This window comes from Giraffa tippelskirchi, chromosome 3 (genome assembly GCF_054371585.1).
Source record: "Giraffa tippelskirchi isolate mGirTip1 chromosome 3, T2T-mGirTip1v1.2.pri, whole genome shotgun sequence".
In the NCBI taxonomy this organism is placed as follows: domain Eukaryota; kingdom Metazoa; phylum Chordata; class Mammalia; order Artiodactyla; family Giraffidae; genus Giraffa; species Giraffa tippelskirchi.
In genome coordinates this window covers 188,819,911-188,960,452 of record NC_137277.1, presented here as the reverse complement: position 1 = coordinate 188,960,452, position 140,542 = coordinate 188,819,911, and the positions used below count along the sequence as shown (strand labels likewise).

Below are 140,542 nucleotides of genomic sequence, written 5' to 3'. Positions count from 1 at the left end.
ACGGCCTTCTCCCCTAAATGAGTAGTACCATGTAAGGAGTTAACCAACTTCCATTGGAGGTTCCCAGGCAGAAAAAGGAGTCCCTCCTTTTGGAACCAACCCATATGATCTTCTTGAAAGCCCTCACACTTAGCTTTAAGAGTCTCACCTTCAGTATATGAAGGAGGTTCTGTCAAATTAGTCTGTGGAACTAAGGTAGCAGCCCCTATGCAGTCATTGTTCTGTATTGCTGCTCTCTTAGCTGCCTGATCAGCTGCTTGGCTCCCTTGTGCCACTTCTGTGCCTCCTTTTTGGTGTCCTTTACAGTGTGAGACTGAAACCTTAGTGGGCAGATTGACTGCCTCCAAGAGACTAAGGATGTGATCACCATATTTGACTGGGGACCCTCGGGTGGTCAAGTGGCCTCTTTCTTTCCAATAACAGCATATGCATGTAGGCACCAGAAAGGCATATTGGAGTCAGTGTAAATGGCTACTCTTTTTCCTTTTCCCAGCTCTAAAGCTCAAGTCAGGGCTATGAGTTCAGCTAATTGGGCTGAAGTATCTGGTGGCAAAGGCTTAGCCTCTATGGTCTCAAAATTGGAGACTACTGCATACCTGGCTCTTCTTTTTCAATTTAAGACAAAGCTCCTCCCATCAGTGTACCAGATATCCTCAGGATTGGTCAGAGGATCTTCTGACAATCCCTCTCTAGGTTTTGTCCAATGGTCCAAAGTTTCTAGGCAAGAGTGAAAGGGGAGAGAGTCCTCGGGGGTAGGCAGGAGAGTGGCAGCGTTAAGAACCTCACAAGGGGATACAGCGAGGCCTGGATTTTCCATCAGCACTACTTGGTATCTGAGGATCCTTTGATCAGACATCCATCAATAGCCTCTCCCATTTAGGAGTTGTTTCACTTGGTGGCTGGTGAAAATAGTTTGCCCCCAAAAGAGTTTCAAAGCATCTTCTATCAGGATTGCAATAGATGCAAAATTTTGAAGGCAGGGAGGCCAGCCTCAGGCAGTTGGGGTGAGCCTCTTGGATAAGTAAGCTACAGGCTGGGGCTCAGGTCCCAACCTTTGAGTTAACACTCCCAAGGCTATTACTTTCTTTTTATAGACATATAGTTGGAGTGCTTTTTCTGGATCTGAAAACCTCAAGGTGGGTGCAATCTGTAGCACCCAAAATGGTACAGGGTTAGGAAGAGAAGGCTCTGGAGTAGGAGGTCAAGACAGAGTAGGTAGCCCCTGTGTCAACCAAAAAATTCTTGGACCTACCTGCCACATCCAGTTGCACCCTTGGCTCCATACCCATGATGGTTATCTGTGACAGGTGGGCTGGCTGGAGTGGGCCGCTTCAGTCTTATTGAAACATGGTGAGGGAAGGCTTGGAGCTTATACCTTGAGGCTCTTAGATCCCAAGGGCAGAGGGCCACCCAATGCCCTAATTGATGGCATTCGTAGCAAGTGGTTTTAGGAGACTTGCCACAGTTTGGACACTCTTGGCCCAATGCCCCACCTGTCTACAGATTAGGCATTTGCCTCATGCCTTGTCCTTCAAGGACTTGGGGTTTGCCATAGGGCTTCCCTGGAGAGTGGCCAGCATCTGGACATGACTTGTCCCTTTCCTTTTCTCACTTTCCTGGGCCTTGGCCTCCCTCTCCTCTTCTCTGTTGTAAAAGGTATTGGTGGCTATCTGCACCATCTCATCTAAAGAGGCAGCAGGGTCCTGCTGCTGTAGCTATTGTAACTTTATCCTGATGTCTGGTGCACATTTGGACAGGAATTTGTCCTTTAAAATCACCTGTCCCTTGTAAGAGTCTAAATCCAGATTGGTAAACTTTTGGAGGGCCTCTTTTAGCATTTCCAGAAAGGCAATGGGGTTCTCATTGGACTCCTGAGTTATTGCGGAGACCAGGCACAGTCCCACAAGTAATACACTTCCTTCTAGTTCCGTGGGAGGACTTCCTTGGGGGTGAGTCTTTCTGAGGGTTATCCTACCCAGTACTGTTGCACCCTGAGAGACAGGCATCCCTGGGCCAGGGTGCAGATCCCCAGGCAGGCTGAGGCATGACAGCCTCCTGGAGATCGAATCCCTGGGCAGGATGAGGCAGGTCTGCCTCCCGAGAATTGGGTTCCTGGGCAGGTTGAGGCATGTCCATCTCCTGGGACCCCTGGACTGGCAGATCCCCTAGCAGGTTGAGGCATGACAACCTTGCAAGGACCAGATCCCTAGGCAGGTTGAGGCAGGTCGACCTCCTGGGGCCCCCAGGCTAGAGTTGGGCATCCCCAAGGTCTTCAAGCATGACCAGTGCTGGGTAGGATTAAGGGGTTGTAATCTTAATTCATTGCTGGTTTGTCCACTGCAGATGGGAATGGATATCATGATGTATAGCAATACAACTCTGTGCCCTGAGACTGGGAACCTGGGGAAATAGCCATAAGCCTTATCCTCTTATTGCTCTGAGGGAATGTAAGTCACTGATTTCCTCCCCTAGTCCTCCATAAGAGCAGTTTAGGGTGTTTCCAATGGTAAACGTCTCATTGTCATAGACCCACTTTAGGTAATAACAGAAGTAATGACGAAAGAGCCGGTTATCTGGTCCTGTTAGGGGCATTACTACCACTACTACTACTAAGTCGCTTCAGTCGTGTCCAACTCTGTGTGACCCCATAGACGGCAGCCCACCAGGCTCTGCTTTCCCTGGGATTCTCCAGGCTGGAACACTGGAGTGGGTTGCCATTTCCTTCTCCAGTTAGGGGCATTAGGAGTATTTTAATAATAATAAGCGGGATGGAGTAATGTTGCCTACAAGGGGGCAGGGTCCTGGTTGCAAGAGTTAGTAAGTGGCTTAAGAACAAATTGATAAGAGGCAACAGACCAGATGTTCCATAAAAGTGGAGTGGAGATTTGATCCAGGGGTATGTTTGTAACTTTAGGAGAAGGGCGGCAAGGGTTTGGGCCCAATCTGCCTGCAGGGCTAACTCCCGAAGTGGCAAACATTATCCCTGGAAATCCAATTGCCCTTGAAGGGATGCCACCAACAGATGGACTTTTAACGGGCATTGTGTGCCTGTCACCATACCTAGCAGATTCACTGAGAGATGCTGTTGTTGCACATGTTGTAGGAAACATGGAAGATGAAGGCCTGAATATCTAGAGGGATTGGATATTATATAGCATTTCTATCCCAAAGGCTAGCTAGTTTCTGGTTGTCCTTCCAGAAGGTTGTAGAGGCAACATTGTGGGCCTGGACAGGGCTCAGGAAAAGATCATGAAACAGGAGGGAAGGAGACAGGGCACAACTTTTGAAAAAATGACATAGCCCATGGGCATAACATAAACCAATTAAAAGCAAGTGGGTCCAAGATGACAAGTCAAATTCATCTAAACCTTGATCCTCAATCTTCAAGCTAAATGACACACCCAGAGGTGCCAGGTGCCAGGACAATTCCAAGGCACTGTCAAAGGACGGAGGAGTGGGTGGTTCCCCAATTGTTGGAATGATCCTCCCACTCACTAGCATATAAAATCACCCAGCTCAGGAAAAGGAACCACACCACATTCCAAGGCCCCTGCACTCACCTTCTGCAACGGCCTACACCCTATGGAGTGTGCTTCTCTCTGAATCCAAACAAATCTACCTCTTACTATTGCTGTGTCTCTCACTGAATTTTTTGCAATGAGACAGCAAGAGCCTGAGCTTCATTAGGTCCTAAAACCAGGCACTGTGGGTTTTGACTGGGCTCAAGTCCCAGTCAGACATGACTGAGTGACCAAGCATAGCACAGAGTCCCTGCCACGTGGGTTTGAGTCCCAATCTTAGGTAAATGGTTTCGAACACAACTTTCAGAAATGGAAAGATGATGACCTGCCCAATCAAACAGTGGCATAGATGGAGAGAGGAGCTGAAGGATGGGAGGAGAAAGCAATGGGGAAAATATACCTACCGAGGAATCCCCTTCATAACCTACCAGAAAATCTGCTAGATATCTGACCTGTGCTCACAGTTTTCACTGGCCTGATCCTTGGCACAAAGAAGATTAAGGACAGAGGAACCCTCATCCACTTGGGCAACAGCTACTAAGGCACAGGAGATAGTAGAGCCTTCAAGACACCCTGGGGCACCCACTGCTGCTCATCTGCTCACGGGGTGTTCAAGGAAACAAGGAACAAGAGATTGCAAAGGAATTAAGATTCTGTTAGCCATATGTCATAGGGGCAAGGAGCTCCTACCCCAGTTGGAGGTCTTCTGGAATCTGAGACTGAGCCACGCGAGCTTTCTGCTAGTTTGTTTTTGCTGTCCCAGTTTCCAGCATGCTGGGCTTCTTGTCACTTCCCCTGCGCTGGGTTTTTTCCGCCTTCAGCTTCTACCAAGGGAGCTTTTGCCACGTTGGGCTTCTGCTGTGCTTGGCTTCCGCCTCGTGGGGGCCAAGCCGAGATTGTTTCAGCCAGGTTAAATCTGAGTCACGGCACCATGTATGTCGGGGAAGTGTGTAATTTCCTTGGTTCTGTCTCACCGCAGCAACAATTTGAAGTGACGGACGGACCAGTGTTACAGCCCTGTGTAATTTCCTCGGTCGCAGCAACAATTTGAAGCAATGGACAGACCAGTGTTACAGCTCAGTTTTATTTGGCAAGCAAAGGAAAATACATTCTCGAGGCATGGGAGTGGGCTGACCCAAAAGACGTGAAGAGAAGCCCCATGCTCAATTTTGGCTCCTCTTTTTTTTATGTTTTTTTCTTCTCCCCCCTGAGCCTGCCCTATGTAAACTGGGCTAGCCAGGAGGGCTGTTTGTTTTACCTGAGGTCCTCACTCTGATCCTTGGACCTTCCTTTGTTCTATTTTTGAGGGCTTTCCCCTTCTTTGTCTTTTATCCGCCGCCATCCTGGACTCATTTTCCCTATTCTAACTACCTAACAGATGCAAGAGTCTGGGCTCACTGAAGTTATTTCCCAATGTCTCCTGCTTTGGCAGGTATGTTCTTTACCACTAGCGCCACCTGGGAAGCCCTAAGTTTAGTGCCTGTGCATGCGTGCTGTGGGAGACTACAAATTAAATTAAGAAAAGACAGATTAATAGGAGAAAAGGCACAAGCTATTTATTAATATTTACGTGCACAGAAGTTCACAGAAAAGACATGAGACTCAAAAGAAGTGGTTAGACTCAAGGGCACATCTATCTTTTTTGCAATGAAAGAAGGTTTAGATTTAGAGGGACAGTAAATTATGGCAAAATGACCAGGAAATATATGAGGGAACTAATGGAAGACAAGAGCTATTTTAGTCAAGTCTGCTTGTGCAGATCCATTCCAGTGCCGACTCCCCATCTTTAATGATAAGAGTTGCTTTTCTCTCTGTAGTACAAGGACTATGGGTGAAGGACAGATTCCTCAAAGGGAAATTTATGTCCTACTTTTAGGCAGATAAAGGGAGGGCAAAGAACTCTTCATGCATCTGTCAATTCTCAATTGCCTTTAGCTCAAAATAACTCTTATGCCAAAGTGGCATATTTGGGGATAGAGTATTCTGATCCCTTTCAAGGCCATGGAGCAGGGACGTGACAGAAGCAGGCTTCAGGTTGGAGTCTCCTGGCTCCTAGCCCAGCACCCCTTCACTGCCCTCTTTCCTTGCAGTGCTTGAGCTTTTCAGGAGCAGACCCATGATCCTCATCCTTGGTTCCCAGGACCTTCTACAGCATCACCTGGCCCAGCATTTCCTCGGGCGTGGGGCTTCCCGGAGAAGAGGATCAATAGCACTGGCTCGCAGGGTGCCTGAATCCTTCCCTTTTGGTTCCTTCCCAATCCTTTAGATAACATCAAAGCCAAGTGCTAGCAGCTTGGAGCCTGGGTGTCTTTCAAAGCCTTGCTCTTTTACCCAACAACTATTGATTATGCCTCTCCTCTAACAAGAGTTTTCATCGTATTTATTTGTTTTAATATATATATATATTTATTTATTTTTGGCTACACTGGATCTTCTTTGCTGCACACAGTCTTTCTCTAGTTGTAGCAAGCAGGGACTTGTCTCCAGTTGTGGTGTGAGAGCTTCTCATTGGGGTGGCTTCTCTTGCTGCAGTGTGCAGGCTCTAGGGATGCAGGCTTCAGTACTTGCTGCCCTTGGGCTCCAGAGCACAGACTCGGTACTTGAGGTACTTGGGCTTTGTTTCTGCTCTGTGGCATCTTCCCCGACCAGGGATTGAGCCTGTGTCCTTCGCATCTTAAGGCAGATTCTTAACTACTAGACAACTAGGGAAGCCCTACTGCACTTATTTTTATGGTCACCTTCTGTTTATGACACAGGAGGCTCTTTTCCATTTGCCCAAGTGATGTAAGTTTCCTTCTTGAATAAATTTATTTAGATTTAAAAAAAGCTTTTTTAAAAAACAAAAAGTACAGTAGGGAGTTCCCTGTTGCCCCAGTGGTTAGGACTCCACACTTTCACTGCTGACGGCCTGGCTTCAATCCCTGGTCAGGGAACTAAGATCCCACAAGCCGCATGGTGTGGCCAAAAAAAAAAAAAAACCTGAAAAAAATAGAGTAAAAGTGGAATATTAAACCAAACATCAGGAATGGGATGTGTGAAAGGCTGAGGTTCGGGAAATGTAACCCCACCCTCTCCTGTCTGATGGATGGGGCAGTGGGGGCCCATAGAACAGGGCTTAGATGGAGTTGGAGCTGAAATGCGAGTCTCCCATCTTACAGACCAGTGAGCTGTGCGGGTACAGGAGGAACACCCTTGGTATCAGTGAACTGGTCAGGCCTGGGGTTGGCCTTGAGGATGGACACTGCCTGCTCGGGGTGCCAGGCACAGGGAATGTGGGAGGAATGGGGGACTGCTGATAGAGGAGAGGCGGAGGGGGTTCTCAACCACACGTATCAGAATCTCCAGCAGCACTTGTTTAAAAAGATGCAAGTTCCTGGGACCCACCCTACACCTACAAAATTAGACCCTCTGAGCACGGGACCCAGAAACCAACAATTTAAGCAAATTCACTTCTATCCCCCAGGGATTCTTGTCCACCATAATGCCTTAGAACCGTACTGCCTTAAGGAATGTGCCATCTGGGCTTGAGAAGGTGGCATCAGAGTGGCTTTACTTCCCCCACTCAGTCTCTGCCACTTTCTGCTGAGTGCCATACCTCAGTTCAGTTCAGCTCAGTTCAGTCACTCAGTCGTGTCCAACTCTTTGTGACCCCATGAACCGCAGCACGCCAGGCCTCCCTGTCCATCACCAGCTCCCAGAGTCTACCCAAACCCATGTCCATTGAGTCGGTATCCAACCGTCTCATCCTCTGTCATCCCCTTCTCCTCCCGCCTTCAATCTTTCCCAGCCTCAGGGTCTTTTCAAATGAGTCAGCTTTTTGCATCAGGTGGTCAAAGTATTGGAGTTTCAGCTTCAACATCAGTCCTTCCAATGAACATTCAGGACTGATTTCCTTTAGGATAGACTGGTTGGATCTCCTTGCAGTCCAAGGGACTCTCAAGGGTCTTCTCCAACACCATAGTTCAAAAGCATCAATTCTTTGGCGCTCAGCTTTCTTTATAGTCTAACTCTCACATCCATACATGACCACTGGAAAAACCATAGCCTTGACTAGACGGACCTTTGTTGACAAAGTGATGTCTCTGCTTTTCAATATGCTGTCTAGGTTGGTCATAACTTTTCTTCCAAGGAGTAAGCGTCTTTTAATTTCATGGCTGCAGTCACCATCTGCAGTGATTTTGGAGCCTAGAAAAATAAAGTCAGCCACTGTTTCCACTGTTTCTCCATCTATTTGCCATGAAGTGATGGGACTGGATGCCATGATCTTTGTTTGCTGAATGTTGAGCTTTAAGCCAACTTTTTTACTCTCCTCTTTCACTTTCATCAAGAGGCTCTTTAGTTCTTCTTCACTTTCTGCCATAAGGGTGGTGTCATCTGCATATCTGAGGTTATTGATATTTCTCCTGGCAATCTTGATTCCAGCTTGTGCTTCTTCCAGCCCAGGGTTTCTCATGATGTACTCTGCATATAAGTTAGATAAGCAGGGTGACAATATACAGCCTTGATGTACTCCTTTTCCTATTTGGAACCAGTCTGTTGTTCCATGTCCAGTTCTAACTGTTGCTTCCTGACCTGCATACAGGTTTCTCAAGAGGCAGGTCAGGTGTCTGGTATTCCCATCTCTTTCAGAATTTTCCACAGTTTATTGTGATCCACACAGTCAAAGGCTTTGGCACAGTCAATAAAGCAGAAATAGATGTTTTTCTGGAACTCTCTTGCTTCTTCGATGATCCAGGGGATGTTGGCAATTTGATCTCTGGTTCCCCTGCCTTTTTTAAAACCAGCTTGAACATCTGGAAATTCATGGTTCATGTATTGTTGAAGCCTGGCTTGGAGAATTTTAAGCATTACTTCATTAGTGTGTGAGAGGAGTGCAATTGTGCGGTAGTTTGAGCATTCTTTGGCATTGCCTTTCTTTGGGATTGGGATGAAAACTAACCTTTTCCAGTCCTGTGGCCACTGCTAAGTTTTCCAAATTTGCTGGCACATTGAGTGCAGCACTTTCACAGCATCATCTTTCAGGATTTGAAATGGGTCAACTGGAATTCCATCACTTTCACTAGCTTTGCTCGTAGTGATGCTTCCTAAGGCCCATTTGACTCCACATTCCAGGATGTCTGGCTCTAGGTGAGTGATCACACCATCGTGATTATCTGGGTCGTGGAGATCTTTTTTGTACAGTTCTTCTGTGTTTTCTTGCCACCTCTTCTTAATATCTTCTGCTTCTGTTAGGTCCATATCATTTCTGTCCTTTATCGAGCCCATCTTTGCATGAAATGTTCCCTTCGTATCTCTAATTTCCTTGAAGAGATCTCTAGTCTTTCCCTCAGGGGAGTTATTTAACTTATCCGAGTCTGTTTCCTGATCTATACAATAAGTTCAAAATAACCACCTGGCAGGGCCATGTGTAATCAGGAGTAAAGGAGAAAATGTACATACAGTTCTTAGCACAGGAAATCCAGAAAATGGCTTTTTCTCATCTCCCTTTTGGGAAGCCAGAGGATACCACAACTGATTTTTTCTTCTGCTCTGTGGTTCCCAGACCTGGGATGTCTGGGGCCTGGGTGGGGCACTCTGCCATCAGCAGAGCCAGAAGCAGAGGCAGCTTCATCTCAGGGCTGGACCCTCGAGGGGACAGGACAGCCTCAGCTTCTGCTGGCCCCAGCCCAGCCCGGCCCCGCAAGGGCTCCAGACAAAGCAGCCCACCTGGAGAATGACCTTTGACTTCACTTTCTTGGCCTCTTGGGAATAAGGGAGTGTTCCTGGCGGAGGACGGGCAGATGATTTCTGATAGTCCAAGGGAGGGAGCAGGGAGGGGATAAAACACGCCTCCTCTCTGAAAGTGTTAGTCACTCAGTCACGTCCGCCTCTTTGTGACCCCACGGACTGTAGCCCACCAGGCTCCTCTGTCCGTGAGATTCTCCAGGCAAGAGTACTGGAGTGGGTAACCATTCTCTTCTCCAGGGGATCTTTCCAATCCAGGGGTTGAACCCTGGTTTCCTGCATTGCAGGTGGATTCTTTACCATCTGAGCCATGAGGGAAGCCTGCCCTATTTTCTGGGGACCCCAGAAATCTGGACACGCTACCCCTTTCACTCTGTCTGAGCCTTCTCACAAACCAGACGTGCTATTCATCAGGAAAGAGATGAAAGTTTGGTAAAAAAAAAAAAAAAAAAATCCCTTTCATGGAAATCATGAAGAATCTTAAGAGGTAGGTGGTCTCTCCCCCATTTGACTGACCACAAATTGAGGATCAGAGAAGTAAAACCCCTGGTCCAAGGTCACACAGCTGGGAAGTAACCCAGTTGAGAGAAACAAGGTGAGCTTCCCTCTCACTCCTCATTCATTCAACAGATATTTCCCACGCCCCTGGCATGGTTCTGGTTGCTTCGGAAGTTGTGGTCCCTCCCTGACTCTGTAGTGTTTACATGCTCGTGAAGCTGTGGGGTGATGCAGACTAGTGGATGAATGAGTAAGTGATGAGGAAAACCGTCAGAGAGTGTGAAGCAGAGTATGAAAATAAGGAGGAGACAGGGAGTAGGCGAGGGTGGACAGGTGGAGGCTTTAGGTTGGGAGAGCAGGGGCGTTTTCTCTGGGGGAGTGACTGTCAGCTGAGCTCCGGCCGAGAGAAGGGGCCAGTTTTGCAAAGAGCTCAGGGAAGTGCCCACCAGGAGAACCCCCAAGGTGGGCATGGCTTGGCCAGGAACCTAAAGCAGTGAGAACAGACCAGCATCCTTCAGCCCACCTTCTCTGATCTGCTCTGAGTTTTTACAAACTGTCTTAAAATCTCTCCTCTAAGTGAAAAAAAAGAGAGAGAGAGAGACAGAGAGACAGCAGGTCCGGACTCTGGATGGCCCAGCTGGCCTGGGGTCAGGTCGGCTCTTGGGCTGACTTCAGCAAGGACATCAAGGACCCCAAGTGTGAACACTACGCGCCCCTCTCAAGGGGGAGGGGCAGGGACAGGGGCCCCAGCCCCACCTGCAATCCCAGCGAAAATGAAAGAGCAAGATCCAGCTGGAAAAACGGGCAGAGACGTGGGAAAGTCATCCGCCCGTCACTGCCCTGGGCTAGGCGCCCGCCCCGCGGAAGTAGAACGCCACATCCAGGTGCGGATTAATCCAGGTGAGGGTTGAATCAGCCAGTGGTGGGAAGGAGATTTGTGCAGGATAAAGTGCTCCCAATGTGGGGGCTCAATCTGAGCACAACACTTACTGTCAGTATGATTATTACTCTATACCTTCCCCCAGGATCCTGTCTTGCTCTACCCCACCCTTGCCTCCTCGTCTCTTGGTGTAGCTCTTCACTCCCCCCGCCCCGGGGTACCCAGGGCTGAGTCAACAACTGTTCCAGTAAAAAGTGTGGGAGGTAGGATGAGGCATGGCCCTGGAGCCTGGGTTCGAATCCCAGCGCTGCCACTTATCAGCAAGTGACTCATCGTCAAGTCTCAGTTTCTGCAGCTGGAAAACGCAGGTGATAATTCCAGCATTCTGGGGGAGGTAAGAGCAGTGGGTGGGTGGGCCCCGCAGGTGTTCATTGTCCACCCCGCCCCACCTCTGCCGTTTCCAAGCCTGAGCCCGGAGGAAAGAGGAAGCACTGGGAGTGTCTTTCCGGCCGCCTCCTTCACCCTGGGGGTGGAGGACAGAAGCTGCCCGTGAATCTCTCCTTTCTTTGAGCCTCTTATTCAACTCCAGTGGCTGGAGACGGACCCAGAATGAGAACTCACGGAGCAGGAAGTTCTCCTCTTTGGGTACTCAGTTCTGGCTTCCCTGAGACCCCACATGCGCATCCCAAGACTTGTCCCAAAGTCCTGTGTCATTACCAACCTGGGATTCGTTCATTCATTCAACAATCTATTGATCACCTACTATGTGACCACCAGGCACCGGCAGGAGGAACTTGGCTCACAGAGGGTGCTCCAGGCAGAGTCCTCCTTCCAACCCAGCCCTAAACTTGCCCACCCAGCACCATCCTATGAACCCCGACAGCCTTGGTTCTGGCAGCTCCCTTCCCCTCAGGGACATTGACCCCTGTCCCTTCTCAGAGGTAAATAAATCCTAAGGAATCTAAACTAATCAGGGTAATCCCATCTCTGGGGCCACCATGGTTTAAGTCTTGAGCAGGAGGTCTGCTGGATGGTGGTGGCAGTAGGGCATATTAAAGAGACACGGATGTTATCACATCTGGCTTGAGCTCTGGACAATAGCTGCTATCTTAGAGCCAGACGGTGAGCCTCCCAGAGGGCAAAGACAGCTCAGGTAGGATGGCCAGGAAAGAAGCCGGAGCTGATGACATCATCAAGCTACTAAAGAGCCACCTTCCTCCTGGATGTCTTGTCACTCGTTGTTGAAACTCACTGAGTCACAGTTTTTGGCTGGAAAGCTTCCTGGCCGGTTTGAATGGGAGGGGGTGCCGGGGAGCAGACCGGGAAAAGTCACAGCGGGTGTGGCATCCTGACTCTGGGTTCTGCTGGCTGAGGGCCCTCTGGAGGTTCCTGTTCCCATTCTGAGCCTCAGGGTGCTCCATTATAAAATGGGGATAATAACGTCCTTATCTGCCAACACTGGTGCTGTCACAAGGCCAGAGAGTTTGGGAGCTCTGATGAGTCAGTGAGGGTCCCTGCTCTTGACCATGTGTCTTGAATAGACCTCATGTGTCACGATCTAACATACACAGGCTCCGTGCAGAAAGGAGAGAAGAAGTGGGTGGAAAGAGGGGGTTTTAGGTCTCAGGTTTGGTCTCTGTATAACAACACCACCCAGGTGGCTCGGTGGTTAAGAGTCTGCCTGCAAATGCAGGAGACCTGGGTTCGATCCCTGGGTCGGGACTATCCCCTAGAGAAAGGAAATGGAAACCCACTCTAGCATGCTTGCCTGGGAAACTCCATAGACAGAGGAGCCTGGTGGGCTACAGTCCACAGGGTCGCAAAGAGTCAGACATGACTTAGCAACTCAACAACAACAAGTAACGGTTAATTTTAAAAGAGAAATTACTATGTGTCAGGCATTGTGCTAAGAGCTTAACATGCATTAATCTTATTTAGTTCAGTGGCTTCATCTTATTTTCTTATTTCCATCTAACTTCACACACAAGGAAACCTAGCTCTTTCATATAAGCTCACAAGGCTGATCCGTGGTATAATGACATGGCGGGGGGGGGGGTGCTGCACTGCAGTTATGACCAATCTAGACAGCATATTAAAAAGCAGAAACATTACTTTGCCAACAAAGGTCCGTCTAGTCAAGGCTATGGTTTTTCCAGTGGTCGTGTACGGATGTGAGAGTTGGACTATAAAGAAAGCTGAGCGCCAAAGAACTGATGCTTTTGAACTGTGGTGTTGGAGAAGACTCTTGAGAGTCCCTTGGACTGCAAGGAGATCCAACCAGTCCATCCTAAAGGAAATCAGTGCTGAATATTCATTGGAAGGACTGACGCTGAAGCTGAAACTCCAATACTTTGGCCTCCTGATGCGAAGAGCTGACTCATTGGAAAAGACCTGGTGCTGGGAAAGATTGAAGGCGGGAGGAGAAGGGGATGACAGAGGATGAGATGGTTGGATGGCATCACCGACTCAATGGACATGAGTCTGAGTAAACTCCAGGAGCTGGTGATGGACAGGGAGGCCTGGCGTGCTGCAGTCCGTGGGGTCGCGAAGAGTCGGACACAACTGAGCGACTGAACTGAACTAAACTGCACGGCTTTTGGGATCTTAGTTCTCCAAACAGGAATTGAACCTGGGCCCTTGGCAGTGAAAGTGCAGAGTTCTAGCCACTGGACTGCCAGTAAAGTCCTTGGAATCTGAAACCAGAACCCATAGTTCTTAGCCCCTACTACGCTCTCCGGCAAGAGCCCCTGAGCTTCACCTGGAAGGAAACCCACTCGGTCAGCTCTTTCACAGACGTGCGTCACAGACTGGAGGGTGTGGATGGCTCCAGGTGCCCCGGCCACGTAGCTGGAAACACGGGGAGCCATATATGAATGACAGGTTGGGACTTCTTGTAAGAATGTATTCACCATCTATCCATCCATCCATGAGGGCAGTTTCCCTAACTGCCAAGCCTGAGACGAGAATTCTTGGGCAAGGGAGTGATTTATTGAGGAAGTGCCCTAGGGAGAAACCTGTAGGAGAAAGAGGAAAGCAGGGTAGGCCAGGGCACAAGTCAAGACATCTAGCCTGAACCCACAAGGAGCTCTGGGGCACACAGTGTGCGACGCGGATGGTCTTGCATCAGGAGGGGAGAGGGCGGTTATGCCCTCCACTGTATTATTCTCCCAACTCACTGGTTAGAGGGGGGCAAGGAGGGGTGGGTGACGGGCACAGGAGCGCCCAGCAGCCTGGGGGCAATCCTCAAGAGAAGGAGGCCGAAGTGCGCACTTGGCAGCCGACCCCTGGGTTGGGGACCTGGGCCAGGAGGGGAGCTGGGTGGGGCCTGAACAGCACCTCCCCCCAGCTCCATCTCTCCTCTGGGGGCTCCTTTGATTCCAAAGCATTGACTGTGCGCCTATCATCCGGGGGAGCAGAGGAAGCAGAGATGAGAGTGACATGGACTCCACCCTCCTGGAGCTCCAGTCTGCTCAGAGCGGTCCAGACAATCACACACCACTCAAGTGGGAGCTTGGCAAGGTGAAGACCCGTAAAGTGCCGCGGGAGCTTGAGGGTGGGAGTGAGCCCTTGAAACTGGAGAGGAATCGGCTGGGGAAGACCTCTGTAGGAAGCAGCCCTTGGACTCCGGGGAGTCTAGGGTGGGCTTAGCTACCTGGGAGACAGCAGGCCAGTGGAGTGTCGCTGCAGAAGTCCAGGTTGAGCAAATGCCTGGCAGCAGAGAGGAAAGAGTGCCCGGAAGTCCCATGGCCTGCAGACCAGGTGCCTGGAGCCCAGGGAGCTGGCAGCTTGGTCTAGTCCTTCCCTCAAAAAGTATTTACTGAGCCCTTTCTGGGTTCTGGACACTGCTTCGGGCACCAGAGCTGCAATGAGTCCAACACAGGCATGAGCCAAGTCTGCAAGGGTCCCCAAGGCTCCAAGAGGGAGGGACATGGTGCTAGACAGTGCCAGACTCCCCGCCCCGTCCTGGATGGAGGAGGGCCTTGGGATTGTGGGGGGTTTTTTCCATTTATTTATTTTTAATTGGAGGATAATTGCTTTATAATATTGTGTTGGTTTCTGCCACACATCAGCATGAATCAGCCATAGGGGTGGGATGGAGCGGGAGGCGGAACTCAGGGCCTTGGGGTTTGAAGAAGCGGAGTCCCATGGACAGAAAGATCCATATCGCCCTTTACAGAGGCCACTCTGGCAGCTGCTTGGATGGTGTTTTAGGGGCGGGGTGTTTTAGGGGAGCCTGGAGGGCCTGGTGAGTGACCATGAAGGGAGAACCTGCCCCACCCTGCCCCCAGAGCCCACCGCTTCAGCCCAAACACTCTCCCCCTGGCGGCTCCCTGGCCTTGGTTTTTCCTAAGATCGCAATCCACCCTCAGAGGAGACAGCTGGGGAGATTCAGAAGGTCCAAGAGGCAAGATGGGAACTAGGGGCAAGGCTAAGCCCCTTCTTCCTCCCAGGAGTGCTTTAAAGGAGCCAGGCGGGGGTAGGGGGTGTGGCCGGTGGCCCTGGGGGTCTTCCCCAGAGCTCAAGATGCAGAGGGACAGGCTAGCGGGTGCGGCACGGGAGGGTCTCGCCCTCACATCTGGACAGAAAACGAAGGTGATTCTTGTAGGTGTCCAGGTTCCGCTGCAGGCAGAAGGCCAACTTCATGTCACAGGCGCACGTCTGCTGCTCACACCAGCTCCCCTGGGTGGCTGCGAGGGGGTGGAGGAGGGCACTTAAGCGGTCTGCCCCTTCCCGAGGCTGGGTGGGTTGTCGCCCCTGGAGGGAGCCGCTGAAGGCAGCTCAGCCCTTGTCCAGCCTTTGGTGCCCTTCCCAGCTCCTTGGACTCTGGCTCTGTGGCCTTGGGCATGGGGCATGACCTCCTCGTGTGCCATCGCTCCTTTGTTTATTCATCCGTTCAGTAAACAACTGAGCACCTATCCTCCCAGGAGGGAGGGGAGAGCAGAATGGACACGTGAGTTCACGCTCCCCTGGGGGGGACAGATGCTGGAGAGGTGTGTGGTCGTTGTTCAGTCGCTCAGTCGTGTCCTACTCTTTGTGACCCCGTGGGTGGCAGCACGCCAGGCCTCCCTGTCCTTCGCAGAAGTGAGTGCAACTGTGCTTACGCGGGAGTAAGGAACGAGGCAGGGGCTCTGAGTGGTAACTGATGGGACTGACTCAGTGTCAAAAGCCATTTGAGCTGAGATCAGAAGCGTCAGCTGTTGCTCCTACTCTGGAAAGCCAGAGTGGAGGAGAGGGACTGTTCCTGGCAGAAGGAACAGCATGCACAAAGACTCTGAGGAAAGACGGACGATGGTGCTTCAGTTTCACCACCTGTCAAATGGGGATAAGAGAGCCGGACCTACTGTATAGCTTGGGGAACTCTGCTCAGTATTGTGTAATAATCTACAAGGGAAAAGAATCTGAAAAAGAATATGTATACATATACATATATATATATTCAGATTAAAATAAGAAGGCAGAGCCTTTGGCACATAGTAAGTGGTCAATAAATGTTGGCCATTACAGCTGTTACCGTTGAGTTCTCAGTTAACAGGGACAGCTGGTGAGCCCATTCACCTTCCAGCCCCGGGACTTGCTGCCTTTCCCCGTGTGTGGACCCTGGGGCTTGGTGACCTGGGTTACAGCCCAGACTTTCTCACTTGTAGCTGTGTGACCCTGAGCAAACAGTGCACTCTAGTTTCAGTTTTCTTGTCAGTAAAACGGAGATCAGGGCTTCCCAGGTGGCTCAGAATTTGCCTGCCAAGCAGGAGACATGGGTTCAAGTCCTGGGTCAGGAAGATCCCCTGAGGAAGGAAATGGCAACACATTCCAGTATTTTTGCCTGGGAAATCCCATGGACAGAGGAGGCGGATGGGCACTGTTCATGGGGTTGCAAAGAGTAAGATGCAACTTCGTGACCACCCCCAACAATAAGAAAACGATCACCAGAGTGGTGCTGCCTCCTCTCTGGGCTGCTCTAAGAACCCATGACGATGGAAAAATGAACAGTAACCTTGGTAGCCTGAGTAACTTATCAAGCGCGCATCTGCAGGGCGCCTTATGTCTCCTCTTATTCTAGTGTTTGAATTAACTTTATGGAGTAGAATGCTGTAATCATCCTGAGTTTCCAGAGGGGGATCCTGAGGTTCAGAGAACTTAAGCAAAGTGTTCAAGGTCACACAACTGGTCAGTGGCGGGTCTGGGACCTAAGCTGAGGTCTGGCAGCCTTCCAGATCCTAAAGGGGTCAAAGTCTCTATGGGACCTGTCCGTACTCCTACGCCTATTGCTGCCTCTGCTTCATAGCCCAGATGTTGCCACTGGACAAATGGGAAAAACAGAGAGGCTGAGCAGCTTGCGCTTTGTCACACAGCGTATGGAAGCAATGCGCGCGAGAACGCCTTTGCTCAGCCTCCGACTCCAACCCTGAGGCCCAGGCACTCACAACACTGGACCTTCCCTCGGGAAAAGGTGTAGTCGTAGTGGTCGAACACGGTGTCACAGTCGTGGGGCTTCAGGCGACCGTAGCAGCAGTCGTGCTCGTGGCAGCACCTGGCAGGAGAGGACAGGAGGTGGGTGAGTCCTTGGCTGACTTGAGTCTCTGGTTGCCCCTGCCCCAGAGCAGAAATTGCGTGTCCTCCTCGGAAGTCAAGGCCTGCAGGGTCTAGTCTTCTTTCTAGCTAAAACTTCTCGAGTGTTTCCTGTTTACCAGGTGGCGGTTTAGTCTCTAAGTCGTGTCTGACTCTTGCGACCCCATGGACTGTAGCCGCCAGGCTCCTCTGTCCATGGAATTCTCCAAGTAAGAAGACTGGAGTGGGTTGCCATTTCCTTCTCCAGGGGATCTTCCTGACCCAGGAATAGAACCCGGGTCTCCTGCATTGCAGGCAGATTCTTTACTGACTGAGCTATGAGGAAAGATTCCCTCCTGTGTACCAGGCACCTGCTCTATCTAGGAATTCTCTCTTAATCCTTCTGATCGCTCTAGGATAGAGGTACTAGTATTATCCCTATTTCACAAATGAGGAAACTGAGGCTCTGGGAGGTCAGGCCACTTGCCCAGGGTCATACAGCCTGCATGTGGTGGGTGAGGGCACTGACCTCGGGCCTGGCTGGCTCTCATCCCTCCTCTGGCAGATCCCTGGGTTGCTGTGAAAACCAAGTGAGATCATGGCAAAAAGAAGTGGGGCTTTTTAAAAAACAGTGTTCAATGGCAATGGGAAGTGTTTGTGGGTATTCTAACTAGTTTAGGGTTGAGAGTGCAAGGCAGCCTTCAGAAACTCTGGGGAACCCTCTAGAAGGGCTGGGGCTGGATTGGAGCTCAGCGGAGTTCCTAGCAGAGAAAAACATGAGACCATTCAGGTAAGACCTAAATCAAATCCCTTATGATTATGCAGTGGAGGTGATTAAGAGATTCAAGGGATTAGATCTGATAGACAGAGTGCCTTGAAGAACAACCATGGACTGAGGTTCGAAACATTGTACAGGAGGTGGTAACCAAAATCACCCCAAAGAGAAAGATGTGTAAGAAAGTAAAATAGAAAAGAGAAAGGGAAAGATATATCCAAATCAATGCAGAGTTGCAGAGAAAAACGAGGAGAGATAAGAAAGCCTTCTTAAGTGAACAATACAAAGAAATAGAGGAAAACAATAGAATAGGAAAGACTAGAGATCTCGTCAACAAAATTGGAGATACCAGGGGAAACTTTCATGCAAAGATGAGCACAATAAAGGACAGAAACGGCAAGGACCTAACGGAAGTGGAAGAGATTAAGAAGAGGTGGCAAGAATACACAGAAGAACTGTACAAAAAAGGTCTTAATGACCTGGGTAACCACGATAGGGGGATCACTCACCTACAGCCAGACATCCTGTTCTGTGAAATCAAGCAGGCCTTAGGAAGCATTACTAGGAACAAAGCTATTGGAAGTGATGGAATTCCAATTGAGCTCTTTCAAATCCTAAAAGATGATGCTGTAAAAGTGCTACACTCAATAAGCCAGGGAAATTTGGAAAACAGCAGTGGCCACAGGACTGAAAAAGTCAGGTTTCATTCTGATCCCAAAGAAAGGCAATGCCAAAGAAGGTTCAAACTGCCATACAATTGTGCTCATTTCACATGCTAGCAAGGAAATGCTCAAAATCCTTCAGGCCAGGCTTCAACGGCACATGGTACCAAATGAGTAAATGGATGGAGAGGGGACAGGAGAGGAAAGAAGAGGGTCCCTGGGTAGAGGCAGAGCACGATTGGGAGGAGTTACCAGTCTGTGGCATCTCTGGGGTGGCCTTGGCCACCAAATCCGCAGTAACAGCCGTAGGACGAGTAGAAGAAGATGGGGGTCTTCCCCGTCACCTGTCTGACCATCTGGTTCAGGTCCAGACTGTCGCCCTCGGCTGGAACCACACCTGCCAAGGAGCCCAGCCACAGGGAGAGGACGTGACTCTCAGGGGAGGCCAGTGGGCTGCAGGCCTGGCACCTCTGCTCTGCCTGGGCCAAAGCAATGACCTTGGATAATGAAGTAACAACAAACACCATGGCTATTGAAAATACAATGACAATTGGTAAGTGATTACCATGGATCTTTTCATGTAGAGACCTATCGACTCCTTCCATTCTGTGAGATACTCTTTTTTTTTAATATTTTTATTTTGGTTTATTCTCGATGTAAATAAAAGTTGCCGATTATAGAAAGAGATCTCATACACCTCCCCATTCCATTTCCTCTAATCATGGCATATGTATGAAAACTAAGAAAGCAATATTGGAACCGTAAATACTGTTTTTAATCTCCATTTTAGAGATGAACACTGAGGTTCAGTAACTCGTTCCAGGTCATAGTAGCTGGTAAACAGAGGAGCAGGATTAAAACCCAGGGCAGTCTGGTCCTGCTCTCTGTTCACATTCTATAGAAGGAAGACACTCCCCCCACCACCTCCGCCTCCCACCACAGCCCATAGAGAGTCCACACATTAAACAGTATGCATGGGGGCTTCCCTGGTGGCTCAGTGGTAAAGAATCCGCCTGCCAGTGCAGGAGACACGGGTTCGATCCCTGGTCAACGAAGATCCCATGTGCCGAGGAGCAGCTAAGCCCGTGAGCCACAGCTATCGTGTCTGTGCTCTAGAGCCTGGGAGCCACAGCTGCCGAGCCCACGCCCCCCAGAGCCTTCCTTCCTCAACAAGAGAAGCCACTGCGCTGAGAAGTCCGCAAACCGCTGCTAGAGAAAAACCCCACCCAGCAACGGAGACCCAGCACAACTAAAAATAAAATAAAATAAATAAAATCATCTTTAAAAAGCCTCTTTTAAAAAAATATGCATGGCTCTTCTGGGAAGCAGCATGATTTAGAAATCAATGTTTTTCATGAATATTTTTCACTTCAGTCATAATATCCGCTGGTTAGAAGTGATCATAAGGGGGACTCATTTTATTGGGAGAGAGGAATGCGTTATATTGAGTTAGGAGAAATAAAATATATTAAGCCAATGAATTCAGGGGAGAATTTGGGAGAAACAGACGAGATGCAAAGGGGACTGGAATGTAGCTGTGTGCAACCTCGGGAGATGACCCGAGAACACAGATGGAGCCCAGAGTCGCAGAGAGACCGGGCTGGGGAGGCCCCTTCGCATGACCCTAGTTTTGGAAGCTCACCCCCCACCCTCAAGCAAATGGTGTTATAATGAAAGCTCTGTACTCAAATAAAGTGAGTAATAACCAGGGGAGAGCCCTAAACTGGGGAAAGTTGGGGCTGGGGTGAACTCATGCAGTAGGCTGGGGGTGCCGTGAGAAGCAGGGTGCTTGCCTTGTGAAGAAAGTGATAGTTACTCAGCGGTGTCCGACTCTTTGCGACCCCATGGACTGTAGCCCACCAGGCTCCTCTGTCCATGAAATTCTCCAGGCAAGAATACTGGAGTGGATAGCCATTCTGTTCTCCGGGGGATCTTCCTGACCCAGCGATCGAATCTGGGTCCATTTCAGGCGGATTCTTTACTGTCTGAGCCACCAGGGCTGCAGCTAAACGTGGTCTTATCTCTTACAATTTTACAGTGAGATCAACCCAGCCCTGGGGAATCGGGGAGCTCAACTTGTGGTCAAGAGGGCTTCGGAACACTGACTTAGCTTGACAGTGATTCCTGCCTTGCTTGCTTTTTCCATCCTCAGCTGCTGCTGAGGGCGATGGAGCCCAGAAGGGTTAGTGGCAGTGGCAGGGGCAAGGTCACTACTAACTCACGCGTGCACTGTGTGTTGTTACTGCTCTCTGTTACTTACACTTGCTAAGCGTTTTGTATATATTTTCTCATTAGTGTCCTTCTAAAAACCCAGTGAAGAGGATGTTATTGTGCCCACTTTACAGATGAGGGTATAGAGGGGTAGGGGGACTTGGCCAAGGTCATACCACCGGAAGTTGATAGGCCAGCATCTGCATGCAGGTTCATCTGTGTATTTCATCTCTACACCATATTGCCTCTTTGCATCTGAGAGATGAATTTCTGCAGCTTTGATTGCAGTTTTCCTAATGGTTTTCACTGTAACCCTGGTGATGTGTTCCTCTCGGGAATTTGGGAGTCCCCAATATAACATAAAGCACATTAAAAAATGAAATGCAAATCCTTTCTCATATCACATATTCTGAGATGGATCAACAAGTAAAAACTCCTGTTTGCTAGCAATCAGATTTGCAACATTCGATCTGTTAAAGATCAGGTGGAAACTTCACCATTTCCCAATGGACAACAGAATCCCCCGGGTCAAGAGAGCTGAAAGAGTTCTAAAAATGTGGTGGTTTATTGCTAAGTCGTGTTCAACTCTTTTGACCCCATGGACTCTAGCCTGCTAGGCTCCGCTGTCCATGGGATTTCCCAGGCAAGGATACTGGAGTGGATTGCCATTTTCTTCTCCAGGGGATCTTGCCAACCCAGGGATCGAACCTGGGTCTCTTGCATTGCAGGTGGGTTCTTTACTGACTGAGCCACCAGGAAAGCCCCCTAAAAGTGTGGAGAGGTGTGCATATGTAAGAGATTACTATTATCTGGTCAGAGGGACACAGGAGAGCAGATCCATTTCTGTGGTTTGTGTCCAAAATACCACAGACGTCAGTTCAGCTGGACCCCAGTTTCTGAACTTCTAGTTTCCCACCTTTGCCTGCCACACAGCTTGGCCACCCATAGCTCTCTGACCGAAGCCACTGTTCCAGGGGATTGAGCCGCTGACGAATCCTTGCAGGGGGCTGAATCGTGGGGGACTGGGAGACTGGGGCAGTGAAGATCAGCACAGTAGCTCAGTTTAGGAAAGAGATACAGGGCATCCCAGCTTCCCTCCCTGCCTTCTGGGCTGTGGATGCTGTCCCCACTTACCAGCAAAGACCACCAGTGTGCAGAGCAGGAAAAGGTCCATGATCCCAGAACAGAACAGTGGAGGCAGCTATTGGAAGTCCCTTTTCGAGCCAGCAGCCCCTTATATCAGATGACCCCTGCCCGCCGAGCTCGCTCCCGCCCCTCCCAGCTTCAGCTCTGGCGGAGGTCACCCGTGTTCTTTGTGTTTCCTCTTTTCTGGCAATGCGGAATTTTATTATTTCTGTTTTTAATATCTTTAAAAAAATGTTCTAGATTGCATGTTTGGCATAGAAGATTTTGAAAACTTGATAAGAAGACATTTAAAATCATTTGTGAATCCATTCATTGCCATTAATTTTTTCAACGAAATTGACATATAACATTGTGTAAATTTAAGTGTACAATATATTGATTTGATACATTTATATATCATAATCTGAGTGTTAGTGCAGCAATAATTAGCACTTCTCTCACGCCACATAATTACAATTTCTTTTTGTGGTTGGAGTAATTAAGATCTAGTCTCTAGGAAAGTTTGGTGATTATAGCACAACATTGTTGTCTGTATTCACTATACTGTCTCTAGGACTTATTTACTACTTGTTGCAAGTTCGTACACTTATACAATATTTGTCCTCGCCCTCCCCCTCTCCTACTTCCTGGTAACTACCATTTTACTCCCTATTTTAACATGTTTGTACACACACACAGAGATATATCCAAACGACATCTTCTTCATGCACTCATCCATTGATGGGCACTCAAGTTGTTTCCATCATTAACATCTTGGTGTCAATGTTATCCTGGTTCTATTACTATACATATATATCTTTCCACACTTTTCCCTGACCAAATTAGGTAAATATTACAGGTAGTACTTTGTAGTCTGTCTTTTCATTTACTAAAATAACTTGAACGTATTTCTACGTTGTTAAATCATCTCCTGCAGAAACATTTTGAAAGGTAGCCTTGTATGCCATTCATTTAAAAAATCCCCTATTGTTGGGCATATGGGTTATTTCCAATATCGTACTATTCTAGACCACACAGCAGGACAGGGAAAGAAATCTTTGAGATGAAATCTCGTTCCTGCCCAGAATTGTTTCTATAGGGTCTACTCCTTAAGTGGACTTGTTGAGTCAAGCACACACACAATTTGAAGGCAATCGACATGTGTTGACAGCTTACCCTGCAGAAGGTCTGCCTCAGTTTAAAATGGGACTGCTAATGAGGCAAATGATGCGGGCCCAGCCCAACTAGGGTGGAGGTGCTGATGGTGGACATGCTTGGCATTACTAATGGATAGTCTGCTACAAAGGCTCTACAAGTAACCTTCTAAGGTTTGCTGGAGAGTCCATGAGAGCAGAAATTGGGTTTCTTTCATGACTGTCAGATGGTTATTCAAGAACATAGAGCACAGGCTGACCTCTTTGCTGCCAGCTAACTGGTCTACCCCCCAAAAGTCAAGTCACTGCTGGGCGATCTCCCTCTCCCTCTTCCCTGTCTCTTTAAAATCTAAGTTTCCTTTGTTCCTAGACTCAGTCATTAACTGATCATCTCATATGTGAAAAAGCAATCTGCATGCAAAATAGTAAGCAGCAAATACATGCAATATATCTGGCATGTTCTTTGGCATGCTTCCCCGTGTGTGCTCTGTAGTCATTCCTTTATATGTGGGACCATATGAGGACCAATGTGGGACCACTGTGGGTCCTTACCAATGTGGGACCTTACTGTACACGCTTCTAGATCTGTGGTTACCCTTCAGAGCCCCAGCTTCCCCCTGAGTTGGGATCAATTGGGCAGAAGCAAAAGTTGCCAGGACTTCTGCTGATTCCAGAAGTCTTTGCCCTAGTGGGAGAGAAGACTTGATAGATGCTGCAAAAAGTCTTCAAAATCTGCTGCCCCAGACATCCCCAGAGGTCCCAAGGCACAGTTCAAAGGGACCACATTCAAACTCTAGCTTCTTCTCCTACCAGCTTGGAACCCTGGGCAAATCACTTGACCTCAAGAGCCTTGCTTTCCTCATTTGCAGAACGTGGACAATGTGGAGGCAACCATCCCTCTCTCCTCTGATGGCCGTGGGGTTTAGAGACCGCATGAACACAACGCACCCGCAGAGAGAATGCCATTATGGTGACCGCAACACAGCTTATGTAGCATCACATGGAGACGAAGAGGCCGGGAGGTGGGTCTCAAACCAGGCTGCCTCCCTGGCATTCCAGCTGCTTCACCGGGGGAAAGCTGCTCAGCTCTGCATCTTCCGTTTTCTCGTGTGTGAAACAGGGTGGTGAGAGTGTTACGGAACCAAACTTGAGTCCTCTTGCCCAGAAAAGCCAGTCTACTGGCATCAGGTGGTGGTGATGTAAAGAGCATCGTTTACTGCAGGGCGCCAAGCAAGCAGTCCAGACAGCTAATGCTCAGTTCAGTTCAGTCACTCAGTCGTGTCCGACTCTTTCTCAAAAGGCCTAATTCCCATGGTGGCTTTCAGGCAAAGGTTTTAAAGACAGGATGAGGGGGAGGGGTTTGCAGGGGATGGTCATCCTGTGGGCTTTCTTCTGATTGGTTGGTGGTAAGAGAATTAAGGGATCAATATCGTCAACCTTCTGGTTCCAATCGCCTGAGTCTATGTGCTTGTGACAGCTTAGAGTTAACTTCTTCCACATGGTGGCATCTGTGAAACAGTTCATACGATCCGCTCAGAACAGCCCTTAAGGAGGAACTAGAGGTCCTCAACTTTAATGGCTAAACTATTATTATTTTTGTCTTGCTTGACTGTTTTCTTTTGGCTTTGCTTTTTTTCTACTTTTCTGATTAAATGTATTCTTTGGAACTTGGGGAAGACCTAGGAGGTTAAAGTTTTTCTTTTTTTTTATAAGTGAGAGGCAGGTGGAAGACCCAAGTGGGGGCAGGCCTGTCCTGGGAAAGCACCATAGGGTCCAGCTTGGTTACCATAGCGCCTTCTTCATAGACTTGTGGGAATTAAATGAGGTGATACGGAAACAGAGCTCAGTCAGTAGCCAAAAACCAACAAATGTCAGCTACAGTGACTCCCACCACCATCATCTTCATCTGCACCTTCGCTGCTTAAAATAAACAGAATAAATAACTAATCTTTTCTTTTACATGGTCTAATCTGCATTAATCCTATCTACCATATCATCTCAGTGTATTTGTTTCTCTCTAGAAATTTGATCTAGTTTTTTTTTTTTTTTTTAATATCTTCTATGTTTCTAATTGGCTTCCCTGGTGGCTCAGACAGTAAAGAGTCTGCCTGCAGTGCAGGAGACCCAGGTTCGATCCCTGGGTCAGGAAGATCCCCTGGAGAAGGAAATGGCAATAGACTACAGTAGTCTTACCTGGAAAATCCCATGGACAGAGGAGCCTGGCGGGCTACAGTCCACGGGGTCACAAAGAGTCGGACACGACTGAACGACTTCACTTTCTTTTTCTATGTTTCTAATTAACAGGCTCAAGCTTTCTTCTATTTTCTTAAACATATAGAATATAGGTGTAAGATGGTCATAATATCTTTATCTACTAATCCTATCATTTTTGTTCCTAGGTCTGTTCCTACAGATTTTTTTTTCATTATGACTTTTAGGTCACCATTGCTCATCTTTATAGGAAACACTCTGGGGACTTCCCCACCGGTCCAGTGGTTAGGACTCGGAGCTTCCACTGCAGGGGGTGCTGGTTCGATCCCTGTTTGGGGAACTAAGGTCCCCCATGTTATGTGGCCAATGAAAAGAAGAGAAAAGACTATGATAATAATAAATCTTTGTTTATCTTAAAAGGGAAGTTTCTTTAAAATAGATTTCCAAAAGTGAAATTGCTGAATCAGAAGATAGAAAGGTTCTTACAGTTCTTCCTTTTTCTGAAATTGGTAGAAATTTAGAAACTCCCTAGCTTTTGGCTCCATCAGCAGCATATAATAGATGGAACTGGTCATTTCCTGGGACATTCCAGCAAGTCTGTGTTTTCACTTCCTTGGAAACAGTGGGGAAACACTTGGTGATACTGTTCACCCGTGATCCATCAAGATCTCCAGGTGGAGGATGGAAGACAGCAGGAGAGGGCTTGGACCTTGAAGTGCAAATTCTATTAAGAATAGTTACCAGCAGCTGGGGCCCAGCGAGGTTAGGAACCTGCCCAGAGTCACACAGCAGCAGGTGAGTGGCAAAATTTGGGTTAGAGTACAGGGTTAGAATACAGCCAGAGCTGCCCCTACTGCATGCTGGGCACTGCTCTAAGTGGTTCACACAGAGTAAGTGCAAAGAGGCACTGCCCGAATCCCCATGATACAGATGAGTCATTGTACCCAGGGGCTACTTTCTTAGCCAACATAGATGGAGGTGGAGATGAGAAGAGCTGGCAGAGCTTGGAGCCTGCTGCCCCCAACCTCACTGCACAGAAGGTGAACCCCCATCTCCTAAGAGACACCCCCTTTCAGCCAGTGACCAGAGTCCTTTGCTTGACTCATGTGCTAAGTCGCTTCAGTTGTGTCCAATTCCTTGCAACCCTGTGGACTGTAACCTGCCAGGCTCTTCTGTCATCCCTTCCCATAAAGTCCCATTTAGTGAAATGGTCCCACTGCCTGGATTCCATCTGTGATGAAACCTGCCAGAGGCGATTAGATGCAGCTCAGAATTATTATTATTAATACTGCAGGTCTGCAGGGGAAGAGGAAATTGAAAGAAGCTGGGCTTACCAAGAGGTGTTCACACTAAGTGAAGAAAATCAGAGAAAGTCAAATACTGCTGCTGCTAAGTCGCTTCAGTCGTGTCCGACTCTGTGTGATCCCATAGACAGCAGCCCACCAGGCTCCCCAGTCCCTGGGATTCTCCAGGCAAGAACACTGGAGTGGGTTGCCATTTCCTTCTCCAAACAAACACACTAATGTATATAAAATAGATAATCAACCAGGACTTACTGTGCAGCACAGGGAATTCTATTCAATATTGTGTAATAACCTATATGAGAAAAGAATCTGAAAGAGAACAGCTATATGTGTATGTAGAACTGAAACTCTTTGCTGTACTTCTGAAACAAACACGACATGGTAAATCAACTACACTCCAATACAGAATAGAAATTAAATAAAAAATGTAAAGAGAAAAACAGGTTAAAAAATATGTATACCTATGGCTGATGCATGTTGAAGTTTGACAGAAAACAATTAAATTCTGTAAGCAATTATCCTTCAATAAAAATATAAATTAAAAAAATAAAGAAAGAAGTTGGGCTTTCTTGGGGTCTTCCGTGCTTCATCTCTGATACGCTCTGGCAAGCGAGGAGGAGGGAGAGATTTGAAATTCCTTTGTGGGAGAGTGACCCACTTTTCTCCAGCTGCACCAAAGGAGAACTAAAGCAAGTGAATTAAACTATCAGAAACCACTCAAATGTCTGCTTGCTGCAGAATGGTAAATTGTGTGATTATACCTCACCAACAAACCACAGCTATACATAACAACACGGAAAAGCCTCACAACATTATGCTGAACACAAAGAGTACAGATTGTAAGAGAGATTTATATGAGCTTCCAGGCAGACAAGCTAATCTGTGCTTTTAGAAGTCAGGACAGTGGCTACCCATTGAAGGGCATGGTGACTGGAGGGGTTACTAAGAGGGCTTCAGGGATGCTACCGATGGTCCTTCTCTTTTGGTATTGGTGGCATTGGTGTGTTCATATTCTGAAAATTCTTCTAGCTGTTCAGTTTTTATTTGTATATTCTTGTGTATCTTTTATAAATCCATGAATCTGAGTAATAACAACGATAATGAAGATCATGATAGTAAAAGCAAGTGGACTCAAACTTCAGTAGGAAGTACTTGAGATATCCTTCTAGATGATCATATATCCTTCTGGATGATTAGATAATCCTTCTAGATATTCTAATATCCTTCTCAGTTCAGTTCACTCACTCAGTCGTGTCCGACTCTTTGCAACCCCATGAACCACAGCACGCCAGGCCTCCCTGTCCATCACCAACTCCCAGAGTTCACCCAAACCCATGTCCATTGAGTCGGTGATGCCATCCAACCATCTCATCCTCTGTCGTCCCCTTCTCCTCCTGCCCTCAATCTTACCCAGCATCAGGGTCTTTTCTCGTGAGTCAGTTCTTTGCATCAGGTGGCCAAAGTACTGGAGTTTCAGCTTCAACATATAACATGTTCATATGTTCCAATGAACATCCAGGACTGATCTCCTTTAGGATGGACTGTGCAGCCCAAGGGACTCTCAAGAGTCTTCTCCAACACCACAGTTCAAAAGCATCGATTCTTCTGCGCTCAGCTTTCTTTATGGTCCAGCTCTCACATCCATACATGACCACTGGAAAAACCAGAGCCTTGACTAGTCTAGATGATCAGATATCTTTCTAGGTGACCCAGTATCCTTCCAGGTAACCCAATATCCTTCTAAGTGGTCCAATGTCCTTGTGTGTGTGTGTGTGTGTGTGTGTGTGTGTGTGCGCGCGCGCGCGTGCGCGCACTAGGTCACTTCAGTCGTGTCTGACTCTTCACGACCCCATGGACTGTAGCCCGCCAGGCTCCTCTGTTCATGGGATTTTCCAGACAAGAATACCGAAGTGGGTTGCCATGCCCTTCAACAGGGGATCCAACCCTGAACCAAGGATCAAACCCACATCTCCTGTGTCTCCTACGTCATCCAATATGCTTCTAGATGGTAAGATATCCTACTAAATTATGAACAACAACTGAAGCTGTGCAGTGAAAAGAAATTTACACTTTGATATCAGGCAAATCTGGCTTCAAATTCTAGCTTGTTTATGGCATTAATTACATTACTTTGTCTCTCTGAACCTCAAGTTTCCCATCTGAAACTGGGACCGACATGCACTCTTTGAGGCTTGCTGTCATAATTACAAGCAGAATGTTTGGCACACAGTTGATAGTCAGTAAATGTGTGGCACCTGGTGACCCCTCTCCCCAGGAGAAAGAAGTGTAAAGTTCTGAGCTCCCCTTACACCTCAGGCCCAGAGACTCTTGCTTCTAAATGATAGAGTTGGTCATAGAGCAGGGAATTTCCACTTTGACCTCTCAGTCAAGTGGCCACAGAATGTGGTTTCAGAATCACTCAAAACCCACCTTCTCAGCAACTTCAACACTGCCGTTGCTTGAAGGTTCCTCTTGTTTTCAGGCTTGGCCTGAGTCCCTGTGAACTTCCTCAAGGTCACATTACCCTGGGAAGCAGCACAGCCCGGGTGTTGAGAAGGAGGCCTGGGGGTTAGACAGACCAGATGTGGAGCCTGACCCCCACTTCTGTTTTCTCATCTGTTAAATGGGGCGAAGGAACATGAGACCGCCCAGCTATTGCAGTTCTTGTGAGATTCTGAGATATGGGGCTTGTACCTGGACAGCATATTAAAAAGCAGAGACATTACTTTGTCAACAAATGTCCATCTAGTCAAGGCTATGGTTTTTCCAGTGGTCATGCATGGATGTGAGAGTTGGACTCTAAAGAAAGCTGAGCATGGAAGAATTGATGCTTTTGAACTGTGGTGTTGGAGAAGACTCTTGAGAGTCCCTTGGACTGCAAGGAGATCCAACCAGTCCATCCTAAAGGAGATCAGTCCTGAGTGTTCATTGGAAGGACTGATGTTGAAGCTGAAACTCCAATATTTGGCCACCTGATGTGAAAAGCTGACTCATTGGAAAAGACCTTGATGCTGGGAAAGATTGAGGGCAGGAGGAGAAGGGGACAACAGAGGATGAGATAGTTGGATGGCATCACCGACTCCATGGACATGGGTTTGGGTGGACTCCAGGAGTTGGTGATGGACAGGGAGGCCTGACGTGCTGCGGTTCATGGGGTCACAAAGAGTCGGACATGACTGAGCGACTGAACTGAGCTGAACACAGTAAGTGTTCAATGATGGCAGTTGATGTCGCTGTTATTAGTACTATCTTGTGGGAGGCAAAGACCACATGTCCAAGAAGTCCCAGAGGAACCCAGCAAATGATTGATTCAGCAGGCATTTTGTAAACACCAACTATATGCCCCAGCCTGGAGGCAGGCCCAGCGCACTGTGTGGGATGCAGGGAGGAAACAGTAAGACACCTCCCCACCTGCTAGGAGGTAACAGTGTCCCTGGAGTGACCAGACGCTTTTGAGCTGGTTGGGTCCTGAGCTGTGTCACCCCACAGTGGCCTGTCTGGTGGGTGTGGGTTGGATCCTTGCATTAATTTGCACAAGTTGATTTGGGTGGAAGTGGACTGATCTGCCTGAGGAGTCAAGAGTTGGGGGGATGACTGCTCCAGGGGCAACATGTGTTTCTTAAATTTTTGTTTCTTTTAAAGGCAAGTTTGCTCATGGTCTGTCGCTTTAGTTGTGTCTGACTCTTTGCAACCCTGTGGACTGTAGCCCAGCAGGCTCCTGTCCATGGGATTTTCCTGGCAAGAATACTGGAGTGGGCTGCCATGCCTTCTCCAGGGGATCTTCCCAACCCAGAGATTAAACCCGCGTCTCCTGCATTGCAGGTGGATTCTTTACTGCAGAGCCACTGGGAAAGCCCCAAAGTCAACTTTCTAAAGTACAACTTACAGAAAATTTGGTATGGTCAGTCTTTTTAATTTGGGGCGCTCTAACAGGTTTGTAGTAGAATTTCATGTAATGTCAATTTTCATTTCCCTAATGTCTAGTGATGCGGATCATCTTTTCTCTATGCTCGTTTATCAATCTACATCTTCTTCGGTGAAGAGTCTGTTCAAATGCTTTGCTCATTTTTAAAACTTGAGTGGTTTGTTTTCTTATTGAGTTTTGAGAGTTCTTAACATATTCTGGATAAAAGACCTTTATCAGATGTGTGATTTGCAAATATTTTCTTTTTGTCTATGATGTGTCTTTCTATTATCTTAGTCTTTAAAAGCAGAAGTTTAATTATCATGAAGTCCAAATTATTATGTTTTTTTTTCTTCTATATTGTGCTTTTAGTGTTGTACCAAGAAATCTGCCTAGTTGAAGATCACAAAGCCTTTCTACTATGATTCCTTATAAAAATTTTATAAGCTTAGGCTTTACATCTAGGTTGATGATCCACTTTTTAAAAATATTTTTTAAGTTTTTGGTAAAATATACACAAGGTAACATTTGTTGTTGTTGTTCAGTTGATAAGTTGTGTCTAACTCTTTGCGACCCCGTGGACTGCAGCACCTCATGTTGCCTTGTCCTACACCATCTCCTGGAGTTTGCTCAGGTTCATGTCCATTGAGTTGGCTATGCTATCTAGCCATCTCAACATTTGCCATCTTAATTATTTTTGAATATACAGTTTACTGGCATTAAGTACATTCAGTGTTGTGCAACCATTACTGTCATCCAGCTGCAGAATTCCTTTCCTGTTTGCAAAACTGAAACTCTGTACCCACTAAACAAAAAACTCCCAGCTTCCCCTCCACCCAGTACCTGGTAACCACCATTCTCCTGTCTCTATGAATGTGACTTTACTAAATACCTCATATGAGTGAAATTATATAGTATATGTCCTTTTCTAACAACAGAAGTTTTTAATTTTGATGAACTTCCATTTGTCTCTCTCTCTCTCTCTCTCTCTCTCTTTTGGTCACTTGTGCTTCTGTTGCAGTATCTAAGAAACCATTGCCTAACCTAAGGTCACAAAGATCTACTTCTATGCTTTCTTCTAAGAGTTTTATAGTTTTAATCCTTACCGTTTAATCTACTATCCATTTACTTAATACAATGCCCTCAAGTTTTATCCATATCGGTTCGGTTCAGTTCAGTCACGCAGTCCTGTCTGACTCTTTGTGATCCCATGGAGAACGCCAGGCTTCCTTGTCCATCACCGACTCCTGGAATTTACTCAAACTCATATCCATTGAGTCGGTGATTCCATCCAACCATCTCATCCTCTGTCATCCCCTTCTCCTCCCACCTTCAGTCTTTCCCAGCACCAGGGACTTTTCCAATGAGTCAGTTCTTCCCATCAGGTGGCCAAATTATTAGCATTTCAGCTTCAGCATCAGTTCTTCCAGTGAATATTCAGGACTGATCTCCTTTAGGATGGACTGGTTGGATCTCCTTGCAGTCCAAGGGACTCTCAAGAGTCTTCTCCAACACCACAGTTCAAAAGCATCAGTTCTTCAGCTCTCAGCTTTCTTTATGGTCCAACACTCACATCCATACGTGACCACTGGAAAAACCATAGCCTTGACTAGATGGACCTTTGTTGGCATAGTAATGTCTCTGCTTGTAATATGCTGTCTAGGTTGGTCATAGGTTTTCTTTCAAGGAGCAAGCATCTTTCAATTTCATGGCTGCAGTCACCATCAGCAGTGATTTTGGAGCCCAAAAAATGAAGTCTGCCACTGTTTTCCACTGTTTCTCCATCTATTTTCCATGAAGTGATGGGACCAGATGCCATGATCTTAGTTTTCTGAATGTTGAGTTTAAAGCCAACTTTTTCACTCTCCTGTTTCACTTTCATCATGAGGCTCTTTAGTTCTTCTTCACTTTCTGCCGTAAGGATGGTGTCATCTGCATCTGCATATCTGAGGTTATTGATATTTCTCCCAGCAATCTTGATTCCAGCTTGTGCTTCATCCAGCCTGGCATTTCACATGATGTACTCTGCATACAACTTAAATAAGCAGGGTGACAATATACAGCCTTGACGTACTCCTTTTCCTATTTGGAACCAGTCTGTTGTTCCATGTCCAGTTCTAACTGTTGCTTCTTGACCTGCATACAGGTTTCTCAAGAGGCAGGTCAGGTGGTCTGGTATTCCATCTCTTTAAGAATTTTCCACAGTTTGTTGTGATCCACATAGTCAAAGGCTTTGCATAGCCCATAAAACAGAAGTAGATGTTTTTCTGGAACTCTCTTGCTTTTTCAATGATCCAACGGATGTTGGCAATTTGATCTCTGGTTCCTCTGCCTTTTCTAAATCCAGCTTGAACATCTGGAAGTTCTCGGTTCTTGAGAAATTTGTCCATATGGTATATGTCAAAATTTCCTTTCTTCTTAAAGCTGAATAATATAATCCATTAAAAAAATTACTTTACTGAAGTATAATTTGGATACCATATCATTCATTCATTTCAAGAGTATAATTATTTTGTATATTCACAATTGTGCAGCCATCACCACAGTATAATTTTAGGACATTTTCAACATGCTCCAAAGAAATCCCCCCAACAGTTACTCCCAACCTCGTCTACCCCACACTCCCTCCCTTAAGCCCTGGTGGTGGTGGTTTAGTCACTAAGTCATGTCCAACAAAAAGTCATGTCCCAGACTACTCTGTCCATGGGATTTTTCCAGTAGGAATACTGGAGTGGGTTGCCATTTCCTTCTCCAGGCGATCTTCCCAACCCAGGGATCAAACCATGTCTCTTGCATTGCAGGCAGACTTCTGCATTGCAGGAGGATTCTTTACCATTGAGCCACCAGGGAAGCCATCTCTAAGCCATAGGCAACCACTAATCTACTTTCTGTCTCTATAGAGCTGCCTCATCTGCAATTTCATGTAAATGAAATCATATAATATTTGGCCTTTTGTGACTTGCTTCTTTCATTTAACAATGTTCTTGAGGTTCGTTCGTCTTATAGCATGTATCAATATTTTATTCCTTTTAACCGTTGAATAAAACATTTGTCAAATAAGACATGAATTCAAACAATAGTTGAATAAAACATGAATAATGTTCCATTGCATAGATATTCCACCTTTCATGTATCCATTCATCAACTGAAGGACATTTGTTTGTTTTCTTTTTTCTGCCGTTTGGTTATTATGAATAAATCTGCTATGAACATCTGTGTGCAAATTTTTGTGTGGATGTCCGTTTTCATTTCTCTTAGGTACATGCCTAGGAGTGGAGTTGCTGAGTCATGTATGGTTTAACACTGTGAGGACTGTCAAATGTTTTCCGAAGCGGCTGCACCATTTTACATTTCCATCAGCAAAATGCAAACTTTCCAACTTCTCCACAACCTCGCCAACACTTGTTATCATTTGTCATACATATATATATACATGTATGTATAATAGCCAATACTGTCGTCCTAGTGGGTGTGAAGTTATCTCTCATTATGGTTTTGATTGTGTTTCCCTAATGACTAATGACGTTGAGCAAATTTTCTTGGGCTTATTGGTCATTGTTAATCTTCTTTAGAAAAATGTTTATTCAAGTCCTTCACCTGTTTTGTTTTTTTGTCCAAACTAAACTTTTTATTTTGTATTGGGGTATAGCCAACTAACAATGTGGTGGTAATTTAAGATGAACAGTCTTTTACCTATTTTTAAATTGAGTTGTTATTTTATTGCTGACATACAGGAGTTCTTTACATATTCTGGACCCAAGTCCCTTATCAGATGTATAATTTACGCATATATTGTTCTATCCTATGGGCTGTCTTTTTACTTTCTTAAGGGTATGGTTTGCAACACAGAAGTCTTTAATTTTGATGAAGTTCCATTTGTCTCTTTTTTCAGTCACTTATGCTTTTGCTGTAGTATCTAAGAAACCACTGCCTAAACTAAGGTCACAAAGATCTACTCCTATGTTTTCTTCCAAGAGCTTTATAGTTTTAATCCTTACAGTTAAATCTATTATCCATTTTGGGCTAATTTTTGTGTATGGCATGGGAAAGGAAACCAGTTTCATTCATTTACACGTGGATATCTAGTTGTTTCAGCATCATTTTTCTAAGGCCTCTTTCTTTCTTGAATTGTCTTGGCACCCTTGTTGAACTATGATCCATTCTGATTAATTTTTGAATATGGTGAGAAGTATGAATAAAAATTATTTTTTCTTTTTTTCTCCTTCCTCCCTCCCTTCTTTCCCTCCTCTCTCTTTTTCATAACTATTGTCAATTGTTCCAGCACCATTTTTGAAAATCTTTTCTTCCTCCTTGGAATTGCTTTTAACTTTTGTCAAAAATAAATTTTCCATAAATGTATAGGTCTAATTCTACATCATCTATTCTATTCCATTGATTGTTTGTCTTTAAACTAGTCTATACTATGTTGATTAAAATAACTTTATAAGCCTTAAAATTAGGTAATATAAATCTGTCAACTTTGCTGTTTTCAAAGTCAATTTGATATTCTAGGCCCTTTGCATTTCCATATGAATTTTAGAATCAGTTTGTCAGTTTCTACAAGAAAAGTGTACTAGGATTTTGACTGAGAGGGCATTGACTCTATAGAGAAAATGACACCTTAACAAAATGCAGTCTTCTGATTCATAAACATGGTCTTTCTTGTTTTCTCTGGGCATTGTTTCACAGTTACATATATACAAGTCTTCCACAATCTTCCCTAGTGGGTCAGATGGTAAAGAATCTGCCTGCAACGCAGGACACCTTGGTTTGATCCCTGGGTTGGGAAGATCCCCTGGAGAAGAAAATGGCTACCCACTCCAGTATTTTTGCTTGGAGAATCCCACGGACAGAGGAGCCTGGTGGGCTACAGTCTGTAGGATTGCTAAGAGTTGGACACAACTGAGTGACTTTCACTTTCTTTTTCTTTTCCACTATCCCTAAATATTTCATATTTTTGGAAGTTATGTTAAAGTATATTTTTCAATTCATTTTCTGGTTGTTTATTGCTAGTAAACATGAAATTAAAAGAAATTAAAAAACATGAAATTGCAGCCATGAAATTAAAAGGCACTTGCTCCTTGGAAGAAAAGCTATGATCAACCTAGACAGCATATTAAAAAGCACATTACTTTGCCAACAAAGGTCTGTCTAGTCAAAGCTATGGTTTTTCCAGTAGTCATGTATGGATGTGAGAGTTGGACCAAAAAGAAAGCTGAGCACCAAAGAATTGATGCTTTTGAACTGTGCTGTTGGAGAAGACTCTTGAGAGTCCCTTGGACAGCGAGGAGATCCAACCAGTCCATCCTAAAGGAAATCAGTCCTGAATATCCATTGGAAGGACTGATGCTGAAGCTGAAATTCCAATACTTTGGGTACCTGATGCAAAGAATCAACTCATTGGAAAAGACCCTGATGCTGGGAAAGATTGAAGACAGGAGGAGAAAGGGACAACAGAGGATGAGAAGGTTGGATAGACTCACCGACTTGATGGACATGAGTTTGAGCAAGCTCCAGAAGTTGATGATGGACAAGGAAGCCTGGCATGCTGTAGTCCATGGGGTTGCAAAGAGTCGGACACAACTGAGCAACTAAACTAAACTGATTGTTAGTAAATAGAAATACAGTTTTATTGTTTTTTCATCTTGTATCCTGCTCCCCCTTGCTACTAAACTGAATTAGTTCTAGCAAATTATTTTTAGGTTCTATAGGATTTTTTAAAAAAACAACACATTATGTTTATGAGAATAGAGACAATAATACTTCTTTTCCAGTCTGAATGCCATTTATTTTCTTGCCTTATTGAACTGGCTGAAACCACAAGTAAAATGTCACCTAGAAGTAGTGATACTGGAGATTCTTGTTTTGTTCCTAATCTTAGAGGGAAAAGTAATCAGTCTTTGCCCATTAAGTACATTGTTAGCTGCAAGGGGTTTTTTGTAGATGCTATTTTTCAAGCTGAGGAAGTTCTCTTTTATCTCAGTTTTCTGGCAGTTTTCTTACAAATCAGGGACAGATGTCAGATTTTGTCAAATGAATGAGGTTTTTTGCATGTATTAAGATGATTATATGGTTTTTCGTTTTTATTCTTTTAACAAGATATATTACCTTGATTGATTTGGTGCAAAACCAAGCTTTCGTCCCTATCATAAACTTCACTCGATCATTCTGTAGTTTCCTTTTTATATCTTGTTGGACTCTATTTGCTAACATTTTATTAAAATTTTTTACATCTATGTTCATGAGGGATATTAGTCTGTAGTTTTATTTTCTTACAATGTCTTCATTATTTTTTGTACGTTTGTTTTCTGTCATAATAACCATGGCTCTATAGTATGAATTGGGACGCATTCCGTCCACTTATATTCTCTGGAAGAATTTGTGTGGATGAGCTCGTTTGTGTCCTCCCACAATTCATATGTGAAGCTCACCCCCAATATCTCAGGAAAAAAGTGGAAAGTGAAATTTGCTCAGTCATGTCTGACTCTTTGCGACCCTATGGACTATACAGTCCATGGGATTCTCCAGGCCAGAATACTGGCATGGGTAGCCTTTCCCTTCTCCAGGGGATCTTCCCAACCCAGGGATCAAACCCAAGTCTCCCACATTGCAGGCAGATTCTTTACCAGCTGAGCCACAAGCGAAGCCCAGTATCTCAGAAGATGACTGTATTTGGATAAAGGGTTTTTAACTGAGTTTAAATGAGACCATCAGGGGGTCCCCAGTCCAGTTTCCTGGTCTTTATGAGTAGAGGAAATTCAGATACAGAAAGAAACAGGAGGGATGTGTGTGCCCCAAGGAAAGAATATGTGTGAACACAGCAAGCCAAGGAGAGAGGCCTCAGAATGAAATCAACTCTGCCAACACATTTGTCTTGGACTCCATGCTTCCAGAAATGTGAGAAAATGAATTTCTGTTGTTTAAGCAACCCGATCTATGGCACTTTGTTACGGCGCTGCTTGCAGCCTAAAACAGTCAGTATTATTTCTCCTTTAAGTATGTGATTCTATTCACCTGTGAAGTTATCTAAACTTGAAGTTCATTTATGAAAAGGTTTTAAACTACATGCTCCATTTGTTTCATGGATATAGGAGCTATTTCCAGTTGAATGAGTTCGCGTCTTTCAAGGAAATGGACCTTTCCATCTTAGTCGTGGAATGTACTGCCTTACATTCATTTTAGCACAGAAAAAATGACATAAACATATACCCTGCCATATAACTGTGAATCTTCCATATGACGCAGGGAGGTCAAACTGGTGGTTTGCGACAACCTAGAGGAGTGGGATGGGGTGGGGGGTGGGAGTTGGGAGGGAGGTTCAAGAGGCAGAGGACATATGAGCATCTGTGGTGATTCATGGTGATGTGCGGCAGAAACCAAAGCAATATTGTAAAGCAATTATCCTTCAATTAAAAGTAAATACATTTTTTAAAAGACAATAAAACCACCAGTTATTCTACTGTCTAAAAGTAACCATTGCGAATGTTTTGCTGTATATCTTTCCAGACAATTTTTGACAAAATTGCTATTACCCATAATATCCAGAGTTTTTGTAATCATCAAGTCTTTGAAAACATAATTATGGATGGATGGTTAAAAATTTGTTTAACCAAGTCTCTAATTTGAGGTGCTTCTGATTTGGGGGCGGGGGAACATTGTAAAGAATGCCACAGTCAGCATTCTTTTTCATCTGCCTCTAGGAACTACTCGGGTTTGTATCATGGTTTATAGTCTCAGAAGTGGAATTACTGGGTTGACAAGTTTATTCTTGACTTTTCTGATTGAGCGCCCATGGCTGGGAGAGGGAAGGGGAGGAAGTGCCCATTCTCCCCTCAAGGGACCAGCCTAACCGGTGGCAGCCCATGGGAGTGTGGGATGAGAAAATGGCCCAGGACTATGCAAAGACTCCCAGGGCACCCCCGCCTGCCCTCCTCCCCAGCCGTGACCTCCTTGGCATGGATCTAAGTGGCTCCTGGTTACCTGTATGTTGGCAGCTGTATCATCAGTATGGACTGGGCCTTACTTATTGGCTCTTCCTCCTTTGGAGTTGAGTGATATCATTAAGAGGCATCTGCAAAAATCGAAGCGAGAACTGAAGCCAAGCTCTGCACAGGCAAGTGAAGGCAGAGACCAGCCTCACCCTCCCATCATCACACTCTGATCTCAGGGAGCTCCTGTCTGACAGGGTGGACGCAACCCCTGTCTTCGGGGGAACCCCTGGTCTTTATTGGAGAAATGACAGCCCTCTGTTCCCCAGGATCCCTGATCTGAGCGCAGTGCAAAGACCCACAGATCAAAACATGTACAGGTGCCCACAAAAGACTGTATAAGCAGGTACCAGTCACCGGCACCCATGAAGGGATGAGTGATTAGATGCAGTGGTACTTTTCTAGGATAACTTCCTGGGAAAGAGAAGGGCTTGGACCCACAGACAGGAAGTTGGGCAGCGGAAGAGGAGGGGCTTGGGAAGCAGGAAATGGGATCAGCCAGCCCGTTGGTTTGGTAGACCCAGAAGTACAAGCCAGAAAAGCTGGGGGTGGGGAGGGAAGTCCTGGGTGGGGAGGGGCTCACTCCTGTTCCTCGGCAGCAAGTCTGGGGACATTGCAAGGGACAGACGATGTGAAGGCGGGGGCACAGTTCGGAGGTTTCATTTCCAGTCGAACTCTCCCCTCCCTGCCTGTTCCCCCTCCCGCTACCTTAATCCATCTCAAGGCTGGAGAACAGATCTTGGCTTGGTAACACACAGGTTACAAGTTTGAGCACCTGCCTTAAGCCTCACAGCGCACAACACCTGTTGTCTGTTATTATCTGTGAGCAGGATCCTTACTCAGCGATGCCTGGTTATACCCATCCTGCAGCTGAGGACACAGAGCCCAAGAACTGGAGCTAGCTTGTCAGGATGGCAGAGGCAAGAAGTCAGGGTGCTGGGATCAGAGCCCCTTATCCGTATAACCAACCACACTGGGGGTCTCCCAGGGCTCCGGCCCCCTCTGCTCCTCCCTGCTCTGTCCTTCCCCCACTCGTGCCACCATCCCCCCTGCCATAGGCGAATGGCACCAACTCCCAGGCCACCAGGATCTCAGCCAGAGGTGACTGGGTTCCCCAGGGCACATTTGGCAATGTGTGGAGCCATTTCTGCTTCTCAAAAGTTGGCGGGGGGTGGTGAGGGGAGCAGGGAGGAGCGTGCGTGCGTGTGTGCTAAGCCCCTTCCATTTTATCTGACTCTTTGCATCCCTATGGACTATAGCGCTACCTGGGAAGCTAGGGTGGAGCACAGGAAGGCGGCAGCTACTGGGTCTAGTGATGGAGCTAAGGGGTGCTGCCCAACCTCACAAGATGCCTAGAATGGCCCCACCAGACAGGTGTCAGGTGACATGACAGTGGTGAGGGGTGCAGAGGAGCCCCATCCCAGATGCCCAGGCTCTCCCTTCCATGTCTGCGCCGGAGGCTTCCTGTTGTCTGCCTGCACCTGTGACCCGCTCCAGTCTCAGCCAGAGGTGGGCACCCGTAGCTTGCAGATGTAGGTGGAGAGTTCTCTGCAGATTCTAGACTAAAGCGCTTCCAGACATGAAGGGATGCCCTGCAGGCACACGCGTATCCACACAGAAGGCCTCCCTGACAGCTGCTCCTTGACCCGACCCTGCTCCGGGTTCGTGAGCTCTTTTTCTCCTCTTAGGCCTCAACTTCTGGGCTTCCTTATTCATTTCGGCATTGTTCGGTCAGGAAAGCCCAGGCGGCTCTACTGGTAAAGAATCTGCCTTCCGATGCAGGAGTCATGAGAGACACTGGTTCGATCCCTGGGTCGGGAAGATCCCCTGGAGGAGGGCATGGCAACCCACCCCAGTGTTCTTGCCTGGAGAATCCCATGGACAGAGGAGCCTGGCGGGCTACGGTCCATGGGGTCGCAGAGTCGGACACGCCTGAGGGACTGAGCACGCACGCACCGCTAAGTCAGCTCAGCCAGGATTCCTCATCTTGATGTCTGATGGGGCTCCTCACCCCCGTTGCTAGGTGACACCACCCTGCCTGCCATCAGCCAGATCCTTCTGGTGGGTTTAGCTAGAATCTCTGCTACTCCAGATGCTTCTTCTTAGTAATTTCCCATCCTCTGACCTCCACCTTGCACCTTGGCTACAAATTCCCACTTTCCAGGTTGTTCTATTTGGGGTTGAATCCGATCTGTCTCCTCCATGGCAAGCCTCCATCAGAGTGGTTTCCAGCCTTCTCTCTCCTGGTCATCATGGACTCGGGGCATTGCCGGGGAAGCCTCAGCATGGGAGCACGTTGACCCAGAAGCTTCTGCTCATCAGTCCCCAGGATGCAAGACTCTCACAAGTTCCATTGTTGGAAAGAAGTTCGATGGCAACTTCTTCCCAGCCAGGCTCACAACCTTCAACTTCTCTCTACGAAGGCTCTTGGGAGTCAGCAGTCCCTCCACCTGGTCCTACGACCCCCTTGAATAAATGGTCTGCCTGGTTGTGCTTTAACAAGTATTACTGAATGTTTTTCTTTAACTTATCCTCATCCCTTTCAGGTAGGAAAGGAGCGAGCATGGGCTCACTTCCCTTCAGATGCCTGGGGAAGGGCCAAGTCCTCCTCCGGTGTATCAAGCCCCAGCCCCCGCAGGCCTGAGCACGCTGGGGTGGGATGTGCCCAGGCAGCTGTGGGCGGGGCGGGGGCGGAGGGAGGAGGTGGGGCCTCCTTTTTCTAGGCCATGTGCCACCCGCTTCCTGCCCAGGGGCATTGCCCCGGCACTCCCCTGCCAGTGTGCGGCAGCAAAACGCTGGGGCCTGCTCCCCGCAGACTTCAGAGCGGATTGCAGACCTTGCGAGCCCTATGTCGCTGGCCCCCCAGAACCCAGAAGATGCCAGATGGGGCTCCGGCCAACCCCAAAGGGTGCAGGAAGAAGGGGCTGGCTAGACACCCCCCTGGGAGGAGGGTCTCAAGCCTCAAGACCTCTTCAAGAACCTCCAGGTACGTGCCTGCCTCCCTGGGACAGAGCCCTCAGTGGAGATAGTAGGGAGGTGGGCGGAGAGCTGGCTCCTAGAACTCATTTGTTCAGAAAGTCTGAGCCTCTGATGATGGCTGAGATACTGCATTTTCTGCACTACCAGGGCCTTTGGGATCCATCAGTCCACGTAGGCACTTGAGGCCCAGAGAGGCTAAGGGATCTATTGATAGTCACACAGCACTTTGGAAGTAGAGTTGCAGCTAGAACCTAGGGACTCGGGTCTCTTGGCTCCAGGTACAAAAGCCAGCCAGCCACCAGGTGGGGTCACGTGACTGGCATGCGCCTGGAAGGGGTTGGTTCTGACACGTGACCAGGTCCAACCCAGCGAGACAGGGAGCTCTCTGTCTTGGAAGCCTGGCTCAGGGTGGAAGGGAAGGAGGCTCCCTGTCCCTCCCTGCTCTACATTGCTGGGGGCTGTTCCTCCAGGAGGTGCAGGCAGGCGGAAGATGCTCAGATCTCCCTGCAGGAGCTAATCACAGGGCAAGGGCGGCAGGAACCGGAGCATCAAGGGGTGGTGTTGACCGCAGGTGTAATGAGGCCCGGGAGGGAGCCGCAGGCCAGGAACCACACGCCAGGGGAGGGACAGACTGAGGACTGGGCTCTCTCCCCCTCTCAGATCTCGCCTGGGGATGAAGAGTTTCATCATCATCACCATCCTGGCCGGCAGCGGTGAGTGAAGGTGCTGGGAAACCCCTCCTTCTGACCCCGACTCCAGCCTTTCTCCCGTGACTCAGCCATTGGCCACAGGCTCTCAGACCCACTGCTGGGTCTCTGCTCCCTGGCTCTGCCAGGCTTCATTCCCTCTCTGGGGCTGTTTACTCCTCCAGCCACCTGTAAACATGCCCAAGTGGTCAGCATTAACTATTTACGAGCCCCCAGGGCGCAGGGCGCTCAGTTGAGCAAGCATCGTAAAGTGGTGGAGGTAGCTGGGCGTCAGAACACCAGTGACACTGGGGTGCTTGTGTACATAGGAAGATGTGTTTGTGTACATACGCGTGTACGTGCAGACAGGAACTAGTGAGCTTGCATGCAGATATCCGCAGGTCCATGTGTAGGGGGTGTGTCTGAGCACATGGTGATGTCTGTGTGTGTAACACACATCTGGAAGATGGGTAAGCATGTGTTCACGACAGCGTGTGTGCCTCTGGAGTGTGTAGGTGAATGTAGGGCACACACATCTGCACACACGTGTGTGGAGCTGTGTCTGGGTGTGAGAGGAAGCAGAAGATGATGGAGGTGGTCTGGGGGCCTCTTCCTTCTTCTTTCTGGAGGGACCACCCCCGAGACCACCGAGGCTCCTGACACACGGGCAGGCGTCTGGGCGGCAGGTGCCCTGTGTAGGCAGAAGAGAGGCTGAGTGTTCCACTGGCCTTCTGTCCACCTGTTCAGCACCCCCCGAACCCAACCAAGTTTGAGGCAAAGAAAGAAAATACCAGAAACAAAATAAAGTTAAATATGGCCAGACATGAGAAATGGTTGGTTGAATTCAAGCAAAGTGACCTGTTATTTAGAAAATAACCCCTTGAGTCCAGCCCAGCCCAGTCGCTGGGCACAGAGGCTGCAGGCTGAGTGAACACAGGTTTTGTTTCTTCTGCTCCGAGTGGAGTGTGGACGTGGCCACTCTGGGTGTTGCCGTGTGTGAGAGTGGGAGTGTGTATGCATGTGTATAGGTGTGGGAGGTGAGTGTGGGTCTGTTTGTGAGACCATGTGGGTGTGGGAGGTATTTGTGGGTGAGTGTGTGTGTAACTGTGTGAAATATGGAGGAGAGTGTGTGGCGGGTGAGTGTGTCTTTACATCTGCCTGTGTGTAAGAGTATGACATGTATCTGTCCTGCGTGTGGATGGGTGCATTTTAGGTGAGAACTGATGGTTGAGGGGTCCTGGGGATGGAAGCTGCCCCCCCACCAGAGGTAACGTCTACAGGATTAGGGGCAGGAGGCCAGGACCTCACAGCAGGCAATGGGTCCCAGGCCCTGGGGGGAAGGGTCTTTCTTACTTATGAACCCTGCCCCTGGCCCCGCAGCACTAATGGAGAAGCCTGTTTGCAGATGGGGGTCTGTCTGACCCCCAGGCTTCTGGACACACATTTGATTCCGGTGACAAGAACTCTGCAGAACAGAAAGGGCTGGAGGAGAGCTGATGTTACTGGGGACTCCTCTCAGCCCCCCTCTCTCTTCCATCGTGGCCAGATCAGAGCCAGGCTCCCAGGTCGCAGGGACCCCTTCCTCCCTGCCCCAGACCCAGCACAGCCATTTACAGGCTCTAAACCACCCTCTTAAGGTCACCAGCCATTTCTCCCCACACCTTTGTTTCCTCTTTCGTTTGCTACTTACTCTTTGCAGTGACAAAGATCCCGAAGATAGACTGGAAAGGCAGGTGGAGTGGGATTCCCTAAATCAGCTCTCTGATTTAGGACCCCTGAGAGGGCTCGCTGTGGGAAGAGCAAGGGTCTTGTGTGAGCTGGGTGCTTGCACTTCCCTGGAGGCTGAGGTTGTTATTCCCATTTTACAGATGGGAAAACAGAGGCCTAGGGAGCCTTAGTTCTGGGCCTGCATCTGTCTGACTACAAAGTCTGTGCCCTTCCCACCAAGGCAGGTTGAGGTGGTGAGCTCCCCCATCATCACTAGAGATGTTGGACAGCCAAGTCTCCAGAAGCAAGTCGTTTCAGCCTTTGGGATTCCATCTGGGCTCTGTTTCTGAAATTCTTGGCTTCTTCCCTCTCCCAATACATTTCCTCTATCAGGCTTGGAGCGGGGTGGGAAACATGACTTGAGAGCAGGAGGAACGGTGCTGAACTGGGCGCCTCGCCCTGGGCACAGCTGGCAGAGCCTCACAGGGGAGGCAGCAGGCGTGAGGGGAGGTGAGCTGGTGTCCCAGCTCCTGGAGGTCACAAACCTGGGTCCAGGTCTGGGCTCTGCCATGTCCAGGCTGCATGGGGCAAACCACCTCTCTGAGCCTCAGCTGTTCATCCATAAAATGGGGTAAGAGCGGCCCTCCTGCCTGTGTGGTGTGGGGGGGGCAGCCTCATCGGGTAAGAACCCAAACACCAGGCTCGATGTTGACTCAGCCGTGAGCCCCCACACCCGGGAGCCCGGGAGGCAGGGAAACAGCAGAGGGCAGCAGACGGCCCTGGGGTGAGCAGCCTGAAGGACGCCAGGAAGCCGACTTCATGATTCTACTGGCATCGGAAAGGTTGTTGTACTACCTGTGAGACAAGGACAAAGGGGAAGAAATGTATACATGGGCACGTGTGTGTGTGTGTGTGTGTGTGTGTGTGTGTGCGCGTGCATGTGTGTGTTCACTACATGTCCAGAACACTCAATTGTCTCCGGATTAACCCTGAGATGCCCTGGCCCCAGGCCCTGCTGGGAGCCGAGGAGCCAGGCCAAACCAGCAGGGCCCAGAACCATGTCCAGAAGAGCACGTGGCATTTGGGAAGCTCCTTATGGTGTGTCAGGCACTGGGCTCTCCCTGTCTGGGTCCAAATTCTGCCTCCACTGATTTTCAACAATGTCTCCTTGGGCCAGCTGCTAAATGCTCTGGGCCTTGATCGCCTCATCTGTAAAATGGGTTTTTTTTTCTAAACAGGGCTGCAGTGAGCACTTGATGGATTCAGGCATGGAAGGGCGTCGGGCAGGGCCCACTATTACTTTATTCTAGGGGCTGTGGGGCTCAGTGTGAGGACGTGGGCAGCGCACCACACCGGGCGCTCTGTGGAGTGCGCCTTCCTCCTCCTCTGCCTTCCTCCCCTGCCCCCCATCTCCCGTCCCCTGGCCCCAGCCCTGGGGAGATGGGAGGACAGCCAGGCGGGCAGGAGCGGCCACGAATGGGGCCGGGAGCTCACCATAGCCCTCGGTTCTCTCTCCCAGTCCTGCCTGCGGCCCACAGCAGCCTGCTCAACCTCAAGTCCATGGTGGAAACCATCACTGGGAGGAATGCCATCCTGTCCTTCGTGGGCTACGGCTGCTACTGCGGGCTGGGGGGCCGCGGCCTGCCCATGGATGAGGTGGACTGGTAGGTCTGGAGAGGCTGGGTTACTCTCAGCACTGGGCGGGGACAGCCCAGGTCAGACCGTCTTCAATCTCGGAGTGGTGGGAGAAGGCCCTTACCCCAAGGAGGAGGTTTCTTTGATGAGTTTGTAACCAGAAGCCTGACATTTGACCTATGTTCTCCTCAGCTGTCTGGGACGCTTCCTATTGTCCATTTCCAAGGTCTTGGGCTTGGAGGCATTAGAATTTCCATTCTCAGCTGCACCTTCGACCTGTCCCCAAACACACATGGGCTTCCCTGGTGGCTCAGATGGTAAAGCGTCTGCCTACAATGTGTGACCTGGGTTCGATCCCTGGGATCAGGAAGATCCCCTGGAGAAGGAAATGGCAACCCACCCCAGTACTCTTGCTTGGAAAATTCCATGGACAGAGGAGCCTGGTAGGCTACAGTCCATGGGGTTGCAAAGAGTCGGACACAACTGAGTGACGTCACTTTCACTTTTCGTTTCACTTTCTTTCGTCGCGCTGGACAAAGCCAGGGCTGAGGCCCTGCCTGCCCAGATGGAGGCTCTGGAGGACAGGGCTGTGCTTCCCCCAGCAGACTGGGAGCTCCTGGAAGCCGTGGCTTGTCCTCTGCTCCTGTCTCCCCCCAAAGCAGCCAGCCCCAAGTCTGGTATCCCTGGGGGCTTCATAAATGCATGTTGACTAGTTGCCTGCCTTTTCCCAGAGGGGCTGGGACAGCCACATCAGCAATGGCTCCCTGACCCCCACCCCCAGGCCCCACTTACCCCTCCAGACCTTGGTCCCTCCCTGGCCATCTTGCACAGCCAGGTGTAGCCCCTGCATCTAGCCAGCCTCCTCCCCTGTGGACTTCACCCAGGCCCCTCCCTCCCACCCTGACCCCTCCTACAGCTGTGGCCAGGGCCCAAGGGTAGGGAGAGCTGGAGCTCTGGGGAGAGGACAGAGAGAGGGGATCACGGACAAGATCCTGGGGCATTGGCCTGACTCCTTCCGGCTGTGTGACTTCAGGCAAGTAACTGCCCTCTCTGGGCCATGGTCTGAAGGTCTTACTCATGAGGGATGGGAACAGATGATCATGAGAAGGGCTCACTGCCAGTGGGAGAGGGGCCAAGCCTGGCCATGTCTGTCTACTCTCCCCTTCCTGCCCCTAGGTGCTGCCATGCCCACGACTGCTGCTACCAGAAGCTCTTTGACCTGGGCTGCCACACCTATGTGGACCACTATGACTACACCATTGAGAACAACACTAACATTGTCTGCAGTGAGTGCCCCCCTACCATCACCCTCTTCCCCCAGGAAAAGCATGAACTGCCAGCCATCCCCCTAACCTGTGCCGGGGGCTGTGGGAAACGTTGCCAGATGAAATATAAGATGTCCCAATATCTCTGAATTTCAGATAAACAATGAAAAGTGTTTTCATGTAAGTTTACACTGACTCAATGGACATGAGTTTGAGTAAACTCCAGGAGATAGTGAAGGACAGGAAGCCCGGCGTGCTGCAGTCCATGGAGTCACAAAGAGTCAGACACAACTGAGCGACTGAACAACAACAGCAAATATCCTAAATATTGCATGTGTGTGCGTGTGTGTGTGCATGCTAAGTTGCTTCAGTAGTGTCCAGCTCTTTTTGACTCAGTGGACTATAGCCTGCCAGGGTTCTCTGTCCATGGGATTCTCCAGGCAAGAATACTGGAGTGGGTTACCATGCCCTCCTCCGGGGGATCTTCTCGAGCCAGGGATTGAACCTGTGTTTCTTATGTCTCCTGCATTGGCAGGCAGGTTCTTTGCTACTAGCGTCACCTGGGAAGCCCAAATAGTGCATGGAACATACTTATACTAAACCTTAGCAGCAAATTAATTAGTATTAGTATAAAATAAAGAATTAGCATAAGTATAACCCACACAATATTTGGGATATACTTATACTAAACCATCTATTGTCTGAAGTTCAGATTTCACCAGGCACCTTGCTTTTGTTTGCTTGCTTGCTGAATCTAATAGGCTCTGGCTTATCTCCCTGAAGCACTCTGAGGCCCCCACCTGAATGAGCACCCTGATTCTTCAGTCCCCAATTCAGCTTTGGAGAACTTAGAGAGCCATCTTGATTCAGTGGGTCAAGTTTGGAGGGGGCCCAGTTCTCTCTGTTTTTAACCAGATCCTCGGGTGATTCTGAGACTCTGTAGCAGGCTGGCCTGGGAGTCAGGAGTCCTGTGTTGACACCCAGGTTCGGCCAGCATCTCCTTCCCGTGTGGCCTTGGGCAGGGTCCTTCCCCACCTGGCTTCTGTCTCCCCATGGGTACATTGAGGAGTTTGGATGTGAGCAGACCCCTTCCTTTCTAGTTCTCTCACTGGCACCCCAGTAGATGAGGTGGCCCCATGCTAGGACACCCAGTGTTTCTAGGGATTTGAGGTGTTGGAGACAGGCCTGGCAGGTTCCCTCACTTTGCCATGGACTCTCCAAGGTCATTCCCTACCCGAGGGGTACAGCATCCAAGCTGACAGCCCAGGAGTCCCCACCTGTGGTATCTCCCCTTAGTGGTGCTGCCTGGGTCAGCAGGTGTCCCATGGGCAGCCCCATGGGCAGCCCCATGGGTAGCCCCAGGCTCCCTTTGTCCCCTTACCTTAACCAGGCTGTGTGTCATGCCTCACTAAGAGCTCACAAGCAATGTTAGTTTTGCAAATAAATCTCAAGACTCCTGTTCTCTGGGAAAGTCTGGTGGGGACCCTAGCACATCTGGGCCCCTTGGCAGCCCAGGGCTGAGTGGTCCTCAGATGCTGCTGTTCAGACGTAGAGTGGAGGCGCTGCTTGAGACAGGAGTCCATTAAGCAGATCAAATCTCCCTCCTCAACCCCTAAGACTGTGGACCAACCTGAGCTGTGGTTTCCACACTGGGTTCTGGGGCTTTCTGGGGCCAGCAGGTCAGCTGCTGTGAGTGGTGATGGAGAGCTATCCCTGAGTGGTCCAGCTGGCTCTTTGATATATTTTATAGCTCAAGTGGCTTCTCTTTCAGCTGCTTGAGATATTCGCCTTTGGTAAAGAGTTTCACGTCAGAGAAAGGATTCTGCTGATGGAAAGTTTGCAAGTTTGCAAACCATTGGGCTAGTGGGTGGTTCTCGAAAGCAGTTCCCTGAACCTCAGCATCAGCATCACTTGTTAGAAATGCAGTTATCAGGCCCCCATCCCAGACTCACTGAATCTGAATCTCTAGGGGTGGGGTGGGGCACCCTTTGTTTTAAAAGCCCTCCAAACAGATTTCATTTTCTTGGGCTCCAAAATCACTGCGGACGGTGACTGCAGCCATGAAACTAAAAGACATTTGCTCTTTGGGAGGAAAGCTATGATAAACCTAGACAGCATATTAAAAAGCAGAGACATCACTTTGTTGACAAAAGGTCCATATAGTGAAAGCTATGACTTTTCCAGTAGTCATGTACGGATGTGAGAGTTGGACCATAAAGAAGGCTGAGCACCAAAGAGCTGATGCTCTTGAATTGTGGTGCTGGAGAAGACTTTGAGAATCCCTTGGACAGCAAGGAGATCAAACCAGTCAATCCCAGAGGAAATCAACCCTGAATATTCATTGGAAGGACTGATGCTGAAGCTGGAGCTCCAATACTTTGGCCAGCTAATGTGAAGAGCTGACTGATTGGAAAAACTCCCATGCTTGGAAAGATTAGGGCCAGAGGAGAAGGGGACCACAGAGGATGAGATGGCTGGCTGGCATCACCAACTCAACAGACATGAATTTGAGCAAACTCCTGGAGATAGTGAAAGGCAGGGAAGCCCGGCATGCTGCTGTCCATGGGGTCACAGAGTCAGACACGACTTAGCGGCGGAACGAGGACGACAAGCAGCCGATCCTAAAGCTCACCTGAGGCTGAGCGCTCAGGGGCAGATGATTTCTGAAGGCCAATAGCAACAGCAGCATTTGCTCCTTGGGCGTCACTGAGTCAAGCTCTTCACAAGTGTTTTGCTCCCTCCATCCTTACCACGGCGCCCTCCAGGGCGGGGGTGCTGGGATCCTGGGCTTGAAGAGAGGAAGCCTGTGATGGTAGAAAGTGACTGTTTGGGGAGGAGGCGGGGTGGAGATGGGGGCTTAATTCCTGACATCTGAGTTTCTACCCCAGCTCTGCCCCGGCTTTGCTGGTGACTTAGGCAAACCACACCCCATCCTGAGCCTCAGTTTCCCCAACTCAACACCGTCCTGTTGGACTTCTGTGGTTCTCTGTTTCACACACACCAGGGGCACCTGGAGGGCTGGGAATGCAAGAGGCTGGGCCCCGACCTCCTGTGCCTGCAGGCCTGGGGTGGGCCCCCCACACGATGGTGCGGCCAGCCCGGGACCACTTTCAGAGGCCCCCTGTGACCTCAGAGTCCATGCGCTCCACTCTCCACAGGTGAGCTCAACCAGACCGAGTGTGACAAGCAGACGTGCGAGTGTGACAGAAGCTTGGTTCTGTGCTTGCAGAAGCAGATATACAGGGAGGAGCATCGCAATTACCTCAACATCTACTGCCAGGGCCCCATGCCCAACTGCAGCATCTACGAGCCGCCCCCTGCACCTCCCTAGGTCCTCTGGGGGCTGGCGGAGAAGCTGGGAGGAGGCTCTGGCTCTGGGGGCCAGGCGGATGGAGCAGGTGGAGGTGGGAGTGGATAGGGAGACCCCGGTGCATCTGGCCACCTCCCCCAGGGAGCCCTCCAGCGAGACTGGCCCCAGGGGACTCAGAAAGGTCTAGGCCCTGGCCCTGGCCGCCAGGCTCCTCTAGCCAAGCCCTCGGTGTGGCTTCGTCCTGAGGTGGCAGGGGGCGCGTGCCTTGCTGGGGTCTCCCCCAAGTGTGGAAGAGCTTGGGGGCCTCTGAGAGGGGCCTCTTGCTGACTGTGCCAGGCACGAAAGGGTGGATCCCAGGGTCTTCAAGACCCAGGCCTGCAGCAGCCAACACAGGCCCAGAGCTCAGCGTGTCCTAGGACCAGGCTCCCAGGCAGAGTGCTGGTCACAGGTCTGGGTTCTGGAGGCCCCTCGGCTGCTTCCACAGGATGACTCGGGGTGATCCATGCTTTGGGGGCCTCCAGAGCCCCGTTAAAGAGCAGGTGGCCCCATCCTGGCCTTCATCGTTGGCACATGAGTCCCGGCCCAGATCGGATGGTCACAGGGCTTGTGTCCCAGCCCCGAAGTGCAGGCTCAGTGACCCAAAGAGCCTCCGAGCAGGCTCCCAGGCCCTGACGGAACCCACAAGCACCCCCCTGCCCCAGGTCCACAGGGACCCAGATGGGGGCACACACAAACCTTCCCCCACCGGGCAGGCCTTCCTGCCTCTCCCGCCGACCCATTCAGGTCAGAGGAACAGCCTGGCTGCGGCCCCGCAGGCCTGGACAGCTCTGAGGAGGCCGCAACCCCAGCGTCCAGGGTCTCTGACAAGCGCACAGGCTGGGAGGTCAGGGCCTAGGCCACCAGGCCCTCAGCCGCGCCTGCCCCTACACAGCAGCCAGGCCAGGGGATGGAATGGGCCAGAAGCCTCTCTCCCTTGACAAGGAGAGACAAGGCTGCAGCCTCAAATCAGAATCCCCCTGCATGCGGAAGGTGCAGAGAGCTGGAACCCAGCTCGGGGAAGAGGAGACAGAGCCAGGAGGGACCAGGGCCAGGCGGGAGGCCATGGGGCAGATTCAAGAAGGGGTAGACGGGGAACAGGATGAGGACAGGGAAGGGAGGGCAGAGCGGTGAGACACGGACGGGACCAGGCTCCAGACCACAGTGGTCTTGGCAGGAGAAGGGGGCGGAGGAGCCTTGGGGTTGGGGGACCTCCCTGGGCCCAGGTTCCCGCTGGGGCCCAGGGGACCGCTGGCCAGCAGGGAGGGTCAGGCCTCGGCAGCCCGCCCCCCTGACGCTGCCCCAGCGCTGCTGTTTTCCCAGGTGCACCTTCCTCGCCTCCCCTGCTGACCGCAGGTGTCAGCGGCCTCCGGGTGCCCCACCTCATCCCGCCTTCTGTCTTTGTCTGCTGTCAACCCTGAGGGCCCAGTGGTGCAGCGCTGTGACCCCAGGGATGCTCAGAACATCCACCAGGAATCTCGGCCCTTCCAGGGGAGGGCTGTGGGAGTGGCGAGAATGTCTACAAAAAACCACGACAGGACTGGACAGAGCCCCGCCGAGCTGCAGCTTCTAGGACGCCTGCCCTGGGGGCTGGGGTCAGCACTCACCGAGTGTGGGACCACCGCTCACCCCCTGCTGTCCTGCTGGCCACAGGGAGTGACAGCTGTGGTCCCCCACGTGCCCTGACCCCACCTGCCCAGTCACCAAATCCTCCCGGGAGCCCACCTTCTCCTCCCCGTTCCGGGCTGACCCCCAACATCTCTGAGCTGAATCTCCGCCCCCGCCACCCCCCTCCAGGCAGGGATGGAGTCAGGATGGGGAGCCCCCCAGAGATGGGGACCACAGAGGCCTGGGCCCCTTGCCCATGGGAGCCCTGGCTGTGCCCCTCCACATGCCAACACACTTTCACCTCCTGAAAGTCTCGGTGTTGGGAGGCGATTCTGCTGTTAAGGGGTCCTGCCTGCCCCCCACCTCACCCCAGACTCTCCCAGGTGCTGTGACCCCAAGAGACTGTTCACAGGACTCAACATCCCCTTCTCAAACTAATAAAGGACTCCTGCCTCAACTCCTCGCTGCTGGATCCTCCCTGGCACAGCACCCACTGGCCAGGTTTCAGGGGAAATCACAGCGGCTCCCTCCTGGGTCTCCAGCTCTAGGGAAAATGGGTTCCCTGGTGCCCAGTGGCAGGCATGACCACCCCCTTCCCGCCCCTGGCCTGACAGAAGCAGCCCCCTCCAGCAGAGGCGCAAGTGTCAGGAGGGTTGGAAAGTAAGGCTGCGGTCCAGTGATCGGACAACATGAGCAGCCAGTGGGCTGGGAGCTTGCCCGGTGTCCACTCCACGATGCTCTCCATCCATCCCATCTTTTTTCATGTTGGAGAACCAAGGCCCAGAGAGGGCAGGTAACTTGCCCAAAGTCACCCAGAGTGTTAGTGATGGTGCTGGGCTCTGAATCCTCAGCATCTGACTTTTCATGTCACCTCCTCACACCTTCTTAATGAGGACTCGGGCCACTGGGGCCAGTGGGACAAATGACTGAGAGTCCAGCAGGATGCCAGGTCCTTGGTCCTGGCCTTGACCCCTTGACTATGAGGGGGATCAGTTTCCCCAAGTGAGGAGAGGCCAGAGCAGCTGTTTCAGAGGCTCCCCAAAGCTGCAGATTTTCCTGGGACACCCAGGGGTGACCTCTGGGGAAGGGGAGGCTGAGCAGACAGGGGTTCTGAGGCCTCCAACTCATCCCTCCATGAATAACCCTGCTTTTCCTGCGGTACATACTGCCCCTTCACATGAGCTACTGCAAGGAGAAAAGGGACTCTTCGGCCAAAAGGTTGAAAAGCCCTGGTCGTGGTCATCCATTGATTGATTCATTCATTCAGTGAACCTGTCCTGGTGGTCTCCTATGGACCAGGCTGGGCTTCACAGTAGACACCGCTGATCAGACACAGCTCCTGCCCACAGGAAGCCCACAGTCTGGGAGGGGGAGGCAGAAACGTGGACCGACATCCTTGACTTATGGGGCCAGGTGGCGTCAGGATGGCGCCCAAGCATGTCTGCGTCAGTCCCGGAAGTGGCCCCCCAGGGCGTGGGGTGGGGCTGGAACGGTGTCTTAGATGCCTCTGGAGGTGGCGAGGGAGAACGGGGCCATGGTTTTTGAGGAAGGACTCTGCCTAACCCAGTCTGGGTGGTCTTTCTCTCCTCAAGGGGGTGAGGTCTTTCATGCTAAGATGTGAGGAGGGCACTGGACTTCCTTCTGCTGGTCTGAGAATGGCCACCAACAAAGATGCTCTCCTTGACCACAATTTGGGCAGGCTCTTCCGAGATCTTTTCCCAACTAGGGCTCCACATGTAGGTTTCTGTTGCCCCGTTCTAGCAAGAACCCTGCTACGTCAGTTCATTGAGCACCCCCACCCACCCTAGGTATCTGATCAGATTTCTCATCGTCCACCCCCTCTCCCCACCAGTGATATCAGATCACCCCCACCCTCCTTCTCCAAGAATCCTGTTCGGTCAGTTCGTCAGGAATTCCCTACCCTCTCAGCAATTACCCATCCCCACCTCCAACTCCTGCTATAAACCCCACTTAAGAAAACTCAGGATTACATAGGGCGGAGAGCAGAAGCTAACACAACGCTGTGAAGCAACTATTCTCCAGTAAAAACTAGAAAGAAAAGTGAGGACTTGAAATCGTATTTGGAATTGAGCCCAAACCTATACTGGCCCCTGTTGCAAGAGTTTTTGAATAAAAATCTGTTTTGGCCACTTTACTGTCCATCCCTCGTTTTCTAGGAGCTGTGACTCAGATGGAGTCGGATTCACCACTGGACCCCGGGATCTATGCCAACTAAAAATTGTCACTTGCCATGTGCTTCCATAAGAAGGAAGTCACTAGACGCTGCAGCCGTTGACCTTCAACACTCCCTAAAAGGAGTTAAAGGTTGAAGTGAGCCTCAGGAATGAGGCTCTCTGTGCTTTGGGAAAAAGCGGCAGAACAGGTCTTCAGGTAGTTAGATATTTTCAGGAGAAGATTTTATGAGCCCAATTTCTAGCATCTTCTCACATCTAGAAAAGCACTAAAATCACTTACGGAGACGTCTACTCCTCATAACTAAATAGCAACCTTCTTGACTGACAGGAATCTTTTGTCAAATGTGTGCTTGATGGTGCATAACTCCCTTCACCAAAATCACGTATTTTCTGACGCCTCCCCTCTTTAACTCTTTGCAGCATTTCCTCAGCACTGTTTCAGACGCTATAGTTCTCATTTGCCCCAAATGAGACTTAACTAACATCTCTCACACTGCGCCTTTTAACAAATTCAACACCTCTCACTTTCAGTGGGAAAACATAGTACAGCCTCATGGGTTATTACATCATAGCCCTATTCATTGTCTTTGAGCTATTTTTCACTTTTTGGTTAGACTCCATTTGCCCTTATGCTTTGCTATCTGCCTTTAAACCCGAACAGAGTCTGCTATCTTGCACATTTTATTAATTCTTCTAGTTTTCTCCAAAAATGAGGATACAACTCTTCAAATGAATGTTTCCAATTTTTGTCCCTTCCCTCTTGACTTGGAGTCACTGGGAACTAAACCTAACTGTCCAGAAACTTATAGGAACTTTCTAAAGAAGCCTTGTGACCTGAAGCTGGATGCATCCAAGCTCTTCTCCAAGACACAAACGTGACCGTGACACTGATGTCTGTGCCATCAACAAAGATGCTGCAAACTGCAAACCAGGAAGACCAACAGATGGCCACTGCTCTCCTCACTTCACCATCTACAGATGCTTCAAGCTCGAGACCTCAGCTGGCCACCCTTGGACTTAGAAACTAAGTTTAATCGCTCTACTCATGAATCTCTGTTTTTCTTCTCTCTCTTTTTTTGTCACAGAAATCCCCCTCGTTTAAATGTTCGATGGTTCACACCATCCAGAAAATACCCTTTACTGCCAAGTCTCAAAAGATGGTTCCACTGGTCACTAATGAACAAAAAATGATCAATTGAGAAATAAACTGCTGAAAAAAGTTTGCTATGACCAGTGCATTCTCTTCACAGAATTCTATCTGCCTTTGCCGTGCTTCATTCTGTACTCCAAGGCCAAATCTGCCTGTTACTCCAGGTGTTTCTTGACTTCCTACTTTTGCATTCCAGGCCCCTATAATGAAAAGGACATCTTTTTTGGGTGTTAGTTCTAGAAGGTCTTGTAGGTCTTCATAGAACTGGTCAGCTTCAGCTTCTTCAGCATTACTGGTCAGGGCATAGACTTGGATTACCGTGACATTGAATGGTTTGCCTTGGAAATGAACAGAGATCATTCTGTTGTTTTTGAGATTGCATCCAAATACTGCATTTTGGACTCTTTTGTTGACTATGATGGTTACTCCACTTCTTCTAAGGGATTCCTGCCCACAGTAGTAGATAAAATGATCATCTGAGTTAAATTCACCCATTCCAGTCCATCTTAGTTCACTGATTCCTAGAATGTCGACGTTCACTCTTGCCATCTCCTGTTTGACCACTTCCAATTTGCCTTGATTCGTGGACCTAACATTCCAGGTTCCTATGCAATATTGCTCTTTACAGCATTGAATCTTGCTTCTATCACCAGTCACATCCACAACTGGGTGTTGTTTTTGCTTTGGCTTCATCCCTTCATTCTTTCTGGAGTTATTTCTCCACTGATCTCCAGTACCATACTGGGCACCTACCAACCTGGGGAGTTCATCTTTCAGTGTCCTATCTTTTTGCCTTTTCATACTGTTCATGGGGTTCTGAAGGCAAGAATACTTCAGTGGTTTGCCATTCCCTTCTCCAGTGGACCACATTCTGTCAGACCTCTCCACCATGACCTGTCCATCTTGGGTGGCCTGACACAGCATGGCTCATAGTTTCATTGAGTTAGACAAGGCTGTGGTCCGCGTAATCAGATTGGCTTGTTGTCTGTGATTATGGTTTCAGTGTGTCTGCCCTCTGATACCTTTTCTCAGTGCCCACCGTCTTACCTGGGTTTCTCTTACCTTGGACGTGGGGTAGCTCCTCTCAGCTGCACTTCTGCACTGTCGCAGCCACCGCACAGTGCCAAGAGAACGCACTGGTCATAGCAAACACCCTCTTCCAACAACACAAGAGAAGACTCTACACATGGACACCACCAGATGGTCAACACCGAAATCAGATTGATTATATTCTTTGCAGCCAAAGATGAAAAGCTCTATACAGTCAGCAAAAACAAGACCAGGAGCTGACTGTGGCTCAGATCATGAACTGCTTACTGCCAAATTCAGACTGAAATTGAAGAAAGTGGGGAAACCCACTAGACCATTCAGGTATGACCTAGATCAAATCCCTTATGAGTATACAGTGGAAGTGAGAAATCGATTTAAGGGACTAGATCTGATAGACAGAGTGCCTGATGAACTATGGACAGAGGTTCATGACATTGTACAGGAGACAGGGATCAAGACCATCCCCACGAAAAAGAAATGCAAAAAAGCAAAATGGCTGTCTGAGGAGGCCTTACAAATAGCTGTGAAAAGAAGTAAAAAGCAAAGGAGAAAAGAAAGATATATCCATTTCAATGCAGACTTCCAAAGAATAGCAAGGAGAGATAAGAAAACTTTCCCCAGCAATCAATGCAAAGAAATAGAGAAAAACAACAGAATGAGAAAGACTAGAGATCTCTTCGAGAAAATTAAAGATACCAAGGGAACATTTCATGCAAAGATGGGCTCAGTAAAGGACAGAAATGGTATGGACCTAACAGAAGCAGAAGATATTAAGAAGAGGTGGCAAGAATACACAAAAGAACTGTACAAAAAACATCTTCATGACCCAGATAATCATGATGGTGTGATCATTCACCTAGAGCCAGACTTCCTGGAATGTGAAGTCAAGTGGACCTTAGAAAGCATCACTACAAACAAAGCTAGTGGAGTTGATGGAATTCCAGTTGAGCTATTTCAAATCCTGAAAGATGATGCTGTGAAAGTGTTGCATTCAATGTGCCGGCAAACCTGGAAAACTCAGCAGTGGCCACAGGACTGGAAAAGGTCAGTTTTCATTCCAATCCCAAAGAAAGGCAATGCCAAAGAATGCTCAAACTACCGCACAATTGCACTCATCTCACACGCTAGCAAAGTAATGCTTAAAATTCTCCATGCCAGGCTTCAGCAATATGTGAACCGTGAATTTCCAGATGTTCAAGCTGGTTTTAGAAAAGGCAGAGGAACCAAAGATAAAATTGCCACATCCAATGGATCATTGGAAAAGCAAGAGAGTTCCAGAAAAACATCTGTTTCTGCTTTATTGACTATGCCAAAACCTTTGACTGTGTGGATCACAATAAACTGTGGAAAATCCTGAAAGAGATGGGAATACCAGACCATCTGACCTGCTTCTTGAGAAACCTGTATGCAGGTCAGGAAGCAACAGTTAGAACTGGACATGGAACAACAGACTGGTTCCAAATAGGAAAAGGAGTACATCAAGGCTGTATATTGTCATCCTGCTTATTTAACTTCCATGCAGAGTACATAATGAGAAACGCTGGGCTGGAGGAAGCACAAGCTGGAATCAAGATTGCCAGGAGAAATATCAATAACCTCAGATATGCAGATGACACCACCCCTTATGGCAGAAAGTGAAAAAGAACTAAAGAGCCTCTTGATGAAAGTGAAAGAGGAGAGTGAAAAAGTTGGCTTAAAGCTCAACGTTCAGAAAACTAAGATCATGGCATCTGGTCCCATCATTTCATGGCAAATAGATGGGAAACAGTGGCTGACTTTATTTCTCTGGGCTCCAAAATCACTGCAGATGGTGATTGCAGCCATGAAATTTAAAGATGCTTGCTCCTTGGAAGGAAAGTTATGACCAACTTAGACAGCACATTAAAAAGCATAGACATTATTTTGTCAACAAAGGTCCATCTAGTCAAGGCTATGGTTTTTCCAATAGTCATGCATGGATGTGAGAGTTGGACTATAAAGAAAGATGAGTGCCGAAAAATTGATGCTTTTGAATTGTGGTGTTGGAGAAGACTCTCGAGAGCCCCTTGGACTGCAAGGAGATCCAACCAGTACATCCTAAAGGAGATCAGTCCTGGGTGTTCATTGGTAAGACTGATGTTGAAGCTGAAACTCCAATACTTTGACCACCTCATGCGAAGACCTGACTCATTGGAAAAGACCCCAATGCTGGGAAAAATTGAAGGCAGATGGAGAAGGGGACGACAGGATGAGATGGTTGGATAGCGTCACCGACTCAATGGACATGGGTTTAGGTGGACTCCGAGAGTTGGTGATGGACAGGGAGGCCTGGTGTGCTGTGGTTCACGGGGTCACAAAGAGTCAGACACGACTGAGCGACTGAACTGAAGAAAAGTTTGCACAATGTGAGAATTGAATGTTACTTTTTATTTGGGTCAAAATGAGGACTACAGTCTCAGAGTGTTTCATACAGCTTTGAGAATCCGCTCTGAGAAGGCAAGGAGAGGAGCTAGGACTATATCAGAGTTTTGCAACAAAGGGCAAGTAGTGGGGATCATCAAAAGCTTCTTGTAAATGAACGAAAACCTGGTATCCCAAGTTAAGGAATTTAGCGCCTTTCTATGTATGGAGAGATGCAAAAGCCTGGGCACACTGAAATCATTCCTTCGATATGCACCTCACCTATCTGGGTCTATCATCCTGTGTTTTCACGTCCTGAGTCTCCCCAGGGCTCACCACAGGGAGTGGCTGCGGTCTGATGGCTGCTGGATGGCAGGTACTCTTTCCTTCCGAAGTTAGGGCTCACCGGCTCACCATCCACAGGGTCCGCGATCACTGATGACTGTGACATCTTTGTTTACTGATATGGCAGGAAATATTCCATTTCTCAGAACTCATACGGTTCAGGAGAAAGAAGATCTCCTCTTTCCCTGAACGAGAGGAGGGACTGGCAAAGACTCTCTCCTTGACCAAACTTCAGTCAAGCTTCTCTGAGACCTTTTCTCAACTCGCCCTCAACCTGTGGGCTTCTGTACTCATCTTCACATCATTCCTGTGTTTTAGCAATGTATGCAAGGTAAGTCTCTTCAGTCGTGTCCGACTCTGTGCAACCCTATGGACTATAGCCCACCAGGCTCCTCTGTCCAAGGGATTCTCCAGGCAAGAATGCTGGAGTGGGTTTTAGCAAGAATCGTGCTGTATCAGTTTAGGGAAAATTCCTGCTCTTCCTCAATATCTGATCAAATTTCTCACCCCACCTTCCCTGCCCCCCCACCCAGCTCACAGGTGATATCTGATTACCATGACCTGTCTTTAGCAAGAATCCTGTTAGGTCAGTTTAGTAAAACCCCCCTACTCTCTTAGCAAGTTTCTATCCACTGATTCCCCCCACCCTTCTCCTTAGTTAGAAATCCCACTTTCTTTGTTCTGTTCATAACTGAGCCCAGGGACTTCCACTGGTGGTCCAGTGGCTAAGACTTCACGGTCCCAGTGCAGGGGGCCTGGGTTCGATCCCTGACGGAGAACTAGATCCCACGTGGCACAACAAAGGCCTGGTACAGCCAAATAAACAAAAAAGGGTAAAAAAACAAAACCTGAGCCCAGTTCTATACTGTCTCTTTGCCCTGGTGCAATAGTTAACGAAATCTACTTTCACCACTTTAACTCCGGCCCGGTTCCGATTTTCTACACCATCTCTGCCCAGAGCTCGGTCAGCCTTCCATTCTCACTTGTGTCCTTCACACCCTTCCAGGGAGTGGCTGTCAAGTCTTTTCTAGAACTTGGCTGACACCTAGTGGTCATCATAGATGATGAGGATGTTAGTAGCTCAGTTGGGTCCGACTATGACCCCATGCACTGTTACCCGCCAGGTTCCTCTGTCCACGGAATTCTCCAGGCAAGGATACTGGCGTAGGTAGCCATTCCCCCCTCCAGGGGACCTTCCTGATACCCAGGGTTCGAACCCGGGTTTCCTGCATTGCAGCCGGATTCTTTACCCTCTGAGCCACCAGGGAAGACAATGGGCCACGATCGGTCACCACCTAGGCTTTTCTCCACACCTGTTGCCCCTCTGGGTCTGAACCCAAAGTGAGAGACCATGCCCTGGCTGGCAATGCCCTAGAGAGCACTAGGAAATTGTCATCATCACCTCCACCTTATCATCGCCATCAACACCACATCTCGCAAGGAGCTGAGCGGGCACAACACTGGCTCTGTCGTTCAAGGGCCACTTGGCCCTGGGATAGTCACCCCACCGCCTCCCAGTCTCCATCTCCTCTTCCTGTAAAATGTGGGGAGAAATGAAGAGCATCGTGGGGTTCTGAGAACCACACGAGGCCATGGAGGTGAATGTTCCCAGCACAAGGCCTGGTGTAGAGACTGGAAAGTCAGCACTGGAGACTGGGGCCCTGGGCTGTGTGTTGGGAGAGAGGTCCTCATGGCCAGGTCAACAAAGGGCAGTGGGTGGAAGGAAGGAAGATGCTGATGGGAATGGATGGCCTGTGACATTCTCCGGCAAAGGGAAAACTGGCAGAGTGAAACTGTGGTTTAGCAAGAAAATCTGGCCCTCGGCACACGGCTGTTGGGGTATAGGGGAGAGGGGGGAGGAGAGAGAGGCAGCAGGGAAGGAGGCAACTTAGTGCCCGAGATCCACAGCCAGGCACCTGACTCCTGCCCACCTCTGACCTGACCCAGCCTTCCCAGCCGACGCTGGACCTGGGAGCCACCGCCCTCCATGCTCAGGGTTGACCAGGAATGCAGGAAGGCGGCCCTGTCCTCCCCGGAGGCTGGCACAGCAGCACTGCTGTCAGCTTCCCTGGCTATGGCTTCTAAGGAGCAGCTGATGCTGCCATCTGTTCCAACCAGCAAAGTTGGGCATCGGGAGGCAGAGGTGTGCAGTGCAAGGGCCTGGAACCCTGCTGCACTCCTGCCTCCAGGCTGGCCCTCTGGGGTCTCAAGACATCAGGGCCCAGGGAGCAGAGCAAAGTGTATTAAGACCTTGCTGTAGCCGGCGCTGGGCTCAGAGCTCTGTGTGTGCCAACTCAGCTAACCCTCCTCGCAACCCTATGAGGTGGGGGCTATTCATAGCTTTGTTTCTAGAAGGAGGAAACAGGCCCAGAGAAGCCAAGTTAGTTACTCAAGGTCATGCAACAGAAGCAGGGTTTGAACCCCAACTCCAGAACCTTAGCCTCAGGGAGCACCCCATCGACAACCCCCTCATTGTGAGAAAGGGGATGGGAAACAAGAAAGTTAGAAGACACGGGTTCCCGTTTCAGCCCCACCTGACCGCTCAGACCCTCTGTTTCCATCTGTGAAATGGGGATGAATATGTCCTGAGATTCTGCTGCTGATCATCAACATGAGGACAGGTGAAAAAGGGCTTCAGGAAGGGTCAGGTGTACACAAATGCTGGTTCTTCACTATGATAAGGAGCCTGGGGCCCAGAAAGAGGAAGGGGGCTTGTGTGCAGTGGTCCTCACTCCAGGGTCCTTCACAGGAGACCCTGGCCTTCTCCCCAGCCCCCTCGCTCACTGCCTTCCACCCTCCTCCATCTCCACTCCTGCTTCCAACTCACCTTTACTCCTGGCCTCCCGGGCACCAGCCTCCTCCCTTATCTCTTTCCTGGCTTTTGCTCAGGCTGTTTCTTCTGCCTCGCGCCCTCTTCCTTCTCTCTGCCTTGTCTGGCTTACTCCCAACTCACGTTCAGGTCTGGAAGCCTCTGCTGACCAGCAGGTCTGGATAGGGTACCCCCAGGTGTGCCTGCACATGAGCTCCCCACTCCTCACCTGTCTCCAGTTCAGCTGTGAGCTTTAGGTGTCAGGGGGAGAGGGGGCCTCCTATTCCCATTGAACCCCCAGCATCCAGCCCTATCTCACTCAGCACACTGGATGTTTGGGCATTGAGTGAATGCGTGAACGAATGAATGAAACCACACAAAAACTTAGTGGCTTGGTCCCTGGTGACTCAGTGGCAAAGAATCCACCTGCCAATGCAGTTGATGCGAGTTCAATCCCTGGGTCAGGAAGATCTCTTGGAGGAGGAAATGGCAACCCTCACTGGTATTCTTGCCTGGGAAACCCCACGGACAGAGAAGTCTGGCAGTCTATACAGTCCATGGAGTCGCAAAGAGTTGGACACGACTTAGTGACTAAAACCAAACAATAACCAAAACCAGAAGCTCGGCTTCCCTCCAGGGCAAGTGTGTAAATCCCCGAGCAGCCTCCTCCAGTACTCTTCCCCCTAGTCTCTCCAGAGCTGGATTCTTTCTGGGATAAGTCTGCGGCGGGAACCTTAGGGTGAGGAGACTCAGCTGGGCTCAAGTCACTGTCCTTCCACGTGTTACCTGTGTGGCCTTGAGCCTCGGTCAACTGGTGATTTATCAGTTCAGTTCAGTTCAGTCACTCAGTCATGTCTGACTCTTTGCGATCCCATGGACTGCAGAACGCCAGGCCTCCCTGTCCATCACCAGCTCCCGGAGTTTACTCAAACTCATGTCCATTGAGTCGGTGATGCCATCCAACCATCTCATCCTCTGTCGTCCCCTTCTTCTCCTGCCTTCAATCTTTCCCAGCATCAGGGTCTTTTCCACTGAGTCAGCTCTTCACATCAGGTGGTCAAAGTATTGGAGTTTCAGCTTCAGCCTCAGTCCTTCCAATGAATATTCAGGACTGATTTCCTTTAGGATGGACTGTTTGGATCTCCTTGCAGTCCAAGGGACTCTCAAGAGTCTTCTCCAACACCACAGTTCAAAAGCATCCTTCTTTGGCACTCAGCTTTCTTTATAGTCCAACTCTCACATCCATACATGAAAAAGCTGGAAAAACCATAGTTTTGACTAGACAGACCTTTGTTGGCAAAGTAATGTCTCTGCTTTCTAATATGCTGTCTAGGTTGGTCTTAACTTTTCTTCCAAGGAGCAAGCATCTCTTAACTTCATGGTTGCAGTCACCATCTGCAGTGATTTTAGAGCCCCAAAAGATAAAGTCTGTCACTGTTTCCACTGTTTCCCCGTCAATCAGCACCTCCCCTTCTCTTCCCAAGCCCTAAGGTAAGGGGCAGGGGCACGCCACACTGTTCCTGGTGCTTCCAGGCGTGTCACAGTGCTGAGCCTCGAGGAGTGAGGACCAACTACATCAGTGAGTTAGACCACATGACAAACCACACCAAAACCTAATAATGTAAACGGGGCCTTTATTTAGCTTGCACTTCCACAAGCTGGTAGTTTCGCCAGAGCTCAGCTAGGCGGTTGTTTTGGCCTCACTGAGGTTCTCTGGGTCTGTGGTCATCTGTGAGCTGGCTTTGCTGATCCTTGCCGAGCACTCTCACGGGTCTGAGGTCTCAGCCCAGACGGCTGGGCAGACGACCCTGACCCAGGAGGTCTCCCATCCTCCCGCAGGCTGCCCTGGGCTTTTTCTCTTGGCGGTGGCAGTGTTCTGAAAGAGGGTATGCACTGGGCCTCCAGAGTCCTCGCTGGGGAACTGGTGGACCACCGCTTTCATCATGTTTTATGGACCACAGTAAGTCACAAGGCCAGTTCAGAGCTCAGATTCACAGCAGGGGAAAACAGACTCTACGTCTTGATGGGAAAATCTGAGCATTAGGACAAGGAAGCCTGGCGTGCTGAACCCATGGGGTCACAAAGGGTCGGACATGACTGAGCAACTGAACCACCACAGACCGTGAGAGGTGAGGATACAGAGAGGTAAGAACAATGGTGGTCATTTTTTTTTAAACCAAAGAGCCTTCTCTTTTTTAAAAATTAATTTATCTGGCTTCCTTGGGTCTTAGTTGCGGCACATGGGCTTAATTACCCCGTGGCTTTTGGGATCTTAGTTCCCTGACCAGGGATCAAACCCACATCCTCCATTGGAAGGCAGAGTCTTAACCACTGGACCGCAGGGAAATCTCCAGTTGTGGTCATTTTTGCACTCTCCCCTACAAACTGGGCATCAGAATGATCAGAGTCCATCCTGACTGGCTCACTTTAATATTCATCAGAATTTATGCCTCATAACCAGGGGCTTCTAAATATGATCAGAAACCTTGGATACCCCTGATTCCCCCTCCCCTATTCTTTCTCCATCTCTTTGGCAAGTTCCTGGTCATGACATCCAGGTGGCAGCCGTGGGCATGGATGTTGCCAGGCTCTGTCTCCTGAGAGGTGAAAATGGCACCGATGTTTTGCTACCTTAGGGTTTTCAGAAGGCAGAACTCCAGCAAATGAGTAAAGGGTCCAGGTGCACCTCTCCGGGCCTTCGCATGTGCCCAAGACCTTGTTTTCCAGGATCCTTGCTTGGGTCCAGCTGGATCTGGGATGTGGGTCTGGTACCCAAGTCTGCCCAGCATCCCGATTTTGGGGTGGGGATGAAGGGAGAGTTTAAGGCAGATCCTGGGGCCTTTTCCCCTTTTGGACTCTTCTTGAGATGGGGGTAGGGGACATCTCTCTTCCTTGTCACTTTGTTTTATAGCTTCTTAGCACTCACTGTGGTTGGAACGTATCGTTTACTTATATTTATGGTCTGTCTCCCTCCGTCGAAGGCCCAGATTCTGTCTTTCGCACTGCTAATCTCCAGCCCTCTGATGCCAAGTGACAAAGGAGTACCCCGGGCCTGACCAGGGACCCTGTGGCCTCGCTAGCACTGGAGTTTGTGCTTGCCGCAGTGGGGCCGGCTGGAGAACTGCTTGAAGTTCTTCTCATAGGTGGGCAGGTTCTCTCTGAAGCAGTAGGCAGACTGCGTGTCACACTCGCAGGCCCGCAGCCCACAGAGGCAGCTGACACCAGGACCAAGGGCGCACTCACCTGCAGGGAGACGGGGGGTCACGGGGGGGCTTCCAGCCACCCTCAGGGTTTGGGGAGAACTGGGAGCTTGCTGCAAGGGGTCAAGGGTTGAAAACTGAAAGGAGAAAGGAACTGGGGGTCCTTCTCCTTCATCTCAAGCCCTTCCACCATCACAGCTGGACATTCCCCGAAGAGAAGCCTGGAAAAAAACAGGAGAGGGGGCAGGTGTGGGCTGCACGCGATGGGGGAGCACTGAGTTAGTGCCCCAGGCAGCTCCCAGGGCAAGGGCACAGAACCCATCTTCTCAGAACTCAACTCCTATTTCCAGCAGCTTACCTGGCATCTCACGTGGACATCACTAGCATCTCCAGTCAAGATGCCCCAAAGGAAGCTCTTGACATAAGTGCCCCTGCCCTACCCACTGATGTGGTCCTCCACCCATACTGTCAGCTTAAGAATTGGTACCACCTCCCACTCAAGCCAGAAAACCAGCAGCCAACCTTGACTCCTGCCCTCCTTTCACTTCCACATCCCATCCACCCAAGGTCCCGTGGGTGTCTCTACGTTTAAAATATTTCATGCTCTGGCCTCTTCTCTCCTCTTCTTGGCCATGACCCCAGTCCCTGTCATCACCAGCTCTTCCGCCCTAATGGAAGGAAATAAACAGGGACTGTCTTGACATGACTTAGGTTCACTCTCTTGGTGAAAGCACTGCTGCGGTTTCCTACTATTTGAACAAAGACATCCCAAATCCTTGCCACGGTCTCTGAAGCTGGCTTGCCATAATGGGGCCCCTGCCCACCTCTCCATCCCCCAGCCCTCCACTCTCACCTTCCCTCTGCTCCAGGAACACTGGCCTTTTTGGGTCACATGCTTTGGTTGGTCTTGTCCCAGGGCCTTTGCACCTACACTTGCTAGTTTCTTTGTCTGGAACACTTCTCTCCAGGATCTTCAAGTGGCTGGATGCATCTGACCTTTGGGCCTTGGTCAGATTTCCTCTCTTCAGGGAGGATCTCCCTGACCACTCCACCTAAACCTCTCCAGCCACTCTGCCTCACATCCCCGTCTGTTTGATACGCTGCACTTTTCACACCTCTCACTTTTCTTATTTGTTTACTGGCTGGTGTCTGTCCCTCCTTGACAAAAGTGTAAGCTGTGTGAGACTGAGGCTTTTTCTGTCTTGTCCCTCCCAGTGTCCCCAGGATGTAGAACAAATGCCGGCACATAGTATGTGCTCAACTAACACAGTCCTCCAGTAAATGAATGAAACGATGGGCCTTTGGGATTGAGTGTCGGCACTGTGGCCAAATGACCACTAGGTGGGGAACTTTATTTAGTGGTCAGAGTTGTCCGAGTGGGGTGTGTGTGTGTGTGTGTGTCTGTGTGTGTCTCTGTGTGTCTATGTGTGTTCAGTTCAGTCACTCAATCATGTCCGACTCTTTGTGACCCCATGGACTGCAGCACGCCAGGCCTCCCTGTCCATCACCAGCTCCCGGAGCTCACTCAAACTCACGTCCATTGCATCGGTGATGCCATCCAACCATCTCATCCTCTGTCGTCCCCTTCTCCTCCCACCTTCAATCTTTCCCAGCATCAGGGTCTTTTCCACTGAGTCAGTTCTTCGCATCAGGTGGCCAAAGGATTGAAGTTTCAGCTTCAGCATCAGTCCTTCCAATGAATATTCAGGACTGATTTCCTTTAGGATGGACGGGTTGGATCTCCTTGCAGTCCAAGGGATTCTCAAGAGTCTTCTCCAACACCACAGTTCCAAAGCATCCTTCTTTGGCGCTCAGCTTTCTTTATAGTCCAACTCTCACATCCATACATGACTATGATTCCCAATCTCTTTGGCACCAGAGACCAATTTTATGGAAGACAATTTTTCCACGGACTGGGGGTGGGGGAGGAAGGGATAGTTTCAGGATGATTCGAGGGCATTACACTTACTGTGCACTTTATTTCCATTGCTATTACATCAGCTCCCCCTCAGATCATTAGGCATTATTAGATCCTGGAGGTGGGGGATCCCTGGCATAGGCAGCCTCCTGCTAGATAACTCCATTCTCTTTTGAGGGCTAGGGGTGGGGAAGCGAGGCAGCCAGATCCCCTGATGTGTTGGCCTTGGGCAAGTTACTTTCAGTATCATTTATAAAACGGTGATAAAAACAATAGCGTCAAAAATAAACACTGCTGTCTACTTCAGGCATGGTGAGGATTTTCATTGTTGTTACAGATGGAGTGGTCTGGATATGCCCGAAACACAGAGGCCTCTATAGACCCTGTTATTATGACGATGCTGCACGTGTTGGGAGAAGGCCCCTCTGAAGCTGGGCCAGTGCTGGCTATAGTCCGTTTGTTTTCCCTCTGCCTCTCTGCAGGAAGCTGTCCTCCCCATCTCGCTGGAGCCTGGGCTTCTCAAGACATGTTGACACCCACCACGCACCTCTGAAAACATGCTGGGGATGGTTCGGTTCCTGCAGTTCCCGCTGCTCCTGGCACCTGGATCACCTTTGCGCTCGCATATGTTTGACAATCCTACAACACCCACGGGGCCCCAGCTCCCCTGGGGCTCCCCGAGAGCCCCGTCCCCTCCATGTGGGTCTCTCACCTCTGCTGCGCCCAGCTGCTCCCTGGATTCCCTTCCCAGGCAGCCGCCATGTAGGGGCCCCCGGGCCGTGTGGCTGCTGCCCTCAGTGGGGCTACTTGGGCGCAGGGCTCCAGCCCATCCGACCTCTCTTGCCTCCTGAGGGCCTAGTACCTCGAGCTGTCAATCACCCGGGTGCAGCCTCTCTGGAAAGCGGAAGGGAGTCATGTTTCCCACGCTGTCCTCTTTCTCCCCCTTCTCTCTCTGTCTCTCTCTCGATCTCCTTTTCTTTTCCGTCTCTTCTTTCTTTCATCTCATTTCACCAAGCCTCCCTCTTCCTTTCTCACCACTTCCCTTGCTTGCTTTGTCTTCTGGTCCTTTCCAAAGCGCGAAGCGTAATTCTCTCCTGATGATCAGCTCTGCGTCTAATGACCGGCCCGGTCCCCAGGCCTTGGGGACTGATACAGGGCGGCAGTCTATCGCTGTGGGCATCCCACAGCCATAGTAGGGTCAGGCCTGTCACTGGTTAGAAGAAGAGGCAGCCCTGGGCCAAGAAACGCCACGCCTGGAAGTCATCTTCTAACAACAAGCCCAAATCCAGATCCTGCATAGTTCAGTTTCTTGATGGGGAAACTGAGACATGAAGGACGGAACTGATAATGCTTTCGCATTCCATGAAACAGACTGAAAGACTTCCACCTGGGCTTCCCAGGCAGCACTAGTGGCAAAGAACCCGTCTGCCAATGCAGGAGACATCAGAGACCCAGGTTCCACCCCTGAGTTGGGAAGATGCCCTGGAGGAGGGCATGGCAGCCCACTCCAGTATTCTTGCCTGGAGAATCCCATGGACGGAGGAGCCTGGGGGGCTGCAGTCCACGGGTCACAAAGAGTTGGACACGACTGAGCGACTTAGCACGCACACAAGCACGCGCTTCCACCAATGAGATGGGAAGGTCTACGCTCGGCGTGGGCTAACCTAGACCGCCTGCCAGGCTGCACCTGTCTGCACCTCTGTCCTGGTCTCTAACCCCTCTCCTTGGGTGCCCTTGCTTTAAAGCTCAGCGCTCTAAATACCGCCTGAGCACTGCCCACTCCCCACTTCTCCCCACAGAGACTCCCCAGTTCTCCCCGCAGCCCTTTGAGCTCCAGACACTAATATGCGTGTGTTCACGTGACCCTCCCACCCCTGAGCATCTGATGTGAATCTCAAACCCAGCACGGCTCATCCAGGCTCTTGCTGTGACCGCAGAGTCTGTGCGCCTCTATGCACACAAGCTTGTCAACACACGGCTACCCACGGATGCTCAGACCAGCGATGTCAGAGTCAGCCTCCCTCGCCTTCCAGCCTCACACCGAATCCAACAGCAGGTTCTGTCAGTTCACCTCCAAGTACGCCCAGCGTCCGGCACTCCGCCCCAGCTACTGAGCCACATGACAGTCACTTATTCCCAGTGCTGCGGGAAGAGCCCACTGGTGGCTCCCCCTCTTTCTCCCCTTGCTCCCCAACTTCTCTGGGTAGGGGCCAGAGTCATCTTTCTAAATGAAAATTTGAGCTGATCACTTTCTGCTTGAAGGCTTCCCCCTGCAACTGAAGGAGCAGGGGGGCCCCTCACCCCACGGCCAGGCGTCGCCAGACTCGTTTCTCGTGGGACACCCACCCCCCACCCCCCACCGGCTAAATGCCACCTCCCTGGAGAGGCCTTCCGCAACACCTGAAGTAGCATCTGCCCCCCACTGACGTCCTCGTTCCTTAGCTTGTGGCCTTATTTTAGGGCTTTCACAGCGCTTGTTGCTGCCCAAGTGTATCTTTCTTTCTGAATATTTCATGGACTGTCTCCCTCCCTGCACACAAGCTCCTTCCGGTCACGGAGTTTGTCTTTTACTTGCAGATCTTCGGCGCCAAACACGTGGTAAGGGCTTCATCACCGCACGCTGCTGCCTCGCTGGCTGGACTAGACACAGCCCGCGGGGCAGTGAGCAGAGCCCCCATCCCAAGAAACGGGGAGTCAGGTTCTTGGTCCAGACCTGCTGCTTGCAAGCTCTGGCGTCTCAGGGAAGTCGTTTCTCTCTGAGTCTCTTCCCTAGGCTTTCAAAAGAGGGTACAGGTGCGTGTGTTGACTATTTCATGAATTTCTTCATTCATTTAATCATCAGATATTGAGTTTCTAACACATGCCTGGCCTTTGGCTAGGAAGCAGGGGGACAGGTCTGAGAGAGCGGACCCCGCTACTGCATGGCTTTGGGCATCCTTCTCTGTGGCTTTATGAGAGTGAGCACCCCCTCCCACCGGGGCTCCCCAGGGGGCTCAGCGGTGAAGAATCTGCCTGCAGTGCAGGAGACATGGGTTTGATCCCTGGGTCTGGAAGATCCCCTGGAGGAGGAAATGGCAACCCACTCCAGTATTGTCGCCTGGGAAATTCAAAGGACAGAGGAGCCTGGGGGTGCTGCAGTCCATGGGGTCACAAAAGAGTCAGACACGACTGAGCATGCATGCCCCCCCCCACGCCCCCAACAAGTGCTCCCCAATCTCCTGGAGCTCAAACTCCAGTTGAGGGGTGAGCTGACCCATAAGTAAACAAATAACTGCGCAAGATGACATGATGGCAGGTTGAGACAGATTCCAGGAAAGGAAAAGGGTGACGTGTCAGTGAGTGGAGGTGGTGTTGTGAGGAGTAAACTCAGCAAAGGAGAAAGATCTCTGCAAACTCCAAACTCCAGTGGTTACCTGCATCGCCCTCCGCCTTGGGCAGAGGGAAGAGTCACAGGCTCAGAGATGGAGGTGACAGAGGTGCCTCGGGCTGGAACTCTGGCTCTGCCGCCCACGGCCGAGCCCCTCTCTGCCCAACAGATGTGGGCATGCGTGGGTGGAGGGGGCATCATGAGCAGCAGATCTTAAAATCCCTTGCGAATGCCAAGTGCTTATGCAAGCCCGCTCAGCAGAGGGCTAACAACCTGCCCGGTCGCCTGAGGGCAGCTGTCACCACTCGGCAAGTTGGCCCCAGGGCTTGGGTTCCAGGCCTTTCTCTGTACTGCTCGCCCACTGACATTTCGAGACATGGACAGACCAAGCTGTTTTTCTCCTTTCCCTTCCCTGCTCACACCAACCACATCCTGGAGCAGCTGCTGGTTGCTAGGCAACCCGGAACTAGGCTTGGGTGCCAGGTTTCAGATGGGAGGCCTGGGCCATGATTAACCCTTGCAGGGCAGTTCTTTGAACTGCAGTGTAACTGGGGATTGGGGGGGGGGGCGGGGGAGAGCTTTTATCCTATAAGGGGTTGATGACATTAGCTCAAGGGGAGGCCAATGCAGAGGAGACACTTCCAAGAAATCTCTCAACAGTAATAAAGAAAATCCCAGTGCTTTCCCACGAAGTAAAGGGAAAAAGGAAACTAGGATTAAAAAAACAAAAAGAAAAAATCTCAACTCCTAAAAGGAAAGGTATTAATTATGCACCTGCTCTGGGTCAGACCTCTGAGTTGGGGAGGGCTCAGTCTTTGGCAACCCCATGGATGGTAGCCCACCAGGCTCCTCTGCCCATAGAATTTTCCAGGCAAGAATATTGGAGCGGGTTGCCATTCTCTACTCCAGGGGATCTTCCTGACCCAGGGAGGGAAGTCTCTTACATCTCCTGCATTGGCAGGTGCGTGCTTTCCCACTGGTGCCATCTGGGAGGTCCCTGCGTTGGGTTACTTCAGTCAATTCTTTAGCGATCTTAGGAAGTACTGATTCATACTTTATAGAGGAGGAGACTAAGGCCCAGGGTGGTCGTGCAATTAATCCAGCTGGAAAAGGTGAAGCTGGGATTCAGGCCCGGCTCTGCCTGACTCCAAAGCATTTGCTGTCTCTGGGCCTCTTAGCGAGGTGCATGGAGCTGGGACAGGAAGATGTGGGGCACTGCAGGGGGGCAAGCTCCTTCAGCTTTCCTTTGCCCCCTGGGCCAGGGCCGAACATTCTGACAGGCGTGCTGTAGATAACAAGACTTGCATCTTGCACCAGAAAGTCTCAAGACATGTGAGATTTAGTTTACCTGTTGCTTGGGTCAGCCCTTCCCCGTCTCTGGGCCTCAGGCTCCCCATCACTGCAATGAGGGGTTGGTCGGGCTGGTCTCCAACAGCACTTTCAGCAGGGCCCAGGGCTGCCTTACTCTGTGCCCCTGCCCCCGGCATAGCGCCAGCCCTGGATGGGTACCCAGTGGGTACTCAGTTGATAGTGGGCAAGGGAATGAATGTGGGTGGGGCTCATTCGGGATCTCAGCACACAGCGGCAGCAGGAGCCAGGTCACCCGGCTCCCAGCTCTGTTCCTGGAAACAGGGACTTGGCAAGCTGAAGCTCCAACACTTTGGCCCCTTGATGCAAAGAGCCAACTCACTGGAAAAGACCCTGATGCTGGGAAAGATTGAAGGCGGGAGGAGAAGGGGACGACAGAGGATGAGATGGTTGGATGGCATCACCACCACAATGGACATGAGTTTGAGCAAGCTCCACGAGATGGTGAAGGACAGGGAAGCCTGGCGTGCTGCAGTCCGTGGGGTCACAAAGAGTCGGACATGACTGAGCAACTGAACGAAGGTGGGGGTGGGAACAACAGGGGACCAGCCTGGTCCTCACTGGTTAGGTCGGCTGCAGAGGGGATGGTGGTGCCCTGGTGAGGATGGGTAAAAGTCCCTCCTCGATAACTCTCTTAGACAGGTGCTGGACTCCAGGATCCCTCGTCAAGCTTCAAGAGCAACTGGCCACTGCAGGCCAGCATCTGTGGAAAGCACAGCCCAGGCCATGAATATTCCAGCGCCAAGGCCCTGCCTGCACCTCACACCACCACCGAGCATGATGCGCCAAGCAGGCAACACTTCCTGTGCCACCAGCCTCTGCTCTCAGGTCACCTTCCTCCATCTCCTGGGGTCTCTGGCTGTGGCTCCCGTCCCCACGGCGGAAGGTGAAGAGGGTTGATAAAGAAGCTGCTGCAGGTGCAGAGGACCCAGGCCCACCCACAGGAGCAGAGGGTTTGGTCTGGGGCGTGGGACCACAGTGCAGGAAGGTCCTTGGCACCTACTGAAAACCTGCTTCCCCCTTCAGAGCTCTAGTCCCTGTGCTCTCCGGGGGCCTCAGGGGAGAGAGCTCTTAGAGCGTATCTTCTCTCCGACCACCCTAAGGTGACAACTGACATGACAGATGTCAAGATCGAGACGAAAGGAGATGAGAGGAAGCCGCGCGAAGGCAAGACCACCAGCCAGACCGAGAGGAGTCGGGAAGCTTTTCCATGTGCCGCTCCCCCACCAAGCGACAGCCGGGCTTGACCCCTTCCCCACCCCCCACGCCCTTCAACACGTGGGGTCTGGAGGGATGAGAAACTCGGTCCCGCCACTTGCGGAAGCAAGCCATCCCCTGAGCTCACCCTCCTCCAGTCCCCCGCGCCCCCATCCACCAGCCCGTGGTCCCGCCCCGCGTCCTGGACATGGCCGTCGGGGCCTCACAGTGGAGACACTTTGCTTTGGGCTGGAGGGTGGTCAGGAAGTCTTCTTGCGCGTCCCCATCGACAGTACGCTCAAGGACGGGAGAGCGGAAAAGCAGGCTCCGCTGAAGCTGGGCCTCCCACCCGCAGGGGTCTGGGCCAGGTTCTGGCTCCCGGCACCGGAACCAGGCAGACCATGCCAACCTGACTCAGTGCATCCTGAGCCTGAGCCCTAGGTGGGGGTGGGGGTGCTGGGAGATGAAGGCAAGGGAGGTGGTGGTCTCCCCGCCTCGGGAGGGGACTGGTGGTCTCCACGACACACTCGCAGCTCTGAACAAACACGCAAGGGAGCACAGTGGTTCCCGCGACTCCACAAGGCCGAGCGGAAGGTGAGTCACACACTCGAAGGGGCGTTCAGACCCCCTGCCCTGCTGAACTGAACGGCGTTTGAGACAAGCCTGTGGTCGCTGCCCGCAAATGAGCTTGCGCTTTAGATCCAGCCTGCCCTACCCACCACCCAGCCGCCCTGGATCACGCTCTGAGAGATCGGAGGCCGCTCCCCACGTGCTGGACATTCAGTGCTGGCCCACCCTGTCCTTTGTCCTCCTCCCTGAACGGCCTCGATGACAGATGGGCTCCCTACCCTGCCCCCTCTTTCACTCTGGTGTCCCCCACAGCACCTACCCCAGGGCTTGGCACGCAACCCCCTTCACAAATATTTGTTCAACTGAAAGAGCTGCTTTGTTAACCCACAACAGACATCAGGAAGAAGCTTCTCAATAGCAACAGCTGCCAAGCGAAGCCGCAAGATTCACTGTAATCTTTGGTCAACAACTACTTATCGAGCCCAGGAGAGACCCTGGGTGGGCGGCTGTGCGCCGAAACCCACAGTCCAGGGGAGGGAGCTGGGGGCACAGCTGTCAGCAGGGAGCGGGGCGGGGGGGCGGGGGGGAGCAGGGACGGGGGAGGGGGCACGCCCGGGGGGGGACCAGGGCTGGGCTCTCAGGAAGCTCGGATGCTCGGAATTGCCACTCTCCATCCCAAAGCACTTGGGGGAGAAAATCTCCTTTTCCCAAAGTTCTCCAGGTCCATGAGGCTGAACTTTAAAGAAAGGCCCAGGTTCAAGGACATTCTCTGCAGAGAGGACTACTCACAGACCACGGTCCCGTTGACCACGTGGAACTGGTAGCCGTTCAGCACAGGCTGGCAGCCAAGCTGTTTCACCCTCTCGTAGCAGCAGTCGTGGGCCAGGCAGCACCTGCGGGCCAGACAGTGGGAGATGGGGGCTCTCCTGAGGACGGCCCTGGGAGAAGGCTGGAGAGGACTCACCCGCCTCCTTCCCAGATGACAAGGTGTGGAAGGCAGGGAGTTGACTTCCTGATGGTGTTGAAAGTCATACAAAGAGCCCTTCTCCACCTACTGCTCATGAGCTCCTCATAGCGACCCTAAGAGGTGCAGTCCTTGTCCTCATTCCGCGGGGGAGAAAACGAGGTTCAGAGGTGAATTTCCCCCAAATCTAGGCTCCCGTGACATAGTCATTCATGTAATGACTTGACATTGCTGTTCAGTTGCTACGTCATGTCCGACTTTTTGCGACCCCCTGGACTGCACCACGCCAGGCTTCCCTGTCCTTCACCATCTCCTGGAGTTTGCCCATGTTCATGTCCATAGAGTCAGTGATGCCATCCACCCATCTCATCCTCTGCCGCTCTCTTCTCCTTTCGCCTTCAGTTAATGACTGACCACCAGCTATGTGCCCAGCCCTCGGAGAGGCTCTGAGCAGACAAAGGTCAGCACATCAGACATAATCCTTTGGTCTTTGCTCTGTTGAGGCTCAGAGCCAGTGAGATGGCAACGGGATAGACGGAGCGGGGACAACGCTGGAGGAGAGAAAACAGCTGGGGATGTCCTTGGTCCACCTCCCCAGCCAAGTCAGAGCGGCAGGAGTGCAGAGACCCGGGACTGGACGCTCGGGCTTCCTCCATCACCATCTGCATCCACACGTGGGCTCTTGGCTGAACAGTGCTGGAATTCTCATCAGCCTTAGGACTCGGAAGGGAAGGCACAGGGCATTAAAGGGCTTGGACTTTGAAACAAGAAAGCTCTGGTGCAAATCCTGACTCTGCCCCTCAGGGGGCTGCAGGTCTTTGGGTTCTGTGGCTTTGTTCAGCGGGCCCCTCACCATTGTCCCCTGTAAGATGGAGATGATGGCCTGGCCCCAACCATGCACTAGGAGGAGTAAACCAGGCCCTGCGTGCAAAGCACCAGTCCCAAAGTGCTGGGCCCCCTCCAGGGCTCTGGGGTCTTCCCGGCTGCAACAATCTGTGGTCTCAAGAGCCCAACCCAGAGGACCTGAGCTCCGGGGGTGATATTCAGGCCCTGCTGCGGGGCTATATTCATCCACACTATGGTGAAAGTGGCCAGGAACATTTTGCTTTTTATTTCTTCAAATAAAAAGATACGCAGACTGTCCTGTTTCCTACTTCCCTGTTCCCTCCCAAGATAACACCAACCTCCACCTTTTCTGGGAACTCACACCCCCTCCCCCACCCTGAGAAGCAGGCCTGGCAGCCAGGTCTGCGCCACATGTCCTCACCCAGATGGACAACTTCTCCAAACTGGGCCACTCGGATTCTCTCTCCTTCCTGCAAAATTAGGAATTAGGATGGGAGACAGCAGGTCAGTCCTGCTGCACTGATAATCCTAAAACGTGAGGGCCCAAGAAAAGACGGCATTTGCCAGGAGGACTGGGAGCTGGGCATTTTTCTAGAGCTCTGGGCAGGGCTGACCACATGATCTGCAAAGCCTGGTGCAAGATGAAAACGAGGGGGCCCCTTATTCAAACACGGCCCAGCATTTCAAGATGGCGACAGCAGGGCAAGGAGCCCCCTGCGGCCCCCAGACCGCGGGGGTCCAGCTCCAGCCCCGGGCTTCTCAAGACCTCCCTCCCGCTCCCACTCAGCTTTGTCCTTTTGCTCAGGCTCACCCGGATTGGTTTGGTCCTTGCAGTTTGCAAGTCCGAACATCCTCTTTCTCTTCAAGAAACGATTTGGATGCGAATCAAAGCACAGAAAGCCTCAGAGCCTCGGCACCCACCTGTCAGTGTTATCCACGGGGGTCCCCCTGCCCCCAAGCCCGCAGTAGCAGCCGTATCCGTAATATGAGAAGAAGGCGCTCCGCCCTGTGATGTGTTTCACCATCCTTTGAAACTGCCAGAAGCTGCTGAGCGCGGGGGCCATCACTGCCGAGGAGCAAATAAGGAAGAAGGGAAGAAGTGATGAGAAAGACTGCTTTCACATCCCCTAGCCGGAGCCCCCTAAACGTGGTGACTGGACAGCAGCCCCTTTAATGCGGACGGGAGAGGGTCAGTCGACCGCATCACACAGCTAGTTCCTTGCTAGCCCAGGAGGAGAACCCAGTTTCCAGGACATTCAGGACAATGCTGTCAACTACAGTCTTCTGCCCACAGTAATAGACCACCATCCTGTGCAGAAACACCCTCACGTCTGATGTTAATCATTAACAAGAAAGGTTCAAAGCCAGAAATGCCAGTCCCTGCAAAAATCGCCAGGGCTTTTACAATCTCACAGGAGAAACAAAATACTTATGAGGCAGAAAAAGCTGTCCTCAATTCATTTTTTTAATGGCAAATACAGGTGGCACAGTGGTAAAGAATCCCCCTGCCAATGCAGGAGATGCAAGAGATGCAGGTTCGATCCCCGGGTGGAGAAGATACCCTGAAGTAGGAAATGACAACCCACTGCAGTATTCTTGCCCGGAAAATTCCATGGGCAGAAGAGCCTGGTGGCCCACAGTCCATGGGATCACAAAGAGTCAGACATGAATGAGCATACACACACACATACACACACACACACACACACACACAAGAACTTAGCAATTTTTACTTCTACAAAGTGCTTAGGAAAGTGAGGGGAAATATATATATATATATACACACATACAGAGAGAGGAATGTTTGCTGCAGCATTATCTGTGATATCAAAAAATTGGAGACTACCCACATGCCTACTGACAGGGAGATAATAACTAAATGATATCTTGAAAACATACTACTTTTAATAGCAATATCACTAGGCAGTGGGACTGAAGAAGTAGGTGGAGAAAAAAACAGGCAACATTTATCTTAAATACTTTTATGCTGTCTGATATATATATTTTTTACAACAAGTCTGTATTACTTTTCTATTGAAATCTTGGCAACATATGTATGTGAAGGCCTGAGTGTATGTCAGTCACTCAGTCATGTTGACACTCTCTGTGACCCCATGGACTATAGCCCGCCAGGCTCCTCTGTCCATGGAATTCTCGAGGCAAGAATACTGGAGTGGGTTGCCATTTCCTCCTCCAGGAGATCTTCCAGACCCAGCGATCAAACCAATGTCTCCTGCTCCAGGGGATCTTCCAGACTCAGGGATCAAAGCTTCGTCTCTTTCATTTCCTGCATTGGCAGGTGGATTCTTCACCCCTGCACCACCTGGGAAGCCCAGGTAAAAGCCTGAAAGGATGTATATCAAATTCTGAAGACTGTTTACATCGAAATGGATGAGGGTCTGTGGAAGATGAGAAGGGGTTTTATCTTGTTACTCTAGATGAATGTATTTTACTTTTTAATTACAAGTGGATCTTAGTTTTACAATAAAAATAAAATAAAAACATGGAGAAGAAAACCCAAAATGGGAGGTTTAGAGAGATTTTCCCAGGAGCCTTCCCATCTCATTCTGTGACTTTGGATGCCTTGTGGTCCCAAACACTGTGGAGGGGGCCTAAGCCTGGGGGTGGTCTCTGCTGCCGGAGCAGCGCCTGGAGAGAGGGTAGGGCCGTACTGAGACACCACTCTCGGGGTACACGGAGCAGGGGGTGCGCAGCAGTGGTCCTTCCTGCACCTGAGTCCCCGGCTTCTAACATCGTGATCTTGAAAACTGTGCATTCCACCACTGACTAAGTCAATCGGGGACCACATTTTTGACATTTTGACTTAGGAACCCAGAAGTGATTGCTTCACGGCTGAAACAGATAGAAAAATGGATTTGGGCAAATCTCCACTGGCTCAGAGGGTAAAGCATCTGTGTGCAATGCGGGAGACCTGGGTTCAATCCTTGGGTCGGGAAGATCCCCTGGAGAAGGAAATAGCAACCCACTCCAGTACTCTTGCCTAGAAAATCCCATGGAAGGAGGAGCCTGCTAGGCTACAGTCCATGGGGTCGCAAAGAGTCGGACACGACTGAGCGACTCCACTTTCACTTTCAGCACTCATTTAATCAAAGCAACAAGTCGAGAGTTTTCCAGCAAACCCAACACTGTTTCCCAGTAGGTTCTCTTTCACTTTGCAGAGATATGTAATCTGATCTCCTGGAAGCAATGACTTATAATTACCAATTATTCCACAGGTCACCATAAGAATGCCTTTCTGAGGAGAATTAATCATTCAGCGGAAGTGACAAATAGATTTAAGGGACTAGATCTGATAGACAGAGTGCCTGAGGAACTATGGACAGAGGTTCGTGACATTGTATAGGAGACAGGGGTCAAGACCATCCTCATGGAAAAGAAATGCAAAAAAGCAAAACGGCTGTCTGAGGAGGCCTTACAAATAGCTGTGAAAAGAAGAGAAGTGAAAAGCAAAGGAGAAAAGGAAAGATATTCCCATCTGAATGCAGAGTTCCAAAGAATAGCAAGGAGAGATAAGAAAGCCTTCCTCAGCGATCAATGCAAAGAAATAGAGGAAAACAACAGAATGGGAAAGACTAGAGATCTCTTCAAGAAAATTAGAGATACCAAGGGAACATTTCATGCAAAGATGGGCTCAATAAAGAACAGAAATGGTACGGACCTAACAGAAGCAGAAGATATTAAGAAGAGGTGGCAAGAATACACAGAAAAACTGTACAAAAAAGATCTTCACGACCCAGATAATCACAATGATGTGATCACTCACCTAGAGCCAGACATCCTGGAATGTGAAGTCAAGTGGGCCTTAGAAAGCATCACTACGAACAAAGCTAGTGGAGGTGATGGAATTCCAGTTGAGCTATTTCAAATCCTGAAAGATGATGCTGTGAAAGTGCTGCACTCGATATGCCAGCAAATCTGGAAAACTCAGCAGTGGCCACAGAACTGGAAAAGGTCAGTTTTCATTCCAATCCCAAAGAAAGGCAATGCCAAAGAATGCTCAAACTACCGCACAATTGCACTCATCTCACATGCTAGTAAAGTAATGCTCAAAATTCTCCAAGCCAGGCTTCAGCAATACGTGAACCGTGAACTTCCAGATGTTCAAGCTGGTTTTAGAAAAGGCAGAGGATCCAGAGATCAAATTGCCAACATCTGCTGGATCATCAAAAAAGCAAGAGAGTTCCAAAAAAACATCTATTTCTGCTTTATTGACTATGCCAAAGCCTTTGACTGTGTGGATCACAATAAACTGTGGAAAATTCTGGAAGAGATGAGAATACCAGACCATCTGACCTGTCTCTTGAGAAACCTGTATGCAGGTCAGGAAGCAACAGTTAGAACTGGACATGGAACAACAGACTGGTTCCAAATAGGAAAAGGAGTACGTCAAGGCTGTATATTGTCACTCTGCTTATTTAACTTATATGCAGAGTACATCATGAGAAACGCTGGACTAGAAGAAACACAAGCTGGCATCAAGATTGCCGGGCGAAATATCAATAACCTCAGATATACAGATGACACCATCCTTATGGCAGAAAGTGAAGAAGAACTAAAGAGCCTCTTGATGAAAGTGAAAGAGGAGAGTGAAAAAGTTGGCTTAAAGCTCAACATTCAGAAAACTAAGATCATGGCATCTGGTCCCATCACTTCATGGGAAATAGATGGGGAAACAGTGGAAACAGTGTCAGACTTCATTTTTGGGGGCTCCAAAATCATTGCTGATGGTGACTGCAGCCATGAAATTAAAAGACGCTTACTCCTTGGAAGGAAGGTTATGACCAACCTAGATAGCATATTTAAAAGCAGAGACATTACTTTGCCAACAAAGGTCCGTCTAGTCAAGGCTATGGTTTTTCCAGTGGTCATGCATGGATGTGAGAGTTGGAGTATAAAGAAAGCTGAGCACCGAAGAATTGGTGCTTTTGAACTGTGGTGTTGGAGAAGACTCTTGAGAGTCCCTTGGACTGCAAGGAGATCCAACCAGTCCATCCTAAGGGAAATCAGTACTGAATCTGAATATTCATTGGAAGGACTGATGCTAAAGCTGAAACTCCAATACTTTGGCCACCTGATGTGAAGAGCTGACTCATTGGAAAAGACCCTGATGCTGGGAAAGATTGAAGGCAGGAGAAGGGGGTGACAGAGGATGAGATGGTTGGATGGCATCACCGACTCGATGGACATGGGTTTAGGTAAACTCCGGGAGTTGGTGATGGACAGGGAGGCCTGGCGTGCTGAGATTCACGGGGTCACAAAGAGTCGGACATGACTGAGCGACTGAACTGAACTGAACTGAAACTAGATATGTGTCCACATTTTTGTTCTGGAATCCATGTGACTTTAAATGAAGGCAACTTGAGATGTAGAAAACAAACTAGGGTTACCAAGGGGGAAAGAGGAGGGCGATAAATTGGGAGGCTGGGACTGACACATACACACGACCGCATATAAAACAGATAACTAACAAGAACCTACCGTACAGCACAGGGAGCTCTACTCAATGCTCTGTAATGACCTATATGGGAAATGAATCTATGAAAGAGGGGACATATGCACATATGTACAACTGTGCTATACAGGGAAAACTAACACAACATTGTAAATCAACTATACGCCAATAAAAATTAATTTAAAAATAAGTAAATAAAGGCAACTAGCATCCAAAGACTCCTGAAAGGTATGTGTGTGGTAAAGCAGTGATCAGATGCCCTCTTTCTTAACAAATGGTTAGCAACCTTTGATTTTTCAGTTGTTCTCAGAGGTCCCAGCACTGGGGTGAATGGTTTTTGCAGAAGAAGCAGAAGCAGGAGGACTTCGGTGGGGGCCCACTTCACTCCGGATTCCCCTTCGAGCGACGCTTGCTTCCGCTCACCTGACGCCACCTGAGGAGGGGTCGCCCCAGCCACAGACACGGACAGGAGGTAACACCGTGGAGCTCGTGCCGCTGTGACTACTTACAGCAGGAGGCAAAGACCACGAGAACCCCGAAGACCTTCATTCCCAAGGAGCTCAGGCGGTCCGAGGCGCCGCAATCACAGCTTCCTCTGTTTCCGAGGGCTCTGCCAGCTGAAGTCCTGTTTGGGGAGAAAATAACCAAAATGACGGGCGCCACGTGGTTCTGAAACCCACAACTACAGCACAGGTCTTCGAAAGCCTCAGTGGAGGGTTCTGAGCAAAGAGACCTTTTCAAACCTAATTATCTCTGAATATGATACCCCCTCAGGTATTTAGACCTAAATATAAAGATAAGAATGGTTCAATTGTTTGAAAAGTCCAAGTTTGTTTTTTTTTTAATTTCTTTCTTCGGCAACACTAAGCCTTCATCCTTTTCTAGTTTTCTTTTGAAGAGTCAATATTTCCTGTGTTGCCAAGTTGACAGGCAAGTGCTATACAGTTCGTCCTGGAAACCCAGTGTGGGAAAGTCTAGCCCCACGTACACGGCGGTCCCCCTGCGTTCTCCTTCCTTGATGACCAGGTATCTTATTCATAAACTTAGCCCCTCTGCATCCCAGTTTCCTCTCCTAAAGAGACTAAAATTGCCTATCAGTCATTTCAAACAATAATTAAGAAATTAGTTGGAATCTTAAAAAATTATATAAATGAACTTATTTGCAAAACAGAAATAGACTCATACTCATAGGAAACAAGCTTATGATTATCAAAGAGGGAAGTGGGGGGTGAAGGGACAAATTAGGAGTTTGGGATTAACAGAGTCACGCTATTGTGAATAAAATAGATAACCAACAAGGACCTACTACATAGCACAGGGGGCTCTACTCAGCACTCTGTAATAACCTATATGGGGAAAGAACCTGAAAAAGAATGGATACATGTGTAACTAAGTGGGGCTTCCCTGGTGGCTCAGACGGTAAGGAGTGCGCCTGCAGTGCAGGAGACCCGGTTCAATCCCTGGGTCAGGAAGATGCCCTGGAGAAGGGAATGGCAACCCACTCCAGTACTCTTGCCTGGAGAATCCCATGGACAGAGGAGCCTGGCGGGCTACAGTCCATGGGGTCACACAGTTGTACACGACTGAGCGACTGACACACACGCAAGTCATTCTGCTGTGCCCCTGAAACTAACACACCACGGTAAATGAATTACACTTCAATAAAGAAAGAAAACACACTTAGCAGATCACTGTATCACATCTATTCATTTCTAATAAAGTTAATGTTTTGTAAAGAAGGAATGAAAAGAAATTAGTAAAGGCCAGGTGCTATTTTCCTTAAGGGCTTCATGTGTGTTACATTATTTAATCCTTGCAATAACCGGAGAGAATCTATTCTCAGTTTCGAGATGGAGAAACTGAGGCCCAGTGAGTTTGGACAACTTCCTCCTGCTCACACAGCCCCCTACTGCACAGACTTGTGGAGATCAACTAAAATAAAGCAAGTAAAACAGATTGGCACTATAAAATGCTATACCAGGTGACCACACCCTCCTTTTTACTATTAGCAACAGTGCACGCGTACGTGCTCAGTCACGCATGACTCTTAGCAACCCCATGGACTGTAGCCCGCCGATCTCCTCTGTCCATGGGATTTTCCTGGTTAGAATACTGGAGTGGGTTGCCATCCCCCCTTCCAGGGGGGTCTCCCAGACCTAGGGATCGAACCTGCGTCTTGTGCATTGGCAGGCAGATTCTTCACCTCTGAGCCACCTGGGAAGGTCATCAGCAATGGTAAGGGTAGCCATAGCCGGCACACTTCTCAAAGGACGGCAGAGGAGAACGTGGGCTCAGGGTCCCATGTCCTCATATAGAGCCCCGTGGCAAAGTTTCCCAAGAAAATTTCAAAACAAGCATCCTGCTGGAGCATCCTGGGAGAATTTGCTACTGTTACCCTCATTGGCAAGATTCTGATAGATGCTGAGAGGCTGGGCCCTGACCCGGCCTGGTCCCAGCCAGCCTTCATCTCAGATGCTGCAAGGGATGTTTTTAAATTAGGTTCCATCTTACAGGCTGACTTCCTTTGTTTCTTTTGAGTGTGAAAAAAATAACCGTGTGATGGTTTAGCCTATGATGAAGGGACTCATACCTTTCAAAAGAGCGAGTGATGACACTTTGGTGAGAAGAAGAAAGGGACCTGGGTGCATTTCTGGTAATGAGATAGTACAGACTCTTATTAAGCATCAACTATTCCCTGGTGGCTCAACGGTAAAGAATCTGCCTGCAATGCAGGAGGCCTAGTTTTGATCCCTGGATTGGGAAGATCCCCTGGAGGAGGGCATGGCAACCCGCTCCAGGATTCTTGCCTGGAGAATCCCATGGACGGAGGAGCCTGGTGGGCTACAGTTCATAGGGTCTCAAAGAGTTGGACACGACTGAAGCAACTTAGCACACACATGCCCTCTTCTAATGAGACAAGACTGTGGCCCCAGGAGGGCCTTCAAGCTGGTTGGAGACCAAATAGGTAAGTATAGACCATGGATCAAAAGCAAGGAAGAGAGTCTGCTTGGTTCTCCATTGCTTCCTGAATGCTTGGCACAGTCTCTGGCAGGCCCCCTCTTTAGGGATGGGATATCAGCTGCTCCTGACGCTCTCACTCACTCACTGGGAACTGCCTCTGTCTGCTCCAAGGTTGTGGCCCTGACCGGCCATGATGGGAGGAGCAGCCCCTGGAGGTGATGATTTAAAGGGCCAAGCCCCCAGGATGTTGAGAAAAGGGAATTCTTGGGCACTGCTGATGGGAACGTAAATTGGTGTAGCCAGACAGTGTGGAGGTTTCTCAAAATGTTAAAAATAGAACTACCATCAGTTCAGTTCAGTTCAGTTGTGTCTCAACCTCAATCAATCTCAATCTGAATCTCAAACAAGATTCAGTCTCAATCGTGTCTGACTCTTTTTGACCCCATGGACTGCAGCACACCAGGCCTCCCTGTCCACCACCAACTCCCGGAGCTTGCTCAAACTCATGTCCATTGAGTCATGACGTCATCCAACCTCCTCATCCTCTGTCATCCTCTTCTCCTCCCGCCTTCAATCTTTCCCAGCTGTTGCTGCTGCTGCTGCTGCTAAGTCGCTTCAGTTGTGTCCGACTCTGTGTGACCCCATAGACGGCAGCCCATCAGGCTCCCCCGTCCCTGGGATTCTCCAGGCAAGAATACTGGAGTGGGTTGCCATCTCCTTCTCCTGTGCATGAAAGGGAAAAGTGAAAGTGAAGTCGCTCAGTTGTGTCCGACTCTTCGAGACCCCATGGACTGTAGCCTACCAGGCTCCTCCGTCCATGGGATTTTCCAGGCAAGAGTACTGGAGTGGGGTGCCATTGCCTTCTCCGTCTTTCCCAGCATCAGGGTCTTTTCCAATGAGTCAGTTCTTCACATCAGGTGGCCAAAATATTGGAGTTTCAGTTTTAGCATCAGTCCTTCCAATGAATATTCAGGACCGATTTCCTTTCGGATGGACTGGTTGGATCTCCCTGCATCACTACCATACGATCCAACTATTCCACTTCTGGGCAGTTATCCAAAGAAAACAGAAACACTAATCTGAAAAGACATATGGCCTTTATATTCACTGCAGCATGATTTACAATAGCCAAGATAGGGAAGCGACCTAAGCATTCCCTGACAGGTGTATATATAATGAAATGTAAATGAAAGATTGTTGTTCAGTTGCTAAGCAGTGTCCAACTCTTTGCAACCCTATGGACTGAGGCCCTCCAGGCTCCTCTGTCCATAGGGCTTTCCAAGCAAGAATACTGGAGTGGGTTGCCATTTCCTTTTCCAGAATGAAATATTACCCAGCCATAAAAAAAACTAAATTTTTTGCCATTTGCAACAACATGGCTGGGCCTAGAGGGAGTTGGGCCCAATGAAATGTCATTCAGGGAAAGACAAGTACCACATGATCCCACCTATATGTGGGTCTGAAAACAACACAAATGAGCCAACAAACCAGAAGCAGAGTCTTAGATACAGAGAGCAAACAGCTGGTTCCGGGGGGTCGGGGTGGAGGGTTGGGCGAGAGACGTGAGGGCGTCAGGAGACACGGACTTCCAGTTATCAAATGTCACAGGGGTGCATGATGTACAGCATAAGGACTATAGTCAATAATACTCTGATAATTTGGTGTGGTGACAGATGGTTAATAGACTTATCATGGTCATCATTTCACAGCGTGTTTCATCAGCCACTATGGTGTACTCCTGAAATTAACATGATACTGTATGTCAACTATACTTCAGTAAAAAAATAAATAAAATAAAGGACAGCCCCCTTGCCTCCTCCCGGACATCTCTGAAAGGCCAGCCCAGGCCCTGAGCGCCCTGGGGGACCGGCTGCGGCCTCAGCAGCCGCCTCCGGGTGTCCGCGTCTCCTGCTCCCCAGCTCTGCAGTGTCCACAGGTGTTCCCTCCAGGGAGCCTCCCGGGGCTGCACCCCTCCGCCTGAGCCTGGGTCCTGGGAGGTCAGTCTAGGAGAGTGATGGGTGTGCCCTCTAGTGGCTGAGTAAATAAATGCCTTTGAGCCCAGACAAAGGAGCCCTGGACTCATCTCCGAAAGGAAGGAGGCATCTGGGGGGGCCTTGAATGACCTCAAATTTATTTTCTGCATCTATTTATTCCTCACTGCAACCCTTCCAGGTAGGACCTATCACTTCTTCACTTGACAGCTGAGAAACCAACTCCGAGAGGAGACGTGACCCGAAACAGATCCACGCGGCTTACCAAGCGGCGGGGCTAGGACAAGCCTACGGTCCTAACTCCAAATCCAGTGCTCCTTCCACCTGGCTGGGACCCCCTGCCTAGACCTCTTGCCCATGAGGCATTTTGAAGGCTACAGAGCTTTTCCACAGACACTGACCTGGATCCAGAGCTACAACTTAGGCAAGACGGACATGGTCCTCTCCCTTTGACTAATCATTTATGGGGGGTTTGAATTGTCCTGAACCAAAGCCAAGAGCACAGGGTCAGAGGCGCAGAGACCTGATGAAGGGGGAGACGGACAGAGCCAGTGGGTAGGCGGGTTCCTAAGAGCCACTGTCTCAAACCCATCATTCATCTTACGTGGACAGTGATAAAACACTGCTCGGTTTTTCTCCGCATGGAGAACATAAGGAGGAAAGAGCCTGCAAGGTCCATAAGGATCATCCTTATGTTTTTCACCTGGAGTCCAGCTAGCCCTGTGCCTGGCACCAACTAGTACTAATGAAGAAGATGGCTAACATGTATATCATGTTTACTTTATACGTGGCACAATTCTGAGCACTTCACATATATTTACACATTAAGTCCTCATATCTAGTCCTCAGCTAGATAAGCACTGTCATTATCTTTGTTTTTCGGATAAAGAAAACTAGATGTGGAGAGATGTGCAGTAATCAATATTTGAGGAATGCAGTAATCAATATTTGAGGATTGAATGAATGAATGGTCCAAGACCTACCGTGCTTCAAGTCTCATAAATAAAAGCAAAGCTACAACCATAGAGGACCAGCATGAGGCTAAGCCTGGTACATGGATTACCTCCTTGAATCCTGTTTCAATCCTCCCAAAGAGGCACTGATGATCAACCCCAGTTCATGGACAATGAGACAGAGACTGGCAGAGGTTAGGTATGTTGCCCTGCAAACTGACAGAGCCAGGGCTTAATCCAAGTGTGTCTGAGTCCACTACGCTTTTGTTTGTGTATGCCACATCACAAGGCTTGTGGGCTCTTAGTTCCTCAGCCAGGGATCAACCCCAGGCCCCCTGCATCTGATCATCAGGGAAGTCCCCAGGCGTGTCTGACTCCAAACTCAGCACCCCGAACTCCCTTAGCAGTTCTCTTGCTTACCCATGGGTCACTGAGCCAAGCCCTCTAACTATGCAAAACACAGCCGAGAAAACAAAACTGAAGACAACCCTTAGCATCTAAGCACATGGCACAATGCCCTTACGGTAGAGAAAATTCTAGCAAGAGAATCAGCCTGTTTTCTCAGACCCAGAAGTAGGACGGGAATGACAAAAGGAGTGGCTGCTCTCAGCAGGAGGCAAGGGAGAGAGAGGAATGATTAAAAGGATAACTGACTGAGCCCGTGAACCTGGGGCTGTGAGCACAGGGCAGATGGCTGCAGTCACGTCAACAGGGTTTCACCTGGGGTGCAGTTAATGCCTTCCAAGCCCCGGGAAAACGCTGCATTGTGCAGAGTCGGCCACTTCTTGGCAGAGCCACTGAAGCTCCCCGAGCCTCAGCGTCTTCATCTGTGGGGCGGAGACAATAATCTGCCCCGCCACAGACTGCCGGCAAGATTCAACAAGCTCCTGATGGTAAAAGCACTTGGTCAACAGTAGCCAAGGTGAGTTACCACGTCTGGTATGCTTTGCTGAAGAACAGTGGGAAGCAGGCAATACGTTTTTTGATATTTTCCAATATGGCAGAAATAATATTAAGAAAAAAAAACAGCTGCGGTACTTCAAGGGGCAAATTTCATTCTCTAGAGACTTCTCTTGCAGTGCCCTCGGGAAGCTGATTCATCGGGTGGCATGACTAACTGTGCCTGCCTCTTGACCTCTTTACCAAAAGACCCACCCAGTTTACCTTCTGCTTCAAGGCTACCTGTGATCTCAATAGACATGTCTAATGGGATTGAGGACAGACAGAGTGGGACAGGGGCTACAGACTCCAAAATCTACAAGTCTCTAATTGAAAAACAAACAAAAAGGCCAATTGGTCTCTGGGGACAAGCTGCTAAGAAACTGAAGCTCCTGCCTTCAGCCCAGCCCTGGGAGAGGTTATTTCGACTTCAAGCCACATACCTTCGGGGGGATACCGATGGGCAGCTTGCAGGATCTCTCATAGAAAAGTTAGCTGGTGCAATCAACATCACCACTGCCATTAATTTAATTCTCATTTGCTATGTACCTACCACAAAGCAGGGGACACAGACACAGGCAAGTTCCTGCCCACAGGGAGTTCATAACCGACTGAAAGGGAGGTACTCTGTGAGATGAGAACAACAGGATAATGGACTTGACCCTCACCAAGTATTTACTACTTGCCACACACTGTGCTAAGACCTTTACATGCATTAGCTCATTTCACCCTCACAACAATCCTATTCTTATCATTGCCACTCTAAGATGTGAAACTGAAGTCCAGAGAAGTTTAAGCATTTACCCAAGGTCGCCAGCTAGCAAGTGGTGGATCTGGCGCTCAGACTCAAGCCTTGACCCACTGCCACCTCTTGACCAGCACAAGAGGTGGGTATAGGGCAAGTGCCATGTGGGAACACCAGCGTGGGAGATGGGGCTTCAGGGTACACGATGGGCTTCAGAATCAGCCAAACTGGGGTTCTAACACTGCTCTGCCAATCAATAACTTGGGGGGCTCTGAGGCTCAGTTGTTTTTTACAACTACATTGGTAAGGAGGAGAATGATGGAGATCAGAAGAGCTGACCTAGTAAAGTCCACGGTGCCATCTTTGGCATGTTCCACTGGACTGAAAGGGATTAGAGAAAGCACAGGAGAGGGGGGCGGGGTCGGGTATGGTTAGGAAAGGCTTTAAGAAAGTGGTGATTTTTAAGAAGAGTCTCGAAGGGTCAGTGTATTTGGATTAACTTCAAGGAAGGGACCAAGGTCAGGCAGGCAGGCGTGAAGACCCAGACGATGAAAAAGCTGAGGGTGCATTTGGGGAACAAGCTGGCTGGAGCCCAGGAGGAGGGCTGGGGAGCAGAGAGACCCAGGGCTGGAAAGGAGGTGAGCCTACATTTAAAACCACAGGGCAGTGATCTATGGCCATGTTTACTGAGAATCCACTTTATACATGTGCCAGAGACCTGGTATTACAGGGCTCATCCTTTAAAGACATCCTCTTCAAAGAAGGAGGAGAGACAAAGGCACAGAGTCAGCCTTCTCTTTAAAAAGCAGGCAGACACAGCAACTGGCTGGCCAGCCTCCTCCCGAGCTGCACATTCCCCGGGCCCTGGGAGCAAAAGGCACAGCCCTAAAGATGAGAGACCCTGGGCACAAGCGCCATTTCCCTGTGGGCCCACACACAGCCACGCCCACAAACACACTCACTCACACACATAAACTGGGTGAGAAGCCAATTTGATTTTCCAGAAGATTGCATAATCCTTAGGTGATATTAAAATAGCTGAGGAAGAATCCACTTTCATCTTTTTTTGGGTGGGCGTTGAAGGGCTGAAGAGCCTGGCTTAGATATTTTTTGACAGAATCATTTACAAGAAACAAGCCACCGGCACAGAGCTGCAGAACCATCAGCTCTGAAAACCTCCACCTTCTGCACCCTCGTGGGTCCTTAGATGCCTCCCTGGATATGCAGGGCAGGTGAGGGGGTGACCCTCGCAGGAAGCCTGCCCAGCCCAGGCCCCTCTCCAGCTGCTCCCACAGATCAGGTGTTTCTTTTCTGAGATGGGAAGAGACACCTCTGCTGAAACATCCTCCCCTTTCCCAGGCCCCCAGAGAACTTCCGGTCCCTGCCAGTCACTTGGCACATATTCGTATCCAGCCAGCGCTGCTCTTCCAGCCTTGGCTCAGACTGTGCTGAGAAGGATCTGATTTGTAACTCCTTACGGCTGTGTGACTTGTCTTCTCAGCCAAGTGTGAACATCTTGCAGGAGGGTCGGGGCCGTGCTCCATTAGAGTCCTGGGTCCATGCATCTGAGCTAGCCACGGTAGCAAATGTATCACCATCAGGCTACATGGTGAATCCGAATTCCTTCTTCTGAGGATATACGGCTCTTGAGTGTCTCCTAACACAATCTTCTAATAATCTGTGTGAAAGTGTTAGTTGCTCAGTCGTGTCCAACTCTTTGCGACCCCATGGCTTGTAACCCACCAGGTTCCTTTGTCCATGGAATTCCCTAGGCAAGAATACTGGAGTGGGTTGCCATGCCCTCCTCCAGGGGATCGTCCCAACCCTGGGATCGAACCTGGGTCACCTGCATTGCAAACAGATTCTTTATTGTCTGAGCCACCAAGTCCTCGGATGATACAGTCGCTAGTCATTCCTTTGCGACAGGGCCTGGCAGATGAAAGAGTCCAGTGAGGACTCCTTCTGAGGCTACCTTAGTTCCATCTTGGAAGAAAACCTTCATCTATCAAGTTGGGATTTGAAGGATAGGTAGGCATGACGCAAAGGAAGGGGCTGAAGGGTTAAGGAGAGTGGAGAAGAACGTTCCAGGTAGAGGAGACAGCAGGGGCCAAGGTCTGGAGTGTGATGAGGCTGTGGATGGGTGGGGCCCGGTGGACAGGGGGCAGGCTTCAGGGCAGCCCTGGAGCAGCCGCTGATCTTAGACAATCAAGAGGATGGGTCCCCTCCCACTGGAACCGGAGGGAGAAAGTAAAGCAAGGAGACGGAAGTAAGCACGTCTGCAGGTCTGAGGGCAGAAAGCTGAGGAAGATTCCATCTGATGGCTTCTATTTTCTCTCTGAAGAGGGAGAAAGGTTATCTTCTGAGCAGGAGGAGGAATGGGGAGAGGTGAGAGATTTCAGGAGAGAGGACAAGGTTTGAAACAGCCAGTGAGAAGAAGGGAGTCAAAATCGAGCTGGGGGAGAGGGGAAGGATTTCTGTGTTAAGGCTGAGGGTCCAGTTGAGGTTGGAGACCACACGTTTCCATGACATCACTGCCTGTCAGGATTTCTTCAGGACCTTGATGTGGGTGGACTGGCTGGGATTTTATCGGGTGGGAGTGATGGAAGAACCGCAGGACAGGGCACGGATTCTTGCGAGGTAACAGATGAGGCAACGGAGCTTGGATTTGACAGGGTAGGGAAGACGCAGGTTGATGGGGAGAAAGCAGAAAAGGCCATGAACCCGCCTCTGGAAGGTGCTGGAAGGCAAGCGTGGTAGAAGTGGCTGGAGTTAACCAAAGCAGGAATGGTCAGACGGGTCAGCCGGCTGCAGATGTAGTTACAGGAGGGTTTTGGATGTGGCCTGCGAGTGGGAGGCTGATGGGGAAAGGAGGAGGTCAAGAGGCGGGTGTTGACAGGGCAGCGCTGAGATAAGGCACATCAGGCAGACAAGCGGTACCAGACCCAAACAGATGCCCTTACAACAGCCGCTCGGATTCCCGGGTTCACAAGAATCAGCCAGTTCAGCAGCTTCATCTGAAAACCAGGGACACTGACAAGGTCAGGGCCTGACTCACTCGTCACAAAAAGAGTTTGAGGCGGGCAGGACGGCCGCCCCCAGCCCCAGGCCAGGGCTCCCCTCCCCTGGTGCCCTCTCCCCCCAGGAGATGAGCAGGCAGGCAAGCGAGGCAAGGAGGAGAGGAGGCAGGGACTCTGGCACCGGTCCCAGCCCCAACTCTCCCGGGACGCCCCTCCCCGCCCGCCCCCTCTGGCCTGTTCCGGTCAGACCGGAAGCACGTGGCCGCCCACCCGCGTGGTTGCCCGGGAGACCCGGGCTGTTTACCCGCAGGCTGGGCCCTGCCACCGACAGCCGATGGAGCCGCGCGGGGAGGTGAGCGCGGCCGGCTGGGCCGGGCCCCAGGGTCTGTCTTCGCCTCCCCGGGGGCCTGGAGAGGCCAGACTCGAGCCCCAGAGGGCTCGTCCCACCCGCCCCCCCACCCGGGGAGGCCCTCCCCAGAGCAGGGCCCAGGGGCGAAGCCCGGGAGACAGGCTGGGGTTCCAGGAGGGAAGGGGCTACTCCCCAGGGGCAGAGCCCACCCGGCTGGCCAGAGCTCACCGTTGCCGGCCGGGGACGGCTCCCGGGCTCTGCTGAAGCCGAGGGGTCGTGGAAGCCGTTGGGCCATGTCCTTCTGGCTGGGGTACAGCCGGACGCAGACTGAGAGGGACAGGCGGACGTCCTGTGACGCGGGCAGAGGCCGGAAGCCGCTCCGAGCCTCCCCCAGACCAGTGCCCTTTCACCCAAAGCAGCTGGCACTTTCTAGAGGCTCTTTCTTGCCCCTCCTCCCACCTGGCTCCGCTGCCTAAGCTTGCTTCCTTCTGGAGCTGCCTGTACTTGGAACATAACTGAGCTCTTCCCCTCCACCGACCCCTGATCCCCGCCCCTCACTGCTATTGGAATCATCCCCAATTCCTTTTCCAAAGCTTTGATCACTTGGTGGTCTTGTGGTCCCGTTTCTCCACTCCCCCCTTTGAACGTGGCACTCTGCACAAGACAGTGTATTCTAATCATTAGTCCCGGGCAGAACTGGGAATGGTACCAAAGGGTTCTCATTTTCAGGCCAACTGTCTTCTCCTGTTGATTCTTCTGAGCGTTTTCATCCTGAAAACCTCACAAGGAGGTGGGGATTGGCAGGGAAGAGTATTAACTGATAAACATTTTTGGAAGACCAATTCAAAACAAATGTATGTATCCTTGGTATATACCAGCAGATGGTGTGTGGGTGGTTATATTTTATTGCGTTTATCTTAGGCTTAGATTTGGGTTGTGAGATAGGGTGGTCTGACCCGCTGGGGGGAGGTAGGAGCCTTTGGGAAGCAGGAATAGGACTTTAGCTTCTCGGGTCAAAATTCTTCTTTCCAGGTGATTTGGTAATGAATCCTAAGAAACGGGTACCTGTCTTTTGGTGGTTCCTTGGGAACAGTTATCAATGTTTGTTTTCTGACTCCTAGCAGGCCTCTGGGTACAGCTATTATGTTTAAGTAAACAGGCCACTTGCCTATTCAGCTGGCAGCTTGACGGAAGCCTACGCCTAGATCCTGTCAAAAATCACTCTGTGGTTGAGAGTGTGCCAGGCCTAGAGGTGGTGAGCTGAGCTGAGCAGGGTTGACAATGGCTGTGGCAGAAGCCTCCCAGGTAGACTTTGAGACCCAAGGTGAGAATATAAAGGCACTGTTGGCCCAGGTCCCCAAACACCTGTTTTCCCCTCCTCGCCTCTCCCTGCAGGAAAACTGGGGAGAGTTGGTGCTCCCTCCACATAGCAGATGGTCCCTGGGCTTGGGAGGAGGCAGAGGGTTATGAAAGCAGGTTCGATGGAACGCTTTTACCTGAAGGAGGTGTTAATCTCTAAATAACCATGAGTGGGCTTAAAGGAATTAGTCATAATTGAGGTTTTTTTTCCCTCTGAGATAGCTCAAAGTCATGTTATCTTATGACCAGGGTGTCTTGACTATGACACCCCCTGAACATGGATAATTATATAGCACCAAAAGGTATAGAAAGTGCATGCACACAGACAAGTTTTACTGTTAAAAATAATCCAGCAGAGAGCCTGCAAGAACACATGACTTTCCTCATCAAAGTTGTTAAGGAAGAGGTTTCTAAGTTACCAAACTTACTGACAGTTAAACCTTCCCCAGGCGTGTGTGGGAGTTAGAAGCCAAGTCTGTGATAATTCTGTAGAAGCTGTGGCGAATTAATAGCCCTTCCTCGAGGGGGGAGGGTGGGCAGAGAGGGGGAGTCCGTTTCCCAGTTGAGCTTCTCTTTGGCAGAACAGTTGGGCAGTTCTGACCTTCCCCTGCTGCCCTGAGTTCAGGTGCAGAGCTGCTTAATTACAAGTGAAAGACTTTAAAATTGAAGGGGAAAAAGCCCCACATTCTTCAAAGTTGATCAGAAAATCGATTAAATTAACAAGGAGTTGGGCAGGGTGTTTTTTTTTTTTTTTTTTTTTTAATGCCGAGAAGGCTCCCAAACTCCCCAGCAGCCAGATTGAGTGTGAAAGACTAGAAGTGGGAACTTGGGAGTGTGGAAAGGCTCAGTCTGTGAGCAGAGTGGAGTACACACAAGGGCCTTGCAGTTAAGACAGAGCAGACTTTGAGCTGAGTAGGACTTCAGGAATACATAGGGATGTTGCGTGTTTTTTTTTAGTTGTGGTTTTAGTAGCAAGAAAGGCCATACACCCTAAAATTAGGCAGTGGTAGTAATATGCACAGAATGGGAATATTGGGGTGCAGAACTAAGAGGCTTGAGTTGAATCACTCAGGGTTGTGTGATGAAAGTAGCTTGGAGTAAGTCGATGAGAGGTAAGTATGTGACTCAAGTGTGGGATTGGGAGGACTTCCTGACGGCCCAGTGGTTAAGACACTGTGCTTGCACTGCTGAGGGCCCAGGTTCGATCTGTGGTCAGAGAAGTAGGATCCCACACACCCTGTGGCATGGCCACAAATAAATAAATTAATTGTGGGAGAAGAAGGGACACATGAGAACACTTTTTTGGAGACAGTTTCATAAGCTGTAGCTCGTTGGAGCCAACCTGCTGGCATTTCTGGGCAGTGAGGGGAGCATACGTGGGTCCCGTGAGTCACCCAGCTAGTTAGAGGTGACGGGGAGGGGACCCACCACGGCCACCCTGGAGAAGAACTCGGAGGCAGCTGGTAAGACTTCTGGACCTTAAATAATTGAAAGCACTAAATAAACAGGAAACCAAAAGCAGAAAAGCCTTCCCACTTAATTAAGCCTTTACAAGTCTGGTTTTTATGGCCTTACCTACTGTGCTTCATATTACTGTCTTCATGTTGCAGATAAAGAGACTGAGGTTTAGAGCTAGTTACATAATGTTTTCAAGGTCATGCAGCTACTTCTATAGATGAAGAAAGCAATGTACCAGAAATGTCAACAGCTGCGGGAGAAACAGGACGTGATCAGTGGTGGGGGAGACGCCAAGCTTGGTCCTTGAGGACTGGGCCTTACGGACCTGGGTTCTGTTTCTGAGGCTGGCTTGATGGCCTTGGGGCATCACTCTTCCCTTCTGGGTTTTTTGTTTGTTTTAATATTTGTCTGGCTGGCTCTGTCTGGTCTCAGCTGCATCACGTGGGGTCTCTGATGCGGTGCAGGGACTCTGGTTGCAGGGCGCAGGCTTAGCTGCTCCACGGCATGTGGGATCTTAGTTTCCCAGGCAGGGATGGAACCCACGTCACCTTGCTGCATTGCAAGGTGGATTTGCATCACTGGACCACCAGGGAGAGTCCCCACACCACCGTTTTTGTGTGGCTCACGAGCTAACAGGGCTTCCCTGGAGGCTCAGATGGTAAAGAATCTGCCTGCCATGCAGGAGACCCTCCGTTTGATCTGGGTCGAGAAGATCCCCTGGAGGAGGGCATGGCAACCCGCCCGGAGAATCCCCGTGGACAGAGGAGCACGGCGGGCTGCAGTCCATGGGGCTGCACGAAGTCGGACACGACTGAGCGACTAAGCACAGCACTGCGCTAGCGAACAATCGTGTTTAATGGTTGAGAAAAATAAAGAGAAGACTATGTCGTGCCACATGGAAATGATAGGAAAGTCAAATGCCAGTATCCATAAAGGCAGTTTTCTTGGAGCAAAACCACACCCGTTCATTTCCACACTGTCGATGGCGGCTTTCACACTACACAGCCAGAGATGAGTAGCTGTGACAGGCCCACAGAGCCAAAAATATTTACTCTCCGGCCATTTATGGAAAGGGACTGCCGACCCCAGTCTGGAAGCCAAGTCCTCCCTGTGAGTTCTGGCCAGTGACTGGGGGCAGCAGAGGGTCATTGCATGAAATGAAGTGCACAAGGCCACACAAGGTTGAATGAAAAGAAGCTCTGGGTAGATGTGAAAAGAGGGAGGAAAGATAGAGGGAGGGAAAACTTGGGGTGACAGAGAGGGGCTCTTCCCCAGTGAGGACTGGGCCCCTCCTCTGTACGGAGTGCACGCCACTTGTGGGTCTGGCTTTCAGCTCTTAAGTGAAGCTGAGCCTGCTTTCCCGGCTGGGCAATCGAACAGGGTTCCTTTCCCTCTTTGGAACAAAGGGAGCTACTGGGCTTCCCTGGTGGCTCAGACAGTCAAGAATCCACCTGCAGTGTGGGAGACCTGGGTTCCATCCCTGGGTCAGGAAGCTCCCCTGGAGAAGGGCATGGCAACCCACTCCAGCATTCTTGCCTGAAGAATCCCCATGGACAGAGGAGCCTGGTGGGCTGCAGTGCATAGGGTTGGAGAGTCAGACATGACTGAGGAACTGAGCACTCCTGCATCCCAAGCAGATTCTTGACCACTGAGCTACCAGGGAGGCCCAGTCACTCTCTGGTGAAATACTTTGATTTTCCTGATAGCAGTTGTTACTGTTTCAAAAGATCTATTTGCTGTGGGTTTAACACCAGTCTCTTCTCACTACAATATTTTGAGTTGCAGGGACTTGGGTTCACTGATACTTTCCAATGCCTGAAATGAATGAATGAATGAATGAGTTGCAGCTCCTAGAGCGGAGCTGCTCTCTACTACCCCTCCCCCCACCCCTACTGGTCCTTATTCTGGCCCCTGGGGAGTGAATGGCTCAGGTCCAGAAGTCCCAGAACGTTTAACCCATGGCCTCCTCTTTTCTCCTGGTTCCTTAGGGGTGTTGAGAAGCCATGGCCACCAAAGCCCCTGTGAATATAGCCCCCCTTGAATGCAGCCCAGTTGGCAGCACGGCGACTGACAGCTTCCTTTGGCAGCCAGACTCACTAAACATGCATGTCACGAGGCCCAAGTCTGCCAAGGGACGTACTCGGCCAAGACTGCACAAGCGCCTGGGCACGGAGCAGTGCTCTGGCCGCGCACCACCCTCTCTGCCTGCAGCCATTCCCTGCGAGTCGCCGAGCAGCCAGAAACCAGGAGCCTGCACCCCCAAATCTACAGATCAGGGGGCCCCCAGTGAGATCCCGGAGCTGCTGCAGCAGGTACCCATTGGGGCGTCCTCTTCCCTCAATAAATACCCAGTCCTCCCTTCCATCAACAGGAGGACCCTGGAGGAGGGCGCCCTGGAGACTATTGCTAAGAAGGCCGGCTCCCTGCAGCTCGGCAGCACTCAGGCTCTTTCCCAGGAGGAGCCCTGCACCACAGAGACGGGCGAAAAAGATCCCCAGGCTCAAGCCTGCTCCCCAGAGAGGAGAATCTTCGTGCAGACCAAAAGACAGACCTCCTCCAGGGCCGGAGACCTGGAAGAGCCATCAGATCAAGAGCCAAGACTGCTGCTTGCCATCCGCTCACCCTCAGGCCAAAGGTTCGTCCGCCACTTCCGGCCAACTGATGACTTGCAGACCGTGGTGGCCGTGGCCGAACACAAGAACCAGGCCAGCTACCGACACTGCAGCGTTGAAACGATGGAGGTGCCCAGGAGACATTTCTCTGACCTCAGCAAGTCTCTGCAGGACTGTGGAATCCCCAACAAGTCGGTGCTGGGCATCTCCCAGGAAGAGGGGGAAAGCTGGTCCTGAGTCCGCAGCTATCGAACTGGAGTCCTGGGTGTCTCAGCGAGGAGCGTGCTTGGGTGCCACGGCCTCCCCGGCAACTTGCTTCCAAGTGCCATGTGGATCCGGTGCATCTGCGGCTCTTGGGATGCTCACCCTCCAAGCATCTTTGAAGCCGTGAAATCTACACATGTACCAAACACGTTAAGAAGATTCTCTTCCCGTTGTTCACTTCTCTCCATCGCTGGAGTGAACTGGCAAGTGACCAAGGCTGTTTCCCGAAGAGCTGTGCTCAGGCCTTCTCCTTTGCTGCTCGGGTCCTTCCTGGAGCACCTGCTTGCCTTTCCAATGAACTTGCACTCGCTTGAAGCCAATGGTTCGCCTTTCTGTATTCAAGGCAGGATTAAACACTTCCCAGAGAGGATTCTGGTCTGTTAAATAACCAGGGTTGAGGAAGTACTGCACTGGCATTTGTGTTGCTTCCAAGCATCTTTAAGAAGCAGGCAGTTGACCCTGTTTTGGGAGCAGCCCATTTGCCAGGCTCGGGTGGCTTGAGTTCTTGGGGATTACCATTTATGTGAGGTGGTTTCAGGGGAAAGAATAAGTCTTTTGCTAATACAGATCCCCCAACGCATCAACATTTCCGAGAGAGTCCAAGAGCTGGAAAGTAAATCCCTTCCATAAGCAGTGATTAGCCAGGAGCCACTTTATATTTTTAACAGAGTCTGACCAGGTTTACAATTTTTGGTAGCTGCTCTCTGTGTGCAAAGTTTCCCCCAAACTAAGAAAAGCCAGCAGAATCTGGCATCCTTGGCATTTGTCAGTGGTGGTATCTTTTGTTTTTAAGTGACACAAAACCCCACAAGTCTGCACAAGTTTGTAGGAAAGGCCCCCTTGGCTGACCTGGGTGTGGATGTATTGTTTTATCCCCCAGTTTCAGGGTCTCCCAACTTCAAGCACAGAGGCTCCCCGGAGATAACACAGGCGCCCGCATTCTCTGATTTAGAATCCCCTGGAGGAAGAGGGCGCCTGGGTTTGATGTCGTTTTGCTGCACCTGTGCCAAGACCATGTGCCCAAGTAAATGTCTGGTCAGTCAGCGTGATGCCTGCAGCTGTGTGGCACACCCCCAAGCCTTGTTTTTTCAGCTCTGAAGTGCTGACGTGGAGATCTGCCAAAGTTCCCTTGTGTGGTGAGCTCAGCAAGGCTCCCACGTCGCCTCTGGATCCCCTTTATGGCCAAATCACCATTCAGAGTGGGGAACACTTGTCCTCCCAGAGCCCTGCTGTCAGGAAGCCCTGAGTACCAGTAAGCACCCCCACTTGCTAGGTACACAGAGAAGGCAGGACTTCTAGAAGCATAGCAGCAAGTGCATGTCAGGACTTCCCTGGTGGTTCAGCAGCTAAGACTCCAGGCTTCCAATGCAGGGAGTGTGGGTTCGATTCCCTGGTCAAGGGGCTAAGATCCCACGTGCTGCCAAAAAAGCAAAACAAACCAAAACCAAAACCAGGGGCATCTTGGGCATAGATAAGGCCTGCAGTTGAAAATGTTACTTCCAGCAAATAGATAACACAGCCCTGGAGATTAACACCAGCATCATTTCTCTGAAGAAGGCTTGCCTTGTCCCAAACTGCATCCCACACCACCCAGATCATTCTAGAATAGGCTATTTTGGAATGTTTTGCAACATTTCTTAATGCCATTTGGTTAGCCACTCCTCTGATTGCAAAGGTCAGCCAGGGCGGGCAGTGCCTCAGGCAGGCCCCCACCACTGGCCACATCCTCCAGCCGCTGACCATGCAGAAGGTCCAGGTGATTCGTGCCTGGTACTCACAGTCCAGGAGTGTCACCTCCCACCCGGGACTTGGAGCACAGAACTCTGCCTCTGATCTCGGAGGCTGGAGGAAGAGCCTCCCACGAAGTCACACCTACTCTGTGGTAAGAATAAAATCCCACCCACCTGGGACTTGGTAATTTCTCCAGGCAGGAAATCTTTAGAAAACTGCAGTGAAATGGAGCAAGCTTGAAGGAGAATGTTGTGCACTTAGGGATTTGCTGCTGCTATTAGCTTAGAATTTTGGGGTGGTAAAAAAATGGAGAGCATAAAGCATAGAAATATTTTAGTATATTTGGGGATCTGTTAATAAAGCTAGATTTGAAACTCCTTAACAAGCTTTTTTTGTGTTTATGTGTGTTGGAGGGGACAAAAGATGACAATACTAACAAAAAGGTCAATTTACGTGAAAATGAGTCAGTAGAGATGTCATCTTATTTCAGCCCAAGACTTCAGCCACCGCACGTGGCTCTTGGACAGACAGCTGCGTGGACCTGGTCTGCAGTTTCCTCCTTGGCAAAGGACTAGGCTCCGCTATGAGTTCCAAGTCTTCTTTCCCAGGCACTCCAGATGTCTACCCTTCCCAAAGCTGCTGATCTCAGCTCATATCAGAGCACTGTGGTGGTTTAGTCACTAAGTCCTGTCCATCTTTTTCCAACCCCATGAACTGTAGCCCTCAGCTCCTCTGTCCATGGGATTTCTCAGGCAAGAATAATAGAGTTGGTTGCCATTTCCTTCTCCAGGGGCTCTTCCCAACCCAGGGATCAAACCTGATCTCCCACATTGCAGGGGTTCTCCTTCACTGCAGGCAGATTCTTTACCAACTGCACCAGCAGGAAAGCCTATCAAAGCATTAAGCTTGTTTGTATGGGAAGAGACTTCTGAATTTCTCCCCAAGATCATTCCACGTACTCACTCTCCTCTTGAGGCTGGCAAGAACAGACTGTATCAGAATTTCTGAGTTCTTGGCTCTGTAGGTGGTACTGCCCATCAGGTGCCCTAGCCCCATGGGCCCAACTCATGGTGGCCCTTGTAGGTCTGAAGGTGGCCTCCTCTGCAGCAGACCTGAGTTACTCATTTAACCAAAAGTCACCCAGGGCTCGCTCTGTGCAGTGCTTGCTGGCCAGCGTTGGCACCCTAGCAGGATGGCATTGGCAAGAAAATGTGGAACCACCTTAGACTGTGGACTCCAGCCAGCTGAAGGTGACAGCTGTCGCTCTTATCTGGGAGGGTCCTGGAGTGAGGGCCAGGCTGGATGGCATCTGGTCTTCTCTCCGTCTTGTGGAAACTCAGGGGAGCCTCCTCCCCACATCTTCTAGTGCTGGCTCTGGGACGATCGCTCATCAGGGACCTGAACTTTGTTTGCACAGGACAAAGCTTCATGCCAAGCCACTCCGCCCCATCACCTGATAAAGTCCACTAGGTAAATTCATCCTGGCAGCAGAAGGAACAGCAGGAGAAAGAAGTGACTCATCACATAGAATCCAAAAAATTTTCGCCAACAGATGGCAGGTGGTTCTGACACAACAGTCCCTGCCCTGAAAGTACCCGGGGATGCAGCCCACAGCCGCGAATCAAGGGCAGTCCTGCTGAAGAGGCGAGGTAAGCATGACCATGGCCAGCAGCCACCCTGAGCGCCCCATAAACAGACAGACAGACAAACCAAAACAACAGGCTTGAGGCTTCTATCCAGTGCAGGCTTGAGGCTTTTATTCCAGTGCAAAACCTCAAAGACTAGTGACGGGTCACTCTCACTATCAGGCATGACAAAAGCAAGGCATCCCACACACTAGACTTGGCTTTGGTTCACACTCTGCAACCATTTGAAACCACTTGTCTGATGGCAAAGAAAGCCACCTTGCCCCAAGAAGCAAAAAAAGTTTCTCTTTACACATTTTTTAACTAAGGGTTTCATCTTAAGTTGAGATAAAAGGGTGCACAGTTCCCTGTGGTTCAGAGTATACTTTAGATGAGCCTTTTATAGTCAGTTGATCTACTTTTATGCCTCTTAAACAGAATTGCAAAGAAAACTAGATCACTTTGCTTCAGCGTTAGTTTGAAAATCATTCTGAGAATAACACAGGTATATCTGTTCTCTTAGTCCCATCAAGGCAACACCCCATGATAAAGTTAAGACTTTGAGCATGTTTACCCTCGCCCTGAAACCAGAACCAACCAAACTCCACCATGGAAGCAGAGAGGGCGGGGGGCCACTGCGGAGGAGTTAGCCATCAAGAGGAGCAGACTCTTGGTGACTCACTCATCAACACACAGGACAGTCACTCACATTACAAACATGAAACTGGGTGTTTTATTTGTCTACACTGGAGATGCGACATTTTCCTTTCCTGATGAGGGCAGTTTCCACCAGCCCTGGCTGACATCCGTCCATGTGCCCCTGTCTTCAAACGCTTGAGGAAACAGCAGCCGCCCTGAACAGCTGATGCACAAACCCAAGTCTCTGGAAGTATTTTTGGACACACTTAGATCTCAAGAAGGTGAACAACTGGTATGGCAGCTTCCAATAGGTTCAATGAAGCAAGCCTCAGTCCCACGGTCCTGCGGAGTTGAGCAGACTATAAGGGTCAGGGTGGAAGATGAGAGACCCACTCCTAGATGTTGTTAGTAATCAGGGACAAGATGGTGGTGGCTTGGGCCAGGGTGGTAGTCATAGACTTGATGAGAGATGGCCGGATTCTGGATACATAATCCATTTTCTTAAAAGACAAGATAGTTTAACGAGTTGGGATTTACCTGAGTGGACTTTGCTATTGTTCTGTCACTCAGTCCCGTCCGATTCTTTGCGACCCCGTGGACTGCAGCACACCAGGCTTCCCTGTCCTTCACCGTCTCCCAGAGCTTGCTCAAACTCATGTCCATTGAGTCAGTGTCGCCATCTAACCATTTTATCCTCTGTCATTCCCTTCTCCTCCTGCCCTCAATCATTCCCAACATCAGGGTCATTTCTAATGAGTTGACTCTTCACATCAGGTGACCAAAGTATTGGAATTTCAGCTTCAGCATCAGTCCTTCCAATGAACACCCAGGACTGATCTCCTTTAGGATGGATTGACTGGATCTCCTTGCAGTCCAAGGGACTCTCAAGAGTCTTCTCCAACACCACAGTTCAAAAGCATCAGTTCTTCTGCGCTCAGCTTTCTTTATAGTCCAACTCTCACATCCATACATGCCTACTGGAAAAACCATAGCTTTGACTAGATGGACCTTTGTTGGCAAAGTAATGTCTCTGCTTTTTAACATGCTATCTAGGTGGGTCATAGCTTTTCTTTCAAGGAGCAAGTGTCTTTTAATTTCATGGCTGCAGTCACCATCTGCAGTGATTTTGGAGCCCAAGAAAACAAAGTCTGTCACTATCTCCATTGTTTCCCCATCTATTTCCATGACGTGATGGGACCGGATGTCATGATCCTTGTTTTTTGAATGGTCTGCCTGCAGCTGGCTGGGCACACCTGTTAACAGTGGGCTGGGGCCGGAGCAGACCCAGGATGTCTGTCAGTGGTACTCACCAGCAAGAGCAGATACACGGTCCCACCTCTCTGCTAGAGGGTGGACGTCAGAGAGTGGCAGCTATCAGCTGGCCCAAGGCCCCACGGCACAGATCTCCTCATTGCAAAGAACAGAAGAACAGGTGGGCGTGGAAATTATGAAACAAGGAGCTTTGTTAATTGCACCAAAGACAGTGGTTTTATCTGCCCTCTTGAGAGGAAATGCACCCCAAATCAGATGTTGGATTTGGATGAATGGAATGAACAGAGGCAGGGGAGGGAGGCACGGAAGAGGTTTAGATAAACAATGTATTATTTTACTGAAACAAGGATTTCTTATAAACTAACCTTGGTCGGTAATCACACCCCTAGAGTTAGATGGTAATTGAGTTAAACTGTACATTAAGTGAAGCGAACATTTTAGTTGCATCTCTTAATTAAAGCAATTAATAGCTTTGAGATTCTCTACACGCTTTATCCAAAAAACTTTCATGCATTTCCTTCCTATGCACATTGGCTTCTGGTCAGGGTCTTTCTCCAGCCCAAGGATGCTGCAGAGCCAACCCAGACCCGACTTCCATGGGCCGTGTCCCGAAGACTCTGGATCCAGACCCTGTAGAGCTTTGTTAGTTTCTCCAACTCAGGCCTGGACCTCAGCTCAATTTTTTCCATCTTTTTTTTTAATTATTTATTTTCGGTTGCACTGGGTCTCTGTCACCGCGCGCGGACTTTCTCTAGTTGCAGCAAGCGGGGGCCACTCTTCCCTCCAGTGCACAGGCTTCTCCCTGCAGTGGCTTCGCCTGTTGCCGGCACAGGCTCTGGGCACGCAGGCTTCAGTAGTTGTGGCCCACGGGCTTAGTTGCTCCGTGGCATGTGGAATCTTCCTGGACCAGGTATCGAACCTGTGTCCCCTGCATTGGCAGGCGGACTCTTATATACTGTCCCACCAGGGAAGTCTGCTTTTTTCCTTCTTAATGAAGGTCCTAACAGGAACTCATCTTATTTAAATAAGCTGTAGTTCAAAATATATTTATAGGCACCTATAAGACAGGCATGTATTAAATCTATGAGGGAACAGAACAGGCCCAATTTCCTTCCTTTAGGGAGGTTACATTCTAATGCCTGAGACAGAAAAGAAACAATATATATAATAAATAATATATGGACTAGTATGATAGAGAAGGATACAGGTGATGGAACCTGGAAAGCAGAGCATGGTGAGGGGGATCTGGAGAGCATGAGGGGGTGGAGAGGATGTGATCTTACACAGGGAGGTGGTTGGTCCAGCAGACCTCATAGACAAAGCAATGCCTGAACAGCAGAAAACTCGAAATGAATCAACCATGCTCCTGGGAGCGGGGGGTGGGGGTTGAGGACTCCAGGAGCTGGGAGCCTGCTCCCGGCAGAGGGGACGCCCAGGTCCCAAGGAGGGAACATTGCTAGCCTGCTGGAGGGAAGGGCAGTCAGTGTGGCTGGAGGGAGGAGTGGGTAGAGCTGTTGGAGATGGGGGTGGGGAGACAGAGCACGTGAGACCTCTAAGGTGCTGCGCCTCCGGGTAGGACGGGAGCCCCGCAGGGGCTGTGAGAGGGCCGACCGACATGTACACTCGGATCAGCACTCTGGCTGCTGTGCTGAGAACAGACAAGAGCCAAGGGCGGGAAGCCGAGTGGAAGCTGTTATGTCCACAATCCAGGTGCGCAGTGAAGACCAGAGAGGTAGCCGCAGATGTCGTGAGAAGCAGTCACCTTCTGGGTATCTAATCCGTTTACTTTTTAGAGAAGTAATACTTGATTTTATTGTAGAAATAGTAGTAAAGTAAATGCTGACCCACAGTGTGTATCATCATCATAAATTATTTTTCCAGGCTGAAAAGGCCGACTCCAGAATCCATTATACTCTCCCTCCAAAATCAAACACATGGGAAACTTGAAAAATATAGAGAAGATTGAAGGGAAAAACTGGAAGTCGTCCACAATCCTTTCAGTCAGAGACAACCATTGTTAATATTTTGGTATATGTTATCTCATTCTCAAAGATTACATTATTTTGCACCTTATGTTCTTGCCAGTAGGCACACACATGCATATTTTTAACATTTGTGATCCCAGCAAAACCAGCACAACTATATTCTTTTTCCAAATTTCTATAGTCTTCATAATTATTATAAGACTGAGTAAGATTTCAATGTGTTGATCTACTGTAAATTATTAAGTATTTCCCTTTGCAATTATTAAGTGCAAATTTCCCATTTGCACTTTGCCAGATTTTTTTGTTTTTGATTCAGAAGTCAAGGCTGGAATCTTCTTTTGTGTAGCTTTTTGCAGCTTTTGAATTATTTCTTTAGGACAGATTTCCAGGAATAGGATGTGAAAGTGAAAGTTGCTCAGTCGTGTCTGACTCTTTGCAACCCTATGGACTATACAGTCCATGGAATTCTCCAGGCCAGAATACTAGAGTGGGTAGCTGTTCCCTTCTCCAGGGGATCCTCCCAATCCAGGGATCAAACCCAGGTCTCCCGCATTGCAGGCAGATTCTTTACCTGCTGATTCTTTACCAGCTGAGCCACCAGGGAAGCCCAAGAATACTGGAGTGGGTAGCCTTTCCCTTCTCCAGCAGATCTTTCCGACTGAGGAATCGAACTGGGGTCTCCTGCATTGCAGGCAGATTCTTTACCAACTGAGCTATCAGGGAAGTTCTGATAGGCTTCTGCCACTCTGATAGGAATAGGATAGGTTGGTGCAGTTATATATACACAAAAAAACAACCCTCATTTTTCTGCTTTGCTTTTTGAAGGGTTATATAACAAGGACCTAACATTTTCACTGCAGCTTATTCAGTTTTGAAGTTACTGCTTTATTGAATCTACTTTTGTTGAAAATAGAACCTAAAAGTTTTTAAAACATGTTTTTAATGTCTTTGATTAGTCTTAACACTTTTTACATGTCTTTGAAAATATTTTTAATGTTAAAATTAAAATTCAAGGTGCAGTTAATTTGTTGTCATAATCTGGGACACTATTCCACTCTTCCAACACTTCCTTCCAGCCAAGGAGAGTGGGGACTGATGGGGGAGGTCTGAGAGAGAAATTTGTTCTTAATATTCACATTTGTTGCTACGTGCATTTTTGGTGACAGGAACATTGCACTTTTCTCTCTATATATATATATATAGAGAGAGAGTCGTGAACTAAACTACACTCATGTTGGGTTTTTATGACTCAAATCTTGGTTGAATGCATGTCTTCTCACTGAACCAACAGACTGGATGCGTGGATTCAGCAGACGTGGAGCACAAAGGTGAATCGGGCGGGTCTCTGCCCTTTCAGATGCGCGTGCATCAGGGAGTTTCCAGCCTAGCGGGAAGAGGCATGTAGAGTTTTAAAAATCACATGTGGTGAGTATCATACCTGTGGTTTATCTCCTTTGACAGTAGTCGGAAACCAGCTAAGCACCAGAGTGGCAGAAAACATTCCTATTGATCTGCGACTAACAGTCTTGGAAGGAGGTCTCCCTGTTCAGCTGCCCAGGAGCCTGGTCAAAGCCATGAATGACCACCCAGCCACAGTCTTCTAACTCCCTTTACTTTGGGCTTTAAGAAGAGGATGGAGGCGGCAAAGGCCAGCGTAGGAGCGCAGGGAACCAGCTCCCATGTGCCCCCACCGCCGTCCGTCCTGGAGAGGGGCCGTGGAGGAGACCGTCCGGGGACTAACTGGAAATGCTCCCGGGTGCGGTCCTGGCAGGGCACGCTGGGCTGCGCCCCTGCCATCCTTCCCCCGATGCCCCACCAGCCAAGGCATCGGGCACCAACCCATCTAGATTCCTCAGTTCCATCTCCAGGAAGTTCAGGGGTGAGCTCGGTGCTCAAGAGAGACCAAATCAACATACAGACTCGGAGTCAACCTGCCCCTTGGTGTTCAGGCAGAGGAGAGGGAGGACCAGTGTGCCCAAGGGTAGGGGGCATGCAGCTGGGAGACAAGGGTGAGGCTGCAAGGTCTGGGGGCAGTTCAGACCACCACCAACAAGCCTTTGACTCAGCACAGCCATGCCGCCTCCCAAATGGCTTTGAACTCGACGACTGCGTCCAGTAGGCAAACAACTGAAGGATGGACTTTTAAAGGGGGCCCCAGCATCCCAAAGGCTCTGGGAGGGTTTTAGAAAGACTCACCCCAGATCTTCTGGGGATGGAGCCTGGGAACAACACTTTTAGAAGCACCCCCAGGGAATGGTAAGTGTCCCCAGGCTACGAGCTGCTTGGCAGGGTCATTCCAAGGTGCCTTCCAACACCCACGGTCTATGATTCTCTCTAGCTCCATCTCCACGGGCCAGACCACGGACTCAATGACCAGCTGCCGAACGTTGGTGGGGGGCTTCCTCCTCCCTCCCCCTGCAGCCTTGGGCCCAGCCTTCTCTGAAGTTCTCGGTTGGGAGCAACCTCTCCCTTCCCTGGGTTTCCCCAGCTCAGTATTCCCCTCCCCCAAGCTCTCGTAGAAGAAGCACTCCTGTGTGGAGTACAAAGAGCACAGGATTTGACATCAAAAGTCCCCTTTCCTACTGACTGGCTCACACTCCACCCAAGCCTCCATCTTCCCGCCGCAGATGCAGACAAGTGCATCTCAAGGGGCTGTTGTGAAGAATCAGATGAAGCAGCATTTACTGAGAATGTTTTTGACACCCGTAAAAATAGAGATAAACGCTCATTTCTGTTTCCGGACCTACCCCTCTTATAGTGTTGCCATTTCTCTCTTCGTTTGCTCCACAGATGTTTACAGAGCAGTGGCTTTGCTCCAGGGACTGGGGGACGCAAGAATGAAGATGTGCTCACCGTCCTCAGGAAGCTGCCCACCGCCCACCCCCACCCCCGCCCCCCAGAAGACTGTCGTATCACCGGATTAGCATGACCATCTAGGCAGCGCCTGGCACGCAGTAGGCCCTCAGTAAGCACTTCCGGGGGTTAATGAATGCACTGAAGGATACAATGGGATCACAGATGGCGGGGGAGGGGGAAGCTTCTGGAGGCTCCGAGGGCCCGGCCCGGGAGGAGAGAACCAGCCAAGGGAGAAGCGATGTTCCAGAGCCAGTGCACAGCTGGGCTCTTTGACTTCGAAACTGGCCCATGACTGATGGACGTGTACACACTGCTATATTTAAAATGGATAACCAACAAGGTCCTACTCCATAGCACAGGCAACCCTGCTCAATGTTATGTGGCAGCCTGGATGGGAGTTTGGGGGAGAATGGATACATGGATATGTACGGCTCAGTCCTTTCGCTATTCACCTGAAACCGTCAGGACATTGTTAATCAGCTATACCCCGATACAAAAAAGTATGTTAAAAAGAAAACTGGCCCACGACTCGTTCATCCTCTGTTCCTCTGTGTCCTAGCAATGGGGCTGCCCATGGTAGCTGTCAACATCTCCGAAATGAAACTGCCTTAAAATATCCTGCCTTCAAAACAAAACAAAACACATATTCAGCATCAAAGGCATAGAACTGACTCGGGTCATCTGGGTCACCCAAGCCCTTCGGCCTGTTCACAGCGACACGCCTCCACTGTGCCATCCCCAAGGAGCTTGGCATGGTCTGCAGAGTCCCTGCAGTGTTCTGGCTAGAGCTGGCAAACACAGATTAATTCTGTCCATCTGCTTTGGTCTGCATCCACATATTTCAGAGCACGTCCTTCATTACCTTAATCAAGATAATACATTCTTAGCGGTGAAGACAGGGAGGTTCCTGTTCTCTAAATGCTTCCCATTTTCAGGAGAACAGAAGCTCAGTCTGCAGGGGAGACGGCCACTGGATACCAGATAAGTAATCTAATACTTTAGTGACCTTTGCTCAGGTTCCTTTTGGAGACCACATTTCTGAATGAAACCATGGTAACCAGTGACAGAGTGTAACCCTGAGGACGTCGGGGCGGGGGATGATTGCATCTGGGATCCCTCTATGACCTCTGCCCTTAGATGCATTCAAGAGGAGAAATAGTGCCTTGGGACCAGGGGGGTTTACACCTTCCCTGTCTGAAGGCAGAGGCTGGGCAATCTCTCAGGGCTCCTTCACTTCTTTGGTTCTGCAGCCCACAGGGGCTGGATCTTTATCGCTCATAGCTGGAAATCTGGCTGAGAGTGAGAACTACTGCCAAGCTGTAAGCATGAACAGGCTCCTTCCTGCAAAACGCTCAAAACTGAGGTTCAACTTCAACAGCTGCCACAGAGCCTTCTGACCCGGCCGGCTACCCAGCGCAAATGGGCCTGCGTTCCTGTGCCATTTACACCTGGGGCCAGGTAAGCAAGTGAGGTGTGCAGACGGCCTGCCCGAGCTCCAAAACAAGTCTTCCCTTGATCAATGCACAACCTGTGCCTAAACTGACGCTGTGACAGGAGAGGTGGTTATACGAGGGTGCTGTTCAAGTCAGATGCTGTTTCCTCTTCTGGAAGGAGATCACAGAACTTGGAGATGTGCGGTTCGGACTTCACACAGAACGATCCAGCTGCCCCGACCTGAGCACTCTTTTTGCCCCTCCCCCTCCTCCAACTACTGTCCAGCCTCTATCCCTTTAACCTGCTTTATTGTTGTTGTTCAGTCACTCGGTCACGTCTGACTCTTTGTGACCCCATGGACCGCAGCACTCCAGGCTTCCCTGTCCATCACCAACTCCTGGAGTGTGCTCAAATTCAGGTCCCAGAGTAAAGAATCCGCCTGCAGTGCAGGAGACCTCGGTTGAGGAGATCCCCTGGTGCAGGAAATGGCAACCCACCCCAGTATTCTTGCCTGGGAAATCCCATGGACAGAGGAGCCTGGTGGGCTACAGTCCATGCGGTCACAAAGAGCTGGACATGACTGAGCAACTAACACACTTTCATGTCCATTGCCATTCAACCACCTCATCCTCTGTCGTCCCCTTCTCCTCCCGCCCTCAATCTTTCCCAGCATCACAGTCTTTCCAATGAGTCAACTCTTCGCATCAGGTGGCCAAAGTATTGGAGCTTCAGCATCGGTCCTTCCAATGAATATTCAGGGTTGATTTCCTTTAAGATTGACAGGTTTGATCTCTTTGATGTCCTAGGGACTCTTAAAAGTCTTCTCTAGCACCACAACTTGAAAGCATCAATTCTTTGGCACTCAGCCTTCCTTATGGTCCAACTCTCATATCTGTACATGACTAGTGGAAAAACCATAGCTTTGACTAGACAGACCTTTGTTGGCAAAGTGATTCAATGTGGGTGTCCTGCATTGCAGGCAGATTCTTTACCATCTGAGCCACCGGGAAGATCCCAACCTGCTTTTACTTTCTTTTTTTCTTTTACTTTCTGAAATTTTCTTATTTATGGATTTGCTTGTTAGCTGTTTTCCCAACCCCAGTATCAGAGAAGGCGATGGCAGCCCACTCCAGTACTCTTGCCTGGAAAATCCCATGGACGGAGGAGCCTGGTGGGCTGCAGTCCATGGGGTCGCAAAGAGTCGGACACGACTGAGTGACTTCACTTTCACTTTTCCTTTCATGCATTGGAGAAGGAAATGGCAACCCACTCCAGTGTTCTTGCCTGGAGAATCCCAGGGACAGGGGAGCCTGGTGGGCTGCCGTCTGTGGGGTCGCACAGAGTCGGACACGACTGAAGCTTCTTAGCAGTAGCAGCAGCAGCAACAACCCCAGTATAAAGTCCACAAGGACTGGGAACTTGCCTATCTGTACCCCTGGAACCCGCTGTCTGGCTGGTAAACATTTTGGGAAGAAGTGAATGCAAGCCCCACAGGCCAAGAGCACAGGCCAGGCACACTGGGTTTGGGCTTCTTGAAAATGGCAACCTAAGTGTCGATTATCCAAGAGGAAGTGGAATCTTCAGCCTCCTGAGGTATCTTCTCCAGACCAGGGCTGCTGCTTTACCCTGAAGCCACTGGAGGTAAACCTGAAAGGTGTCCAAGCTGTGGGGGGCAAAGTCAGCTCTTTGGGTAAGGAGGCCAGGCCACCCGGGCTCAATTCTCTGCCCCCCATCTATGGCCAGGTCACCCGGGGCTACATTTCTCCTTTCTGTGCTTCAGCTGCCAGTGTTTCTCGTTAGGGTGGTTTGTGTGCTTAGCTCCCAGAGATGTGAAAATTACCAGTTAACACACATGAAGATCCCCTGGAGAAGGGAATGGCTACCCACTCCAGTATTCTTGGGCTTCCCCATGGCTTAGATGGTGAAGAATCCGCCTGCAATGTGGGAGAGCTGGGTTCGATCCCTGGGTTGGAAAGATCCCCCGGAGGAGGGCATGGCTACCCACGCCAGTGTTCTTGCCTGGAAAATTCCACGAACAGAGAGCCTGGCGGGCTACAGTCCATGGGGTGGCAAAGAGTCAAACACGACTGAGCGACTAACACACACATTCACACAAGGCACCTAGAATTGAACGTGGCATATTGTCAACCACTCTTGTCAACAACCCTGCAAGGAACTCAGACAGAGGTACGCTGGCTGGTGCTCAGATGAGTCGGAGGGGTGTTCCTGAGCGGGGCGCCTGTGCCCGACGGCAGGTGGGCCTCCAAGGGTTCTCTGTCCGCCCCCAGCATCGCTGCCTGCTTGGGCCTCCGCGGCCCTTCTCGGCCCTCTGGTTACTCCACAGCGCCACCTGGTGTACTTCCTGGAAGAGCGCCTCATCCCTTCCCAGGCCGGTCTACACCCCACGATGAAATCAGCGGGCACACCAGGGCCACCTCCGCCCTAGCCCTCAGTCACAGACAAGAGTGAGAGCTACAGAGCCCCTTGCCATGCTGCGTCTGAGCTTCTCCCTAAGCTGTAGGAAGAAGAGGAGAGGGGCTGCATTTTGCCCCGGGGCATCCCACCCTCTGGCCTCAGCGTCTCTGTTGTGTCACGACTGAGGACTCCCTCTCACGGGTGCCTATGGGACCCGGGGAGAATTTCTAGCTGACGCGAGGAAGGGGCAGGGAGTGGGACTCGCTTGTTTTTAGTGTCTGCTAAGAACCCTGGTAGCTCAGCTGGTAAAGAATCCGCCTGCAATGCAGGAGACCCCGGTTGGATTCCTGGGTCGGGAAGATCCCCTGGAGAAGGGATAGGCTACCCACTCCAGTATTCTTGGGCTTCCCCGGTGGCTTAGATGGTCAAGAATCCGCCTGCAATGCAGGAGAGCTGGGTTCGATCCCTGGGTTGGAAAGATCCCCTGGAGGAGGGCTTGGCTACCCACTCCAGCATTCTTGCCTGGAGAATTCCACGGACAGAGGAGCCTGGCGGGCTACAGCTGGGGTCTCAAAGAGACCCCAACACGACTGGGCAACTAAGCAGAGCACAAGAACCTCGTAGGCAGGTTCTCATTTGGTCTTCGGGGTGTTCCTCTGGGGCCAGCGTCATCGGCTCCCTTTCACAGATGGGGAGGTGGAGATTCAGAAAGGACGCGTGACTGCCCAGCACACGGGTGACTCTGATGCTCAGTGACTAGGGCAGGTCATAGCAGGTGAAGGGGTGGGGGGTTTGGATTCAGCATCCAGTCTGTGTAAGAAAAGCCCCAAACGCCTTCACTCCCACCTCCAGTTGAGAACTCCTGCCAGAGTTCAGTGTGTGTGTGTGTGTGTGTGTGTGTGTGTGTGTGTGCTCAGTCATGTCCAACTCTTGTGACCCCCCAGGGACTGTAGCCTGCCAAGAGCCTCTGTTTACAGGATTTCCCAAGCAAGAACACTGGAGTGGGTTGCCATTTCCTCCTCCAGGGGATCTTCCCGACCCAGGGATTGAACCTGTGTTTCTTATGTTTCCTGTGCTGGCAGGCAGGTTCTTTAACCACTCAGCCACCTGGGAAGCCCGAGCCCGCCACAGCTCAGAGCTCATTGTAGTCCTAGGTCCTGGGGCTTCTCTGTGTCGCTATCCCAGAAATGATGAGACCTTTTAATGGCATTTAATATCCTCTAATCTTCAGTTACACAATTCCCACACCCAGGACAACTTATGGGGTTGACCCTAAGTTTCCTAAGGAGGCTGAAATGGAAAGCGTGTGACGCTTCTCAAGGCCAGGCTGCACCGTTCAAAGTTACCCGAGCCCCGCGCATGAGAGGGTGAGGGTGCTGGGGCTGGCCCTTGAATAACAGGAAGCATCTCGGCCTTCACTAGGAGGCTCCCGGTGGTCAAGGTGGGTGCGGACTTCTGCTTGAGAACGTCAGAGGAGGCCACGTAGACGGGGGTCACCTTGTAGCTGAGTTTTAAATGATGAAACAGGGGGTTCCAGGCAGAGAAGAGGCAGGTAGGGGACAGCCTTCTGGGCAGTGGGATGATTTTGGAGCCAGGAAGGGCCTGCCCTGCGTGTATGATGAGTGCAGAGTGCCCAGGGTGTGTCTTTCTGGGGGCGAGCGGTGTTAGGTAGGTTGATTGTCAAGGGGCCCTGACAGCCATGCTAAGGACGGTGCACTTGACCCTTGGAGGTCAAAGGGGAGCCTGCAGAGATGTTTAAAGAGGAGCGTGCATGTGGGCGTGCTCAGTCGCTTCAGTCGTGTCTGACTCTGTGTGACCCCATGGACTGGAGTCCACCAGGCTCTTCCATCCATGGGATTCTGCAAGCAAGAATACTAGAGGAGGTTGCTGTGCCCTCCTCTAGGGGATCTCCCTGACCCAGGGATCGAAACCGCATCTCCTGAATTGCAGGTGGATTCTTTACTGCTGAGCTGGCAAGCCCCAAAGAGGAGTGTTCAGTTCAGTTCAGTTCAGTCACTCAGTCATGTCCGACTCTTTGCTACCCCGTGGACTGCAGCACGCCAGGCCTCCCTGTCCATCACCAACTCCTGGAGTTTACTCAAACTCATGTCCATTGAGTCAGTGATGCCATCCAACCATCTCATCCTCTGTCATCCCCTTCTCCTCCTGCCTTCAATCTTTCCCAGCATCAGGGTCTTTTCAAATGAGTCAACTCTTCTCATCAAAGAAGAGTGTATCATGACTCAAATCAGAAGTTGGTTCTAGACAGGCCTCTTGGTGGCTGTGTGAAGGGTGAAGGATGGTGAGACGGGGAGGTCTGCTTGGAGGACCCGAGCTAAGGCTGTTGTCATATAAAGTACGGCTTGCTCCCAGGCACTCGGCAATTGACGAGGCCCTTTACAGAGGACAGCGGGGGCATTTTTCTATTAACCATGCTAGTGGGTCAGCACAATCTGGACCACTAGGGTGCTCGGAGGAGGGCCGGGCTGCCGTGAAACAGACCTCAGTGGGCAGCCCACCACCCTGCAGGCTGGGCTTCGTCCAGCACCGTCGCTGCAGTCAGCCTGGCCCCTGACACTCCAGGCTGAGGCAGCTGGGACCTTCTGCAAGAGCCATGGGAAGCCGCCCTTCCTGACCCCTCCGCTCCTTCCCTAATTCACAGAAAGGGACACACTGCCTCCCTAAATGAGGATGTCATGAATCTCCCAGGCAACAAACACCCTAATCACTGGCGGCCTGCCAGACTCTCAGGTGCAAGCTTGGTGCAAAGTCTCTCTTTCAATGTCGTGACAACCCCACAGGGGGACCCCAGAAAAGTCAGCAAACGCCGGCATGACAGGAGGGCCCTTGCCGAGAAGAGGGAACAGTTTGGAATCATCTGAACCCAGAAATCCCAGACTAGCAGCTCTTTGATGCCCAGGGTACATCATCAGAAACCTCTTCCTTCCTCCTCGCCTCTCTCATCCTCCCCACATCCCACCAGAAATCGGGGCTATTTTTAAGGCCTCTGGTGAACGCTTTCTGCCTGTCAAAATGTCTGCTGAAACCTATCACACTTTTCCTTTTAAGTTTTCATTAATGAATGGGGTAGCCTTCCCCTGAGAATTTTTCATTTCTGTCCGACCTGAGCCACGGCGCTGAGCTCTAATGAGGTGGTCTGTGGCTTTTCCAGGGTGCTCATTAGTTATACTTCTCAATTCCTAGTTTTAAAAAGACATTAGATTCCTACAGGCACACAATGATTTTCTTCGCCCCTAACTGCCCACTCCAGTATTCTTGCCTGGAGAATTCCATGGACAGAGGAGCCTGGTGGGCTACAGTCCATGGAGTTACAGGGTCAGACACGACTTGAGAGTGACTGAGCACACACACATTCATAGAAAATAAAATCCACTGAACACTAAATAGTGTACAGTTCTGTGAATTTTGACAAACACAGTCAGGTAACTGCCACTATAATCAAGATACAAAACAGTTCTGTCATGCCAATATGTTCCCCCATGATCCTTTTCAGTCAACCCCACCCTCTTCCCTTACTTGCTGGCAGCCACTGATCCATTTTCTATCCATGTAGTTATGGCTTGGAGAAGACAATGGCACCCCACTCCAGTACTCTTGCCTGGAGAATCCGATGGACAGAGGAGCCTGGTAGGCTACAGTCCATGGGGTCGCTAAGAGTCGGACACGACTGAGCGACTTCACTTTCACTTTTCCCTTTCATGCACTGGAGAAGGAAATGGCAACCCACTCCAGTATTCTTGCCTGGAGAATCCCAGGGACGGTGGAGCCTGGTGGGCTGCCGTCTATGGGGTCGCACAGAGTCGGACACGACTGAAGCGACTTAGCAGCAGCAGCAGCAGCAACAGTCTCACGCCTCTATAACAAGGCCCTGGAGATGAACGGTCTCATCGGAGAGTTTACTGCATGGAGCAGCGCTGGGGGAGGCTGGTGTGAGCTTCAGCTGGTACAGCTGCTCGGAGATGAGTCCAAGCAGGATTCCACTGTGATTCTCTGAGGAAGACAGCTCAGTTGGCAAAGTGAACCAGGATCAGGATTCCAGACAACTGTATTGGCAAATTTCCTCCTGCGCCATCTGAAGGAAGGCTGCAGGATTAGCTGTTGACAGCTCCTTTTCAGGGGTGGAAGTTTGTGTTGCTAAGTTGAGGATGACAGTTCTTTGTTCTTCTATGAAAAGGCCAGCAGAAGGTCCGACCCCCACTAAGGCCGTTTGCCAGAGAGCTGCCCGGAGCCATGCCTGAGGAGGGGGGAAGGGGAGGGTCTTGGGGTTTGGTAAACACTTCCCCCCAAGTCAGAAGCCAGAGCGTGTCAGAGAGGGAAACAGCCTCGGGGCGTCACTGCCCCAGAGTGGGGACCAGGCAGCAGAGCCTCCGAAACTCCTAGCAAATGGCAACTGTCGCTTCCCTGGGAAACCTTGGATGTTTAGCAGATCCGGTTTTGCTCTGGTCTTATTGAAGCAGAGTCAGAAACTGCCTGGAAAAATGCCTGTCAGGGTTCTGCGGCCCTAGCCTATCAAGGAATGTGCCAGGACGGCCTCCCTGAGTTAGTAATAAACCTAAAGAATTTCCCCGAACAAGATCAGAAGAGACAGCAGACATACACTTTCGTGAGTCCCACTGCCGAGCTGACCCAGACTCTCAGGAGACACCCCACATGCTACGGGGTGATGCATAGACTCCAGCCTCAGCAGGAGACCCCCACACCTCCAGGCTCAACTGGAACACAGCAGCCCAGAGCCTTTTGGTTTTTTTTTAAAAAAGGGGGGCTTCCCTGGTGGCTCAGTGGTAAAGAATCTGCCAGCCAATGCAGAAGACACAAGTTCGATCCCTGATCCAGGAAGATCCCCTGGAGAAGGAAACGGCCACCCACTCCGGTATTCTTGCCTGGACCATTCCAAGGACAGAGGAGCCTGGTGGGCTGCAGTCCCTGACTGAGTGACAGAACAACAAAGACAACAAACAGTTGATTTACAACGTGTGTTAGTTTCAAGTGTACGGCAAGCTGAACCAGTTATACATGTACATATGTTCACTTTTTAAGATAAAGATTCCTTTCCCATATAGGCCATTAGAGTACTGAGTAGAGTTCCCTGTGCTCTACAGCAGGTTCTTACTAGTTACCCATCTTATATACGGTGCACATGTAAATCCCAATTTATCCCACCCTCTCCCTTGCTCCCCACTAACCATAAGATTGTTTGCTACAGCTGTGACTCTACTTCTGTTTTATAAATAAGTTCATTTGTATCCCCTTTTTTTAGATTCCACATATAAGCGATATAGGGCTTCCCGGGTAGCTCAGTTGGTAAAGAATCCACCTGCAAAGCAAGGGACCCCAATTCAATTCCTGGGTCGGGAAGTTCCCCTGGAGAAGGAATAGGCTACCCACTCCAGTATTCTTGGGCTTCCCTGGTGGCTCAGACAGTGAAGAAACTGCCTGCAGTGCGGGAGGCCTGGCTCCGATCCCCGGGTTGGGAAGATCCCCTGGAGGAGGGCATGGCAACCCTCTCCAGTATTCTTGCCTGGAGAATCCCCACGGACAGAGAGCCTGGCAGGCTACAGTCCACGGGATAGCAGAGTCTGATACGACTGAGTGACTAAACACACACACACATAAGTGATATATGATGTTTGTCTTTCTGTGTCTGATTTACTTTACTCAGTATGACAATCTCAGGTTCATCCATGTTGCTGCAAATGGCCATCATCAAAAAATCTACAAAGAATAAATGCTGGAAAGGGTGTGTTTACACTGCTGGTGGGAGTGTAAACTAGTACAGCCACTATGGAGAACTGTTTTAACTGTTGCTTCTTGATCTGCATACAGAATTTTGGGGGGCTCCAAAATCACTGCAGATGGTGACTGCAGCCATGAAATTAAAAGACGCTTGCTCTTTGGAATTAAAGTTATGACCAACCTAGATGGCATATTAAAAAACAGAAACATTACTTCACCAACAAATGTCCGCCTAGTCAAAGCTATGGTTTTTCCAGTAGTTATGTATGGATGTGAGAGTTGGACCATAAAGAAAGCTGAGCACCGAAGAATTGATACTTTTGAACTGTGGTGTTGGAGAAGACTCTTGAGAGTCCCTTGGACAGCAAGGAGATCCAACCAGTCCATCCTAAGGGAAAGCAATCCTGAATATCCATTGGAAGGACTGATGCTGAAGCTGAAACTCCAATACTTTGGCCACCTGATGTGAAAAACTGACTCATTTGAAAAGACCTTGATGCTGGAAAAGATTGAAGGCAGGAGGAGAAAGAGATGACAGAGGATGAGATGGTTGGATGGCATCACCGACTCAATGGACATGAGTTTGAGTAAGCTCCAAGAGTTGGTAATGGATAGGGAAGCCTGGTGGGCTGCAGTCCATGGGGTCGCAAAGAGCCGGACATGACTGAGCGACTGAACTGAACTGAGCTGAACTGATGGAGAACAGTATGGTGGTTCCTTTCAAACTAACAGTAGAGCTACCATAGGACCCAGAAATCCCACTCATGGGCATATATCCAGAGACAGTCATAATTTGAAAGCATATATTCACCCCAATGTTCATTGCGGCACTATTTACAATAGCCAGGACATGGAAACAACCTAAATGCCCATCAACAGAGGAATGGATAAAGATACGTTACAAATATGCAGTGGAATATTACTCAGCAATAAAAAAGAACAAAATAATGCCATTTGCCTGGAGCCTTTTTGAGCCATTTCCTTCTCTACAAAGTGAAGATGTTATGACCTGCCTGGCCCACTTTCTAGAACTGTTCTGTGGAACCAAACAGAGAGAATAAGTATGGTAGTATGTTATATCTGTAAAAGCCTGTGCCCATGCCATGGGAAGAGGTTAAAGGTCACCTGAACCAAAGGGCTCACGGGACTCAATTTCACCCCCGAGTGAATCTGAACCCCAGAGTCTCCTGTCCTGCTTGACCAAATCCCTGCCAGGAGAGTCCTTAGAGCTTGGATGTTGATCTTAACTTCTGAGTTCCCCAAATATTCATCTGAAACTGGCAAATCTTTTCAAGGGTGAGCACCCAAAAACAAATGAGAAAGAATCTCCCACACTTGTGCCCGAAAACATCCCGTGTCCTCAGAAGGTGGGAGAATGATTCAGGCATCCCCACTTGGACCTGGTTCATAGAGCAGGATGAAGGCCCCCCATTTCATGACCGTCCACCAGGAGGTCAAGGTTAGATGGCTCCTGAGCCACTTTCTCTTGGCAGGGAGGTAGACATCAAAGCCAGCTGTCTCCAAAACCAAGGGCAGTTGCAGGGCAACCAGGTGGTCATCTGCCCAAAGATAGAAAGCAACCCTTTACCTAGATTCTGCTTCCAGAAGGGACTGGCATTTTGCTCTTGGAAAATGATTTCCCGGCTGGGAGCTGACCTACATCGCCGTCCCTGCCCACACTAGTAATTGTTTACCACGGGAAGCCTGTTCTTTGGCCACCGGCCGTTCTCTGGTTTTCAGCCTGTTAATTGGTTTCCAGTGGTTCTGTTGCACCAACTGTACCGAATCCCACTCTGGGATCTGTCCACTGGCTACCCTGAGGGAGTCCCGGGGGAACAGATGCCCCCCAAAGGCATCGCCGTGACCCCAAAGAGGCGTCCCCCCGCAGCAGCCCTCTTTGAAGAAGGGGTCACTTGACTGTCGCTCAAAGCTACATATGACCCCAGGGAAATGGCGAAGGGAGGCTACAGGGGGGAGGAGACGAGAAGGCAGGCCGGGTAACCCGATGGAGGGCCGCTCTCTTTTCTTTCTTTCTGAGGACCAAAACAGAGTCGAGGCAGAAAAGGGCTGCGAGGGCAGAACTGGGAGCTGGCAGGAACGATGGCCCTGCTCGAGGAGAGTCGGGGGAGCCGCTCTGTTGGTTGGGAAGCCAGACATACACGGTGGAAGGAGGTCACAGATCCGAGCACCCCTGGGGTCGCTGGGAAGGGCCCCGGGGAGGAGCCTGGGTCAGAGGCGGAGAAGGGACTTAGCCAGTTGGTGAAAGCACCTGGACTGGCCTCGGACTTCCCGGCTCCCAAGACGAGGCATGGTCCTTCCGGTCACTAGACAGATGCCTTTATGATTCCCGTCTTGAGCCGTCTGTGGCTTTATTCACAGCTCTATCTGAGTGCCTTGGAAAGTGTCTGGCTCATAGAAAGAAATCAATAAATATTTTCAGAGTAAATGAATGCCCTATTTAGCTATACTTTTCTCTTAAAGCAGGCTGGATTGAGCAGTTATATTCAGGCTGTTTTAGACCTGAAAGTGCATTGTATAGGAGGCTTCTTTGCATGCTAATCTCAGTCCAGGATCAATAACATGGGGAGGGGGGCTGTTCAGATGGTCTAGGGGACAGCTTGTCACAGTGATGATGGTGTCACTGTGGGGGCTGGTGGGGAAGGCGGGCGGAGGGAACTGAGCTCGGAGGTCTTTCGGGTAAAGGCATCTGGTGAGGAAAGGAGAGCTGGACAGTGTGAAATGACTCAAGGATGGAGATCAAAGCCTGGAGAGGAGATAAAGGGGCCCCGGCACATGTGCTGGGGAGGGACGACTCAGTGCAGGAACACCGAGTAGTGAGCTGAGGGCCCTGCTAGCATCCAGAGCGGAGGACTTGTCAGAAACCGTCTTCTGATAGAGGATCACAGAGGCTTGGGAACACACTGGTTTTTATGCCCTGCAGCTGGACATTTCGGTGATTCGTGTGGTGCCAGGTCCCTGCTTAGAAACGCACCCGATTATAACAGTGTCCCCACGGGAGACATCTCCATCATAAAAAACACTTTGTGGCCCCTTTCCCAGGGAGGAAAGTGAAAGTGAATGTCACTCAGTCGTCTCCGACTCTTTGCGACCCCATGGACTATACAGTCCATGGAATTCTCCAGGCCAGAATACTGGAGTGGGTAGCTGTTACCTTCTCCTGGGGATCTTCCCAACCCAGGGCTCGAACCCAGGCCTCCCGCATAGCAGGCAGATTCTTTACCAGCTGAACCCATGAGAGAAGTATTCCCAGGGATGCGCTGGCCTAAAAAGCAAGACTCCTACATCTCAGCAGACTCCTGGATGCTGCCACACAGCCCAGCTGTGACCACACACTTTGGAGGACCGTGTGACTTTGGGGGAACAGGATAGTGAGGCTAGAGCGGAGACAGAAGCAGGGGAAGGCAGGACCTCACTTGGGGCTGGACTTTCTGTTCGAGGGCTGCAGGACAGGCTTCGGCGCTTGGCCTCAGAGGCTGTTCCGTCATCCAGGGAGCTTCGGCGTCCTTGCCCGGGGTAAGCCAGGCCGCATGAGGCTGCGCAGTGACTCACCCAGGGCCCTGGGCCCCGAAGATTTTATCAAATCTTGGCCAGTTCAGGACATTCCGGTCCACAAAAGTCCCTGAGTCAGGTTCCCTGGGTTAGAAAAACAAATGAAAAAAGTTCCTCTTACCCTAATCAGCTTTAAAGAAATTAAATGAAAAGAGTGAGCACCAAGGTTAACAGCGTGTCCTTCACAGTCACACTGACGGCTGAAGGCTCTGCCAGTGACCTAGAGTTTAAGACAAGATGGGCTCGTCCTTCCTGCTGAAAAGATGACCCAGGAGCCAAGGGGAAGCCAAGGCTCCGAGGAAGAGAATGCAACCAAGAAATTCTTTGGCTGTTTCAGGGTATCCACGAGGAACTAGACTTGAGATTTACCTCAGAGCACAGCCATATGTTTCAAGTCAGCATGTAGGATTTTATTTCGAGGGAATGAAGCTAGGCAGTGGGTCTCACCTTTCCTTCCACCCCGCAAACTGACACTGAATAATGCAGCATGCAGTTCCCCCTCCACAGTCTACCCAGTCTGGTTGCCTTTTCGCTGTAGCCCGGCTGAGAAGCCTACACGTTGTGTAACTCCTCGGAGCAGCCTCTAGAGTGCAGGAAACAGGGGTGCTGCACCCCATTCCCACTCCCACCTCTCTCCTGGGATCTGGGGGACCTGAAAAGAAGGCGCACGTTTTTCCTTACCTCTCAAAAGGCAGTGCAAAGGCGACTGGCAGCCCACATGCGTGCTTGCTAAGTCACTCAGTCGTGTCCAACTCTTTGCAACCCCGTGAACTGTAGCCTGCCAGGCTCCTCTGTCCACACATTCCGCAGGCAAGAATACTGGAGTGGTTTGCCGTGCCCTCCTCCAGGGGAACTTTCTGACCCAGGATCAAACCTGCATCTCCGGTGGCTCCTGCATTGCAGGCGGATTCTTGACTGCTGAGCCGCTGGGCAGAGCCTGGCAACCCACAGGCTCTTTCTAGTCTCATCCCTCTGGGCACAGGTGATCTGTGGCATCTTCTGCTCCATAACCTGGTGCCATGGACGTGGTCTGATCTTGTGCTGAATTCTTGGCAGGGCTGTGGGGGCTTGAGGGGGCGGAAGGGGAGACTGAATTTGTTCGGGGAGACTGAATTTGTTCTGGGAGCCCAGCCAAGGCATTCTATAGGACAGTAAACAACCAAGCCTGCTCATCAGACATTGGCCCCTACATGTGTTTGCCTGCACCCTGGAAGAGATCTGAAATGCTCAACCAAAACTAGAAGCTCTTTGATCTTCCAGATTCTTTACTGCAGGATAGTGCAAAGAATGCTGAACCAAGCCCCGGGGATGAGATTCTGTAGTGTTGATGCTGCCACTAGCCGGCTGTGTGACATTCGGGAAGTCCGTTTCCTTCTCTGATTCTCAAGCTCCTTTGGTATCAGATGAGGGCAATTGATCTCTTTGGTCTACTTCAAGGATGCCCTGGTAATTTTTTTCTTTGAAGAAGCGGGGGAGGGGGGATTTTTTGTTTCTCCACTAGATGGCGATGTGTCTCCAACTGCAGCTGGCCGGGGCCTGCGGCACTCTGCCGGGTATTTGTTCACGGTTCCACTTGGCCCAGCACAGCGATGGCGAGGGAGGGGCAGGGAGGGGGTTCGCTCTTCCAAGACCAGAGGGAGATGGTGCGATCTGGCTCGGCAGGTTGAATCAGGGAGAACAGGAAACCGTCATGAGCTTACACTCCAGAAAAGCAATGTGGTTTCAAGGATGACGCTCAGGCTCAGGTTGCACAGGCCAGCCAGGCTCCTAAGGGCAGCTCCTGCGCTCGGAAACCCACAGCACCATCTGTGTTGCTACATGGACTCGGTCTTCACCAGGACAAAACCCCGGAAGATTATGGTGCAGGTTCTGCGCTGGAGCTCCGTGTGCAGCTAAGCTTTCTGGAATGTCAGCCTCACAAAACAAAGGCTCAGAAGCTTCAGGAAGAACCTTCAGGTCAAGTGCCCTCTGCCGCAGAATCCCTGCCCCGGAGTTCCCGAGTGGTGGGGGTCCAGGTGACCTGGGACCGGCACCTTGCCTCATGTCTGTTCAAGTCAAACACCACAAGACTGACATATTTTCCCTTTCCGCGACAATCTCAACGGTTTTTGGTTTTTTTAAAGAGAAGTTCAAATAGTTCAAGTCAACAAGTGTACCAGAATAACCATGTTTTTAAATGTAGTCAGTAAATCCTTCTCTGAATAGGTAAAACAATACAGTATTGTAAATATAAGTAAAAATACAGCTTTCGTGGGAAGAAAACTGTATAAATGTATCTTAAACTATGTTAAATTTTGTGTGCATGTGTGAGCAAATATTAGAGTATAAGGAACAAATCCAAAGATGGTTTGGTTTGTGAGATTTGTGTGTTTGGGGAGAATTTTTCTTTCTTACATTTAGAATGTACCTAGTTTTGCTCCGATGGTTGAGAAATAATAATAGCAGTTCCCTAATTAGACCAGGATCTTTTGACTTCTAAAAATCTTCCTGTATATCCCTAAAAATGTGTTTCTGCTTTAAAATCCCTTTCAAGTTCTCTGCCCAAAGGTCAGAATTTCCATCAAGTGTGACTGTTCCTGAGTTATTTTTAAAGATTCCCTTTCTCAGCCTCACTGAGATACTTTTCCCATTGATTTTTTTTTTAATATAATGTTTTGGCTATAGCAGAATTATTTGTTCTTCTCTCTTTAAACTGAGCGCAATGCAATACTGAAATATTTCCTAAAAAATAAAGTCTTCATCTCACCTCTATAAAGTAACTCCTTTCCATGCATATTCCCTTCTGGATGCTGGATATATATATGTCTATTTTTGTATAGTTGTAATCACAGAATACATGCTATTTTGCAGAATACTTACTTTAAAGAACTTGCCAAAATGTATCCAATATCTGGCTGACATTATTTCTAAAATGCTGAAAGTCTCAGTACCTAACCCAAAGATCCTTTAGAATGGTAATCACTTAAAGCTAAAATGACACTGGGGAATTACGTTACCCATCACGATCTTTTTAGTCCTTAGAAACAGTAACACTTGTGGGATCTGATCAGTAGAAAAGGACTCTGAGGGGTCCACATGTATGATTCAGTGATCCTGTAGACAGATCCTGAGTTAGCTACCCTTTCCTCTGCACTCCCCTGGGTATCTCTATATAGTGTTTTGAACTTCTAATTCTTGTTGTTGTTTAGTTACTAAATCATGTCTGATTCTTTTGGGACCCCCATGGACTGCTGCCCACCAGGCTCCTCTGTCCATGGGATTTCCCAAGCAAGCATCCTGGAGTGAGTTGCTAATTCCTTCTCCAGGGGATCTTCCCCACCCAGGGGTCGATCCCGAGTTATTATTTATCGGTGTGTGATGATGCTGAGGCAGTGTGTTCTATCCTGGCCCATCGCTGAGCAGAGCGCCTCACCATCCACAGTTTAATGAGAGATCCTTAAGAGTGCATCTTCTTTGGTCAGAGACAATGGGCAGCAATCTATGGCAGAACTTGGGCTGCTGAGAGAGGTAAAGAATAAAAAAAGAGGCTTCCCCCCACTCCCAGTGGGAGGGGAGAACTAGAAATAGTTCTCAAGTACCCAGAGTCTGCCTTGCATCTCTCATTTGGCAAGGAGGAATCTCACCAACCACCAGAGCACACACTTTTACTTGTACCACTGATTGCCCCAGTCCTTCTACAGACTCAGTGACATCCTTCACGGATCTATGCAAATCTAGAGAATCCAAAACAGTTCCTTTCCTTGAGGTCCTGCTGCCTGATCACTGGCCCATCCCTCAGGCTCTCTGAGACTTCCGAAGAAAGGGCAGGAGTGATTTCAATTAACTTCTGGTAGGAAAGAGGCAGGGGAGTCACTTCAACACCAAATATATCTCTGGCTCTACAAAGAGGTTCAGAAATCACTTTCCAGCACAGTATTTTTGCTTTAACTACCCAGAGAACAAGTCAGCATCAGTGCTAATGTTTAATTAAAACAAATACAAAATAAACTACTGTTGTGTCCTTACATTCTGCTCAGAGCAGCCTTGCAGATACCAGTAATGAGACATGGCAGGCCAGTAATTAAAATGTAGACTTTGCTTTCATGCCATTACAGGGTAAGAATGGACATGACTCGCTAAAATACTTCCATACGATGGTAATTACTTGATACTTCTCTGCAAGGTTGTATTAAAGCATTCCATGCAACCCCAGATGCCGGGACAAAAGAGGTTCCTTTTAATAAAGCTCTGTCACATAGTCATCTATTTATACTCTGCCTTGACTCAGAAAGGATCTGAGGGAGCCAACAAAGAGAAAAAAATAATAAGAGAAAAAATTAGAGAAATAAGAGAAAAAAAAGAGCTGTCGTTTGTGAGTAACTGTTACCTGTCAGACATTGCATATCAGGTGTTTTATTTACATTGCCTATAGTTTTTCAGAAAACCCTTAAGGAGAGATATTATTAATGCTAGGGAGGCAACAGGCATAGAGGTGAAGTACCAGGTCCTGGAGTCAGACTATTTGGTGTTTTATCCTGGCTCCATCCCTTACCAGCTGTGAGACTATAGCAAGTGGCCTAAACCCTCTGTGGCTCAGTGTAGCATCTGTACAATGGAGACGTTAGTAACTACTTCCTAAAGTTTAGGGCTAAATGGAATCAGCATGTAAAGCAGTTATAAAAGTGCCTGGCACATAGGAAGGGTTCAATTAATGTTAGTAAGGTGGCAGAGACATTTACTGCAGACGCAGTGGCCTATGTATTTTCCTAAACATCCAATCCCCTTGCAGTTAGGCAAAGTCATATGACTAGTTTGAGTCAATGAAATACGATAGGAAGTGGCATGTCATTTCCAGACACAACAGTTAAGAGACGGTGCCTGACCTTGTGGCTCTCACTTCCCTGGCTCAATGACCCTGGAAGCGACATGTTAGGTGATGGCAGCCCTGGATGGAAGGCACCTGCATCCCAGAGTCATCAGATCAAGGAGGGCTCAGGGAATGCACATCAGATGTTACAAGAGCAAAAGTCCATCCTTGCTGTTCTAAACTACTGATAGTTCCAGACTTACTTGTTACCGCAGCATAGCACACCATATCCTGAGTAACCAAGCACTATTACGTATTCTGATTACCTTCTTTTTGCACTTTGAAGACACTGAGGGTCAACCAACCAAAGAGAAAACATCTGTTTGAACCTGGGTACCTATTAAGCTCAAATGTTGCATCTTCATATGGACATTTGCCTTTTGGGGAGTTCTCACAAGCTCCTGGATGCTACAAAAAAAGTTTATCTTCAGTTGAGCACTGATTAAAAACAAACAAACACCAGAGATGATAACTGTCAGGGGATATGTGTCTATGCCTCTTCTGAGTCTGGACTGTGACCACCTTTTAAAGCCACATCAGAAAGCTGGTAGGGAGAGAAGCTTAGAATTCTCTTATCATTCTAAGGAGAGTGTACCCTGAATCCCAAATACGAGTTCCCTTAGATGGGCTGGTGTGCGGGAGACACCAGTAACAGGAGACTGGAGGGCCACCAAGGAGGAGCTTGAACAGTCTGACTGTCACAGGGGGTGGGGAGAGCCCCAGGGACACTGACCAGGTGGGGATCCAGGAGTCCGGCCCACTTTCTCTGGCTGCCAGTAGCCTTCCTACCTGCCCCATCTCCCATCTACCAGTAATCATTCAGCATCCCCTTCTTTTTTCTTTTGAAGGTTCTCAGCAAGAGTAAGATTATATATTAAAGCAGAAGGCTCATTTGGAAGATCCTCCGAACTAAACAAGTAGGCATGGAAATGCTCTTTCCGAATCCTAGGCTAACTCAGTCTTTCCCCTCGCTTCCTCATTGTGAGGTAGTGGACGACACGCCGTTTCTACAGTTCCTGCCAATCCTAAATGTCTGGTGTGAATGAATGAGGACGGTGGCGATATGTCCTCATGTGGGCCTGGATTTCACAGCTTAAAAACATCAGTAGAAGCAAAATGCAATGTTCACTATGTGCCTGGATGATTTTTTTTTTTTCATCCACAAAATCGTTACAGTTCTTACTGCCTGCCACATAGGGATGATATGAAAATGAGCTCAGGTGCTACAATACGCCTTAAAAGTATCCCATTAAATGTTATCTCAGTGCTAAACATTAATATCCAGCAGCCACCACTTCCTACTATTTTCTAATCTAAAAGTACTACCACGATCACCTCCCTGGACCTATGAGATTTTGCCTTTACTTCTGTTAAAAGACACTTTTACCTAAATCACAGTTATTAATGTATGCTGTGAAAACACGGAAAATATAAAGAATAAAATAAAAGTCTCTTACAGTCCCTCTTCCAAGGAACAACTTTGGTACAATTATCCTCTTGGACCATTTCCTTTTGGTCTTCATCTATCTTCCCAGATTTAAGTCAAGATCAGGCTCAACATACAATTTTATGTCCCACATTAATGTTACCTCATAAACATTTTCCCATGTCCTCTGTTAAAACCTTCCCATAAAGGCAACGCTTTCTCATGGTGGGTTCTACCCTCAACCACATCATCATTGCTGGACATCTCAGGAGTTTCCAGTGTTTTCCCGCTATGAGTGAGGCTGGGATGAATTTCTGCAGCTTTTTGGGTGTTCCTAATTATTTCCTTGGGATATACTCTTAGGTATGACTAGTTTGTACTAGAACAGTTTCCAGCAAATACCCAAGACTGCAAAAAGAGTCAAGAGAATCCAGTTGTTGGATTTGACGCTACAAATGGCCCACTCAAGGCTTTCAGGAAGGGCCTATGAGTAGAAAAGCTATGGTTTCCAGTGTAAAGATGCAAAGAAAAGAGCAGCCCTTCAGGTTGCTCTTAAACTAGGGTGAAGATATTGTTATATGGTACCTCTTAACCAGAGAGCTATTAAATGAAAATCAGACATTAGTGTAAAAAATATATATATTTCTATTTAAGGGAAAGAATCTGGCCACCCACATCTTGCTTGTAATTCAACAGACTCTCTAAAAAGCACATATTGCCTACAGACACGAGCTGACAGACATAAAGAGCTTTGGAAGTATAACCTTTGTGTGTCCTCCATCTGAGAGCTTCCTCCAGGAAGTTCAGCTCTCGCCTAACCAGTTGCCAAGGATACCCTGAGAAGCTGCAGAAGCAAGACTCAAGTAGTCCAAGTGCCTTCACTGGCTAAACACTTTATGTTTTTATTTTGACAGATTAATTCATATTTTTCTAACACTAAAACAGATAAAATACAGAAAGCTATCTGGGCTTCATTCTTCATATGCCTTCGGTTATATGTAACTATTTATCATGCAAGAATCTATCTTTAAAAGAGATTTTCCATCAGTAAGCATCACAATGGTGATGTTAGTGACAACAGTAATTAGAGCAGCAAGCCCTTTATTGCACTCACTTCCATGAAAATGGTGAGTAAATGGATCAATCATAACTGGTTTTGACAAGCAACTAAGATCAAGGCAAGTAAAACTAATGATTTTACCTGGAAAAAAAAAATGTGGTTTATTAACAACAAATGTTCCTTAGGTGACTCCATGGGCCAAGCACTTGGCTGGGCGCTTTATAGACATTTTCATCAGTCCTCACAACTACCCTCCCAGAGAGGTGCTATCCGTCCCATCCCATTTTGCAGATGAGGAAACTGAGGCCCACAGAGGTGAAGGGACAGATTGCACACCAGGGTTGGAACATGGGATCAAGTCCTGAGCTTTCACTCTTGTTTTCCATTGCCTTTACTTCCTCAACAAAACCAGTAGGTTGACAATAACTCTTAGCCCAAGGCTGGGAGGTGGCCGAGTATCAGAAGGGATGCTATGAGGGGGAAACGGCTGACCCAGGTAAATGATTAACGGGAATAAAGACTTCCCTGGTGGTCCAGCAGTTAAGACTTCAGCTTCCAGTGCAGGGGGTAAGGGTTTGATCCCACACACTGTGGAGCAGCCAAAAAACAAAACATAAAACAGATGCAGTATTGTAACAAATTCAATAAAGACTTTAAAAATGGTCCACATCAAAAAAAAAATCTTAAAAAAGAGAAATAAACAGGAGAGAGAAGTGAACACCAGGTTCTCAGACCCTTTAGCCAGTTCCTTCTAAATTGTGGTGGGAGGGGGGTCACTTCCATCAGGAGCAGTGAGAAGCAACTGCTCGCAGCTTTTGTACTCAAGGATGCCTCTTGAGAGCCCCTGTTCAACTGGTCTTCCAAAAAAGAACAGTTACTCTGTCTCCAAGGAAAAGAGTCCAATTTTACTTTTTCCCCCAAGGAATTTCCTAGCCCTTGTCCACACACAGAAAGCACCAGAGCCTTTATATTGGGACTGTATTTGGGCCAAATCCTGCAAGAGGAGATTAAAAACAAATGAACAAAACATTTCCACTAGAAACTGTGAGAAGCGGCCCTTCTTTTGAAGGTAGGCACTCAAAATGACAGGAAATCTGAAGAGGAGCCGGAACCATGACAGGTGGTGGAGACAAGAAGGAGAGACAGTCACCCTCGTCTTAGGAAAAATGACTCCAAAGAAAGTCAGTTTATGCTGTGGGCCCGGTGGGTGAAACTGAGATGGCACCACTTAAACCAGTTAGAACCTCCTGTGGCTTGCAAACGAAGGAGTTTTTCCTCCAACATTTTCCTATTTATTCAGTGCTATTGACTCTTGAGCACCAAAGAAAGGAGCCTAGGAATATTGGACTCGAAATCAGGATTCTGGATTCTAGAACCAGCTCTGCCAGCAGCGGGCTGGAGCTTATCCTGACCTTTTTATATAAGAAGGAAGGACTGTAGACTAGCTGAGGGCCTTTCCAAGTTTTGTCTTTGCTGCCCTGCGTCTTTGTTGTGGCACACAGGCTTCTCTTTTTGCAGAACACGGGCTCGTGAGCACACAAGCTTGATAGTTGCAGCTCAGGTTTATTGGCCCCGAAGCATGTGGGATCTTAGTTCCCCAACCCGGGATTGAACCCACACCCACGTCCCCTACTCTGGAAAGTGGACTCTCAACCACTACCAGGGAAGTCCCAGGGCCCTTCCGAGTTCAGATTCAATGTAATTTCATCTAATTGGGCAAACATCTAGACAGAAAGCTGAGTGCCGAAGAACTGATGCTTTTGAACTGTGGTGCTGGAGCAGACTCTTGAGAGTCCCTTGGACTGCAAGGAGATCCAATCAGTCCATCCTAAAGGAAATCAGTTCTGAATGTTCATTGGAAGGACTGATGTTGAAGCTGAAACTCCAATTCTTTGGCCACCTGATGTGAAGAACTGACTCATTTGAAAAGACCCTGATGCTAGGAAAGAATGAAGGCGGGAGGAGAAGGGGATGGCAGAGGATGAGATGGTTGGATGGCATCACCGACTCGATGGACATGAGTTTGAGCAAGCTCCAGGAGTTGGTGATGGACAGGGAGGCCTGGGGTACTGCAGTCCATGGGGTGGCAAAGAGTTGGACACGACTGAGCGACTGGACTGAACTGAAATGGGCAACCACATATTCCACATGCATGCTGTCCCAGGCACTGTCCTGGCTTTAAGATGTAAAGACTCAATCCCAGCCCTAGAGAAACTCAAAGCCTGGCAGGAGAGGAGAGTATAAACAAACAATCCAAGTAGTCTGTGAACTGGATGCAGCAAAAAGCAGCCCAGAGGATGCAGGGAGCCTAGGGAGGTTCGTGAAGTTAATGACATCTAAGCTGGGTTTCAAAGGATTATGAGGCAGTTATCGATGGGGAGAGAGGGGGAGGTGTCTGGTAATCGGCTCCCGGATCCTTTCTAACCTGGAGTAACACAGCGGTCAGATTGCTGTAAGCTCATGGAGCAAAGGAGGCGGGCTGTTGGCTGGCTTATGGGGTAGCGTGGTACACAGCCTCGGGAGAGTCCAAAGGTGATTCTGCTGGGAGACGCCCTCAACTCAGGGGACCAAGTGGGTGTCCTCTAGGGCAGGGCTGTTCCAATGTCCCTCCTGAGAGCCTTGGGGTTCAGAGGTGGGGTTGACCAGAGGAAGGCTGAGTGAGCAGGGTCTCAAGCCCAGCCTTCCCCTTTCCAGCGGGTCACCTGGAAAGATCTCACTTTCAGGGGCTCTCACTGGTTTTTGGAAACCAGTGCTCTCAGGCCTGAGTGGTTATCAGTCCACAGTGACCTCCTTGCAGAAAGCCTTGAACATGAAATCCATCACCACAGGGCATGTCTCTCTTCCTGTCTCTGGCGGCTTCTTAGTTGTCTTGGTGAATTCCCAAGATTCTTTCTTTTCTTTTAAGATTAAAATATATATATTTATTTATTTGGCTGTGCTGGGTATTAGTTACACACGCAGGATCTTCACTGCATCATGCACGATCTTTTGCTGTGGCGCACGGACTCTGTAGTTGTGGCTTGAGGGCTCCAGAGTGCTCCAGCTTCAGTAGTTGCAGCTCACAAGCTTAGCTGCTCCATAGTATGTGGGATCTTTTGCCCCCAGCCAGGGAAGGAATCCACATCCCCTGCATTGCAAGGGGACCACCAGGGCAGTCCCTCATTTCCTCCTTTTCTGAGAAACTGTTAAATGGTGGAATTCTTCAGGCCTTGGCTTCAGGTTTGTACTTCCTTTGGGAGGAGAGGCTTGCCTCCCCAAAAGGAAGTTGTATGGAACTCCACAGACTTCAGTCTACTGTTGGCTAAGGACCTTCCACTCATCCAGGTTCCAGACCTGCCAATCCCACTGCCCTTCTCAAGGTCACCATTCTATGCCTCAGATTAAATATGGCCAAGATGTGAGTCACCATTGTCCCAGCCCCAGACCCGGTTCTGCTGTCTCCCCACCACTCTTAATCTCAGGAAATGGCCCCACTTTGAGCCCACCACTAAAGCATACCTTTGGGAACCATTCTTGACAACTCCTTTCTCACTTCCAAAGTCCAATTAACCAATAATTCTTGCTCATTCCATTTTCTATATAGATCTCTCAAGTGCACCCCCCTCCCCATGCCCACCATCAGCATCCTAGTGCAGGCCACCATCGACTTTCATTTCGACCACTGTAGAAGCCCAGATCATGGCCCACTTCCCATCTGGGCTCATTCTGTTCAGTTCCCCACACAGCTGCGGGGAGATTTCAAGAATACAATCCGATCCTAAGAATCCCCTGCTTAAAACCTTTTAATGCCTTCCTTCCAGTCGCAAATCCTTCGTGTGACTTAAAAAGCTGCGAATAATTGGGCATTGCTCCAGCCTCAACTCATGAAATCCTGCCTTTCCTGTCTCTGCTCCAACATGTGGCGCTTTTCTTAGGTCCGAGGACAAAGCCTGTTCTCTCCCCCTCCCACTTCCCGTGTGCTGCTCCGTAACCGGAGCTCCGCTCTGGCCCCTCTGCCCCGCCAGCCCTTTGCATCTCAGCTTCAAGCTCTTTTTGCAGCAAACTCTGCAGTGTCCACACAGAGCGCTCAGAATCTATCTTTCGCAGTACTTCACACACTTCACTCACAGTCATTTCCTTACGGTCTGTCTTTCAAAGAGTCATGCTTCATTCAGTGTTCTACAGCTTGTGATCAGCCTGACACCAGTAGATGCTCAACATAAATTTTTAAAAAATATTTCATTGGGACTTCCCGGGTGGACCAGTGGATAAGAATCCACCTGCCAGTGCTGGGGACACGGGTTCAATCCCTGGTCTGGGAAGATCCTACATGCCGAGGGGCAACTGAGTCTGTGTACCACAGCTACGGAAGCCCACGTGCCCTGGAGGCTGCGCTCTGCGACAAGAGAAGCCGCCGCAAAGAGAAGCCTGCACACACTGCAACCAGAGAGGAACCCCCACTTGTAGCAACGAGAGAAAGCCCACATGGCAGCAAAAACCCAGCACAGCCAAAAATAAGTAAACAAATATACTTAATTTGTTATGTATGTTTGTATGTATGTATGTTTGTTGTATGTATGTTTGCATGTCTCCTCTTCTCTCCAGTGTAGGCCCCATCCCCCTCTCTGGTCCCCTCTGCCTGAGCTCATGGTCTGTCTCCCATCATCAGTCCCCTCTGTCCTATTTGGGGACCTGGCTTCACAGGATCCCTCACACCTTGTGTGAGATGACTGCAGCCTAGAAACCAACTTCATTTTCTACTGAGTCATGCCTACTATGTCAGAATTCACCCACTATTGTTATTTCTACCAAAAAATCATCATCCAAACTCAAGAGTTCTGTGTCTGAAGTCCAGCATCCAGGTTAACAGGGGGGAAAAAATAAAGTAGAAGTATTATTTAAAACAGTTCTCTGGTTTCAATCCTCACGCTGCACACACACACACACACACACACACACACACACTATGTGGGATGTACTGGTTACATGGCGATTCAGCCGAGCTGGGATTTATAGCCTTTATCTCAGAAGGTCAGTGGTCAGTGTGGGGGTAAGTAGGCAGAGCAAACCACTTAGAAGTAGAAGGTTTATAAAGTCCCAGGCACAGAGGAAAGGGAAACCTTGCTTTTCAAAGTCCAAACGCTTCCCCCCTCTGCAGTGCAGTCTCTAGCTGGCACAGGCAGTGTGACCAGGAGCCAAGCCGCAATGACAGCGGCTGATTGGTTCAGCAAAGCCTATTTCAAAGCAATTAAAAAGAGAGAGTGTCATCTTCTGAAGAGGTTGCAAACAAAAGGCCCGGGATGGTTTTTCCTTTTTTGGTTGATCTGGGCTGTCAACGACTTCATTAGCAACCTGATCAGGTTCTAATTAGCACCCTCATTAAGTGCTTTTAAATTGGAACCCAGGGAGCTGGAAGGGAAGGTGAGAGCCAGTAGGACAGGACCTCTTGCAAGAAATGGACATGAGTTTCTGGACCTGAGTCAGAGTCAGTGGCACAGACTTTCTTCTTAAAGTGGATTCCCATATGGAGGAGTCCTCTGAACATTTTAATTCTGAAGCGAGTGGTTCAACCCTTTATTGAAAAGTCTAGGCAGTAAAGCAAGAGGAACTACTTGCTTAAGAACAACATGGAAAAATAATTGGGAAATGTTTCACAGGCAAGCATAAAGGGAAAAAGCAAAATTAATGCTTTTGGCTCAGGGGCTGTGCTCATATGTTCTCTAAGATGGCTTTCCTTGACCTTAGGAAACCCTGGGACTCTAGGCAACCAAGAACAATCTTGGAAAGACCTTTAAAACCTAAGATTCATGGAAATCCAGCATCATCCCTTGCAACACCACAATGAGGCGGGCATAGATCCTAACACACACTCCACTTTAAAAGTACTTAACTTTCAAGATGTTTGTTGTGAGGTGATGGCAGTTGTTTCTCAGCTGTGTGTTCCTTTCAGCTGCCAATGCCAAGAGTCCTTCGGATCGTGCTCAGCCTAACAGACTGTGGGACAGCAGCCAGGTCAGAGCCTCACAACAGTCCAACATAAGGCTTGGGAATTTTATTCTTCAAAACCACAAGTATCAAATTTCAACTGTTAAAAAGATTTTTTTTTTAATCAAGCACAGAGGAAAGGAAAGATCTTTCTTTTCTAACCTCTTTTCTTCAAAATAATTTCTCCTCCTTTCCCTGTCTTTACTGCACTCAAAAAAGGGCATCACACAAGAAATTGCTCAGTGTGACTCCTCATTTAAGCAAGAATTTTCCACACATATGTAATGAGAGGGTTTCACTGGTCGGCCAATGCAAGGTCTTAGGACCCAGATGTTATAAAGCTACTGTCTCCAGAATTTCCTAAGCCCAGAAAGGAGATGGAAAGCAAGTTCAATCCATTTGGCTACAGTGGGTTGAACCAAAGATAGTGTGAGAATGGACAGAATTGAATCTCTTCCAACAACTCTTCCGAACTCAGGGGAGTGTGTGCATGGTGTGTGTGTGTGGAAAGGGTCATGGGCTAGAGGAGGCAGGGATAGGAATTCATCCTAAGACTCTCTTTGGTTTGTGTTATAAACAAATCAAGATCACTACTAAAATATATCTTGTTTAGTCATGACTTCACTGCACTCCCCTACATTTCACATAGTGATGACAGAAACTGAAGTTAACTAAAGACCTTAAAGTCATGACATCAGAGTGCCCTAAACCAGTTAGCCCTTCTGGGGCAGGGGGTAGGGTGGGTGTTTAGTGAAACAGGAGGGAAAGGGGCCAGGCACAACCTTAAAAAGAATGATATGGCCATAGGACACAACAAAAACCAGTTAGAGCCAACTAGGTCCAAGATGGCGGAAGATTCGACTTCCAGGAAACCTTCAGTCTCATTATACACTCACTGTAATATATTAGCATGATAAATGACACATCCACCAGCACAGTGACAATTCTGAGGCCAACCATAGAAGGTCAAAATGTGGGCAGTGACCCAATGCCTGGAAATCTCCGCCCCTTCCCCAAAATAATTGGAATAATCATCCCACTCATTAGCCTATGAAATTACCCAGTCCATAAAAACTATTCGGGGCTCTCTCACCTTCTGAGATGGCCCACATTCTGTGTGTGAAGTGTATTTCTCTCTAAATAAATGTACTTCTTACATCACTTTGTCTCTAAAATCTTTGACAATGAAGCAAGAACCTTAAATTTCCTGGGAGCATTAAGGACACAGGCTTTAGGGTCAGAACATCCTGAGTGTGGCCTAAGGAAGGGGTTTTGTCTGAGCCTCTGTTTCTTTCTCTATAAAATAGGGTAAGACTCTCTCCTTACAGAAATTTTCTGGATACTGAATGAGAAAACCCTTCTGGTGCTGAGCACAGGGTTGTTGTTTAGTCGCTAAGTTGTGTCCGACTCTTTTGTGAACCCGTAGACTGTACCCTCACCAGACTTCTCTGTCCATGGGATTTCCCAGGCAAGAATACCGGAGTGGGTTGCAGTTTCCTTCTCCAGGGGATCTTCCTGACCCAGGGACCGAACCCAGGCCTCCTGCATTACAGGCGGACTCCTTCCCACTGAGCCATCAGGGAAGCATAATTACTCAGAAGTGTTAGTTTCCTCCTCTCTCTCCTCGCCTTTTCCAGTGGGATGACTCCTGTCCTAGTCTCCTCTTCCTCTTCTCCTCCTAGAACCACAATTTTTAATTCTAACCTTTGAAGTCAGGAAGTTTGCTTTCATTGATTTAGCTGTAGGTCAACTGAATCCAAAACACAGGCCATCAGTAGAATTCTTTGCATATAATTTTCATGGATTTTATGCTTTCCTAGAAGTCTTGTAATTCATATGTAAACAATTGAGGTTTGAGATACTTATCAAAACAGTCTAAAAATGAAGCCCTGAGAACAATGGCTCATTGTCCTCATTATTCCAGGACTTTCTCAGAATCCCTTTACCTGTCTCTTGTCATAGAACTTCAAATGGCAGTTACCCTTCCCTCCGCCTCCACTTGCCTGCTTTGCATGATCAACCTTGACAATAGCACCCATAACAGACAGGCAGGTGCCCTTACTCAAGGGCAAAAATTGAAAACAAAATTGCTAACACAATTCACAAGCTTTGACAGACTGACTTTTGGAGCAGCCCAAATGGGAAATGCTCTGATTATTCATGCAAATGACAGGTCTGCCCATCCTCCTTGAAAATTACATCACTTAAAAACTAGATGCAGCCCACTTCAGTGGCTATTCACGGCACTTGCAGGCCAGTTTCCAGCAGAGTAGAGGAGACTGGAGAGAAAGAACACGGAAAAAGAAGGAAAGAGGAAGGGGGGAAGGGACGACAGACCCTAAATAGCCAGAGGAAGAGGCAGGAGGAAGAAGAGGAGCCAGGAAAGCAAACAGAGGACAAATGTTGAGAAAAGCAGACAAAGCAAGGACAGTGTGACTTGGCCCTGTGGGGCCCTGGGCACAAAGCCTTTCTGTGTCCCCCATTCCTTTGATTATAGGAAATAGCCTTCTTTCAGCCTCCATGACCTTCCCTGACTTCCCAGAGGCAGATTCCAACAGTTGCCAATCAAAAGAGGAGCAGCCTTGAAACTACCCGAGGCAAGATTAAAGGGACCGGAGACCTACTCCCTGGGGAATAGGAGGCATAGTTCTTGAGACTCTAGTCTGCTGTGTTCCCCCTTTGCCTGGCAAAGAAATAAAGTCACTCTTTCTTTCTACTCTGTACTTCTGTTTGGCATCAGTGCATAGAAAGCCAAGGGTTTGGCATCAATTTCAAGGAGAACAAGTAAGTGGGGGAAATTAAGAAGGAGTTTTCAGCAGCGTTTACTACTAAAACCAAGCAGGACCCTGTGGGGCCCTTCTAGGTTCAAAAGTTACTGAACCAAACTTGGGTCCACTCACCCACACAGTAAAGCCAGTCTACTGACTCCAGGTTGTGGTGAAGGACTGTGCAGCATTTATTATAAGGTCCCAATAAGAGGAGAACTGGTGGCTCATGCTCAAAAACCCCCAAACTCCCCCAAGGATTTAAGCAAAACATTTTTAAAGGCCAGGTGCCAATGGGCTGCCATCTATGGGGTTGCACAGAGTCGGACATGACTGAAGTGACTTAGCAGCAGCAGCAGCAGCAAGGGAGGGAGGGTTGCAGGGTATGTGATCAGCTCATGTTCAAATCTCTGATCAGATGGTGATGAGGTTATAGGGTGGTATCACAGGGGTTCACATGATCAGTCCTTAAACTCCAGTAGGTCTGTGGGCTACTACATGCTCATGGTTATCAAATAGTTAACACCTTCCATTTTTGGGGTGTAAACCAACTCAGGAAACAGGCATCAGATACTATTACCTGGGCACTTCAGAGGGGAGCTAAAGTGGAAGACATGGAGGAGGGCTCTGCCCTGGGAAGGCCCCATAGAGCTCTACTCAGCTACACAAACCCTTTCCATGTCCCTCTGTTTCTAGTTTGTAGGGAAAAGGCTTCAGCTTCCTAGACCTTCTCTGAATATCAAAGAGCAGATTCAAATAGTTGCTAATAGGGAAGGGGAAGGGAATGTAGAAACAAAGGAGGAGAAATTGGGAAACAATAGTGCAGTGATTAAATCAGGATGCTGGTTCCTCCTCAAGGGATATACATAACAATATCTGAGTTCTTCTGTAGGAACTAAGGCTCCCAGCCAGGTGGAAGATGGTAACATTAGCCAGGTGGAAGATGGTGAAGCCCTGTTACCTCATCACCAACCAATCAGAAGAAAATCACATCCCCAAATCTGCCCAATTTCTCACTGAAAACCATCTAGAGTGTTTGGTGTTTTGAGCATGAACCACCCATTCTCCTTGTTTGGCCCTGAAATAAATCTTTTCCTGCTGCAAAAACTTGTATTTTGGTTTATTTGGTCTCACTGTGTGTTCCGCACACAAATTTGCATTCAGTAACACTGCTACCGATGTCCAATATTTACTGCCCTTTTACCATGTGCCAGGCTCTATTCTAAATATAAGGCCTGTTATCTCGATTGCCACAGTAGATGACATAGAAATCATCATTATGCTTGGATTACAAAAAATAAAACAGGTTCTGAGAAGGTTAAGTTCACATTGATGTAAATGAGATGAAGGAAGGGGGCAGGGTACAACCTTTAAAAGAATGACATCGAGGATAAGACAGATACCAGTTAGAACCTACTAGGCACAAGATGACAGAAGGTTTGACTTCCAGTAGACCTTGAGCCTCATTATATGTCCACTGTAATACATGAGCATATACTAAATGACACACTTGCCAGGACCACGCGAGTTTCAAGTGTCTGTTTGCATGCGTCCTCAGTCATGTCTGACTCTTTGTGGCCCCATGAATTGTAGCCCACAGGGCTCCTCTGTCCATGGAATTTTCCAGGCAAGAATATTGGAGTGGGTTGCCATTTCCTCCTCCGGAAGATCTTCTTGACCCAGATATCAAACCCATGCCTCTTGCATCTCCTGCATTGGCAGGTGGATTCTTTACCCTAGTGCCAACTGACAGTCCTGAGGCTGACCATAGAAGACATAAAAAGTGGTCAGTGGCCCAATTCCTGGAAATCCCTGCCCCTTCTCTAACATAGTTGGAATAATCCTCCCACTTATTAGCCTATGAATTTACCCAGCCCGTAAAAACTAACTATTCCCATACCTCATCTAAGCTCTCACCTTTTAAGACAGGTTGCATTCTGCCTATGGAATGTGTATGTCTCTCAATAAACCTGCTCTCACTTTATTACAGCTCTCTCTTAAATTCTTTCCTGCAAGAAGCCCAGGACCATCACTCGATGGCCCATCCCAGGGGCTTGCCTGGGACATGACCACTCCCTTGCACCCTGCAACATAAGCACTAGAGTGGTAAGAGTCTAATCCAGGTCATGTGGCTCACAAGTCACTCTGGTCTCCATTAGCAGGATGTAGGCTTACATATTCAGTGCTAGGGGGACCTTTCCACCGAATGTACTCCCACTGAAGGCCAGATTCCCAGATAAATAGGCTCTGAGACAGAGATTTCTACAAGAAAGTTTCCTGGAAAGTGTGCTCTGGATCACACCTGTGGAAGAGTGAAGGCCACAGTGAAACATGAGGGAAAGGGGCAGGGCACTACCCTGCCATTTAAAAGAATGGCATAGCCTGGGGAAATGACATAAACTGATTAAAGCCAAACAGGTCCAAGATGGCAGATGAGTGGGTTTCCACTAGATCTTGAGCCTCTGTATATGCTCACTATAACACATCAGCAAGCTAAGTGACACACCCAAAGGCACCATGACAGTTCCAGGGCTAACCATAAAGATAAGAGAGTGGGTGGTGGTCCAATTCCTGGAAATCCCCAATCCTCTCCCAAAATAGCTGGAATACGCCTCCTATTGGTTAGACTATGAAATTACCCACCCCTGTGAAAGGCTGTATATTGTCACACTGTTTATTTAACTTATATGCTGAGTACACCATGAGAAATGCTGGGCTGGATGAATCACAGGCTGGAATCAAGGTAGCCAGGAGAAATAACAACTTCGTATATGCAGATGATATCACTCTAATAGCAGAAAGTGAAGAGGAGCCAAAGAGCCTTTTGATGAAAGTGAAAGAGGAGAGTAAAAAAGCTGGCTTAAAACTCAACATTTAAAAAACTAATATGGCATCCAGTCCCATCACTTCATGGCAAAAAGATGGAGAAAAAGTGGAAACAGAGACAGATTTTCTTTTCTTGGGCTCAAAAATCACTGCAGACAGTGACTGCAGCCAAGAAATTAAGAGATGCTTGCTCCTTGGAAGAATAGCTGTGACAAACTTAGACAGTGTAGTAAAAAGCAGAGACATCAGTTTGCCAACAAAGGTCTGTATAGTCAAAACTATGGTTTTTCCAATAGTCATGTATGGATGTGAGACTTGGACCATAAAGAAGGCTGAGCAATGAAAAATTGTTATTTTCGAACTGTGGTGCTGGAGAAGACTCTTGAGAGTCCCTTGGACAGCAAGGAGATCAAACCAATCAATTCTCAGGAAATCAACCCTGAATATTCATTGGAAGGACTGATGCTGAAGCTGAAGCTCCAATCTTTGGCCACCTGATGTGAAGAGCTGATTCACTGGAAAAGACCCTGATGCTGGGAAAGATTGAAGGCAGGAGGAGAAGGAGGCGACAGAGGATGCGATGGTTGGATGGCATCACCGACTCAATGGACATGAGTTTGAGCAAGCTCTGGGAGATAGTGAAGGACAAGGAAGTGCTGCAGTCCATGGGTCACCAAAGAGTTGGACATGACTTAGCAACTGAACACAACAACACATGAGGGATTATATGATCCCACCATCAAGCCCAAACACACACTGGTCTCAATCCATGTTCTCAGCTTGAGGAAGATGGGGCTGCGAGAGGAAGGAAGAATTAAGGTAGCATATAGGCACCACATTAGGGAGGAAGAGGGGTAGGAGAAAACCATCATTTAGTGAGCATACACGAGCTGCTAGATACTCAAGCGTCTACTCATTCCTTCTTAGCAACAACCCCACAAAGAAGTATTGGCCTCAACCTTATTTCTCAGGTTAGAAAACCGAGGAACAAAAGGTGAAGTATTTTCCCCAATTTACTGAACTAAGTAACTTGGTGGAATAACTGGGCTTTGCACTCAGGCCCCTCCTCTTCCTCCACTCCGGTGCGCGGAGATGCTCCATGGGAGGGCAGAATGCCACTCTAGTCAATGGCTTCAGCTGCCTAGGACAGCCGTGGGTCCTGACAC

At 49.4% G+C, this 140,542-nt stretch overlaps 5 protein-coding genes and 2 long non-coding RNA genes across 19 annotated transcripts; 3 read left to right on the top strand and 4 right to left on the bottom strand.

The window, feature by feature from the left end:
* Nucleotides 1-15,162: 15,162 nt before the first annotated feature.
* On the bottom strand, nt 15,163-22,030 carry PLA2G2D (phospholipase A2 group IID). The gene is made up of 4 exons (XM_081574999.1): nt 21,952-22,030; nt 18,859-19,003; nt 17,046-17,152; nt 15,163-15,311 (listed from the first exon to the last, which is right to left on the bottom strand). The coding sequence occupies exons 1-4, from the start codon at nt 21,989-21,991 to the stop codon at nt 15,163-15,165; spliced, it is 441 nt and encodes a 146-aa protein (XP_081431125.1). The 5' UTR covers nt 21,992-22,030.
* A 19,299-nt stretch (nt 22,031-41,329) lies between these two features.
* PLA2G2F (phospholipase A2 group IIF) lies at nt 41,330-52,186 on the top strand. Its single transcript, XM_081574885.1, has 5 exons — nt 41,330-41,489; nt 42,143-42,195; nt 45,395-45,539; nt 46,687-46,796; nt 49,934-52,186. The coding sequence occupies exons 1-5, from the start codon at nt 41,380-41,382 to the stop codon at nt 50,104-50,106; spliced, it is 591 nt and encodes a 196-aa protein (XP_081431011.1). The 5' UTR covers nt 41,330-41,379; the 3' UTR covers nt 50,107-52,186.
* Nucleotides 52,187-63,274: 11,088 nt separating this feature from the next.
* Nucleotides 63,275-91,844, bottom strand: PLA2G2C (phospholipase A2 group IIC). Its single transcript, XM_081574891.1, has 5 exons — nt 91,744-91,844; nt 81,070-81,185; nt 76,009-76,153; nt 74,067-74,170; nt 63,275-64,900 (listed from the first exon to the last, which is right to left on the bottom strand). The coding sequence occupies exons 2-5, from the start codon at nt 81,107-81,109 to the stop codon at nt 64,734-64,736; spliced, it is 456 nt and encodes a 151-aa protein (XP_081431017.1). The 5' UTR covers nt 81,110-81,185; nt 91,744-91,844; the 3' UTR covers nt 63,275-64,733.
* Nucleotides 81,207-83,969, bottom strand: LOC145540353 (uncharacterized). The gene is made up of 2 exons (XR_014078329.1): nt 83,368-83,969; nt 81,207-82,076 (listed from the first exon to the last, which is right to left on the bottom strand). It is a non-coding gene; the product is annotated as an uncharacterized LOC145540353 (long non-coding RNA).
* Nucleotides 91,451-99,321, top strand: UBXN10 (UBX domain protein 10). Of its 12 annotated transcripts, none has more exons than XM_081574881.1 (4): nt 91,451-91,518; nt 92,245-92,369; nt 92,692-92,839; nt 96,321-99,321. In XM_081574881.1, the coding sequence occupies exon 4, from the start codon at nt 96,336-96,338 to the stop codon at nt 97,179-97,181; it is 846 nt and encodes a 281-aa protein (XP_081431007.1). In that variant the 5' UTR covers nt 91,451-91,518; nt 92,245-92,369; nt 92,692-92,839; nt 96,321-96,335; the 3' UTR covers nt 97,182-99,321. The 12 variants fall into 12 exon arrangements, with proteins under 12 accessions (XP_081431007.1, XP_081431002.1, XP_081431004.1 ...); XM_081574876.1 differs by having other exon boundaries at nt 92,640-92,839; XM_081574878.1 differs by having other exon boundaries at nt 92,637-92,839.
* LOC145540352 (uncharacterized) lies at nt 98,938-108,774 on the top strand. 2 transcript variants are annotated; one of them, XR_014078328.1, is made up of 5 exons: nt 98,938-99,090; nt 100,492-100,588; nt 105,922-106,716; nt 107,251-107,425; nt 108,252-108,774. XR_014078328.1 is itself a non-coding variant. In XM_081574892.1 (3 exons), the coding sequence occupies exons 1-3, from the start codon at nt 98,950-98,952 to the stop codon at nt 106,062-106,064; spliced, it is 381 nt and encodes a 126-aa protein (XP_081431018.1). In that variant the 5' UTR covers nt 98,938-98,949; the 3' UTR covers nt 106,065-107,833. The 2 variants fall into 2 exon arrangements, 1 of the variants encoding a protein (XP_081431018.1); XM_081574892.1 differs by lacking the exon at nt 108,252-108,774 and having other exon boundaries at nt 105,922-107,833.
* Nucleotides 108,775-116,392: 7,618 nt separating this feature from the next.
* Nucleotides 116,393-122,397, bottom strand: LOC145540355 (uncharacterized). Its single transcript, XR_014078331.1, has 2 exons — nt 121,171-122,397; nt 116,393-120,573 (listed from the first exon to the last, which is right to left on the bottom strand). It is a non-coding gene; the product is annotated as an uncharacterized LOC145540355 (long non-coding RNA).
* Between the last annotated feature and the right edge of the window lie 18,145 nt (nt 122,398-140,542).

What these genes read in the sequence shown, in the direction of transcription:
- PLA2G2D (XM_081574999.1), bottom strand. Translation starts at nt 21,991, where the DNA reads ATGGACCTTTTCCTGCTCTGCACACTGGTGGTCTTTGCTG. An exon ending in CCCAGAGATGCCACAGACTG is followed by an intron (nt 17,153 to 18,858) that starts GTAACTCCTCCC and finishes CTCTCCTGCCAG; the next exon opens with GTGCTGCCACGAGCACGACT. An exon ending in CCGAGGGAAGGTCCAGTGTT is followed by an intron (nt 15,312 to 17,045) that starts GTGAGTGCCTGG and finishes ACCCCCTCGCAG; the next exon opens with CCACCCAGGGGAGCTGGTGT.
- PLA2G2F (XM_081574885.1), top strand. Translation starts at nt 41,380, where the DNA reads ATGCCAGATGGGGCTCCGGCCAACCCCAAAGGGTGCAGGAAGAAGGGG. An exon ending in CACCATCCTGGCCGGCAGCG is followed by an intron (nt 42,196 to 45,394) that starts GTGAGTGAAGGT and finishes TCTCTCTCCCAG; the next exon opens with TCCTGCCTGCGGCCCACAGC. An exon ending in CAACACTAACATTGTCTGCA is followed by an intron (nt 46,797 to 49,933) that starts GTGAGTGCCCCC and finishes CACTCTCCACAG; the next exon opens with GTGAGCTCAACCAGACCGAG.
- PLA2G2C (XM_081574891.1), bottom strand. Translation starts at nt 81,109, where the DNA reads ATGAAGGTCTTCGGGGTTCTCGTGGTCTTTGCCTCCTGCT. An exon ending in CCCGTGGATAACACTGACAG is followed by an intron (nt 74,171 to 76,008) that starts GTGGGTGCCGAG and finishes TCTGGCCCGCAG; the next exon opens with GTGCTGCCTGGCCCACGACT. An exon ending in GGTCAACGGGACCGTGGTCT is followed by an intron (nt 64,901 to 74,066) that starts GTGAGTAGTCCT and finishes GTCTCCCTGCAG; the next exon opens with GTGAGTGCGCCCTTGGTCCT.
- UBXN10 (XM_081574872.1), top strand. Translation starts at nt 96,336, where the DNA reads ATGGCCACCAAAGCCCCTGTGAATATAGCCCCCCTTGAATGCAGCCCA.
- LOC145540352 (XM_081574892.1), top strand. Translation starts at nt 98,950, where the DNA reads ATGCAGAAGGTCCAGGTGATTCGTGCCTGGTACTCACAGTCCAGGAGT. An exon ending in GAAGTCACACCTACTCTGTG is followed by an intron (nt 99,091 to 100,491) that starts GTAAGAATAAAA and finishes TTTCGCCAACAG; the next exon opens with ATGGCAGGTGGTTCTGACAC. An exon ending in AGTCCTGCTGAAGAGGCGAG is followed by an intron (nt 100,589 to 105,921) that starts GTAAGCATGACC and finishes CTCCTTTGACAG; the next exon opens with TAGTCGGAAACCAGCTAAGC.